Genomic DNA, 133,159 nt, shown 5'->3' on the forward strand with positions numbered 1-133,159 from the left:
ACCAGTGGGACCTTCTGGGCCTGCTGCTTTCCTGTTTCGAAGGTTATTAATTACTGATTCAACTTCGTTAATAGGTATCGGCCTCGTTAGCGTACCTTTCTCCGTGTACGAGTTGTGGTAGTTTACGTCTTTCCAGGACTCGGTCCCTTTCATCAGAGTTACCGGATTTGTGGGCATCGAGTCGTTCGTGTGACCTTCATTGTCCCTTCGATGTCCCTGGGGTCGGCAGCGATGGCCTGTCTGCCATTTCTCATTGCAGTGATCTCCCTTGCCTCTTCTTATTTCTGGTTAGCCTGAGTAGAGGCTTCTCAGTCTTATTGACGTTCCCCCCACACACACACAACTAACCAGCTTTTGGTGTCATTGATTTTTCCCCTCTGATTTCCTGTCTTCAGTTGCACTGATTTCTGATCTAGTCGTTGTTATTTGTGTCCTTCTGTTGGCTTTAGGCTTCTAGTGCCTCTTCTTTCTCCGGTTTCCTCCGGCGGAAGCTTAGACTGCTGCTTGTAGGCCTTCCTTCCTTTCTAACACACACACCCAACACTAGAGATGCCCGCTAAGCAGAGATTTGCCTGCATCCCACACACTTGGGTAAGTTGAGTCTCCACGTTAGTGTAGTTGAATTACGGCTTCTTTTAATCCTCCTGGGATTTATTTGGATCGTGCCCACGTGGTTTGGGTGAAGCCACGTCCGGCGGGTGAGGCTGCGAATGCTGGTGACATTGCTCACAGGGCTGAAGCCAAATAACGAACGGATGACGCAGAGCAAGTTCAATCTGGGCTACGTGCTCCGATGCGGAGAGGGTGGGCCCCAGACGCCTCTCCCTGGGAACCGGGGCTGCCTCCTGGCCATGGTCGCCTCTAATGATTGCTCAGACCACGTCCTCTCATTGGACCCCCAGGTTGTCCCATGGGGGGACAGATCCCTGGCTCCAGGCAGCAGCGGGAGTGAGGACCCTCTTCTGGCAGTGGCACTAGGCCGAGGGACAGCGGTCAGGACCCTCTCTACCAGGCAGGTGAGCCGGCACAGCCCTAAGATCAGCAGGCCCGACCCAGCACCCACCCGGGCGGTCCTAAGGGAAAACAGCCTGAGGCTCCTCCCGGTGAGGTGGGGAGGAGCACCTCCCTGCTGTGTGTGGGTCAGGGCCACGTCGGGCCCTCAAAGAGGAAGCTCGGGTCCTCTGCGGTGCCACCAGCACCCCCTCTGGACCCGTGAACGATCCTGGGAGCATGGCAGAGGACAGCACGGCGGGTCACCTTACCCTGCAAGTGGACTGATCGAGCACGTGCGGGACAAAAGGAGCAGGTGTGGTCCCAGCCCGTCAGCACCTCTGGCCTGTGGCGGGGTGGCCCGCTGTGTGACAACTGGAGTTCAGCTGACGGTAGGATAGTTGAGAGAGGCTGTGAGCTGTGCGCCCCGTGTGTCCTACGTGTTCTCGCTGAATGCCCAGACCATAGGGCCAGCTGTCCGAGGCTGAGGGGTTTCTGTAGCCGCTAGGCAAGTCAAGGGGACCAGGGGTGACCACTGTCGACTGACCACTCCCGGGGGAGGGACTGGCACGTTTGCTGCTTGCCTCGAGACCCTAGGTCACTCCGCTGTGATCTGACCCGTTGTGTGCGTAGCCCATCCATCGCGTCACCCCGGGACTTGGGGCAGGGACCTGGTGCTGTCCTGTGAGGCAGTGTGTGCTGTGACCCTGAGTCTCGCGGGTTCCTCTCGGCACCTGTGGAGTGGTGCGACTTCACTCCGGCAGCCTCTGTGTGGCTGCAGTTTTACCCGGGGGACCTGCCTGGGAGGTCACCCACTCACTCAGCGCCGGACCACACTGCCCGGGGCTGACCTCTCCCGCAGTCAGCTCCGTTCTCTGACCACTTCCCCTCTGGGTTCCCTCCACTGGAGGACCTCACGACCCCCTTGTCGCCCCAGGGCCTCTGCACAGCATCTCTTCTGGCCAGAATGCTCTTCTAGGCTCTTCCCTAGGGGCCTTGGCTCTCGGGGACCTCTCTTCCTGGGAGATTCCTTGACACTCCCTGTCCTCCGATCACACTTAAACATCACACTGCTCCGAGCGCTTCCTGGCCCTTATAGATCCTGGAATTATGCTGTTTCCTTCTGGTTCACGTGCGTCTTTTCCCTGCTGCACTGTCCCTTCTTCCCAGTGTGTCCCCAAGTCTTGGGGGGTATTTCCCCAACCTGTTCTTCCTGGTGGTGGGTGGGCTTGGAGAGAGCTGCCCAACCTGCCCCTGAGCCCCGCAGCGCCCTCTGCACCGCACTAGGCCCGCTGTTGGCTGTTCAGAGAAGGGGGGGAGGGGCGGATCCTGCAGCTCCAGAGAGCTCCCGGCAAAAACAGCCGTCCGTTCCTGCAACGGGGCCCTGACCCCAAACCCAGCAGGGGCTTGCCCAGGCACCCCTTCCTCTGCGGGTGGTCTCCGTGGGTGCGGGTCCACCAGCCCTCACCCGTGGGTCCAGCGACACCCCTCCCGGCCCCTAGTTAAAAGGCGTCCTAATTTGGGCTTCAGTCTCATCAGAAATGCGATGGGGACCGATCAGGATCAGAACTGGGATCGAGTCAGAATTGGGGTCCTGTGGGGTCCAGTGTCCCTCCCTGCGTTTGGGGCTGGTGGCTGAAGGCGGCCATCGGGAAACCGCTCCTCTCGGGGAGACGCCCCTCCTTCCTCCTCCCCGCGCTCCTGTCTTTGTACCCTTCTCCACTCCCTGCGGTCGCATTTTGCGCGGTTGGCCACCAGGAGGCGACACAGGCCCACGCGTCGCAGCATGGGTCCGGGGAGGGTGCCTGGGCTCATCACCCCAGAAGCGGCGTGTGCGCCCTGCCTGGAGGGAAAGTCTGCACCCGGCGGGCTGCCGGTGGACCTGAGCCGTCCAAGCAGCTCATGTGGTGGGTTGGGAGGGGGTGACTCGTTCCGTAGCGCTCCCCGAAGGCCTGACACGCTGTCCTGATCAGACCCTGTGTTCGGGGCTGTGGGCCGGGTCGTGGTTGTCCAGAGGGTCTCCGGGAGACCCGGCGTGTGTGGAGGCCCAGGACCGCCCTGGCCGCAGGGAGAGGCGATGCGTGGGGGGGACGGGGCGCTGGGGGCGGGGAGCAGGGGAGCAGTTCAGCGTTAGATGTGGGGCGTGGGGACCGGGAAGGAGAGCGGGGAGGCGGGCTGCAGGAACTGGAGGCGGGGCCGGCCGGGCCCTGGGGACAGGAAGCGGGGTGCGCGGGGGCCTGGGAGCGTGGGGCGGGGCAGGGGCAGGCCGAGGTGGTGGAGGAGGGACACAGGGCGGGGGCACGGGTTGCGACTTGCTAACCTCCCTCCCCGCCTTTCCTCGGGAGATGTTTTCTCCGTTTCAACGAAGTGACGTGCACAGGGTGTGTCGGGGACGGGAAACCACGGGGCTGCGTCCAGATTTGAGGGGGGCGCTGGCCCGGGGGCCAGGTGCGCCCTGCGGCGAGCACAGATTTGCGCAACTGCGAGAGGTTGAGAAACAAAGTGGGTAGCTTTGAGGGTGCGCTCACGTCTGCACGGAGAACTTGCTGAGAAAGAGGAAGGGGGAGGCGGGGAGAGGGAACCTGTCCTCTGCTGGAGCCTGTGAGCGCTGCTGGGACGGAGTCCGGCTCCGAAGCTGCCACCGGACGCCCAGGACGTGCCCCTCGGGTCTGAGCCGTGGGGTGCCTGCCCCCAGCCTCCCCACTGCCAAGACGGCTTCCGTAATCTTGTCCTGAACCTTCCACCCCGCGAGGCTGCCTGGCGGGGCAGGAGCAGGCCCCCACCCCACCGGCCTGCGGAGTGGGCATTCGGGACAGGGGAACCCTGACTCCCTAGACCGGGGCGGGCTAGAGGGGAGCCGCGAGACACTTCCGGTGGCTTCCCCTCCCCCACCTCCAAACGCCTTTTGAGCCCTTTTTCCTCTGGACCAGCCTTATGGACACAGGGTCACCCTCCCGAGCACCGGAGTGTCTTCCTGGGGGCAAGGTCATAGCGGTGCAGAAGAGTCAGGTTCCCTGGGCCCGGGCCACGCCCCCGGCAGGCCGGCGTCGGCGGGGCCTCTCCAGAACCCCTGCGGATGGGCCCCCCTCCCCGGCTGCCGGCTGCCGCTCTTGCTGTGAGAAGAGCACTGTTCTTGGTCCCTGACCCGGGGGTCTGTGGGTTCTGACACTGTGCAGGCTCACTTGTCAGCTTGCAAGGCACGTGAACTCTGAGACCCTTCGGTTCCTGAGGGGAGAACCTCCAAATTCTCCAGAGATGAGCACCACCCCTCCCTGCAAACCTCCCGCCACTCCCCAGCTTTTGTTCTCTTAACCAATTAGACCTGAGGCTGAGCGGTGGCTGGCCAGGCTGGCCCTGCTCAGGACCGTGAGCATCCCCGCTGGCCTGGCCTCCCGCCCACGTGGCCACCCTCTGTGAGTCCCCAGCGGTGAGGGTGGGTGGGGGAGGAATGCTTTTGCTTCCGTCACACCCGGCCTCACACCCGGCCATGGACGAGGACGATGTTCATTAGATGGACTCCCCGCTGTTCTGCGCCCCCCCCGCCCCCCCCCAATCCAGCGCAGCCTAACAGAAATGACACCCGGGAGGGCTCTGATGCTGACAGTGGCCATCAAAACACCCAAGTGGGACTAGAAGCCCATCCCAATATCCGGTGTGTCCCAGCAGAAATCGGCACGAGAATTGGCCTTTCCCTGGGTGAACTGAGGTTCTGAGGTTCAAGTCCAAAAACGGTTAAGTAGGAGGGAGGAAAACAAGGGGGGAGCAGACAGCTTCTGCTGTTTCTGATTAAGTATCCACGTGATTTCCCGGCTGCACTGGCTGGCAGTGAGGCCGATGGGGGTTGGGACGTGGGGCAGATTCCTGCCCAGACAGGGACCCGGCCCTGGAGTTTTGCTGGGTCCTGGCGCTTCAGTGGTCAGATGAAACTCGGGTAGGAGTGCACCTGGGAGGTTTGGCTTTGACAATCCAAAAGCTGTTTGTTTCTCAGTCTCTGTCAAGTTCTCCGCCCCTTCTCCCCCTCTGAGCGCGAGGCCAGGCTGGGGACCCTTAACACTTCCTGTCCCACCTTCCCCTCTCTGCCCAGCACCCCTCCCAGCTGTAAGCTTTGCTCAATATGCCCAGCGTCTCCTTCGAACGGCCCAGAGTTCGTAGGATGAGTACGATTTTCACATGACCAGGTCTACACTCAATATTTAGGAAATGGGTCTCCACTTCTCAGGGATCTTTCAGGCAAAGACTCTGGGATCCAGGGAGCAGAGGCTGGGGGCCGCCCAGGGGGAAACCGAGGAGGAAACAGCACAGGCTCTTGCTCCCCGCCCCCCAAACTCCACTGACCAGGGGTGGGTGCCCAGGAGGCCCCTAGGCCTGGGCCCCGGGCTGTCTGGCTCTGGTGAGCAGGAGGCCTGCCCCGCGGACCTCACTGAATTTGGCTGGAGGAAGTGTCCCCAGACCCCCGGTACCTTGGGACAGTCTCTCCCGCTCATCTTCTCAGCAGACCCCAGGAAATGGGAGTGGCTCCCCGGGACCAGAAGTGGATGCGGACTGTAATGCAGGGTCTCAGCTCCCGCTCCCCACACCAGAACGCAGGACATGGTGAGGCCAAAAAGGAACACCCACGGAGCCATAGATAGGGGCGTCATACCACTATAGTCTCGGAGGCGGCTGGTCGAGACACAGAAGCAAACATCCGCCAGTACCCCAACGAGGGGTCTTCCTGCACCTCAGTCTCACTGGCGGCCGGGCAAGACACAGGAGATAGGGTCAACACTATCCGCGATCCACAATCCGCTTGCTAACTGCACTTGCCAGCCACAATCCACGCTTGCTAGCGTAGCCACGGCAGTTATACCAGTGGCCAATGGCTAACCGGTTACAGCTGATGGCCATCTGATCACAGCTGATGACCACCTACTACCCGAGCCAGCACCTTTCCACGTGAGGTCGAGAGCCTGGAAACTGCTCTCTGGGACTCCGTGCCCACACGGACGTTAAAGAGAAACAACCAGTTCACAGACATAGCCCTGGCTCATCTCGCCACGTGGACCTAGGACACTAAAAAGTGGGCTTAAACATCATTGAAGAGGCAGGCACTGAGCAGGAGCCGGAACGCACTCGGACCCCGGGCCTGTCCTAATTCAATCCAGTGCTGCTGGCCGGGCGGAGACTCGGCACAGGAGTGGGGTCGGTCCCAGCTGAACCCAAAGGCGGGCAAAGATGGACTTGCAGATAAACAGGCTGGGATCCGAGCGCGGAAATGGGAGAAACCAAGTGCAAGGAAAGGCTTTCTAACCGGAGTTCAAGTCCAGGCACTACAACACACGAGATGAATTCGTTTGACTCCATAAACAGTTGTTCGTGTGCAGGACAAAAACCACCGTGAACTAAGTGAAAAGGGCTGAGGCTCGGGAGAAAATACTCGGAACACAAACCACGGACAGCAGGCTGGAATCCCTAACGTGCCAGGAAATCTTGAAAGCTGGATAGTAAAATCGGAGAAAAGACGCACACAGACAACTGACATTAGACAGAAAGGAAACGACCCTCCAGCATATGAAAGAAGACTTAACTTCACTCATCTTTTGAGAAATGCAATCTAAGATGCGACAGAGGTCTCACTTCGCACCTCTCAAACGAGCAAAAATTGATGGCAAGTGACAACACGCTGTGTTGGCGAAGCTGCCGGGAGGCGCAGGGTCACACCTCGCTGGGGGCGCCCAGGGTGCAGTCGGGTGGGACACTGGTCACACCTAACCAAATACATACAGAGGGCCTGCGCGTCCACGGGGGTCCCACACGCGTATTCAACCAACCTCACACCACAATCATTCAAAAGCAGTGGGAGAAAGTGCCAGAAAGCAAATCTCACGCTTGCCGCAAGTGGAGCGCTCTCTGTACCCATGGCCGTGAGCGCCGTGCGGCCACACTGCAGCAGCCGGTGTGCTACATGCAACACACCGTTTTCTACGGCAGACTTGAGCATGGGGTTGTCTCGTTATCCATGGGGGCCCTGGAACCAATCTCCCGTGGACACCCAGGGACACTGTAAACACTTTTGGAGCGACAGCCACGGTGACACCAAGTTTCTCAGCAAAGCACCGGAGGTCACAGGTGACATTCTAAAGAACTGAGAGAAAAAGAGTTCATTGTGCAGTCAAACTGTCATTCAAACGTAAGAGCATAAGAAGACATCTATGTCCAGGGAGCCTCAGAGTGTGCCCCCCCCTCCCCAAACCCCTGCACTGAAACGCTCTTGGAGGAAGAAGGAAAAGATGGAATACAAACCCAGGAAGAGCTAGGAGCCCCCCAGGAAACGAGGGGACCAATGTCTGTCTTAGGAGCTGAACCGCACCACACCCAGGAAGAGAGGAGCCAGGGGCCCCCGGGGAAAGGTGGTGTTGCCACACAAACCCCAAGCAGCCATCTGGTAAGGCCGGTGTGAGGACTGGGGACAAGAGGACGTGAGAAGGAAGCCACAGAGCCATGGAGTCGGCCCCGGTGTCCCGGGCAGGAGATGACAGAGGGACACGCAGGCGTAGGTCTGGAGTGTGACCACCCGGTGTTGGCTCTGTGTCCACCATCTCCAGCCCTCTGGCTTCTCCATCGGTGCTAAGTCCAAGTTGGAGGAAGGAAGGAAGGAAGGAAGGAAGGAAGGAAGGAAGGAAGGAAGAGAGGGAAGGATGGAAGGAGGGAGGAAAGGAAGGAAGGTGGGAGGGAGGGCGGGCAAGTGGGAGGGAGAAAGGAAGGAAGGAAAAGAAGGAAGGAAGGAAGAAAGGGAGGGAGGAAGAAAGGAATAAAGGAAGGGAGGAAGGAGGAAAGGAAGGAAGGAAGGAAGGATGGAAGGAAGGAAAGAGGAATGGAAGGAAGACAGGAAGATAACGTTTCCTAAAAGTTATCCAAAGAAGACCCATCCCATGAAAGTCAACAAAAAGGAAACAAAAGGGAGAGCAAATACTAAGTCTGACAAACACGACAGAAATATGTACAAAGAACAATGATTACCATACATGCACATTTACAGGATGACAGCCGACAAGAGGTACAATTTAAGGAAAGATCCAGAAATAGGGGGGGGGACCCAGCGTGTGACCCTGGAGGTGGTGGTCCTCGCTGCGAGCCAGAGTCACCAGGATCCCCTCTGGGCGCTGCCCCCCGGGCCTGGCACAGGACATCTCGGGGACAAGGACACACGACTGAGGCTGGGCAGGAAACCAGCAAGGGATCGGATCGCCGGGCACTGGCGTTCCAGACCGTGACCCAGCCGTGCGGGTGAAGCTCTCGGAGATAAATGGTGAGCCACACGCTCGCGGCTCTCACGGCTCGGCCTAAAACGTGACATTGCAGATCTGGGAAGGATCTGCAGGAATTCCGGAACTGCAGGAGAGAATGACCAAAACGAAGAGCTCGAGGGTGGGTTTCTGGCCTGGGACACAGCCCGTGAGGCCCCAGGGTCACGTTCCGGAGCTGCTCCCAGGTGAGGTGGCTGCTGTGGGTACAAGGACCTCACTTGAGAAGACGACAGCTGTCCCGACTGGGCGGAAACACAGACAGGAGTGGGAGACACTGAGGGCACGGGGGAACCTGCACACGGGTCAGCAGAGGGTTCGGAGGGACAGGGATGGACAAGGCGGAAAACCAGTACTTGAAATGTACCCGATGAGAATTCTCCCAACCGCAGGCAGACGTTCACCCACAGCTATAAGAACCCGAGCCGTCTCTCCCGGGATAAATAAGGCAGCCGCACCTCACAGCGCAACTGTGGACAAGCAGAGATACAAAGTCACCCACCGCCTGTCCACGCCCGGGTTTCCCAGTGAGGAGTGACACCTACTTTGGTGGCTGCCTCACAGTCACAGCAGAAGCAGAGACAGTGGGAAGGCGGGACAGTCTCCCCTGCCCGCCCCCCCAACAGGCCGTACCAGTGACAGGTTCTTCCAGAAGGAAGGCGAGAGAAAGGTGTGTCAGGGGAAAAAAAGTGCGAGGGCTCAGCAACCGCCAAGCATTGGGACATGGGACGGAGCTGTTCCCCCAGAGGGAAGCCCGGTGGAGGGACGAGGACGTGGAAGTCGGTGACAGGCCCTCAATGAGCCCCGCCCGCTGCACCAGACAAGGACGGCACCGTCTCCATGTGAGGACCCAGGAACAGAGCCCACGCGGCAAGGGCGCGGCCGGGAGGGTGTCCGTGGCGCTGAGGGGTCCCTCCCCGCCGTGGTCCTTCGTCCCGGGCAGGTGAAAGCCCCTGATGGCCCCGATACTGAATACCCACGGGGAATGACGACGTACCTTTTGCGCTGACCACTAAGATGATAGCAAAAGAGGGGACCGTCCATGCTGCAGATGAAACAGTGAAACACTAACCAGCAGGCAGAGGGAGCCGTCCCTGCAGTCAGGAGGGTGCTGGGTGCCGAGTTCATGGACATACCTGCTGTGCTTCCATAGCCGGCAAGGGGCCATCTCACAGGGGACGGGTGCCCCTTCGTCGGCGGGTTGATGGCAGAAGTGGCCCAAGTCTCCGCCCCTGACACGGGCCTGGAGGTGGGGCTGGGGGGTCCCTGCGGCCCCCGTGTGTCCCACGCGGTCCCCGTCACTTGCTCCGGCTGACGGGCCCGTTCCAAGGCTGGACATCAGGAGCCCCCGCACCCCTGCTGTTCGTGGGGACCCTCCGCGGCTGCGGAGCAAGCCCAGCCGACCAGGAGGAACCGTACGTGGGAGAGGGTGGCGCTGTCCCCACCCCCCACCCCCCACCCCCGCAGCTGACCACAGCTGAGTGAGACCGGCCAAGGCCACGCAGCTGGACAAGGCAGCCCCAGCTCCCGGGTCTCACAGACCCGTGAGCAAAAACCAACGCGCGTTGGTGTGCACCACTGAGGTTTCCTGTGGTTTGTTAGGGAGACAAGTGACGACGGATGTCGGACGGCCACCACCTAAGTCTCAGGGACTCACCAGTGGAACCCCAGGGACAGTGCCATGCCACTCCCGGCCTGGCTGTCCCTGGGGGTGCAGGAGCCTGTGCTGTGCGGCTGGGACCTCAGGGCTGGCTGCGGGGTGCGGCGTGGAAGACCATGTGGCCTGTGCCGTGAGTGGGACACACGTCCCGACCCGGTCCTCGTCCCGCAGAAATGCACACTCGTGTGCAAGAGGGGCGCTGCGAGCTCACGGCTTCCTGGTCGCCGCACTGAGAGGGCCACTGACTGTCCCGGTAGAGCAGGAGCCGATCCAGATGGGACACAACCCAGATGTCCGAGTCCATGAGTTCAAACTGCGTGAGGCTCGCGGGTGATCGGGAAGACTGGTACAGGCCCAAAGGCACATGCAGCTCGTCCCATTTACAGCCCCTCCAAACCAGCGGAAGGAAACCCTGTCCTCAGCTGTGACCGGCACTCACTCAGCTTCGGTCTGACCGTGTGTGTGTGTGTGTGTGTGTGTGTGTGTGTGTGTGTGTGGAGTGTGCGTTGTTGGGGGGCGGGGGGGGAGGGCGCGGTGACGGGAAGCCCTGGGCTGCAGCAGGAGCCTGCTCACCTCCAAAGTCCAGACTGGCGACCTCGGTGGGAAGGTGGGTCGGCCCTGGAAGGCGGTCAGGTGCCTTCCGGGCATGGGTCAAGCACAGGTTTTTCATTTGGGTGGTGGGTCCATAGGCGTTTGCATTTCAGCCGTACTGGAGGCAGGAGTTTACAGTTTCACGTGCTCTGCTGTCTATCGGGTAAACTTCACAATAAGGAAAGGTTCAAAGTGCCCAGCAGCAGACTCCCAATACATCGGCAAGACAGACGCAAGTGCTGGCAGAGACAGATTCATCACTGACGGCATTTCTGAAGTCGCCAAAATTCAGTCGGGCAGACATGTGGAGCGAGCACACGGAGGCCAAGGCCTCAACCGACCAGTGGGCAGAAAGCTGAAGGCCAGCAGGCGGCCGCCACGAGGGGCATGTCCGTCCGTCAGGGCAGGCTGGGTGGGGCCGCTCACAAGCCTCCTGAACACCCATGTCCTGTTCTTGCTGCACCCCCAGTAAGGTCACCGGGGACTCGGTTCCCCACCGTCACGCAAGAACCAGGCAAGTCCCACCTTGACAGGTGCCTGCAGGGTCCCCGGCTGGAAGGAAGGGCAGAGACTCACCTGGAATCGCCGGGGTTCAGGGGCTGCCAAGGTGCACCCCGGACCTGCTCAGGACAGCCAGAGGCATTTGCCCAGCTGCCGTGATGGCCGCCGATCCAGACCTGTGCTCACCGAGAGCGTGGATACTTCCTCCCTCTCCCCAAGGGGACCGCCCCAAAGTCTCCTCCAGGCAGCTGAAGGTCACTGCGTCAGGCCCAGATGTGTGCCCCCTGCAGCAGAGCTCAAAGCTGAAATGACGAATCCCGCACCTCGGGGACAGGACGGAGGAAGGAGGGCGAGTGGGACGTGCACAGAAGTACTGGCCTGAGCTCCAGGCGGCCGCCAAGGGCCCTGGACTCGGTCCTCTCACACACAGCTGCCTCCGCACATCATCGAGTGCCCGGTGTCCTCGTCCACTGGGGACCCTCCAGAGAGCGCCCGGGGGTCCTATGGGAGGCTCTCTGGGCTGCTGAGTCCTGACCTGCCACCAGGAGACACCCAATCCCACCAGGAGCGTGGACTTGAGACCAGAAAAGGACAAGGGATTGTGGAGAGGAGGCCTGGTCGGCTGAGGTGGGGCTTGGGGTGGGGGCTCCCTCTGGGGCTGGAGTGTGGAGTCTGTGTGAGAACTGGTAGGGGCCCTGCATGGGACAGCCTGACCTGCACAGGCTTGGGCCAGGGCTGGGGGAAAGGGAGGGGTGACCGCTGGCTGGAAAAGCCCCCAGTGTCCACCACAGCCCTCGAGGAGGGGACAAGAACTTACTCGAGGGACAGGAACAGAAAACTCACCCTTGGACCACAGCCCTCCCCACCCTCCATCTTAGTGTAACCCGAAACTCATTGGTTTCTTTCACCCTCCTGACACCCAGCAAGTCACCTGCTTACAAAATCACAGGAAACAGAAACTTCTGAGAAATCACAACTATCCTGGAGAGGCAGGAACCCTGAGCACCATCCCAGCACCCAGACTCTCACTCTCAGTGGCTGCAGGAGCCACACTTCCAGCTTCCTCCTCTGGGACCCACACACCTGCACACCGAACGCCAGAGATGCACCGGGAGGAGCACGAGGTGGCCGTGCTGGGGGCACCCCAGGGCTCGGGGCCCGTGATGTCCACCGTGGTTAACGTCAGCAGCGAGACCGTCGTGCCCGACCACGTCGTCTGGTCCCTGTTCAACACCCTCTTCTTTAACACCTGCTGCCTGGGCTTTGTGGCATTTGCCTACTCCGTGAAGGTAGGTGGGTGCGTGGGGGCACCTCCAGACAGTGTGTGTGAGCCCCCAGACGGGCTCTGCCCAGATGGCCCTGGGGGAGGGGAGTCCCTGTGTGTGTGTGTGTCCAGGTCATGACGAGGCTGCATGGGGTGCATGGGGACGGCCAGGGTCACCCTTTGTCCCCAGGACTCCAAGGCATTCCCTACTGACCAATACCAGAAATTCCATCCCTCAGACTCTCCACGTGGCTCCAGGGCTCTCTCAGAAACAACAAAGGGACTCAGGACGCCCTGACCCCTGGTGGGTGAGAGGCCAGCAGAGGGGCCAGGGAAGACTGAGGACCAGCCCTGAGAGCCCCGGAGAGCCAGAGAGTCCGTGAGGAAGGAGGTCAAGGCCCCAGGAGGGAGGGCTCCACCGGGCACTGTCCTGCTCGGGCTCAGGAACAGGGAGGCGAGGGTCCCCAGTCTGGCTGAGGGGCACGTGGAGGCTGCTCTGGGCAGGGACCAGCCAGGGGAGGACGTGAGTGATAGCACCTGGCTCTCGGCAGGACCCCTCCAGGCCCCCTCACCTCCTCTTCTCCCCCAGTCTAGGGACCGGAAGATGGTGGGAGACGTGATTGGGGCCCAGAGTTACGCGTCCACAGCCAAGTGCCTCAACATCTGGGCCTTGGTCTTGGGCCTCCTTGTCACAACCGCCGTCATCATTACGATCATCGTTACCGCTACCAGTGCACAGGTTCGCGGACCATATTAGAAGAACTATTAGATGTCATAAAGAGTTATGGAGGCCACTAGCAGGTGTCCATAGCCTGAGGCTGTCACCCTTTTCACAGCTGTTCATTATACACACGTGTCTACAACTGAATTCAATAAAGGATTTGTCTGTGAGGGTGCCGTGTTTTTACCTGGGGAGGGCGCCCTGCTGAGCATCCCCAGCCTGCGGCTGAGCCGGAGCCTGCCCTTACCGGTCCCACCTGCTGGCTGCCCTGGGGGTGGGGTGGAGCATGTCCGGGGGCGGTTGCCACATTCCGAGGTCAGGCAGCGGTCAGGAAGAGCCAGGGATGCGCGGCCCACACTGGCCGTCCATTTCCCCCCAACCCCCCCAACCCCCTACCCCCCCACACACCACCCCAGTCCAGGAGCAGGTCTGTCCTGCTGTCTGCCCTGGTCGTGCCTCAGGACCAGGTCCCGGCTGGACGCAGGCAGGAGTTCTGCCCACGCGTCTCCCTCAGCGCTCGGGGAAGAGAATCCTGAAGAGAACTGGTGTTTGGATGATGGCTTCTAATGAGCAGTAACACCTCCTGCCTCTAGGGCATTCCCCCGGCCCCCAACCAACCTCAGCCCCGCCCACCTGCTCTTGGCCCACCCAATGCCCTCCTCAGCCCTGGCAGCCTTGCCACCAAACCCCTTAGGTCCACCAACTCATTCAGCCCACCTGTCCCATCCGCCTGCTGTCAGCCTCTCCGCCCACATGGCACCTGTCTCCCTGGTAGGCTCCACCCCCTCACCAACCACTCAGATCACATGGCTCTCTCAGTCCCGCTCATTCACCCACCCTGCCCACCAGCCAAGCATGGCCGCCTTAGAGTCATTATTGCCACTGGCCTTTAGTGAAGGCCACAGAGGACGTTGTTCCTGCATCCTCTCTAACCATGCTTGTGGTCCGTGCAGGAGACGCCCTCATGAATTCTCATTTCACTCTCATTTTGCAGCCAGTCCCCACACTTCCTACCAAGTCCTTTGTTAACTACTCCTCACAGCACACTTGTGTGGTTTATGAGGTTTATCCAGCTCTTCGCCTCCCCCGATGCCACGAAGCCCCTATGACCGCTCAGCACTGACCAAGCCCTCCCCGCCCCTGGGGGTGATCTGTAGGCTACTCCACTGGCAACGCCGGTTCCTCCTGGTGACAGCAGGTCTGTGTTTAATGATGACAGTGGCAAGCCCTGTGCTGGGCGCTGCCCTAACCCCTTGGGACGTCCCCGAGGCAGCACTGTCCCCTGTGGCCCCCAGCCCGGCCACGTGGATGATTTGTGCTCCCGTGGGCTGTATTTTAGCCTGGGAAGGCTGCCCACGTCTGTGCTGACAGTGGGTCTGCCTGCAGACAGGCGCACGACTTTGACCGCTGTGGAACGCGCCTCCTTTACTTTCAGTGGAAACAAAATTAGAAGTGGCCTGTGTGTTTGGGAGCTGTTGGGGGCCATACTGTTACCTGCTGCTTCAGCTACTATTATGGTCCCAGGACGTTCTAAAACCTGACTGGAAGCTACAGGAGGTCAGCTGGTCACCGTGCTGCTAGGAACCAGCTGCAGTGAAACCTCTGTCCACATCTGAACGGATATTTGCGCAGCGGGTAATTTAGGAAAACTGTCCAGAGAGGCCCACAACTGGCTCCAGAAAAGGAAAAACAAGCTTGGAAATCCAATTGCTAGTCTGATAAAGGAGAAAGCTAGACCAGACCAGATAACGCCCCCGTCCTGTGGAATCTAGTTCCCACTCCTGACTCCTGTACCTGCCCTGACTCCTGTACCTGCCTCTGCTCACAGAATGACAGCACTCGAGAATCCACAGTGGTGGGGCGGTATTAGCAAGGCCGTGAGAAGCACCGCCCTCACCCTCGCTGTCCCGCCGGAGCACGTCCCACCCAGGGCACCGGTCCACACTGCCCTGGACAGTTTAAATGCCCGGGAGACCCGGGAGGGTGGTGAGTGGATCTCAGGCAGTCCCCATCTCGGGGATACAGATACGTCCCAGTCACCATCTGTGTTCTCTCACCAGCCTGCAGTCTCCCTGTGGACAGGACGCTGCCTCTTCTGGGCTGAAGTCCTGTTACAGACGCATGGGGCTCCCTCTCAAACTGCACTGGGGTGGGGAACCCCCTTTAATGGTCAGGTGCTTCAACAAGTCTGTGCCGTTTGGCCTGTTTTACACTTTCACGCGCTGACCACCCTCAACCCTCAGGTTTAGTCCAATGCACTAGCTGCATTAGTAAGACTCAGCTGGTAAAATGTGTAGACAGCCTCCAAGTACCTGGGCCCAAAGCCTTGCCCAGACCCACCCCTCTGGACTCAGAGACGGTCAGCTCCGGACATAATCATGGGACGTCCCGTGCACCTTCTATCCACAGTTGATGGAGAAAACACACTTTGTTACTGTAATGGCCTAACTGCTTCTATCGAAGACGGCCATGCTCTGGGACAGTTGTGCTCCCAGGAGACGGAAACCCCAAACCCCACACTCTGCAACCTGAGGTCCTGGTTTACTGGAAGACACCTTCACGCAGACTCCCGCCAGCCTGGGTGAAAGGGCCCCCGTCAGGAGCTGTGCAAGCAGCCCTGTGCGGCTGAACTCTGGGAGCAGTCTCTTGCACACACGTGTCACACCTCGAGAAGCCACCCAGCCCCGGCTGGAACTGCACACGGTCTGGTGACCAGAAACCACAGCTGTCTTAAAATGGAAGCAGGTGGCCTCCAAAGGGGATGACTTTCCAAAGCGACTGGATCAGGCCTGCACAGCCTTTTCTTACTATGAATTCTGACTTGTCTTTCTCCCCATCTCAGAAGCAACATGCCCTTGTTTGAATTCCCTAAGCTACTGTGAAAGGGGGGACTTTCCTGGTTGTTGAGTCTGTCATCAGGGACTTGGATCTATCAAAGATAATAATGGTCTGTGTTCCGTTAACTACAGGTCTGAAACCTGGCGTCAATTCACCGTGCAGACTAGGTTGTGATGTTGTTCTGATGCAGTTTTGAATTCTTCTTAAGCTCTGCACCTGTTGCCTGTTAACCCCCGACACGAGCTGTCCCCCATCCATGCGCCTTCCCTCTGACGGAGAGATGACACCCGGAAGATGGCCTTCCTTACACTGGGGACGGAAAGGCTGAATTCGGAAGACCTGACTGTGGATCAGCGATGCTTTCGGAGAAAGATTTTGATAAAAAAGATGAACTGTCCAAATTTATAGCTGAGACTTATACCTAGACAGGAGTTGGGGGTGGCGTGGAGGAGCTTTCACACCCTGTGGGGTCCCCCAAGCCCTGGGGGACTTACAGTGATGACAGGGCTCTGTGGTCCTAACAGCTCCTCCACTCAGCTTCCTGAGCCCTGCAGAGAAGGTCCCACTTTCTGCTCTCTCCTCCTGCACCTGACTCACCATTGCTGCTTGTACCAGACTGCAATCTTTTCTAGTCCCAAAGAAATACTTTTTGATGATGGAATCTCTAGGACTTTTGTTTATGGTCGACACAGGTGGTGTGGGCTGGTGTTCTTCCTGGGCTGGAGTGTGGAGTCTGTGCGAGAAATGCTAGGGGCCTGCATGGGAAAGCCAGATCTGCACAGGCTTGGGCGTGGGCGGGGGGTGGGGGGGGGGAATTGTGGTTGGGTAAGAAAAATAATTTTCTCTGACATGTCTGTAACCACAGAACCAGCTCGAAATGGGCCTGAGCTGGTTCCAACAAGATACTGAGTTGCTTTTCAGGGACAAGAGACCAAACTGTAAGACATGCAGCCCAGGTGTGAGCAGAGGAGAGAACTTTGACCTCCAGCTGCTCCTGGAACCAAAGTTTGCGCCCCCCTCAGGGAACCAAAGGACTCAGACAAGCCCAGAAGGTGAATACCAGGGCCCTTTCAGAGATGGAGGGGCCACTGTCCAGGAAGACCCAGTGTTGAAGCTGCAAATTTCTGCAGTTAAAACTGGCCCCATCAGCACTTCTGCACACCTGTTTCCCCAACCCCTTAAATCCTTAATCTAGTCCAGCGAGCAGGATGGATTTGAGGCACTTTTAGGGCTCCCATCTTCTCGATCAATAAACCTGGCCTGATCCCAAACTCTGACACTTTCAGCTGTGGCTTTTCCAAGAATTGGGCAGACGGACTTGGGGTCAGTAACGCTTCCAGGTACTTACTTGGCTGAGACAACCCTGTACTAAAAACAGATTCACACTAGAAAACCAAGAGTTTAATAACTTGTGTACCTCCTGCCAACTTAGAAGACACTCAGAAAACTGAGTACCTGGGAATGACCCAAGCCACCACCTGAAATATCATCTCCAAAAAACAGAAAACGTGCGAGGGGGGTCAGAGGCCAGTTAAGAGAGGTCACCAGGAAAAGCACAGTAAACAACGGTAAGTTACTTATAAGATGTAAGGCACTGTCTTGCGCACAGATGAGTTTCTAAAGATGGGGCCAGCCTCTCTTCCCAGGACAGCAGAGAGCCCCCTGACCAATGCAAATGTCTCTTACAAATGGGAATGACCTGATTTCAGAGCTTCTCTCACATCTGCTGTTTTTCAAAAAACAATAAGTCTAAAATAATCCCTATGTCAAAGATGCATATTTTGTAGTGATAAATTCTGTTTCCCTTCAGTGGCTGCAGAAATGTCCCCAAGGCCATCACAACCTAAATGAGGAACTGGGGTAACTGGCACTGGCCTGACTTGAGTGACAGAGAGGACAACCCCCACCAGGCCCTCAGCCTCCCTTTCTCTGCACTCTGGTGTAACCTGACACCCCTACAATAGTTACACCCTCCTGGTACCCAGCCAATTCTCAATTTCCCAAACGCCCTGGAAAAGGAAACTGGAGAATTAGAAACTATCAGGGAAAGGAAGCACCCACTGAGCCCCTGTCATTCCCTGACCAGACAACACACCACAGACCACGGCTGCTCTGTGTCGGCACCATGAACCACAGCTCCCATCACATCTTCCCTGGCCCCCACACCGGTGTTCCCCCAACCGATGAGATGCTCAAGGAGGAGCACGAGGTGGCCGTGCTGGGGGCACCCCAGGGCTCGGTGCTGGGGACACCCCAGGGCTCGGGGCCCGTGATGTCCACCGTGGTTAACATCCGCAGCGAGACCGTCGTGCCCGACCACGTCGTCTGGTCCCTGTTCAACACCCTCTTCTTTAACCCCTGCTGCCTGGGCTTTGTGGCATTTGCCTACTCCGTGAAGGTAGGTGGGTGCGTGGGGGCACCTCCAGACAGTGTGTGTGAGCCCCCAGACGGGCTCTGCCCAGATGGCCCTGGGGGAGGGGAGTCCCTGTGTGTGTGTGTCCAGGTCATGACGAGGCTACATGGGGTGCATGGGGACGGCCAGGGTCACCCTTTGTCCCCAGGACTCCAAGGCATTCCCTACTGACCAATACCAGAAATTCCATCCCTCAGACTCTCCACGTGGCTCCAGGGCTCTCTCAGAAACAACAAAGGGACTCAGGACGCCCTGACCCCTGGTGGGTGAGAGGCCAGCAGAGGGGCCAGGGAAGACTGAGGACCAGCCCTGAGAGCCCCGGAGAGCCAGAGAGTCCGTGAGGAAGGAGGTCAAGGCCCCAGGAGGGAGGGCTCCACCGGGCACTGTCCTGCTCGGGCTCAGGAACAGGGAGGCGAGGGTCCCCAGTCTGGCTGAGGGGCACGTGGAGGCTGCTCTGGGCAGGGATCAGCCAGGGGAGGACGTGAGTGATAGCACCTGGCTCTCGGCAGGACCCCTCCAGGCCCCTTCACCTCCTCTTCTCCCCCAGTCTAGGGACCGGAAGATGGTGGGAGACGTGATTGGGGCCCAGAGCTACGCGTCCACAGCCAAGTGCCTCAACATCTGGGCCTTGGTCTTGGGCCTCCTTGTCACAACCGCCGTCATCATTACGGTCATCGTTACCGCTACCAGTGCACAGGTTCGCGGACCATATTAGAAGAACTATTAGATGTCATAAAGAGTTATGGAGGCCACTAGCAGGTGTCCATAGCCTGAGGCTGTCACCCTTTTCACAGCTGTTCATTATACACACGTGTCTACAACTGAATTCAATAAAGGATTTGTCTGTGAGGGTGCCGTGTTTTTACCTGGGGAGGGCGCCCTGCTGAGCATCCCCAGCCTGCGGCTGAGCCGGAGCCCGCCCTTACCGGTCCCACCTGCTGGCTGCCCTGGGGGTGGGGTGGAGCATGTCCGGGGGCGGTTGCCACATTCCGAGGTCAGGCAGCGGTCAGGAAGAGCCAGGGATGCGCGGCCCACACTGGCCGGCCATTCCCTCCCCACCCCAGCACGTCTGTCCTGCTGTCTGCCCTGGTCCCGCCTCAGGACCAGGTCCTGGCTGGACATGGTCAGTTCTGCCCGCGGGTCTCCCTGCAGCGCTCACAGAACGGAAGAGAATCGGGAAGAGAACAAGTTTTCGGAGGATGGCTTTGAAAGACGAGTAAAGCCTCCAGCCTCTAGGCCCCGCCCACCACCCCTCCACCCGCATCGCCCCCGCCCACCGGTCCTCGCCCCGCCCACCGGTCTCCTCTGCCCCCGCCCATTGCTGCACCTCGCTCCTCGGCCCCGCTCTTCTGCCTGTTGCGACCCCCTCCCCCCCTTGCCGCGGGCGAAATCCACCCACAGTTTAGCAGCGCGACCCGGCTTATCTGTCAGCCACTCCCACCACTCCGTCCCCGTCCACCGTTCCAGGTGTCACGTGAGGCTTTCAATGCCTATAATCGAACCTTTCCCAGGAGTAAAGCTACTTACTGGTGGTCCTCAGGAGCCCAGAACTCAGCACCCAGGACCTTCCTACTGACCTGTAGGGGCGCCTGCTTGATGACTCAGGTCTGCCCTGTAATTTTTCCAAAGCTGGAGATCACGGGTTTGTTGCCGGCTGTACAAGAGGGTCTCCCACCTGGGCGGGCCCTTGTCCCAAGTCATCGCATTTCATTGCTGAGCTCCCTTCCTGACCGCTGCCGGACAGGGGATGTGGGATCTGTCCTGTGCGCCCAGGGCCGTGATTGGGGTCACGCGGCGGCGCCCCCTCCCCTGACCCCCGTGTGTGCGCTGCCTGCCTGCCCCTCCCCATCTAGGAACAAAGTCCTTCTCAGACGCAGAGGGGCAGACCTGCCAGGCTTCCCCCCAACAGGACCATCTTCCCTGGGCCTGACACTCCTGCTTGAACATGGGGCGCCCCAGGAGAGCGGGCGCACTCGTGAGATCCTGTGGTTTATCTTAGGTACTTCAATCAACTAGTGTGGGGAGCCATGGTTACAGCTAACTCAGAGCCTTATAGAATGGCTGGGTTTATGCTTAACCTGTTTCCTCCCCTAAGGCATTGTCTCTGCCTGCACCTGGGGGGTGCTTACAAGCTGCTAAGGAATGTGGTGGGAGCGGCCAGTTCCCGGACACAGAAGACTGATGGCTATCAGGGTAATTGATAGGATAATTACTTTTGGGAGTTTCAGTGATTTTGTATCCTCTATGTAAAAGTTAAAAATTTACATTTGCTAAGGTAATGCATATTTTCTTTGTTAAGTTGCACGTACTCAAACTGCATATATTGGTGAAGAAGAATAAACTCGAGGCTTCAGCATCACTGAAGACCTGCAGCATTAGCATTTGTGTGAGTGTCTTTTATTTCATTCCCACTCCCCCATTTAGGTTCTGATCGACTTGTGGCGGCTGGCTCGCCACAAACTAGCCGGCTCCTGGAGTTAGGGTGCTGCCATGTGGGCAAATAAGGGGTTTGTGGGTGAGGGGTGTGACACAGGTGTACAGGGAGGAAGGTGCAGGCTATGGCTTCTCCAGCCCCCAACCCTCCTGTCCTGCTGGTTGTAGGCAGGGTGTGGGAACAGAACCCCAGAAAGCAGTTTCCAGGCTCTCGGCCTTACGTGGAAAGGTGCTGGCTCAGGTAGTAGATGGTCAACAGCTGTGATTAGTTGGCCATCGGCTGTTACCGGTTAGCCATGAGCCACTGATATAACTGCCACGGCTAAGCTAGCAAACGGTGGTGTAGTGGCATGTTGGAGTGTGGATTACGATTGCAGAGAGGCAGATTGCAGCTAGCAAGTGAGGCTGGTTGGCAGAGAAGTGGACGGCGGGTTGCGGATCGTGTGGCTCCTGCTTCCTGTGTCTCCAACACAACCGCCAGCAAGACTATAGTGGTCTGACTCCCCCATCTATGGCTCCATGAGTGTTCCTTTTTGGCCTCACCATGTCCTGCGTTCTTATGTGGGGAGTGGGAGCTAAGACCTCGCATGACACCCCGCGTGACACAGGGTCTGCCCTGGGGCACACCGAGTGCCCTGACTTGTGGAAGCCTTGACAGAACCAGGTATTGAGCAGCGTATTTCCAGGTCAGAGCGGGAGTTTCTCCATCACCTGAAGAGAAGCGAACACTAGGGCTCTCTCCACAGGTGGCCTGTGAACTCCTCCGAGTCATGTCCCCTGCAGCCTTCTGGAGCAGACGAGGGTTTTAGGGGCTGAGGGTTTTCTGGACTAGGGCCCACCCTTCCCTAAATAATGCATCCTGGGTCACGGCTCAGACCTCTGGGAAGGAGGGACCCTCTCCCAAAACCTACCCATTTGTTGCCCCCAGGTGGGGATCGGGTGCTGGTAAGTTCTGAAGATTACTCCACCCCACAGCCAGGGCAGCAAGCTGGTGGGGCAGGTGGGAGTAGGCTCAGTCTCAGCAGGGCCCCTCCCAGGTAAAAACAAAGCACCCTCACATAAAAGTCCTTTATTGAATTCACATGTGTATAAACAGTGGTGAAAAGCAAAACAGCCTCAGGCTATGGGCAGCTGCTCCATAACTTTTTATGACGTCTAATAGTTCTTCAAAAATCATATCTGAGCCAGTGCAGTGGCATAGATAACGATGACTGCAATGATGACGGCGGTTGTGACAAGGAGGCCCAAGACCAAGGCCCAGATGTTGAGGCACTTGGCTGTGGACGCGTAGCTCTGGGCCCCAATCACGTCTCCCACCATCTTCCGGTCCCTAGACTGAGGGAGAAGAGGAAGTGAGGGGGCCTGGAGGGGTCCTGCCGAGAGCCAGGTGCTATCACTCACGTCCTCCCCTGGCTGGTCCCTGCCCAGAGCAGCCTCCACGTGCCCCTCAGCCAGACTGGGGACCCTCGCCTCCCTGTTCCTGAGCCCGAGCAGGACAGTGCCCGGTGGAGCCCTCCCTCCTGGGGCCTTGACCTCCTTCCTCACGGACTCTCTGGCTCTCCGGGGCTCTCAGGGCTGGTCCTCAGTCTTCCCTGGCCCCTCTGCTGGCCTCTCACCCACCAGGGGTCAGGGCGTCCTGAGTCCCTTTGTTGTTTCTGAGAGAGCCCTGGAGCCACGTGGAGAGTCTGAGGGATGGAATTTCTGGTATTGGTCAGTAGGGAATGCCTTGGAGTCCTGGGGACAAAGGGTGACCCTGGCCGTCCCCATGCACCCCATGCAGCCTCGTCATGACCTGGACACACACACACAGGGACTCCCCTCCCCCAGGGCCATCTGGGCAGAGCCCGTAGGGGGCTCACACACACTGTCTGGAGGTGCCCCCACGCACCCACCTACCTTCACGGAGTAGGCAAATGCCACAAAGCCCAGGCAGCAGGGGTTAAAGAAGAGGGTGTTGAACAGGGACCAGACGACATGGTCGGGCACGACGGTCTCGCTGCGGATGTTAACCACGGTGGACATCACGGGCCCCGAGCCCTGGGGTGTCCCCAGCACGGCCACCTCGTGCTCCTCCTTGAGCATCTCATAAGTTGGGGGAACACCGGTACGGGGGCCAGGGAAGATGTGATGGGAGCTGCGGTTCATGGTGCCGACACAGAGCAGCCGTGGTCTGTGGTGTGTTGTCTGGTCAGGGAATGACAGGGGCTCAGTGGGTGCTTCCTTTCCCTGATAGTTTCTAATTCTCCAGTTTCCTTTTCCAGGGCGTTTGGGAAATTGAGAATTGGCTGGGTACCAGGAGGGTGTAACTATTGTAGAGGTGTCAGGTTACACAAGCCAGCAGTGAGAGGGAGGCCGAGGGCCTGATGGGGGAGTGCCCTATCCCTGTCACTCAAGTCAGGCCAGTGCCAGTTACCCCAGTTCCTCATTTAGGTTGTGATGGCCTTGGGGACATTTCTGCAGCCACTGAAGGGAAACAGAATTTATCACTACAAAATATGCATCTTTGACATAGGGATTATTTTAGGCTTATTGTTTTTTGAAAAACAGCAGATGTGAGAGAAGCTCTGAAATCAGGTCATTCCCATTTGTAAGAGACATTTGCATTGGTCAGGGGGCTCTCTGCTGTCCTGGGAAGAGAGGCTGGCCCCATCTTTAGAAACTCATCTGTGCGCAAGACAGTGTCTTAAATCTTACAACTAACTTACCCTTCTTTATTGTGCTTTCCCTGGTGACTTCCCTTAATTGGCCTATGACGCCCCACCTCGCACATTTGGTCTTTTGGAGATATTTCAGGTGGTAGCTTGGGCCATTCCCATGTTACACAGTTTTATGAGTGTCTACCAAGTTTGCAGTAGGTACACAGCAGAGAGCTGGTGGGCGGGGATGGGTGGACAGGAGGGACTGAGGAGGGGAGAGCTGGTTGGCCGGTTAGAGGCGGGGGTGGGGGATGGGAGTGGGGGGTGGGGGTGGGGGGTAGGGATGGGGAGGTGGGGGTGGGGGTGGGGGTGGGGGTGGGGGTGGGATGGGGTGGGGGGTGGGGGGGTAGGGGGTGGGGGTGGGGGTAGGGGTGGGGGCGAGGGAAGTACACAGCCAGTGGGGGCCGGGCATCCCTGGCTGGCTCTTCCTGACCACTGCCTGACCTCAGAATGTGGCAACCGCCCACGGACATGCTCCACCCCACCCCCAGGGCAGCCAGCAGGTGGGACCGGTAAGGGCGGGCTCCGGCTCAGCCGCAGGCTGGGGATGCTCAGCAGGGCGCCCTCCCCAGGTAAAAACACGGCACCCTCACAGACAAATCCTTTATTGAATTCAGTTGTAGACACGTGTGTATAATGAACAGCTGTGAAAAGGGTGACAGCCTCAGGCTATGGACACCTGCTAGTGGCCTCCATAACTCTTTATGACATCTAATAGTTCTTCTAATATGGTCCGCGAACCTGTGCACTGGTAGCGGTAACGATGACCGAAATGATGACGGCGGTTGTGACAAGGAGGCCCAAGACCAAGGCCCAGATGTTGAGGCACTTGGCTGTGGACGCGTAGCTCTGGGCCCCAATCACGTCTCCCACCATCTTCCGGTCCCTAGACTGGGGGAGAAGAGGAAGTGAGGGGGCCTGGAGGGGGCCTGCCGAGAGCCAGGTGCTATCACTCACGTCCTCCCCTGGCTGGTCCCTGCCCAGAGCAGCCTCCACGTGCCCCTCAGCCAGACTGGGGACCCTCGCCTCCCTGTTCCTGAGCCCGAGCAGGACAGTGCCCGGTGGAGCCCTCCCTCCTGGGGCCTTGACCTCCTTCCTCACGGACTCTCTGGCTCTCCGGGGCTCTCAGGGCTGGTCCTCAGTCTTCCCTGGCCCCTCTGCTGGCCTCTCACCCACCAGGGGTCAGGGCGTCCTGAGTCCCTTTGTTGTTTCTGAGAGAGCCCTGGAGCCACGTGGAGAGTCTGAGGATGGAATTTCTGGTATTGGTCAGTAGGGAGTGCCTTGGAGTCCTGGGGACAATGGGTGACCCTGGCCGTCCCCATGCACCCCATGCAGCCTCGTCATGACCTGGACACACACACACACAGGGACTCCCCTCCCCCACGGCCATCTGGGCAGAGCCCGTCTGGGGGCTCACACACACTGTCTGGAGGTGCCCCACGCACCCACCTACCTTCACGGAGTAGGCAAATGCCACAAAGCCCAGGCAGCAGGGGTTAAAGAAGAGGGTGTTGAACAGGGACCAGACGACGTGGTCGGGCACGACGGTCTCGCTGCTGACGTTAACCACGGTGGACATCACGGGCCCCGAGCCCTGGGGTGCCCCCAGCACGGCCACCTCGTGCTCCTCCCGGTGCATCTCTGGCGTTCGGTGTGCAGGTGTGTGGGTCCCAGAGGAGGAAGCTGGAAGTGTGGCTCCTGCAGCCACTGAGAGTGAGAGTCTGGGTGCTGGGATGGTGCTCAGGGTTCCTGCCTCTCCAGGATAGTTGTGATTTCTCAGAAGTTTCTGTTTCCTGTGATTTTGTAAGCAGGTGACTTGCTGGGTGTCAGGAGGGTGAAAGAAACCAATGAGTTTCGGGTTACACTAAGATGGAGGGTGGGGAGGGCTGTGGTCCAAGGGTGAGTTTTCTGTTCCTGTCCCTCGAGTAAGTTCTTGTCCCCTCCTCGAGGGCTGTGGTGGACACTGGGGGCTTTTCCAGCCAGCGGTCACCCCTCCCTTTCCCCCAGCCCTGGCCCAAGCCTGTGCAGGTCAGGCTGTCCCATGCAGGGCCCCTACCAGTTCTCACACAGACTCCACACTCCAGCCCCAGAGGGAGCCCCCACCCCAAGCCCCACCTCAGCCGACCAGGCCTCCTCTCCACAATCCCTTGTCCTTTTCTGGTCTCAAGTCCACGCTCCTGGTGGGATTGGGTGTCTCCTGGTGGCAGGTCAGGACTCAGCAGCCCAGAGAGCCTCCCATAGGACCCCCGGGCGTTCTCTGGAGGGTCCCCAGTGGACGAGGACACCGGGCACTCGATGATGTGCGGAGGCAGCTGTGTGTGAGAGGACCGAGTCCAGGGCCCTTGGCGGCCGCCTGGAGCTCAGGCCAGTACTTCTGTGCACGTCCCACTCGCCCTCCTTCCTCCGTCCTGTCCCCGAGGTGCGGGATTCGTCATTTCAGCTTTGAGCTCTGCTGCAGGGGGCACACATCTGGGCCTGACGCAGTGACCTTCAGCTGCCTGGAGGAGACTTTGGGGCGGTCCCCTTGGGGAGAGGGAGGAAGTATCCACGCTCTCGGTGAGCACAGGTCTGGATCGGCGGCCATCACGGCAGCTGGGCAAATGCCTCTGGCTGTCCTGAGCAGGTCCGGGGTGCACCTTGGCAGCCCCTGAACCCCGGCGATTCCAGGTGAGTCTCTGCCCTTCCTTCCAGCCGGGGACCCTGCAGGCACCTGTCAAGGTGGGACTTGCCTGGTTCTTGCGTGACGGTGGGGAACCGAGTCCCCGGTGACCTTACTGGGGGTGCAGCAAGAACAGGACATGGGTGTTCAGGAGGCTTGTGGCGGCCCCACCCAGCCTGCCCTGACGGACGGACATGCCCCTCGTGGCGGCCGCCTGCTGGCCTTCAGCTTTCTGCCCACTGGTCGGTTGAGGCCTTGGCCTCCGTGTGCTCGCTCCACATGTCTGCCCGACTGAATTTTGGCGACTTCAGAAATGCCGTCAGTGATGAATCTGTCTCTGCCAGCACTTGCGTCTGTCTTGCCGATGTATTGGGAGTCTGCTGCTGGGCACTTTGAACCTTTCCTTATTGTGAAGTTTACCCGATAGACAGCAGAGCACGTGAAACTGTAAACTCCTGCCTCCAGTACGGCTGAAATGCAAACGCCTATGGACCCACCACCCAAATGAAAAACCTGTGCTTGACCCATGCCCGGAAGGCACCTGACCGCCTTCCAGGGCCGACCCACCTTCCCACCGAGGTCGCCAGTCTGGACTTTGGAGGTGAGCAGGCTCCTGCTGCAGCCCAGGGCTTCCCGTCACCGCGCCCTCCCCCCCCGCCCCCCAACAACGCACACTCCACACACAAACTCCACACACACACACACACACACACACACACACACACACACACACGGTCAGACCGAAGCTGAGTGAGTGCCGGTCACAGCTGAGGACAGGGTTTCCTTCCGCTGGTTTGGAGGGGCTGTAAATGGGACGAGCTGCGTGTGCCTTTGGGCCTGTACCAGTCTTCCCGATCACCCGCGAGCCTCACGCAGTTTGAACTCATGGACTCGGACATCTGGGTTGTGTCCCATCTGGATCGGCTCCTGCTCTACCGGGACAGTCAGTGGCCCTCTCAGTGCGGCGACCAGGAAGCCGTGAGCTCGCAGCGCCCCTCTTGCACACGAGTGTGCATTTCTGCGGGACGAGGACCGGGTCGGGACGTGTGTCCCACTCACGGCACAGGCCACATGGTCTTCCACGCCGCACCCCGCAGCCAGCCCTGAGGTCCCAGCCGCAGCACAGGCTCCTGCACCCCCAGGGACAGCCAGGCCGGGAGTGGCATGGCACTGTCCCTGGGGTTCCACTGGTGAGTCCCTGAGACTTAGGTGGTGGCCGTCCGACATCCGTCGTCACTTGTCTCCCTAACAAACCACAGGAAACCTCAGTGGTGCACACCAACGCGCGTTGGTTTTTGCTCACGGGTCTGTGAGACCCGGGAGCTGGGGCTGCCTTGTCCAGCTGCGTGGCCTTGGCCGGTCTCACTCAGCTGTGGTCAGCTGCGGGGGTGGGGGGTGGGGGGTGGGGACAGCGCCACCCTCTCCCACGTACGGTTCCTCCTGGTCGGCTGGGCTTGCTCCGCAGCCGCGGAGGGTCCCCACGAACAGCAGGGGTGCGGGGGCTCCTGATGTCCAGCCTTGGAACGGGCCCGTCAGCCGGAGCAAGTGACGGGGACCGCGTGGGACACACGGGGGCCGCAGGGACCCCCCAGCCCCACCTCCAGGCCCGTGTCAGGGGCGGAGACTTGGGCCACTTCTGCCATCAACCCGCCGACGAAGGGGCACCCGTCCCCTGTGAGATGGCCCCTTGCCGGCTATGGAAGCACAGCAGGTATGTCCATGAACTCGGCACCCAGCACCCTCCTGACTGCAGGGACGGCTCCCTCTGCCTGCTGGTTAGTGTTTCACTGTTTCATCTGCAGCATGGACGGTCCCCTCTTTTGCTATCATCTTAGTGGTCAGCGCAAAAGGTACGTCGTCATTCCCCGTGGGTATTCAGTATCGGGGCCATCAGGGGCTTTCACCTGCCCGGGACGAAGGACCACGGCGGGGAGGGACCCCTCAGCGCCACGGACACCCTCCCGGCCGCGCCCTTGCCGCGTGGGCTCTGTTCCTGGGTCCTCACATGGAGACGGTGCCGTCCTTGTCTGGTGCAGCGGGCGGGGCTCATTGAGGGCCTGTCACCGACTTCCACGTCCTCGTCCCTCCACCGGGCTTCCCTCTGGGGGAACAGCTCCGTCCCATGTCCCAATGCTTGGCGGTCGCTGAGCCCTCGCACTTTTTTTCCCCTGACACACCTTTCTCTCGCCTTCCTTCTGGAAGAACCTGTCACTGGTACGGCCTGTTGGGGGGGCGGGCAGGGGAGACTGTCCCGCCTTCCCACTGTCTCTGCTTCTGCTGTGACTGTGAGGCAGCCACCAAAGTAGGTGTCACTCCTCACTGGGAAACCCGGGCGTGGACAGGCGGTGGGTGACTTTGTATCTCTGCTTGTCCACAGTTGCGCTGTGAGGTGCGGCTGCCTTATTTATCCCGGGAGAGACGGCTCGGGTTCTTATAGCTGTGGGTGAACGTCTGCCTGCGGTTGGGAGAATTCTCATCGGGTACATTTCAAGTACTGGTTTTCCGCCTTGTCCATCCCTGTCCCTCCGAACCCTCTGCTGACCCGTGTGCAGGTTCCCCCGTGCCCTCAGTGTCTCCCACTCCTGTCTGTGTTTCCGCCCAGTCGGGACAGCTGTCGTCTTCTCAAGTGAGGTCCTTGTACCCACAGCAGCCACCTCACCTGGGAGCAGCTCCGGAACGTGACCCTGGGGCCTCACGGGCTGTGTCCCAGGCCAGAAACCCACCCTCGAGCTCTTCGTTTTGGTCATTCTCTCCTGCAGTTCCGGAATTCCTGCAGATCCTTCCCAGATCTGCAATGTCACGTTTTAGGCCGAGCCGTGAGAGCCGCGAGCGTGTGGCTCACCATGTATCTCCGAGAGCTTCGCCCGCACGGCTGGGTCACGGTCTGGAACGCCAGTGCCCGGCGATCCGATCCCTTGCTGGTTTCCTGCCCAGCCTCAGTCGTGTGTCCTTGTCCCCGAGATGTCCTGTGCCAGGCCCGGGGGGCAGCGCCCAGAGGGGATCCTGGTGACTCTGGCTCGCAGCGAGGACCACCACCTCCAGGGTCACACGCTGGGTCCCCCCCCCTATTTCTGGATCTTTCCTTAAATTGTACCTCTTGTCGGCTGTCATCCTGTAAATGTGCATGTATGGTAATCATTGTTCTTTGTACATATTTCTGTCGTGTTTGTCAGACTTAGTATTTGCTCTCCCTTTTGTTTCCTTTTTGTTGACTTTCATGGGATGGGTCTTCTTTGGATAACTTTTAGGAAACGTTATCTTCCTGTCTTCCTTCCATTCCTCTTTCCTTCCTTCCTTCCTTCCTTCCTTCCTTCCTTTCCTCCTTCCTTCCTTCCTTTATTCCTTTCTTCCTCCTCCCTTTCTTCCTTCCTTCCTTCTTTTCCTTCCTTCCTTTCTCCCTCCCACTTGCCCGCCCTCCTCCCACCTTCCTTCCATTCCTCTTTCCTTCCTTCCTTCCTTCCTTCCTTCCTTCCTTCCTTCCTTCCTTCCTTCCTTCCTTCCTCCAACTTGGACTTAGCACCGATGGAGAAGCCAGAGGGCTGGAGATGGTGGACACAGAGCCAACACCGGGTGGTCACACTCCAGACCTACGCCTGCGTGTCCCTCTGTCATCTCCTGCCCGGGACACCGGGGCCGACTCCATGGCTCTGTGGCTTCCTTCTCACGTCCTCTTGTCCCCAGTCCTCACAGCGGCCTTACCAGATGGCTGCTTGGGGTTTGTGTGGCAACACCACCTTTCCCCGGGGGCCCCTGGCTCCTCTCTTCCTGGGTGTGGTGGGGTTCAGCTCCTAAGACAGACATTGGTCCCCTCGTTTCCTGGGGGGCTCCTAGCTCTTCCTGGGTTTGTATTCCATCTTTTCCTTCTTCCTCCAAGAGCGTTTCAGTGCAGGGGTTTGGGGAGGGGGGGGCACACTCTGAGGCTCCCTGGACATAGATGTCTTCTTATGCTCTTACGTTTGAATGACAGTTTGACTGCACAATGAACTCTTTTTCTCTCAGTTCTTTAGAATGTCACCTGTGACCTCCGGTGCTTTGCTGAGAAACTTGGTGTCACCGTGGCTGTCGCTCCAAAAGTGTTTACAGTGTCCCTGGGTGTCCACGGGAGATTGGTTCCAGGGCCCCCATGGATAACGAGACAACCCCATGCTCAAGTCTGCCGTAGAAAACGGTGTGTTGCATGTAGCACACCGGCTGCTGCAGTGTGGCCGCACGCGCTCACGGCCATGGGTACAGAGAGCGCTCCACTTGCGGCAAGCGTGAGATTTGCTTTCTGGCACTTTCTCCCACTGCTTTTGAATGATTGTGGTGTGAGGTTGGTTGAATCTGGCGTGTGGGACCCCCGTGGACGCGCAGGCCCTCTGTATGTATTTGGTTAGGTGTGACCAGTGTCCCACCCGACTGCACCCTGGGCGCCCCCAGCGAGGTGTGACCCTGCGCCTCCCGGCAGCTTCGCCAACACAGCGTGTTGTCACTTGCCGTCATTTTTTGCTCGTTTGAGAGGTGCGAAGTGAGACCTCTGTCGCATCTTAGATTGCATTTCTCAAAAGATGAGTGAAGTTAAGTCTTCTTTCATATGCTGGAGGGTCGTTTCCTTTCTGTCTAATGTCAGTTGTCTGTGTGCGTCTTTTCTCCGATTTTACTATCCAGCTTTCAAGATTTCCTGGCACGTTAGGGATTCCAGCCTGCTGTCCGTGGTTTGTGTTCCGAGTATTTTCTCCCGAGCCTCAGCCCTTTTCACTTAGTTCACGGTGGTTTTTGTCCTGCACACGAACAACTGTTTATGGAGTCAAACGAATTCATCTCGTGTGTTGTAGTGCCTGGACTTGAACTCCGGTTAGAAAGCCTTTCCTTGCACTTGGTTTCTCCCATTTCCGCGCTCGGATCCCAGCCTGTTTATCTGCAAGTCCATCTTTGCCCGCCTTTGGGTTCAGCTGGGACCGACCCCACTCCTGTGCCGAGTCTCCGCCCGGCCAGCAGCACTGGATTGAATTAGGACAGGCCCGGGGTCCGAGTGTGTTCCGGCTCCTGCTCAGTGCCTGCCTCTTCAATGATGTTTAAGCCCACTTTTTAGTGTCCTAGGTCCACGTGGCGAGATGAGCCAGGGCTATGTCTGTGAACTGGTTGTTTCTCTTTAACGTCCGTGTGGGCACGGAGTCCCAGAGAGCAGTTTCCAGGCTCTCGACCTCACGTGGAAAGGTGCTGGCTCGGGTAGTAGGTGGTCATCAGCTGTGATCAGATGGCCATCAGCTGTAACCGGTTAGCCATTGGCCACTGGTATAACTGCCGTGGCTACGCTAGCAAGCGTGGATTGTGGCTGGCAAGTGCAGTTAGCAAGCGGATTGTGGATCGCGGATAGTGTTGACCCTATCTCCTGTGTCTTGCCCGGCCGCCAGTGAGACTGAGGTGCAGGAAGACCCCTCGTTGGGGTACTGGCGGATGTTTGCTTCTGTGTCTCGACCAGCCGCCTCCGAGACTATAGTGGTATGACGCCCCTATCTATGGCTCCGTGGGTGTTCCTTTTTGGCCTCACCATGTCCTGCGTTCTGGTGTGGGGAGCGGGAGCTGAGACCCTGCATTACAGTCCGCATCCACTTCTGGTCCCGGGGAGCCACTCCCATTTCCTGGGGTCTGCTGAGAAGATGAGCGGGAGAGACTGTCCCAAGGTACTGGGGGTCTGGGGACACTTCCTCCAGCCAAATTCAGTGAGGTCCGCGGGGCAGGCCTCCTGCTCACCAGAGCCAGACAGCCCGGGGCCCAGGCCTAGGGGCCTCCTGGGCACCCACCCCTGGTCAGTGGAGTTTGGGGGGCGGGGAGCAAGAGCCTGTGCTGTTTCCTCCTCGGTTTCCCCCTGGGCGGCCCCCCAGCCTCTGCTCCCTGGATCCCAGAGTCTTTGCCTGAAAGATCCCTGAGAAGTGGAGACCCATTTCCTAAATATTGAGTGTAGACCTGGTCATGTGAAAATCGTACTCATCCTACGAACTCTGGGCCGTTCGAAGGAGACGCTGGGCATATTGAGTAAAGCTTACAGCTGGGAGGGGTGCTGGGCAGAGAGGGGAAGGTGGGACAGGAAGTGTTAAGGGTCCCCAGCCTGGCCTCCCTCTCCCCCTCCGCGCTCAGAGGGGGAGAAGGGGCGGAGAACTTGACAGAGACTGAGAAACAAACAGCTTTTGGATTGTCAAAGCCAAACCTCCCAGGTGCACTCCTACCCGAGTTTCATCTGACCACTGAAGCGCCAGGACCCAGCAAAACTCCAGGGCCGGGTCCCTGTCTGGGCAGGAATCTGCCCCACGTCCCAACCCCCATCGGCCTCACTGCCAGCCAGTGCAGCCGGGAAATCACGTGGATACTTAATCAGAAACAGCAGAAGCTGTCTGCTCCCCCCTTGTTTTCCTCCCTCCTACTTAACCGTTTTTGGACTTGAACCTCAGAACCTCAGCTCACCCAGGGAAAGGCCAATTCTCGTGCCGATTTCTGCTGGGACACACCGGATATTGGGATGGGCTTCTAGTCCCACTTGGGTGTTTTGATGGCCACTGTCAGCATCAGAGCCCTCCCGGGTGTCATTTCTGTTAGGCTGCGCTGGATTGGGGGGGGCGGGGGGGGGCGCAGAACAGCGGGGAGTCCATCTAATGAACATCGTCCTCGTCCATGGCCGGGTGTGAGGCCGGGTGTGACGGAAGCAAAAGCATTCCTCCCCCACCCACCCTCACCGCTGGGGACTCACAGAGGGTGGCCACGTGGGCGGGAGGCCAGGCCAGCGGGGATGCTCACGGTCCTGAGCAGGGCCAGCCTGGCCAGCCACCGCTCAGCCTCAGGTCTAATTGGTTAAGAGAACAAAAGCTGGGGAGTGGCGGGAGGTTTGCAGGGAGGGGTGGTGCTCATCTCTGGAGAATTTGGAGGTTCTCCCCTCAGGAACCCAAGGGTCTCAGAGTTCACGTGCCTTGCAAGCTGACAAGTGAGCCTGCACAGTGTCAGAACCCACAGACCCCCGGGTCAGGGACCAAGAACAGTGCTCTTCTCACAGCAAGAGCGGCAGCCGGCAGCCGGGGAGGGGGGCCCATCCGCAGGGGTTCTGGAGAGGCCCCGCCGACGCCTGCCTGCCGGGGGCGTGGCCCGGGCCCAGGGAACCTGACTCTTCTGCACCGCTATGACCTTGCCCCCAGGAAGACACTCCGGTGCTCGGGAGGGTGACCCTGTGTCCATAAGGCTGGTCCAGAGGAAAAAGGGCTCAAAAGGCGTTTGGAGGTGGGGGAGGGGAAGCCACCGGAAGTGTCTCGCGGCTCCCCTCTAGCCCGCCCCGGTCTAGGGAGTCAGGGTTCCCCCGTCCCGAATGCCCACTCCGCAGGCCGGTGGGGTGGGGGCCTGCTCCTGCCCCGCCAGGCAGCCTCGCGGGGTGGAAGGTTCAGGACAAGATTACGGAAGCCGTCTTGGCAGTGGGGAGGCTGGGGGCAGGCACCCCACGGCTCAGACCCGAGGGGCACGTCCTGGGCGTCCGGTGGCAGCTTCGGAGCCGGACTCCGTCCCAGCAGCGCTCACAGGCTCCAGCAGAGGACAGGTTCCCTCTCCCCGCCTCCCCCTTCCTCTTTCTCAGCAAGTTCTCCGTGCAGACGTGAGCGCACCCTCAAAGCTACCCACTTTGTTTCTCAACCTCTCGCAGTTGCGCAAATCTGTGCTCGCCGCAGGGCGCACCTGGCCCCCGGGCCAGCGCCCCCCTCAAATCTGGACGCAGCCCCGTGGTTTCCCGTCCCCGACACACCCTGTGCACGTCACTTCGTTGAAACGGAGAAAACATCTCCCGAGGAAAGGCGGGGAGGGAGGTTAGCAAGTCGCAACCCGTGCCCCCGCCCTGTGTCCCTCCTCCACCACCTCGGCCTGCCCCTGCCCCGCCCCACGCTCCCAGGCCCCCGCGCACCCCGCTTCCTGTCCCCAGGGCCCGGCCGGCCCCGCCTCCAGTTCCTGCAGCCCGCCTCCCCGCTCTCCTTCCCGGTCCCCACGCCCCACATCTAACGCTGAACTGCTCCCCTGCTCCCCGCCCCCAGCGCCCCGTCCCCCCCACGCATCGCCTCTCCCTGCGGCCAGGGCGGTCCTGGGCCTCCACACACGCCGGGTCTCCCGGAGACCCTCTGGACAACCACGACCCGGCCCACAGCCCCGAACACAGGGTCTGATCGGGACAGCGTGTCAGGCCTTCGGGGAGCGCTACGGAACGAGTCACCCTCCCAACCCACCACATGAGCTGCTTGGACGGCTCAGGTCCACCGGCAGCCCGCCGGGTGCAGACTTTCCCTCCAGGCAGGGCGCACACGCCGCTTCTGGGGTGATGAGCCCAGGCACCCTCCCCGGACCCATGCTGCGACGCGTGGGCCTGTGTCGCCTCCTGGTGGCCAACCGCGCAAAATGCGACCGCAGGGAGTGGAGAAGGGTACAAAGACAGGAGCGCGGGGAGGAGGAAGGAGGGGCGTCTCCCCGAGAGGAGCGGTTTCCCGATGGCCGCCTTCAGCCACCAGCCCCAAACGCAGGGAGGGACACTGGACCCCACAGGACCCCAATTCTGACTCGATCCCAGTTCTGATCCTGATCGGTCCCCATCGCATTTCTGATGAGACTGAAGCCCAAATTAGGACGCCTTTTAACTAGGGGCCGGGAGGGGTGTCGCTGGACCCACGGGTGAGGGCTGGTGGACCCGCACCCACGGAGACCACCCGCAGAGGAAGGGGTGCCTGGGCAAGCCCCTGCTGGGTTTGGGGTCAGGGCCCCGTTGCAGGAACGGACGGCTGTTTTTGCCGGGAGCTCTCTGGAGCTGCAGGATCCGCCCCTCCCCCCCTTCTCTGAACAGCCAACAGCGGGCCTAGTGCGGTGCAGAGGGCGCTGCGGGGCTCAGGGGCAGGTTGGGCAGCTCTCTCCAAGCCCACCCACCACCAGGAAGAACAGGTTGGGGAAATACCCCCCAAGACTTGGGGACACACTGGGAAGAAGGGACAGTGCAGCAGGGAAAAGACGCACGTGAACCAGAAGGAAACAGCATAATTCCAGGATCTATAAGGGCCAGGAAGCGCTCGGAGCAGTGTGATGTTTAAGTGTGATCGGAGGACAGGGAGTGTCAAGGAATCTCCCAGGAAGAGAGGTCCCCGAGAGCCAAGGCCCCTAGGGAAGAGCCTAGAAGAGCATTCTGGCCAGAAGAGATGCTGTGCAGAGGCCCTGGGGCGACAAGGGGGTCGTGAGGTCCTCCAGTGGAGGGAACCCAGAGGGGAAGTGGTCAGAGAACGGAGCTGACTGCGGGAGAGGTCAGCCCCGGGCAGTGTGGTCCGGCGCTGAGTGAGTGGGTGACCTCCCAGGCAGGTCCCCCGGGTAAAACTGCAGCCACACAGAGGCTGCCGGAGTGAAGTCGCACCACTCCACAGGTGCCGAGAGGAACCCGCGAGACTCAGGGTCACAGCACACACTGCCTCACAGGACAGCACCAGGTCCCTGCCCCAAGTCCCGGGGTGACGCGATGGGCTACGCACACAACGGGTCAGATCACAGCGGAGTGACCTAGGGTCTCGAGGCAAGCAGCAAACGTGCCAGTCCCTCCCCCGGGAGTGGTCAGTCGACAGTGGTCACCCCTGGTCCCCTTGACTTGCCTAGCGGCTACAGAAACCCCTCAGCCTCGGACAGCTGGCCCTATGGTCTGGGCATTCAGCGAGAACACGTAGGACACACGGGGCGCACAGCTCACAGCCTCTCTCAACTATCCTACCGTCAGCTGAACTCCAGTTGTCACACAGCGGGCCACCCCGCCACAGGCCAGAGGTGCTGACGGGCTGGGACCACACCTGCTCCTTTTGTCCCGCACGTGCTCGATCAGTCCACTTGCAGGGTAAGGTGACCCGCCGTGCTGTCCTCTGCCATGCTCCCAGGATCGTTCACGGGTCCAGAGGGGGTGCTGGTGGCACCGCAGAGGACCCGAGCTTCCTCTTTGAGGGCCCGACGTGGCCCTGACCCACACACAGCAGGGAGGTGCTCCTCCCCACCTCACCGGGAGGAGCCTCAGGCCGTTTTCCCTTAGGACCGCCCGGGTGGGTGCTGGGTCGGGCCTGCTGATCTTAGGGCTGTGCCGGCTCACCTGCCTGGTAGAGAGGGTCCTGACCGCTGTCCCTCGGCCTAGTGCCACTGCCAGAAGAGGGTCCTCACTCCCGCTGCTGCCTGGAGCCAGGGATCTGTCCCCCCATGGGACAACCTGGGGGTCCAATGAGAGGACGTGGTCTGAGCAATCATTAGAGGCGACCATGGCCAGGAGGCAGCCCCGGTTCCCAGGGAGAGGCGTCTGGGGCCCACCCTCTCCGCATCGGAGCACGTAGCCCAGATTGAACTTGCTCTGCGTCATCCGTTCGTTATTTGGCTTCAGCCCTGTGAGCAATGTCACCAGCATTCGCAGCCTCACCCGCCGGACGTGGCTTCACCCAAACCACGTGGGCACGATCCAAATAAATCCCAGGAGGATTAAAAGAAGCCGTAATTCAACTACACTAACGTGGAGACTCAACTTACCCAAGTGTGTGGGATGCAGGCAAATCTCTGCTTAGCGGGCATCTCTAGTGTTGGGTGTGTGTGTTAGAAAGGAAGGAAGGCCTACAAGCAGCAGTCTAAGCTTCACCGGAGGAAACCGGAGAAAGAAGAGGCACTAGAAGCCTAAAGCCAACAGAAGGACACAAATAACAACGACTAGATCAGAAATCAGTGCAACTGAAGACAGGAAATCAGAGGGGAAAAATCAATGACACCAAAAGCTGGTTAGTTGTGTGTGTGTGGGGGGAACGTCAATAAGACTGAGAAGCCTCTACTCAGGCTAACCAGAAATAAGAAGAGGCAAGGGAGATCACTGCAATGAGAAATGGCAGACAGGCCATCGCTGCCGACCCCAGGGACATCGAAGGGACAATGAAGGTCACACGAACGACTCGATGCCCACAAATCCGTAACTCTGATGAAAGGGACCGAGTCCTGGAAAGACGTAAACTACCACAACTCGTACACGGAGAAAGGTACGCTAACGAGGCCGATACCTATTAACGAAGTTGAATCAGTAATTAATAACCTTCGAAACAGGAAAGCAGCAGGCCCAGAAGGTCCCACTGGTAAATTGTATTGGACCTTTAAGGCAGAAATGATACCCGTTCTGTACAATCTGTTCCAGAAAATAGAAACAGAGAGAATGCTTCCTGCCTCATTTTGAGGCCAGCGTGACCCTAATAAATCCAAACCCGGACAGAGAAAGAAGAAGAAAGGGAAACCGCAGATCACCACGGATCAGTACCTCTCTCGAGCATGAACGCAAAAATCCTCCCCGAAATATGAGCAAATCACACCCAGCGATGGATTACACTGCACCAAAGCATTCTATGCCTCTACCCGGTGGATTTGCTTCCGGGGCTGCAGATCGGTTCAGTATTTTAAAAATTAAAGACTGTAATTCACGCCTATGGGCTAAAAATCAACACATGACGTGACCTCATCAATGGATGCCGGAAGAGCATCTGACAAAACCCAACACACATTCCTGATGGAAACTCTCCAGAAACTGCAAAGACGGGGTAATCTTCAACTTGATCAAGCTCAGTCTACCGGAAAGCATACCGCTGACATCACACTTGAGGGTGAGAAACCACATGCTTCCCCCTTGAGAGCAGGAGCAAGGCAAGGATGTCCCCTGTCATCTCTCCTAGTCACCACCGTCCTGGAAGTCTAGGAAGGTGAAGGGAGACAAGGGAAGCAAAGGACATGTACGCGCTGGGAAGGAAGACATACAATTGTCCTCGTTCACATATGACGTGACTGTCTGCGGGGAAACCCGAGGAATTAACAAGAGGCCCCTGGAACGAGTAAGTGCTGACAACAAGGTTGCAGGAGCCAAGGGTGGCGCACAAAATCCGCTGCTTTCCTGCACACCAGCAGTGCCCTGTGGAATTCTGACGCTTAAAGCAACACCATTTACAGCAGCACCACAGAAATGGAAGCGTTCGGTGTACCTAACGGAACATGTACGCGGCGTCTGACGACAACCACAAAAGTAGGGTGAGAGGAATCAAAGATCTCCATGAGTGGAGAGGCGTCCCCTGCTCACCGATAGGAGCTCAATGCTGTTCAGAAGTCAGTTCCTCCCAACTTGACCTATCGATTCAAAGCAACCCCAGTTTAAATCCCAGCAAGTTATTTTCTCGATGTTGACAAACCCATTCTGAAGTTTACCGGAAGGCAAAAACCCAGAAGAGCCGACACCATACTGAAGGGAACAACAGCCTTGGAGGACTGACCCTGGGGGACTTACTCTCAAGCTCCAGTCATCAAGACAGCCTGGTGTTGACCACAGACCGGACAGATAGGTCAGTGGGACGGAACAGAGAGCCAGAAATACGTGCACACAAACATGGTCAACTAAGGAGCTAAGCCTGCTCAGTGGAGTGGAGTGTCTTTTCCAGAAACAGTGGTGGAACATCTGGACATGCGTAAATAAAAGGTGAGTCTAGACACAGGCCTTATGCCTTTCACAGAATTAGCTGAAAATTCATCGTAGACCTGCAAAACTCTCAACCTTGTCAAAGATAACAAGGGCGAAAACCTACATGAGCTTGGATTTGGCGGCGATTTTTTAGCTGCAACATCATAAGCACCATCCATGAGAGAGAAAAGTCGATAAGTTGGACTTTATTTAAACTTTAAAATTTTACTCTGCTAAATATACTGTGAAGACAATGCAAAAACAAGCCACAGTTTAGGAGAAAATATTTCCTAAACATGTGCCTGATACGAGATAGCGTCCAAGATGCACAAGGAACTCTGAAAAGCCAACAATAAGAAAAACAACCCGGCGGGGGTGGGGGTGGACAGCCCGGTGGCTCAGGCGGTTGGAGCGCCGCGCTCCTAACACCGAAGGCTGCCGCTTCAATTCCCACATGGGCCAGTGAGCAGCGCCCTCTGCAGCTAAGATGGTGAACAACAGTTCTCCCTGGAGCCGGGCTGCCCTGAGCAGCCACAGTTTGGTGTGGGCCGCCGTGTGCTGCGGTAGGCTCCTGTGTGCCGCCATGAGTGGCTGGTGGCCAGCAGCCATTGTGAGCGGTCGGCATCCGGCGAGAGCTGCCGTGAGCGGCCGACCGATGACTGGCGACCGACTGCCTCAGCGGCGGGAGGCTGGGAGGCGGGGGGCGAGCGCAAGGCTCCTAATACCAGCGTGGGCCAGGGAGCTGTGCCCTACACAACTAGACTGAGAAACAAGGGCTTGAACCGGAGTGTGTGGGGGGGATGCGGGAGGAAGGGTGGGGGGAGAAAACAACCCAATTTTAAATCGGGCAGCATTTGAAACGATGCTTCACAGCATATGTCATTAGGAAAATGCCAATCCAAGCAACAATAAGCTATCAAGAGAATGGCTAAAACCCCAAACTCTGACAACGCCAAGTGCTGCCCAGGGTGTGCAGCCGCGGGAACTCCCACTCACGGTTTGGGGGGTGCAGATGGAGCAGCCACTTTGGAGGACAGTGTGGTGGCTTCTGACAGAACCCAACACACTCTCATCGTGAGATCCAGCAGTCGCGCTCTCTGGCATTTAGCCAAGTGAGTTGAACACTTATGTCCACCCAAAAACCTGCACACCGATATCTGCGGTAGATTTCTTCACCATTGGCAAAAACTGGGTGCAACCAAGATGTCTTTGAAGGGTGCACAGAATAATGGCCGTACACTCATATGATAAAATAGTATTCCACAACAAAAAGAAAATGCCTATCTATCCACAAAAAGGCATGGGTGAGCCATAAATACACATTGCTAAGTGCTATAAGCTAGTGTGAATTGGCTGCATGCTATCTCGTTCCAAGTATGTGACATTCTAGGAAAGGGACAACTGACTACAGGGTAAGATTAGTGCTTTCATTGCACAGAGGATCGGAGGTGAAACTCACCCATAGAGTAAGCTGGTGGGCACATTACCTGTTCTCAGAAGGAGCAAGGGGACAATTCCTGCCACAAGTCAAATCAGGCCAGAACTCATACTGGTTTGGGATCCGAAAATCCCCAGTCAAACATTTAGTTTGAAGCAGTCTTGGCAACACAGTTCTGGCAGAAGCAAAGGAAAATGGGAGAAAAGCTTTGTAAACCCAGACCTCAAAGAATTCCCACAGATAGAGGTCCAAGGATAGGTAGGGGCTTGCTGTCAAAAGGTATCCAACGCACCAGGAAAAAGCCAGCCTAAGTGAGTCAGCAAAAATAACAGACTGCAGAATTAGACCCACAAAGACACAAGATACTGGGATTATCAGATGAGGAATACAAAAAATTAAAAAAAAAAAATTCCGTTCAGTATGTGTGGGGACAGAGCTAGGAGTGTAGTTTCCAATCTCTCACTCTCACGTGGAAAGGTGCTGGCTCAGGTAGTAAATGGCCATCAACTGTGATTGGATAGCCATCAGCTGTGGCTAGTTGGCCGTCAGCTGTAACCAGTGAGCCATTGGCCAGTAATATAACTGCCATGGCTACGCTAGCAGCAAGTGGGGGCTAGCAAGAAGATGGTGGCTGAGCTAGCAAGAGTGGATTGCAGTTAGGACGGTGGATTGCAGTTAGCAAGTGAGGTTGGTTGGCAGAGAGAAGTGGACAGGAGTTTGCAGATGGTGTGGCTCCTGCTTCCTGTGTCTCCAGCCCAGTCACTAGTGAGAATGTAGTGGTGTGACTCCCCTATCTATAGCTCCGTGGGTTTTCGTTTTTGGCCTCACCATGTCCTGCGTTCTTATGTGAGGAATGGGACCGGAGACCCCGCATGAACTCTACATGACAGTATGTTTAAGGAGATATAATAAAAGAGGATTGAAAGTGTGATGAAATGACAAGAGATTATCAGAACTGACCAGACATAATTAAAAAGAAAGTAGACATTAACTAGATCTAAATTAGACATTCAAATAGCTTAAACTGAAGATAAAAGCAGCTGAAGAGAGAATTCAAGAAGTGGAAGGTGGATCTGAAGAAATTGCCCAGAATGCAGCACAGAGACAAACAGGGAAACTATGAAATTTTAACCTCCCTGGAGTGAGCACATCCAACAGGGTCTAATTGGAGTTCAGAAGGAGCTGGTCTTAAGCCAGGTCCCCTGCATTGAGCAGCGATCAGTTAGGGGATCCTGGCAAGGAAGTGGGGGAAGCGCAACAGGAAAGGAGAGCCGTGTGTCTAAATAAATAAATAAATAAATAAACGGGTGGCCGGAATGTTAAAACAGGGCAAAATAACCTTTGGAGTAGCCCTAAGCAAACTTGTGCCCCAATGAACTGTTTGCAGAGATAACAAGAAAGCAGATATTATGACTACTGAACTAAAAATGAAAGACGTTGTTTAGAATTAGTGTCACCATGTCATGTTATCTGCACCAATAGCAACACATTCCTTCTAATGATGTCATTGTCCCCTTCCCTTTTCATAAATACCCATTGCCTTTGTCTCCTATTGGAACACTATTTGGGCTTCTGCATGAATCGGTGTTTCCCAAATAGCTATTCTTATTGATCTCAAGTAAATACTTGTTGCCTCTCACTTTGAAAGGCCTTTTGTTTTTAGGTTACCACATGCAAAGGTGCGGTTCCAGGCAGTGCCATCCCCCTGCTTAACCCCTCGGGGGGCTCTGCAGTATAAGAGCCAGCTCAGAGTTTGTCCTGCTTCCAGGTGAGGGTGCTGGCTCTCACACCAACCATCTCTGGTCAAGAGTGGACCTCAGGCATGAAGACCCCCAGCTGGAGCTGCTCAACTTGCTGGTTGAAGTCCATGGAGCACGTGGAGCTTGCAGAGGAGTTGGCAGGAGTTGTGAAGTGGACTTGGGGGGACCCACAGTTGAGGAGGGGATGGGCAATAATCCACGAGACTATTGTAGCTGAGATCTCACCAGAACATTTAAAGACATATGTTGAGGAAGGAGGCTAAAAGCCAATTCATGTCCACACACATCAGAAGGAGGCTGCAGATGACCAAAGACAGAGGGGAGATGTACACAGAGCTGTGGTCTGGTGGTCATCACGTTCCTCCCTGGAAGTTGGGGGAGTGGAGGGCAGAGGTAGGCCTGCCCAGTCCCTGTCTGGAGCCTCTCTCAGTCCTAGCGGGAGGGACAGGGTGGTTGCACAGATACTTAAGCTGTGGTAGCAGAGGAGGGCAGTGTGGGAGTGATGGGGTCATTCAGGGAGATACAGGGGTCCCCACTCCATGTCTGCCCTGCCCCCAGGTCCCTCTTCCCACCAGCAGGGAAAAGAACTGGCTGCTGCAAAATTACATGCAAAACACATGCAAACCACATGCAAATCGCATGTTAACCACGTGCAGCCTGCAAGGAACCCACTTGGAACCACATGTGAAACATGCAGATGTCATACAAACCACATGCAAACATCATGTAAACCACCTACACACTATATGCCGACTATATGAAAATCACATGCAAAACCTATGCAAGCCACATGTAAATTACATGAAAACCACATACAAACCATATGCAAACTGCATGCAAACCCAAAGACAGGACATACGAATCATCACTAACACACATTCACATATTTGAGACGGAGGCATTTGGATAAAATCCAATTACCATACCTCAAATGGATCTAAAGGGAGTGAAATGCCCCTGAGACGCATGGAGTGGTTTTCCATGGTTATATTTGGGGCAGCCAGCACATCTGCTCTACACTTTATGGGCCAGGGTGGGAGAAGGTTCCTAGGAACATTCCATGAAGTCATCTTCTTGGCCCATGTGTAAGCTCATACACGTGCTGAAGCATAGGCAGCTGAGCCCCTGCAGGTGAGACTGGTTTCCCATGGGGTCTAAGCCACAGCTGTTTGGGTTAAAGGTCCCCCTTTTGTTGCCACGTCTTCTTTTCTGCTTCTGTAGCTGCCTTTGGGAACTGTAAAAGAGTGTCTTTTATTGATTTAGCAGGGAGCAAAGAATATTCTCGGGTCTGGACAATTTGATGGCTTAGTGCTTCCTGTCTAGCAGCAGGAGCAGCTGAATGATTTCCTTTTGCTTCAATGGTGGTAGCTTTAGAATATCCTGGAATTTTGATAATTGCCAATTGTTTCGTTTGCTGTATGGCACCTAATAACTCTGCAACCTGTTTCCCATTCTTTATGGGCTGCCCTGAGAAGTCAAGCAGCCTCGCTGCTTCCACAGTCAAGAGCTGCACCAAAGGCATAACGACTCTCTAAGTATTGACTATTTGACCTTTGGCCGATTGACAAGCTCGAGTCTGAGCAATTAACTCGGCTTGCTGGGCAGATCTTATTTCAGGTAAGTAAGAACTTTTAATTATGTCCACCATGGAGATTACTGCATATCCAGCTCGATAATTTCTACATTTGTCTTCAAGATAAGATCCATCTGTAAACCAATGTCAGCATCAGCAACAGGTGTTTCCTGTAAACAAGAACGTGGTCAGTGAGTAAAACGCAGTCATGGGCGTCTTCATTCTGGAAAGAGCGTAGTAAAGTCGCTGGGTTAAGACAGTTACATTGAGCTAACATGATATTAGGTGCAGAAAGCAGGAGTACTTCATAAGAAGCCAGTCGGCTGACTGAGTAATGCTGAATATGGTGAGAGTTCAGCAAATATTTAACAGAATGAGGAACATAAATGGTTAAAGGAGCACCCACGACTATCTCTCCTGTTGGTTTGCACAAGGAGGCTGTAGCAGAGATGGCGGTCGTGCAGGGAGGGGGCCCTTTGGCTACTGAGTCCAACTGCTGACTGTAAGATCCTGTATGTCTACAATGGGCTCCACGTTTCTGAGTTAGAACTCCCACAGCATTTCCTTCGTTTTCATGTATGAAAAGGAAGGAAGGAGGTTGATAAGCAGGGTGTCCCGGAGCGGGAGCTCTAGATAACGTTTCCTTTAGAGCTTCTTCAGCTTTTCCTTCTGGGTTCCCTTTGACTGGATCTAGGAAGGAAGGAAGTTGATAAGTAGGGTGTCCTGGAGCGGGAGCTCTAGATAACGTTTCCTTTAGAGCTTCTTCAGCTTTTCCTTCTGGGTTCCCTTTGACTGGATCTAGGAAGGAAGGAGGTTGATAAGTAGGGTGTCCCGGAGCGGGAGCTCTAGATAACGTTTCCTTTAGAGCTTCTTCAGCTTTTCCTTCTGGGTTCCCTTTGACTGGATCTAGGAAGGAAGGAAGTTGATAAGTAGGGTGTCCCGGAGCGGGAGCTCTAGATAACGTTTCCTTTAGAGCTTCTTCAGCTTTTCCTTCTGGGTTCCCTTTGACTGGATCTAGGAAGGAAGGAAGTTGATAAGTAGGGTGTCCCGGAGCGGGAGCTCTAGATAACGTTTCCTTTAGAGCTTCTTCAGCTTTTCCTTCTGGGTTCCCTTTGACTGGATCTGGTCAATCCGATTTTAATAAGACATACAGAGGCTGGGCCATTAATGAAAACTTTGGACCCAGTTGTGACAGTGTCCAGTTAACCCTACAAATCCTCTAAATTGCTTCTTAGTTCTTGGAAGGGAAAGGATATTATTCCTCTGAGTCTTCCAGGGTTAATTATTAGCCCATCTTTAGAAATGAGAAGGACAAGGTATTTTACTTGGGCAAACAGAATTGAAGTTTGTCCTTTGCGACCTCATGTCCTTTTAGAGCTAACAGTTGTACTAGGTAAACTTTGCTCTTTTGGGAGTCTGGTCATGTCCTAGAGCAGGGGTGTCCAAACTGCGGCCTGCGGGCCAACTGCGGCCCGCGATCCATTGTTAATTGGCCCGCAGCAAATTCCAAAAATATATTTAGTTTACTTAAATAAACCAGGTGAGGCAATACGTACTTCACCTCGAGTGAGTGGCCTGGCTGTTTGTGTATTTTACCGCATGTGGCCCTTGGTGAAAAACGTTGAAAAAAGTTTGGACACCCCTGTCCTAGAGCATAAAAGTAAACCATCCACATATTGGATTAGAGTGGAATCTCTGGGAAAATCAACATCATTCAAATCAGCTTTTAGTATCTTGAGAGAAATAGGTGGGACTCTTAGTATACCCTGGGGGCTTCACATTCAAAGTAAACTGGTGACCTTCCCGGGTGAAGACAAAGAGATATTGACTGTCCTTTTCTACAGGAATGCTGAAAAAGGCACTACATAAATCCATCACTGAAAAATACTGGCAGTCCACAGGAATGGCTGATAGTTAGTAGTGTGTGTGGGTTTGCAACCATGGGTAATGTCTGGGAATGACTATTTTATTTACACCTCTGAGATCCTGTGCAAATCTCCATCTTTTTCCATTCGACTTCTTTACTGGAAGGATAGGAGAATTACAGGGGCTCGAACATGGAATTATAAGCTCCTTTTTAAAGTAATCTTGTATAATGGGCTTAATTCCAGCAATGCATCAGGTCTGAAAATATTGGTGAATATTAGGTTGAGGCAAAGTGGAGGGACGGAGTCCCAGAGAGCAGTTTCCAGGCTCTCGGCCTCACGTGGAAAGGTCTGGCTTGGTTATTAGATGGCCATCAGCTGTAATCAGATGGCCATCCACTGTAACTAGCTGGCCATCAGCTGTAACCAGTTAGCCATTAGCCACTAATATAACTGTCATGGCTACAATGGCAAGCACGGATTGTGGCTAGCAAGTGGGGTTAGCTAGCGCGGATGGCGGATTGCGGATCATGTGGACCCTGCTTCCTGTATCTCCAACCCAGCTGCCAGCGAGAATATAGTGTTATGAACCTTCTATCCATGGCTCTGTTGGTGTTCCTTTTCAGCCTCACCATACTCTGTGTCCACCCACCGAGAGGGGGACCAGAGACCCTGCATGACACAAAGTATTGTCGATAGTTATTTTGATAGGAGTGGCTGACGGGAAAAGGCCCAGAGCTCCACAGAACATCCTGCAGCAAAGGTTCAGTCTCAAGATTACTTTCCTCTTGTGGAGGTTCCTTTAAAATCATGATTTTCTCCATTGGTTCAGCATCAGATTCATTTAGTTCTACATACATCTCTCCCTCTGAGAAAAGCATATGTGGGTCTCCTGGATTTCAAGAAAGTCTCACCATATTAGGTGAACTGGGTCAAATTTGATGAGCAAAAATATACGTTGCTCTGTGAACAGATTTTGATTTAAAAACAGACATTGGTTGAGCAGCTGTCCCCACCATCTGCACAGCAGCTTCACTCCGAGGGAGAGGGTGACTTAGGGTTTAGAACAAAGTAGCCCCTGTAGCTACAAGGGCCTTAGTAGTGTCCCTTTGGGGAGGTCTGAGTTCATGGCTGGAGCTGTGCATTCATAATTTTAGTAGCTTTATCCTTTTGTTCCTTTTGAATAGCTTAAAACAATTGATCAGCTGGAGTAGTTAGCTTATCAGCATGTGTGGTCAGCCAGTTTAATTCGTGCTGTTTAATCAGTTACAAGCTCCTCGTCTAATTCTCCCAGAAATGCCACATTGAGCATTGGGTCATTTTAATGATGCTTAAAACTATCTGGAGCTTTTAAACTATCATTAGCTTTTAATCTACAGTGGTGGATTTTTAAATTTTAATTATTGGGGAATATTGGAGAACAGTGTGTTTTTCCAGGATGTGAAGGCGTTGTTTTTTCAATCTAGTTGTGGAGAGCACAGCTCACTGGCCCATATGGGACTCAAACTGGCGACCTTGGTGTTTTGAACACTGCGTTCTAACCACTGAGCCAACTGGCCTCCCACTAGCGGCTCAGCTCCAAGCTCAAACCGTGTTTTCAATCTAGTTGTAGAGGGCGCAGTTCACCTGCCCATGTGGGAATCGAACCAGCAACCTTATTGTTAAGAGCTCGCGCTCCAACTGAGCCATCCGGCCGCCCTGGATTTTTGTTCAGTCTGGTTTCTGGGGGAAAATCTCAGGGATGGCTTGGTGAAACCAATAGACTAAATTCGCTGCATTTTTGCTGGTCTGTTTCTCTTTGTTTTAAAAAATCCTCTCTAGGAATTTTCCAGCAGAACTTAGCCATTCTGCTGTTGTGCGCTCAGAAACCAACAGATGAATTAGTTGGAACAGGTCAGAATAGCCAGGGTCATATATTCTAACAATCAAATCAAATTCCTTTGTGAACTCAACAGGGTTTTGGAGAGGATGAGGTAAGTCTTTAGTTAGAGTCCTTAATTCAGCTACAGTCCTAGGAGAGTAAATTATTGCTGGCTTTCCTCGTCCTGAGATTGGGTTTTCTCTAAAGGGAGATGCCGGAATTTCTAGTTCATCCAGCCAATCCTGGTCTGGCTTTCTATTCCTAGTTTCCCCTAAGTCAATAGGGGCTGGTGGTGGACAGAAGAGAAGGGGAGGAGGAAAAAGGTAGCGACAGTCTGGAAAATGGAGCTCAGAAAGGAATGGGGCGGTTGGGAAACGGGGGAAATGGGGTTCTGGCAGTGAGCAGTTTTGGAAGCCTTCCTTAGTTCAGACTGTCTCTAAAATGTTCTTATTAACTTCCCTGTGAGAAGAAAGTACACTGGAGCTCCACTTAGAAGCTTCTATGTTCCAGAGACAGTACTGTTCCATTCATCCAGTTTGATCTCACACCTGCTTTTTACAATTGAGCACATGCACAAAATTAATTTAGAGGTACCAAAAGAGCCCCATTCTGGCTATTTTAAGCTGATATCATTTTTAGTTGAAGCTCCGATTTCTGCAGATACTCGCAAGTTGAAGCTCCATGTGCGTTGTACAAAAAGCCGGCCCGAGATGAAAGGGAGGCTGGCTGTCGTGGAGTTCGGAGGCCTCAGAGGCATGATTTTCCACGGTAATTTTAATTTTTCTTTTAAGCCAATTTAAAAAAGCCGTAATTAAATGCAGCCACCTAAGAACAGCTAAAATGAAGTCAGGAACCGCTGTAGGTTAAGTAAAGACTCACCTGGGCTCGGCCTGATCCACTGGATGGCTGGAGCCACCGTTGTCTGTGCTGGGGCCACAGGCCAAGGAGATGCACCGAACTGAACATTTGTGTCCCTAGAATCCCTACGTTGAAATCCTAATGCCCAATGTGATGGTTTCAGGAGGTGGGAGCTTTGGGAGTTGATGAGGCCATGAGGGTGGAGCCCCCACGATGGGATGTGTCCTTGTGAAAGAGACCCCAGAGAGCCCCTCGCCCGTCCCCCATGTAGGACACAGTGAAAGCCGGCTGGCCGTCTACAACCAGGAAGAGCATTTCACTAGAACCACTTCACACTGCCGTGCTCATCTTGGATTTCCAGCCTCCAGAACTGCGAGAAATAAATATCTATTGTTTCCGAGCCCATCAGTCTGTGCTCTTTTGTCATAACAGCCCCGACTGACTAAGATGGGGGATGGGGGATGACCGTGGGCCCTTGGTTGTGAGAGTCTGGGGCCCTTCCACGCAAAGGGGGATCATTGGCCATGGAGGCTGCTGGGCCCTCCAGAGGGAGAGGAGACCAGGACAGAGCCTCCCCAGACACCTGGGGGCTGGGGAGGGCAGGAGTAAGCGGCCTGGCCCCACATGGGACCCTGGAGAGCTCCTGTAGCCCTGACAGCAGAGCTCCCCTTACAGCTGGTCCTGGGGGCCTCCCCTCCATGACCCCCAGCATGACACACCTCTGGCTTTCCCTCTTTCCCTATCGTGTTGCCTGTCCTTTTCCACCCTGCTGTGGCCTGTCCCCTCCCACTAGCAGGCAGCAGGGACTTCTGTACTCCCAAAGCCTGGCCCTGGTGGCCAGGTGACACAGGCAGGGCCTGGGCTTTGGGTTCTCGGGCTGGAGGGGCTGTGGGTTCAGCAGTCCTGGTCCTGAGAGGGGCCCAGCTAAAGCCTGGGGCCCAGCCCATCCTGGAAACTGAGGCACCACTGCATCCAGCAGGGCCCTGAGGCGGCACCGCCAACAAGTTCTGGCCCGGGGGAGGGGGCTCTAGTAGGCGGTACTGCAGCCACTGCCCACCCCCACCAGCAGCTTTTGATGGGGGTGTCGGGGAACAGGGTGTGCAGGCGGGGCTCTGGAGGGCGGTATGCTCCCATCGGCCTGCCCCCTCCTAGCAGCTTTGCACGGTGGGTTCCCTGGGGCGGGTCGGAGGGAGGGAGGGGGCTCTGGCCAACGGGATGGTCTGGTGGCCATTCTGGGAGGCGGGGCTGCAGCCCTCCGCCCCGAAACCTCGCAGGGCCCCACGCGGTGAGGGATGAGGGCGGGCGGGGCGCGCTAGGCTCGGGCTGTAATTTGTCGTTATATTTAGCGGGCGGCTCTGGGCCGGCGGGTATAAGCGGCCCCGGGCGCCCACCTCAGAACGGGAATCAGCGAGGAGGCGACGGCGCTGGAACCCATGGACACCGCGTACCCCCGCGAGGACCCCCGGGCCCCGACGCCCCGCGCGGCCGACGGTGTCGCCCACACGGCCCTTACGCTGGGGGCACCGAGACCCCCGCCTCGAGACCACTTGATCTGGTCGGTGTTCAGCACCCTGTACCTGAATCTGTGCTGCCTGGGCTTCCTGGCGCTGGCCTACTCCATCAAGGTGGGCGGCGGGGTGCCTCCCGGGGGCTGCTTAGCCGGTGGGCGCAGGGCCGGGCTCGCGGGAGCTTTCCACCTGGGGTGGGGGGGCGCTTCTCCCATGAAGGGCGTCTGGTCCATCCCAAAGAGCAGAATCCACGGAGCGATACCCAAGGGGGTGTCTTCCACCAAAAGGGGTTTTAACATGCTGGGGTTCCTCTGAACAAAGGCCCACTGGCTTCAGCTTCTGTGGTGGATGTCTCAGCACCCCAGTGGTCCTCCCACCTACGAAGAGTCCTTGGAGGCCTGGAATGGCTACTGGGTCCAGAGCTGGAGGGAGGAGGCAGGGCCCCCTTCCAGCACCACCTTATGACAACACCCCAAAGCCGTGTCCAGTTGGGGGCAGTGAAGGGAGTGGGTAGAACCCAGGACAATGTCCCCTCGGGCCACATCCCTCCATCCAGATTTTGGGTTCTGGCCCCAGTGGCTGCATGGGGTGGGAAGGCAGGACCTCCCACCCCCAGAGCACGTGCAGACACAGCCCTGCCACTGTCTGCAGGCCCGAGACCAGAAGGTGGCTGGGGACCTGGAGGAGGCGCGGCGTTTAGGCTCCAAGGCCAAGTGCTACAACATCCTGGCCACCATGTGGGCGCTGGTGCCACCTCTGCTGCTGCTGGCGCTGGTGGTGACCGGTGCCCTCCACCTGTCCCGGCTGGCCAGGGACTCTGCCGCCTTCTTCAGTACCAAGTTCGATGATTCGGACTATGATTGACACGCTGTGCCCTGTCCCTGTCCTGACCCAGAGCACCGACCCCAGGACACCAAGGCCTGGGGCACTGCCACCCTGACCTTCCGGAACCCCAGCTCTGCCTTAGGGCCTGATGCCCACCCCCAGCCTCAGCCTGGGTATCTAATGCTGACCCCAAGGATCCCCATTTTGGACCCTAGTGGCCTCCCCCTTTGATGGTCTCTGGTCCCCTTCCTCCCCACTTACCAGGCTCTGCTTAGGTTCCACAATTAAAAGTGCCTGGTTCCAGAAGGTGCCTCCTGGGCCTTATTCCTGGTTGGGTGGGGAGGGTGCCTTCCTGAGGGGACATCTGCAGCCAAATCCCCGACTGACCACAGCATCAATGGTGGTGTCCTGTTCCCCTTGGCCGTGCTCCGACTGTCCCCAGGCGCTGGGCGGAGGTGCCTCAGTATTTCAGAGTCAAGTTTGGGAACTCAGGCTTTGATCCCTGCCGCACACTGTGGTTTAGCGGCCTGTCTTCCAGAATGTGTGTGGTGTCCCATTCCACGTGTGCCCCTCTCCAAGTCTGTGTGCATGTCTGCGTGCAGGGTGGGTGGTCGTCCCTGGCCCGTGAGGTCTTGCCCTCGTCCTGCACGGTCCTGTCTGTGGTTGGGCAAGCGCTGACTTTCTCTGGGTCATGCTGTTGGTCCCCGTGACCCCTGCCTCTCAATTGAGAAATCTGCTTATGGTGGGACAGTAGGGCTGGGCAAACTCAGGCTTGGTCATGCCATCATCTGTGCCCACATACATCACACACACGTGGACGCACCCAACACTCCACCCACCCACATGGCTGTGGAGGTGAGTACATTTTCTGAGCCTCCCTGGTGCCAGACGCACGTCCTTGTATCATTTCCCCTCCTTTGGACGCCCCCGAACCAGCAGTTTGGCAAAGACAGGGCTTGCTAAGCACACGCACACACCCTGTGTGGCTGGGAGTGGGGTCCCTTGGGCTTTGCTGTGGCTGGCCAACGACAGGGTAGGCTAATTGCAGGGGCCTTAAACACAGGGCAGCTCAGGGTTTTGAGCACCCCACCCTGGGTCCCTTCCCTCCCCAGGGAGCCCCCTTATCCTGTGCACTCTGCCTGATCTGAGGGTGGAGATCTCTGTTTAACTACTGTACTTGGCACCCTCAAAGTACTCCCCCCCCCACACACACACCGCCAACAGCACCCCAGTCCCACACTGAGCAGCGCTGCTGTGAGCCAGCCCCTGGAGGCAGAGGTGTGTGCTGGCCCATGCTGGGCGCTGGTCCTACATTGGACCAAGGACAAGGAGACTACCAGTGCTTGGACCAGGATGGTGACAGCGTGCCAACCCTGTGCTCCAGGTTTGGCCCAAGAAGAGACCGACCCATGCCAGATATAGAGGCTGGGGCAGTGTTAGCTTGTGTGGCTGGGTACATGTCCCCAAGCACGGGATGATGGTCTGCTGGTCAAGTGACGACTGTGCAGCCAGCCGGGCTACGCGGGGAGGACAGTGTGCAGTCAAGCCAGGTGGGGGGGAAGGTCACCAGCAGCTCTGCCTGCCCCATGCTGTCTCCTGGGCAGGCTGAGGGATCCCGTCAAGCTCTGGCAATTGGTTACCATGGGTCCCTAACCAGCCATGCCAGCACACGCGCCCTGCCACTTTGCCAGTCCCCAGAGGGTTACCCTACTTTGTGCACAGGTGGCCACACACACATAATGCTCTGCATGTGTTGCCCGTACCAGGCCACCTGTCCTGTGGGCACAGGGCCACCTACTACCCCACCTGGCTCCACGGCTGCATAGGTAAGGTGCACCGGGACAGTGCCCCGCTGCGTGGTCTGCTTTAGCGGACCTGCCTGGGGCTTTGCTGCACGGCTAGCAGAGGAGCCTACGGGCACCTGAACCATCCTCAGGGAGCTGGCACAGACACGGACGTATGTGGGGCTGTACCTGGCCACTCTTCCTGGAGGCTATACTCAGCAGCCACCATGCAGGGACCTGGGATCACCGATGCCTCCCCCCACTCGCCCTTCTCCCTCACGAGGCTTCGTGTGCCTGGTGGCTGGTTTGCAGAGAACTGGGTCTAACTGTCCACCGAGAACAAAGGACAGCAGTTTGCCAGAGTGTGTGTGTGTGTGGGGGGTGCGAGGGGCTGACCTTGGGACCCACCCACTTGCTCCAGTGAGTGAGTTCCTGGCCTCAGGTGTGCTCCCTAAGGCCCAGCACTCACGTCAGCTCCTCACAGCACAGCTTCCTCAGCACCTACTTTTTAATTCCTCAGGCAGATGGTGCAGCAGACACAGCCCCCACCAAGAATTTGGCAGCAAGCACCATCTCCCCTCATTCGCAGGAAACCCAAGGATCCAAGTTTGACGTGTTCAAGGAGGGGCTGAGGCCCCAGGAGGAGAGCTGGGGAGAGCTTCCAGCCCAGGGCAGCCCGTAGAGGGCAGGTGGGCCCAGGGCTGTGGCCTTAAACCCATGCACACTTGGCCCTGGTCCTTACGGCCAGTCGGAGAGAAGATACAGTCTTCTGTGGTACCCCACTCTGGCTGAGGAGAGGCATGTGACGGGGGCTGTACAACCTGACAGAAGTGGCCCAGAGGCCAGAGGGACCAAGAACTGAGACGCTCACCAAGTCCCCGCGACAGCCCAAGAGAAACTGGGCCCACCCTTGACTGACCCTCGGTATCAGGATGTAGAGAGTTCTCCTGTGGTGAGGCGACAACTGAGTGCTGAGCAGTTCTGGCCAAGTCGTCCCTGGTCATCGTCCCCCACCACGCACCTTCCACACCCAGGCTCAGCTGTCTGCTACTCCCCAACCCTCCCTGCTGCATCCTGGGGATGGCAGGCACAGACATGGCAGGTGTGGGATGCCGTGGGGCTCTATGCAGGAAAGGGTCTCAACCTTGAACTTCAGGCCAAAGAACCCAGACCTTGCCTGGAGCCCTGGCTGCCAGGTGGGAGCAAGGGCCAGAGGGGTAGGCCTGGGCCATCCCTGAAGCCAGCCATGCTGGTGAGGTGCTCAGTGGGGCTGCAGGGCCCAAGGGTGGCCCACAGGGCATCCTGTGGGCTCGAGGGCAGCTGTCCAGTGGCGTCAACAGGAAGTTCTTGGAGAATAACTTGCTGCCTCTGCTTCCTGTGGGAGTGACCTTTGTATCCGGCCAGCTGAGCGAGGAAAGGAGACCTTGTGTCCTGCAAGGAGAGGGGACACCCTGGGGGTCACAGGCCCTGGAAGGCTGGGTGGGTCTAGGGGAGCTGCCTACCTGGGGGAAGAGGGAGCCGAGCTTGTGATGGCCATAGCTCGGCCTCCAGCGGGGGGGCCCAGGGCCCAGCACAGTCCCTGATTTCGATCGTCACGGAGTCCTCACAGAAGGAGAAATCAAACGTGTTCCCCTGGTAGGAGATGCCAGAGATACACACGCCAGAGACCCCTGCTGGACACATGGGGTCAAAGGGCACACCAGCCCTGGTGATCCTGGGGAGAGGGGGAAGTTCTGTGAGGAGGGCAGGAGGGGCAGGTGATGCCCTCTGCTGCCCTCCACCGCACTCACCTGAGTCCTGTGAACCCGAAGAGCACGGCCTGCAGGAAGCCCCCCATGCCTGTCAAGAAGTTCACGGCACCAGACCTGTCGGCATTCTCTGTCCACACCTGCAGGGGTAAGGCGGTCAGTACTGGGATCCCCAGGACACAGGCCCTCCTGAGGCCACTGGCCCTGTTCCCAGAAGGGCCCAAGGTCAGGTGAGAATTGCCACGGCTGTGACCCCGCTGTAAACCCCCAAGCTGGGCTCCCACTCCCGCCTCCCTGGGCCCAAGCGGGAGGCAGGCATGGTCGGGGTGTGGGCTGAGGCTGGGGCCAGGCTGGCCTTGAAGGGCTCAGTGATGTTGGCGAAGCTCTTTTCCAGGAGGCCCCACGCCCGCCTGGGGTCCTTCAGCTCCATCCAGCCCACGGCAAACATGCTCTGGGGTCAGAAGTCAGAGGACATGCTGGGGTGAGGTCCACTGCGTGTGGAGGGAGGACCCGAGGCCCTGAGGACCACACCCCCACATCCCAGTCTCCTCACCCAGGTCATGGCGGGGCCCTGGGGGGATGTCACAGCCTCGTAAATCTCCAGGTTTTTCCTGCGAACATGAGGACTCAGGGAGAAGGGGACAGGGTATCCCAGGAGCACAACATCTGCCTGCTTCACCTCCTCTCCTACGAGGGGAAGGCGGGACAGGTGCTGCTGATGGGGGAGGACGGGAGGGGTTCCACATCGGGAAGGGGACGTCCCGGGTGGACACAGGGTTCTGAGGGAGGGAGAGCGGCCCTCGAGGGGCTCGGAGTCCACTCACCAGGCTCATAGCCGTCAAACTCAGGGTGGAAGTTGTGCTTCAGGTCGAAGGGCACCTTGATCTTATCAGCCACCACCAGCCACCGCTCGGGGACAGGCTGACCCAGGTCCCGGGCCAGGGCAGCTGCAAAGCGCAGGCTAGGGGCAGAGGTGGGAGGGGGGGCTGCAGCCTCAGTGCTGCTGACTGGCTCCCTGCAGGGTGGGGTGGGGTCTCAGATCTGACCTGTTCTGGACCAGGACGTTGGTGTAAACGGAGTTGTTGACCCCTGAATGGTATTCGTCGGGGGGCATGACTCCTGGGCACATAGGGCAAGATGGTGCTCAGTGCAGGGTCTCGGGGACCTGCCCCTATCCCGGCAGCCAGCGTGGGGCTGGCAACATTGGGCGACAGAAATCACACGACGAACTGAGGAGCATTCACCTTCCCCCACAACTCGTGACCACCTGCCCTCCCCCAGTGACAGTTCACTCCTCCCAATCCCCATGACCATCCCCCCTCCCCTCATAACCATTCCCCTCCCCTAAGACCATCCCCCCTCCTCCAATGACCACCCCTCTCCCCCACGGTCATCCCCCTTCCCCCATGACTATCCACTCCCCACCATGCCCTCACCCCTCAGGTGGTACTTCTCCTCTCCAGGGCTCCACTCTACACGACTACACCAAAACTCAGCCACGGCATGGATCACATCCCAGCCACCAGCCTCTTGGAAGAGCTGCAGGTCCTGGGGAGCAGGAGAGGGTAGGACAAAAGCCATAGCACCCGAGTCTAGTTCCCACTGCTCACCATATTTCTCGCCAAAGCCCACCCTTCCACGTGCCCAGAAGTCACTGCTCCAAGGTGCTTCACAGGACCATCCAGCTCCAGACAGGAAGTCCCTGCCGTGTGGGGGCTGTGGCCATAGCAGTGCGGACACACCTGGTGGGCACAGTGACATCTCACCTGGGTGCTGTGGTAGTACAGCTGGAAGGCCAGCACCACGGCCCCATTGATGTGGATCTCCTGGGTCCCGTAAATGTCCTCAGGGCAGACCTCCAGGCCAGAACCCGCGCTCTCCCAGGCAAACTTGGCTCCCTGAGGGTTGGGGGATGGAGTAGACCTGATTCTGTTCTGGGGTGCGGGAGCCCACACACTTCCCATGCTCTTAGCCTTCAGCCAGAGGGCAGGGGTGGCGCATCAAGCCCTCAGGTTCCCTTTTGGGGGCCTGCTGGCTCTGAGTGCCATCGTGTGTCCCCAGCATGGGCGAGGGAGCCTCTGTCCACTCCACTGTGTGCTGCCCTGGCACAGGGCAGTGAGGGAACTCCAGCTGGGTCCCATCCAGGCTATTGTTCCCACCTGGGGCTGCGGAACCTGTTAAGAGTCCAGGACACCCCAGCACTCACCCAGAGAGGGGCCTAGGGGGAGGGGTGCAGGCCTAGTAGGAGTCTGGGGACATCAAGCCCTTCAATGGAGCCTGCTCAGGACCCCTCACCTGGTAGCCCAGGTTCCGGGCGTTGTCCAGGGCCCCAGCCAGAGTCCGGATGCGGTACTCTAGGAGAGCCCTGGCGGCCTCTGGGTGAAACATCAGGACATTCGGGAACATCCAGAGATCCTGCGAACCAGGGAAGGTGCCTGGTTGGGCTCTCTCACGCCCATCTCCCCACTTGCCGTCCGCCCACCCTGGCAGGGGCTCACAGCCAGCACGGATCCTTGCTGCCCACCTGGCTGTCCTGGGCCCTGCCCGCCTGCCCACCACACAGCCCCATCTCCAGGTCAGACCCTCCTTGGGTCTGGTCCCAGGCCCAGTGCTTCACCTCCCCAGCAGGCCTCTGGGTCTGGCCAGGGGCTCAGGCCAGAATCTGGGTGGGCAGCCTGACCTGGAGTGCTGACTCAGCCTCCTGGAGCCCAGCCTGCAAAGTGGGCCACAGCACCGGTTTTTCTGGACCCCTCCCCGGCCCAGCAATCACCACGTCCCAGCTTCTCCTGGCTCCCACTCTTGTCCGAGGCCACACCCTCCTCCACAGACAAGGATCTTTCCAGAACACACATCTGTCTGTGTCACTCCCCAATTAAAAACACTCCAGGGCTCCTGCAGCCCCCTCTACAACTGCTCTTCCTGCCTCGGTGAGCCCCTCCCCCCAGCCTGGGACAGGAACCGTGCACCCTCCTAGCTCTAGGCCTTTGTACTTTCTGGTCCCTTGCCTGAATCACTTTTCCATCGAACTCCGACCCGTCCTTTGGCTGAGACTCCACCTCCTCCAGGAAGCCTTCCCTCTCACCATGGCCCCTGTGCTTCCCCATCTACAGTCCCCACGCCTGTAGTGCCCAACCTGTAGCAGGTGCATGTTGGGGTGGATGGTACACACCTGATCCCAGAAGACATGGCCCCAGTAGCATTCTTCACGACTCCCGTTGGAGAGGCCCCCAGGGCTGAGGCCGTGGCAGATGTACCCTGGGATCCCGGGCTGGGGCAGGGCGCTGAGCAGGTAGTAGAGGGCACCACGCAGAGCCTGGCGCAGAGCCAGGGGCCCCACCACGTCCAGACCACAGCCTGCCCAGAGTTGGGCCCAGGCCTGGGCATGGGCAGTGTACAGAGTGCCCCCGGCCTGCAGCCGCAGGGCCTCGGTGAGGCAGGCCTGGGCCTCAGCCTGGCTGCTGCCCACCACAGTCAGGAATTCCCAGGTCCTGTCCTCCTCAGCTTCAGCAAGGGTCAAGGCTGGGGGCACTGGTGTCCACAGCATGTGCACCTCCTGCTGTGCCCCCCCAGGCTGCTCAGGGGTGAGCGTGTGGCCGTACAGGTACCTGCAAGAGCACGGCCATGCCTCAGGGACAGGCTCCCTCCTGGGCCGCCCGGTTGGCCCCCAACCTCTCCTCACCGGGCTCCCTGGAAGTCAGGCCCCAGGTGCAGGTCCAAGTCTGGGCTTTCTGGGGAGAAGGCTGCCTGCAGCAACACCGTGATGGGCCCGCCCCCCGCAGCCAGGCGGCTGAGGGACACACTGAAAGCCAGGACGTGAGGCAGCGTGCGGTGGGCATAGATGCACTGAACCGCCCGGAAGCCGGAGTCCTCCAGGGTGTGCAGGAAGGAACCTGGGGAGAGGGCACCTCATCTGCATGCTCCACTCAGGGCCACCCAAAACAGTTACGAAGCTGCTGGCCTTTCTGGGTTGTGAGTGAGGTGGACCCACCCTCTGAGCCCGTGCCCTGTCCAGGAAGCTACAGCTGTACAGGGGACCCCAGGCTCCTGCCAGCCCTGGACACCTGCCTGCTGGGGCCTCCTTTTCTGTGAGGGGGGCATTCTGAGCAAGAGAGACAATGGCTTGGGGGGAGGGGCAGGACAGACAGTGTCTACCTGTGTTTGTGTCCAGCGTAAAGGTCTTGGTCAGCTGCTCTCCTGTCCCTGCAGGGGCCTCCAGCTGGACATTGAGGGGACTGGGCAGAACGGCCCGGTGCGTGTCCCTCCCGGCCCCATTGTATACACCGCTCACATGCAGTGTATCATGATACACACGTGTGCCCAAGTACGCGTTGGTCACGGTGGCCCAGAGCCGGGGGTCACTGGGCAGAGAGTGGGCAGTGAATATGGTGGGGTCCTCACTGGCATCCGCCATGGAAAGGGTTGCTCAACTGAGTGGCCTGGAAAATGGGAGCGGTCAGGGCACCCTCCCCCCACCTCCCGCAGTCGCCTGACTCTGTTAACCCCAAAGCCCCTCCTTGGAACTTGGCTGATGCCCCCAACTGATGATGGGGGAAGAGTGGGCTCACCTGGGCAGTCCTGGTTTTCCAGAGCCCCCACTTTCCAGCCACCCCGGAAACGCCCTTTACCCTCAGAGATGCTCACCCCCCTAACATGGATCTCCAGGGACTCAGCTGAGTCCCCAAACTCCCAGCTGAGGACCTCAGCCCTAACCCTTCCCGCTCTCTCCAAGCCGCACCCCTACGAACCCCAACCTGCTGGGGAACAGAGGAGGCCTCAGGCTAGGGGACATCTCTCCGCCCCGTGGCCGCGCCGGGGGCCGGGCGGGGTGCGAGGAGCGCGGTTCCGGGTGGTGGGAGGGGCGGTGGAGGCGACAGGCCGAGGCCGGGCGGGGCAGGCGCCGGAGCCCGGGGAGGAGGGCTGGCGGGGTCAGGGGTATCTCTGGGACTCACTGCAGCCGGGCCGTGTCCCGCGGCTCCAGCCGGGCCGGCGCTGCAACTCCAGGCGGGACAGAGAAGTAGCTAGCGGCTGGCTTGTCGTGCGGAAGGCCCCGCTATCCCCGCCCCCCGGTCAGCAAGGGGCGGGCGAGACTTCGGGTCCCCGCCCCTGGGGTTCCGGCAGCTGTGCAAGGGCGGCTCAGGCCCCAGGCGGGCCCGCGGTGTGGGCGGGACTGGCTGCAGCCCCTACATCCGCCCCCACCCTCGTGAGGCTGTGCGGGTCCATCCGCGGACCTGGTGTGGCTGGTGCGGGGTGGGATTCGCGGGAATCTGCTTGAGGTTCACAGCGCCAACTCGGACCTCAAAGACGTCTCCAAGGGTGGATCTGAGAGAGGCAGGGGCCTTTGGCTTGCGGTCTCTCCTTCCTGTCGCCTTTTAGGAGAGGTGACAGGTGACGCTGGCCGTCCTCCTCCCGGAGAGGAAGCCTTCCCTTTGCTCCACCTCCCGCTCCTGGCTCTCCCCAGCCCCTTCTGCTCTCAGCCTCCCTGTCCCCACCTGCCCACCCGGAGGCTCCGTCTCCGCCCTGGGCCTGTTTTGTCCTTGTCTCTCCCGCCCTGGGCTGACCTACATGACGCCAGTGTCTGAACACTCGGCCCAACCAGAGACACTCAGATCCAACACGTGCCCTTAAACCTGCCCTTCCTGCGGCCACCCCCAGCACAGGTGATGGCAGTTCCACTCGCCCAGATGCTCAGGTCACCTGTGTCCCCACACCCACATCCATCCGCGAGTCCAGTTGGTCCCACCTTCCGGGGCCTGCCAGCTCTCACCGTCCCCACTGCAAACTCCTGAGTAATGCAGACCCTGCTCCCTGCTTCTGCTCTGCCCTTCAGTACAGAGTGCTTAGGTCAGACCACGCCTTCTGCTCAGGAGCCTGCCTCGGTGCCCACCTCACCCGGAGGACATGCCCACTATCCCTGACCCCGCTCCAGCCCCTCCCCACTCCACTGCCCTCAGTCTGTCTTCCTTGCTGCTCCTGTGACATGCATCGTGAGACAGCGTGCTCCCTGTTGTGAGCTGAATGGTTATGTCCCACAAACCCACCCATTGAAATCTAACCCCCAGTGGGATGGTATTTGGAGGTGGGGCCTTCCGAGGCGAGAGGCCCAGGCCCATCATGAATGGGGTCAGTGCCCTTACAAGAGGCTGGAGAGCAAGCAGGCTGCCCACCATGTGAAGACACAGCGAGAGGACAGCCACCTGCAGCCAGGAGGAGGGCCCTCTCAGCAAGCCCAATGTGCCAGAACCTTGACCTTGGACTTCCTGCCTCCAGAACTGTGAGGAATAAGTTCCTGTAGTTGATAAGCTGCCGTCCATGGTGTTTTGTTACCGCAGCCCGAACTGACCGACTCTCCCCTCCAGGGCCTTGGCAGCTGCTTTCCCAGGACCTGGAACGCTTTTCTTCCAGACGTCCTTGGACCCGTCCTCACTTAGGTATCCCCAGGAAACCCTTGGCTCATCTCTCCTTCCCCGCCTGCGCCATCTGTCGTCTGTCTTCCTGCCTAGAATGCCAGCTCCAGGAGGGCAGGGTTGTCTGTTTTGTGGAACACATACTGGACTGGAAGGGCATTTCACTGGTGTCGCCACGCAGCAGCCTAACCGTTTGTTTCCTTGTACTTGCCCCCAAAGAAAGGAGTCTAAGACGGATCCTTTCAGGGACTTTGCTAAAACCTTTGTTTGCACCTTATGCCTCCCTGTTTGGTCCCAGAAAGATGGCTGGTCAGCCAATGACAGGTACAACTTTCCACTTGGAAAGCAACCTAAGACAGGCGGAGCCGAGTGGGGACCTACAGGAGAACCCACGGGTTCGTATAGGTGGGCACAGCCCCCACCTTCCCCAGGCTAAGAAAAGCCTCAGCCTCTGTGGCTGCATTCCTTCCCAAAACCTGCAAGGGAAGTGATTCAATAATGTGCTCTCCATCTATTCCTATGCATATAGGTTTTGTCCCTTGGGGAAGTTGAGACTTACGGTCCAGCTGCCTGCAGGCAAGGGTGATTGGCTTGAATTGGTTTCCTATTATGGTGCATAGACTTCACAGATCTTGAGATTGACAAGCTTTACCTCCTTTGCTTCCCCACCTGACTAATAAAAGCTAATGCGCAGGCCCGATTAGGCGCCACAGCCCAGACCTTGAGGCTGCGGTCCCTTGGCCCCGCTTGCACTCTCTTCATGGCTGCTGTCTTTTCTTAACCCTGCGCCGCCAACCCTCATCGTGCTGGACGCGACACACTGGGAGTGAAGGGCTGACTGCCACGCTTCCCTCCACCTGGACTGGGGTCTCAGGAGCTGGCCGAGACCCAGCTCTGCTGAGCAGAGACTTGAGGACTGGAGGGCTGTCCACTGCTGGCCTGCGCATCAAGGCCAAGCCCCACCTCAGAGCTTCCTGCAGTTAGCTGCTCCCCGGAGCCTCAGTTTCCTCATCTATGAAATGGAGATGACAGCCCCACCCCATACAGGTGGGTTAGGGACCAAAGGAAAAATGGTTAGGACGCCTGGTCCAGGGCAACAGAAACCAAAGCAAAGGAGAATTTATTATCAGCACATGCAGGCTGCCCATCACCCATGCTGTCACTGCTGCCACCTCCACCCTCCCCTGGTGGACAACTCCTCCCCTGGCCTCCACTGCTGCTCCCAAAGACCTTAGCAAGGGGACACCTGTGAGCTTGGACCCCACAGCCTCAGGGACGGCTTCCTCCTGATGCCAAGCCCCAAATTACTGGGGAAGGACAGTGACCGGCCTACCTCTGGTCAAGGGTCAGCCCCTGCTTGATCCTCTCTGTGGCCAGGGGCAGAATTATGGGGCTGTGGGGCCCCATAGTGCAGATGGAGATGGGATCAGTGAAAGTGTCACCCTGTGCCCAGTACATTGTTGGTGCTCAGTTACCAGGAGCTCCCCACATCATTACTGTTGCTGGGGGGGGGGGGTCTGCAAAGGGCTGGCTGGACGGTCCCAGGGCAGGAGGGAGCAGCAGTGGAGGCCAGGGGAGGAGTTGTTTCTGGGTGTGGGTGACACATGGTGTGGAGAGGTCCTTTCCAGGATCAGGTCAGCAGCCCTGTCTGTCCAGGGCCCCTCAGGGGCCTCCGCCCTTGGAACTGGGAGGCCTACCCCGCAGGGCTGCCTAGAGACTTCCCGGCTGCCCTGGCCTGCAGGGTCTCAGAGGGCACTGCAGAATTCATTGGGAGGCTCAGGGTGGCTGTCCAGCGCTGGGTGTGTAATGACCAGACCTGGCTTTGCTGTCCTCACAGCCCGCAGTTCCTCCAGCGACTGGTCGCTCAGCTCCACGGAGATAAGACTACAACCACATACACAGGACAGAGGGTGGTTGGGGCGGGGGGAAGGAGTCCAGGGCTGGGGGAGGCAGTGACAGGGGAGCAGTGGGGGCAGTGATGGGCTGTTGGCCTGGGCTGTGCCAAAGGCACACAATGACAGAAGGTGGCCAGTCAGGGACGTTGTCAGAGGCTCGGGGAAAGGAGGCAGGAGCTGGGGGCCAAGCCTTTGGGGGAGTAGAAGGCTAGTGGCATCATTGACCCACACTGTGGCCATGGGCGCCATACAACAGACGGACATCTGGTCTGCAGAGTGGTCGAAGCCAAGGGCAGGGCCAGGGCTTTGGAGGGCGCGTCTCCAGGACTGGGCCACTCAGGATGGCTCTGGGAGGGGAAGCCCACAGGTACCCACCCCAACCCGCACTTCAGCACCCTTCCAGCCCCTGCCTCCACCTGAGGGTCTGCAGGTGGCATCCTGGGTGCTGCAGGACTGCACACAGGTAGGTCACCATGGGTCCCGACAGCTGGCAGCCACTGAGATCCAGCGTGGTCAGTGTGGGGCTCTGCCGGAGCATGCCCACCAGGTACTGAAGGGCTTCCTGGAGGCCGGGCTGCTCCATCCTGGGAGAGGGGTGATCTCAGGAGCTGCCGTGGCCCACCTCCCTCCCCCGCCCAACTCTCCTGGCGGCAGGGCCTCACCTGAGCTTCTGCACCCGGCACTGGGGCCAGGCCAGGCCCTCGCTCAGCACACGCAGGCCCCCCTTGCTGAGCCCATTTTGGAGCAGGCACAGCTCAGTCAGGTTGGGGGCCGTCCTGAGGGCCTCAGAGAGGTCGAGGCAGACAGAGTCAGACAGTTTACAGTGGGACAACCTGTGTTCAAGAAGCACATGGGTCTGTCTGCAGGCACCTCAGCCACCTCGTTGTACCCCAACTGTGCAAACTGCCCGCTCCCGGGGGGCCATGACCACATGTGCACCCCACTTCTCTGCGAGCTTTATAACAAGCCCATGCACGCCTCCCTCAACACGTCTAACTGCGCAGAACGGCCCGTCAAGCTGAGATGGGCCACAAGTCACTCAGTCACCCGGTTCCTAGCACTTGGGTGGTCGTGTCGCTCCTACTTGCCTGCCACCCTAAGTAACGCTGCTATGAGCACTGGTGAGGATCACTTTAGTGGTAGGACCGATGGTCCACTCCTGCTGGTCACCGCTTCAGCTCCGTGTGCTTACTTCCTGGCTGCTAGAAACACCCGCAGGCCAAGCAGGTACCGCGTGACGCTGACATGACTGAAACTTACACTATGGCTATCAGTACCAGATCCTATGGCTTCTCTGACTTTCTGCTGACTTAGTGATTGCTGAGAGTCGCTGGAAAGTTATTCTGTACTAGATGTTGTACCTGTTTCCTCATTAACCCTGACACCAACCCCCCAGGTAGAGTCTACTGGCTCCACTGCACAGGAGAGGGACCTGGAGCTCAGACACTGACCTGCCTGAGGGCACAGAGGCAGGCGGCCCTCCCAGTGTCCCAGTGGACAGCCGGCAGTTTCCCACAGCACTGAGCAGCCTTTCTTGGGAAGGGAACTACATCTGATCTTCATCCCTCCCCCAGAGGGAGGCACCCCGCTTTCCACTCAAACCAGGGCTAAACCCCTCCTGAACTAGCTCCTAAGCCGGTGACAGAGCTTCTGCCCCCATCTCCTCTTCTGCCACTTTGTGGGCAGAGCCTGTCCACCCAGCATGGGACACCAGAGGCCGCAGGCTGTCGGCCGGTCCCCTCAGCCACCCCAGACAGGGCCACACCTCTGCCCTGCCCAGGGTATCCCGTTCTGCCTCCCTTCCAGGGGATGGGCTGGGGGCACGGTCACTCACGTCAGGCTGTTCAGACCACAGTGCTGGTCAGTCATGGCTTCACAGAGTGGACGCAGTGGGGAGGCCTGGGGTTTTCTCGTGGTGGCTTGAGAACTGCTAGGAGAGAGAGGAAGGTGAAGACCCCCCCAGCCCCTTCTGCCCTTCCCTCCTTCAAAGGACCCCTTCCTATGGTCCTCAGGTGTCCAAGCTGCCTCTGCCCTCACTCTCACTCAGCCCGTGCTGCCCCCGTCACCCCAAGCCTACGGTGAACCTCTCGCCTGTGGCCCAGGCACCGCCCTGCTAACAGCGCCTATGTGAGTCCAGTGAGAGCATGCCCGCCTGATGTGGGTCTGTCCTTGCATCTGCCATGGGCATGCCATGTCACCGTCCTTACATTCATTCCCTCGACAGGTGCTGAGCACCTGTGTCGGTGCTGGCTTGTAGGTCAGTGCACAGAAGCATGACACAAGCCTTGCCCTGGAGCAGCTGGGAATCTGGCCGATGAGACAGGCATTGACAGATGTTATGGCTTTCAGTGGTCCATGGGGCACTTCTGGGGCCAAAGGGTCCCAGGCCAGCTGGGGTAGTCTTGGCAGGCTTTGAGGATCTGGGCGGAGGGAACAGCAGGTGCAAAAGCTCCGGGCACAGGGGGCATGATGTCTTCCAGAACTTATGAGAAAGCATGGGGGGCCCTGCTGGTCCACAGCCTCATGGCCATGCTATGGGGTTAGCCTGGGATGTGGGTGGGGGATGTGGGGGGACATGGGGAGTGGTGGAGGGCATTTGGGGGGGCATGGTGGAGACAGCCTGGGGAAGGAGGTGGGCACTGGGAGGCTGCCTCGCAAGGGGATGGGCCACACTAGCCCTGAAGTCCTGCCTCTGGTCTGGGGAGCAGGTCCCCATGCGCAGATGGTCACGCAGGCCCACTGGTGCCCCACTGAGGGCAGCCCCAGGACTCACGTGCTGCCGTTCAGGCTGCTCTGCAGCCGCTTCATCAGGCTCCTTTTCTTCTTCTTCTCCTGCGCCGTGGCCAATCCGCAGCTGACCAGCCGCAGCGCCTGTCCCGCAGGGCAGCACCGCACGCAGTAGCTCAGGGCTGCCATGTCCATGCGGCTGAAGCGCAAGCGCTCCAGCGCCAGCTCCGGGAGCCCACGCAGGGCTTGGCGCACGAAGGCGTCCTCCTGCGTCTCGTACAGGCAGTACAGCAGCTCCAGCAGTTGGTTGAGCTCCTCGCCCTCCTCCTCCTCCTCCTCCTCCTCCTCCTCCTCCTCTGCCTCGGGCTCTTCGCACTTCTCCGTCTCCTTGGCCCCCTCTGGCGCCACCCTAGTGTGCCCCTGACCCTGGTCCTGCACCCACTTCAGGACATCCTGCTTCACGCGCTCGGAAACCACGCAGCCGAAGTGGCCCTCGATGTCGCGCATGCGCTCCGCGCTCAGCAGTCCGAAGAGGAAACGCCTAGTGAGCACGAGGTGACAGCGCAGCTCAGCGTCCCCCTGCAGAAGCTCTCTTACGCCTCCAGCCGGCGCCCCGGACGGCCCCTCGTCCTCCAGCAGGTAGGACAGAGCCGCGAAGAATTCCTGGAAGCTGTGGTCGATGAACTGGTAGGCGACCTCGGTCGCCAGCACGCCCGGCAGCTCCATCTTGCTGAGGAATAGCGTCTGGACTTTGGAGCCAAGAAGCTCCAGTCGTTCCAGATCCTTCTCAGCGAACTGCGCCCTGCGCCCGAGAACGCCTTCGCGGGCCAGGCGGCACAGCTTGCGCAACTCGCCCTGCATCCTGGGCACTGCGGCGGGCGCCGAGCGCAGGACGCTGGCGACGAAAAGCAGGTACACGGACGTGGTGGTCTTGGAGGTGCGCGACAGGTCCAGGCCAAGTTCGAGCTGCTGGTGAAGAACGGTGCACACGATCCAGCAGACGAAGGGCACGAAGCACAGCGCGAACAGCGTCTCGTTCTCCTTCACGAAGCGGTAGGCGCGCTCTGCCCTCCTCGCGTCCTGGAAGAACTTGTAGAAGTACTTCTTCTTGTCCTTGTCGGAGAAGCCGCGTACCCCGCGCACCTCGGCGCACTGCGGCGAGAACTGGTGGCCCGGCAGGCTGCCGGGAGCGGCGGTGCGCGTGGTCACCAGCAGGCGGGCCCTGGGTAGCAGCGTCTTGCTCAGCAGGCCGCCCAGCACCCGCGCGCCGCTTGCGGCCTCGAAGGGGTCGGCGCAGGGCGTCGCCCCGGCCGGCCCCGGCGCCGGCAATTCGTCCGCGCCGTCCAGGATAAAGAGCAACCGCTCCGCCTGCGCTAGCATCTGCTGCACCGGCGCGCTGCGGTCCGGGCACTGCTCCAGGATCAGGTCGGCCAGGCTCCACGTGCCCGGTCGCTCCAGCAGCTCTCGGCAGGGCACGAAGAAGGCGAAGTCCACCTGGTCGTGGTACAGCTTGCCCGATGCCCAGTCGTACATGATTTTCTTGGCCGCCATGGTCTTGCCAATGCCCGCCGGGCCCTGCAGCACTACGGTCAGCGGCCGCTGGCCCTCTTCATCGCGGCGGAACAGGCTGTTGAAGGTGTGGGTGTCCGAGCGCCGAGCGCGCTCTGGCTGCGGCTCCTCGTCGGGCCCCGGGGCCTCGAGCGTCAGCGCGGCGCTCTCGGGCGCGATGAGCAGCTTGGTGAAGCGCTTGGTGATCTTCACGGAGCGGGCGTTCCTCTCCTTCACCTTGGCGTGCTGCTGCAGCACGTGCTCCTGGTACTTCTTTTTGTACGCTACGGGGAGGGAGACTAGGCTGCGGCGGGCCCGGCAGCGACCTTCGGCGCCCACTGCCCTCCCCACCCGGCTCAGGCCTCAGTCTCCCTTCCCCCGCGCCGGCCTTCCGCACCGGCTCCTCCCTGGGACCAGCTGTCGGAACCTGCGACTGGCACGGAGAGCATTCGTGCTCCAAGCCTGGGCTCACGGTCCCGGACGGCTCGGGGCCTGCGCCCTGCACGGAGAGAGACCTACCGGACACGGAGAGCAGCGCCGAGGAGCTGGGGCCGAGCCCTGAAAGGGAGACCTGCCGTGAGGCTACGCCGCAGTTGCGGGGGGAGGGGAGCAATAGGAGGTCGGGGACACCCTCAGGAGCACCCGGGGTCTGAGCCCTGGGGCCTCGACTCTGCCCAGGCGCGACGGAGGAACTGAGGGGCAGGGACCTGGGCGACCCCCGACCCCGAGCTCACGCTGCAGCCGCTGCTCCTTGAGCCGCGCCGCGACATCGCGTATGTCCGCCTTCTTCAGGGTCTTTCGGGCCACGTCCAGCGCGGGCTCCGGCCCGTAGAATTGGGTCAGCTGCTCCGCGAGGTCCACGGCGTCTGCGCGCTCTAGCCGCCCCCACGGGATACTGCGGCCCTGCAGCGGCGCGTCCCGCAGCTTGTGGCGGAAGCGCTTCAGCTGCTCCTCGCTCAGGTCCTCGAGCGCCGCCAGAAGCAGCTCGCGGGAGGCGGCGGCTCGGGACTCCACGCTGGGGGCAGACGGGCAGGTGAGCGGGGTCAGCACGTTTGTCGCGTTCGCAGACCCCGGTCTCGCATCGCCGTCCCCCTACCCGACGTCGGGGCGCCCACGACGGGCAGGGGCTCAGACGCTCCCGGTTGTCCCCTGGTGGCTCCGGACCAACGCTCTGCAGGGAGGGGAGTCGTCCCCTCCCCAAATTGGGGTCCTGGGCTTTTCCTCCGAGCGCGTCGCCGCCTGGTGATGAAGCGGGGCCCTCCAGGGCAGCACTGGTCGTCGCTGACCCAAGCGCCCTGGGACGCCTTCCTGCCCCGTGCGTTCCTTTCTACTTGGTGCCTTTCACACACCTGGCTGGCCAGGTCGGGCGCCCAGGATGAGGTGTCTACGAGGGCCTGTGCCCTCCGCTTTCCTCCCCTCCCTGCCTTCTCTTGCCTGAGAGTCTGGAGCAGAGCTGGCCTCAGCAGGGAGCCAGAATCACCCCCTGGCCCAGGCTGTGTTCTTGAACCCCCACCTGGGGGCCTTGCACGCGGGCTGAGTCTGAACTCCTGGTGGGAACACACCCCACAGATGTGGTCTGTGGGGATGGACTCCCTGGAAAGGGGAGCCTGGGGGAAGCTGGAGCCCCAGGACTTAGCAGGGCTAGGCAGTAGCCCCAGAGGGCCGAAAGGAGCCAGTTCCCAAGTGACTGCTCTGAGACCCAGCACTCACCTGGAGCAGGAAGCGTCTGGCTGCGCCATGGGGACGGGCTCTTAGGTCTACAACTCCGAGGTAGAGGTGGGGATCAGACGGGTGACCGCTCTGCTCACTGACTAGAGCCGAATCCTAGGGGGTTGTCCAGCCCCATCCATGCCCCAGGCCCAAGTGCTATAGCTCAGCCAGCACTGTCCCGAAGCTCCTCAACTCAGGCACTGCGGCACAGGTGCACAATAGCCGTTTAAGAGCTGTGCTTGGTGACCTTTGATTTTCTACTTTCCTTTATTCGGTTAACATTCTCCGAGGACCCATGGGGTGTGGCGGCAAAGTGTAGTGAGCAGGTGACTGTGCAGAGCAGGGTTGGCTGCATGGAGATGGCTGGCTCAGAACTAGGTCTTAAGCCTTAAAGCCTCAAGATAGGTTAAACCCTGAAGGCAGGGTCAAGGAAGGGCATCCTAGGTAGAGGGAGACTGCGGACATAGGAGAGGCTAGCATGGTGTTATGCGGAGAGGAAGGCTGTCACCTGGGGGCCAGAAGATGAGGGGACAGGGAAGCGTTCTGTGTCTTCCCACACCTGGCTTGAGGGGGACGAGGCTTGCCGGGAGGAGTGTGTGTGACTGATGAGGGAGCATGTGTGATCACACGACTGTGTGTTCCACTGACAGTGCCTGCCTGTGTGGCCACGTTAATGTTTGCCTGTGTGTATCTGTGCTCAGCTGGGTTATGGTACCCCGAGATATCAGGTCTGCATCCTTGACCCCTGTGAATGTGCCTCTTGTGCCAAAAGGGACTTCGCGGGTGTGTTTAAATCCAGGATCTTGAGATGGGAAGAGTCCAGGCAGAGGGAGTGTGGCCCAGAAGTCAGTGTGACACTGAAGCAGGGTGCCAGACTGTGGGCTCTGAGGAGGGTGGGCCACGAAGAACACAGCGCTGAAGCTGGACTGCAGCTGGGAAAGGCCCGGCGGGGGCTCCCCAGGGCCTCCGAGGGAGTGTGGCCGAGCCAACAGCTGGACCTCAGCCCAGTGAAACTGGTTCTGGACTTCTGACCTCCAGAATACATGTATGTTGCTTCCGGCCATGGCCTTTGTGATAACTTTTTCTGGCAGCCACAGGCTACGCCCTCAGCCTGTTTCTGAGTGCCTGTGTGACCGCAATTCTGTGAACATGTCTCCTCAGGGCCCCTGGCTCTGCAGTCATCACTGCCTTTGTGGCCCCATCACCTTCAGGCCACAGGTCATCTGCATGTTCAGTCCTGTTTGCTCAGGAGCCTGAGAACTGCCCTGAGGGGGATGTGGGGGGGGTGGTGCGGAGAGGACCCACAGTCCTGGGAGACTCTAGTGTGCCCCCTCCACCAGGAGGAAGGATGTCCATTTCCCCCTATGATTTGTTTTCTATTTAAGACAAATAGATCCCACCTGTCCTTGAGGGGGGCTGATATTGTCAAAGGTATCCTTCTGTTCAGTCACACATCAACCCCATGGTGGCCCCCTTGCTCTCCTTTGCACCCTGAACTCTTGCTGGGACCCCACCAGCCACATGTGTCACAAGCACACATCCTGGGGGGGGGGGGTCACTGTGTGCTTATTAGAGGACAACTCTCACATGTTGCCACAGAGCACTGAGAGGCAGAAGCAGCACCTGCCCATGTGTGGGCAGCCTTGTTCTGGCCAGGCCCAGCGCAGGGCAGGGGTGAGACTCTTACTCCAGATCACAGTGTGGGCAGCACCCAGCAAAGGAGAGTGGCCGGGGTCTCCTTGGGGTTAGGGTCCTGGAGACAAGCTCTGACCAGTCTGTTTCAGTTGGCTGAAGGGGATGACTGCCATGTGCTCTGTGTGTGGTCCCAGCCCCCTGACTCGCTCCCCCGCCTAGACCCCTTAACGTGATGGTATTCTGCAGAGGGAGGTTTGCCAGTCATGGCAACAGCCTGGACAGCAGATGCAGATGTGTCAGAGCTTGGCTATGGACAGAATCTGGGCCCTGCATAGCTTGGTGGCATTGTGGGGCGTTGGGCCACAGCCTCCCCCCCCAAGGTGCTCTCACACCCTCTAGCTTCTCCAGGCACAGACACACACCCAACATAGGCCAGGCACCTTCATTTCCTCTCTCTACAGTACAGATTCTTGAAAGCAACTGCACTGTCTCCCTTCCGTTGTGGTTTTAGACAGCAAGTGCCATGGTCAAGAGCATAGTCTCCTCAGCCAGGCTGTCTGGGGTCAAATCCTGGCTCCACCATCCAATAGCTGGGTGACCTTGGACAAGTTACTTACCCTCTCTGTACCTCCATTGCCTCACCAGCAAAATGGCATGGTCACAGCATATCAGCATCAAGGGTTGTGTGTAATTCATGTGCTTGGCACATTCTAGGCTTTAGTTACTGTCACCACTCGTGTTCTGCTGGTGTCCCCTCAATACAAAGCTTTGTTTTCTGGGGTCACCAAGAACACCCCAATTTCTAAACCCACTTCAGTTCTGAGTCCCATCAACTCTCCCCAGCACTCAGCACTGCTAACCATGACCTTTCCCTTGAAATGCTCTTTTCCTTTTGTCAAAGGGACTGAGGGGTGTCGGTCAGAGATGGCACCCGGGCTGTGAGACATGGGGCTGAGAAGTGGTGTCACCTCTGCTCTGGTGTGCTCTGCCAGACCAGCATGGGGAAGTATCCTGAGGCTTGTGACTGGGAGATGCCAAGGTCATTCCCGTCTCCTGAGACATACCCTCCTTGAGTGGACTCTGTGCACCATGAACTCAGCACCTGCTGCTAACAGCTCTGGGACAGGCTTTGGCAACTGAGCCAACATTGCCAGAAATCCTTGCCATGGGGTGAGATGTGCAGGCATGGAGATGAGGACCGGAGTTTGGGAGCAGCCAGAGGGCAAGGGGCTGGTGGTGGTGGTGGTGGTGGTGATGGTGGTGGCGATGGTGGTGGTGGTGGTGGTGGTGGTGGTGGTGATGGTGGTGGTGGTGGTGATGGTGGTGGTGGTGGTGATGGTGGTGGCGATGGTGGTGGTGGTGGTGGTGGTGGTGATGGTGGTGGTGGTGGTGATGGTGGTGGCGATGGTGGTGGCGATGGTGGTGGCGGTGGTGGTGGTGGTGGTGGTGAAGGCCCAGAGAGTGGGGTGAGGAGGGGACGAGGGAGGGAATGGGAAGAAGAAAGAGAAGGGGAGGATGGGAGCTAGCATGCGTGCAAGGCGAGTTTTTTTGGGATTTCTGTCACCACAAGGTTTAGCTTCTGAGCGGGGCTACTTCCAAAGGTATAACCTTGAAATCTTTCACAAATAATTTAGACTGAGTTTTGAATGTCCTTGAAGGTCTCTCCCACAGGGATTTTCCTATCCAGGAACATTTCATGAAAATCTGATCATTTCTTCCTCACTGTCAACTCTGGTCCATGCAGCTGCTGAGGAGGACACCTAGGGGCCTCACGACCAAGTCAGCTCGTTGTGCTGCACACTCTAAACTGGAAAAGCTTTGTATCTCAATAAAACTGGAAAAAGAAACCTGAAGGAGCTTTATTTATTTCAGACATAGCAGATTTTAAAGGAAGGAAAATCGTCAAGGATCAGGCGGGACATACATGTTGATGGAAGGGTTGGTTCTCCAGGAAGACATACAGTCCTTAATGTGCATGCGCCTAATCACAGTGTCAAAGGCATGAGGAAGAGCTGCAAGGAGAAATCGCTGAATCCACTGTCACAGCTGGAGACACGCCTCGCTCACACCTGGACAGATCCACCTCGCAGGAAATTAGTAAGGGCACGCTGAACTCAACAGCACCGTCAAGCAATGGGGTATAATCGACACCTACTGACCACTGCATCCACCATCAGCAGGACACTCATTCCTCTCGGTCTCACATGGAACATTCACCAGGAGAGACCACAGTCTGGGCCATAACACACGCCTTACCAAGTTTAAAAGAATAGAAATCATACAATGTCTCTTCTCAGACCACAGTGGAATTCAATAACAGAAAGATGGCTAGAAAATTTCATAATATGTGAAGATTAAACTTCCAAATAACACAATGGTCAAGCAGTCTCAAGAGAAATTTAAAACTATTTTTTACTAGATGAAAAAAATGCATAACTTGTCAAAATTTATGGTATTTATCTAAAGCTTATATGAAAATTTATAGCATTGAATGAATATATTAGAAATGAAAAATGCTCTAAAATCAACAACATAAGCTTCTACTTTGAGAAACTAGAAAAAGGAAAGCAAATTAGATCTAAAGTTAGCAGAAAAAAAGAAATAATGAAAATTAGAGCAGAAGTCATGAAACTGAAAGCAGTAAGTTAATACAGAAAGTAAAAGAATGAAAAGCTAGTTCTTTGAAAAGATCAATACAATTCATAAGCCTTTAGTTAGACTAACCAAGAAAAAAAAGAGAGATTAGTTACTCAGTTACAAATAACTGATATAAAAAATGAAAAAGAGGCCATCACCTACAGATCCCATGGACTTTAAAAGGGTAATGGAGGAATACTGTGAACAACTCTCTGCCCACAAATCTGGTAACTTAGATAAAATGGATAAATTCCTTGAAAGACACAATCTACCAAAACTCACACAAGGACAAGTATTTAATATGAATGTTTGTATCTGTAAAAGAAACTGAGGGGCAGACGGGTGGCTCAGTTGGTTAGAGCACGAGCTCTGGGCAACAGGGTTGCCAGTCCATTCCCACATGGGCCAGCGAGCTGCGCCCTCCGCAACTAGACTGAAGTCAATGAGCTGCCGCTGAGCTCCTGAGTGGCCAGATGGCTTGGCTGGTTAGAGCACGTCCTCTCAACCACAAGGTTGCTAGTTCAACCTTGGGGGATGGTGTGTGGTGCCCCTGCAACTAACAATGTCAACTGAACCTGGAGCTGAGCTGCACTCTCCACAATTAAGATTGAAAGAACAACTACTTGGCTTGAGCTGATGAGTCCTGTTCGCCACTAAAAAAGCACACTGTTCGCCAATAAAAAGTCCTGGAAATACACACTGTTCCCCAATAAAAATAAAAAAATAAATAAAAAACTGAATCACCAATTAATAATTTTCCAAAACACAAAGTAACAGGCCCAGATGGGTTCACTGGTGAATTCCACTAAACATTTAAAGAAGAAAGAAATGATAACAGTTTTCTATAATCTATTCTGAAAATTGAAGCAGAGGGAACACTTCCTAACTCATACTGTGAGGCCAGCATCACCTTCATACCCAAAGCAGAGAAAGACACTACAGGAAAGGAAAATAATAGACCAATACCCCGCACGGACATAGATGCAAAAATCTCCAACAAAATACAGCAAATCGAATTCAACTTGTGTAAAAATGAATTATGCACCACACCCAAGTGAGATTTATCCCATGTATGCAAGGCTGGTTTAATATTTAAAAATTAATTAGTGTGAACCATTATATCAACAGGGTAAGAAAAAAGAATCTTCGTATCAATAGATGGAGAGAAAAACATTTGATAAAACCTAACATCCATTCACAATAAAAACTCTCAGCAAACTAGGACTAGAGACAAGCTTCCTCAATTTAATAAAGAATGTCTACAAAAAACCTGCCATTAACATCATACTTAATGATGAGAAACTAGATATTTTCCCCTAAGATCAGAAAGACATTCCCTTTCACCACTTCTAGTCAACAAAGGAAGTCTTTATCTAATGCAGTAAGACCAGGAAAGGCAATAAAGGGTCTACAGATTGGGAAGGCTTTTTTTTTTTTTCACATAACATGATTGTCTATGTAAAAAATTCTGAGGAATAAAAAACTCCTGGAAGTAATAAGTGATTACAGTGAGGTTGCAGGATACAAGAGTGTCTTGTTTTCCTGAATACCAGCAAAGACCAAGTGGAATTTGACTTTAAAACGTAACATCATTTACAGTAGTTCCATAAAAGTGAAATACTTAGGTGTACATCTAGCAATATATGTACAAAGTCTATATGAGGAAAGCTAGAAAGCTCCAATGAAAGAAATCAAAGATCTAATCAATGGAGAAATAGTTCATGTCCGTGGACAGGAAAACTCAGTATTATTAAGATGTCAGTTCTTTCCAAGTTGATTGATGGGTTCAATGCAATCCCAATTAAAATCCCAGCATGTTATTTTGTGGATATTGACAAACTTGTCTAAAGTTTATATAGAGGCAAAAGACCCAGAACAGGCAACACCATACTGAGTCACAAAGTCGGAGTACTGACAGTACCTGGCTCAACTTACTGTAAAGGTGCAGTAGTCAGGACAGTGCGATATGGGAAAAAACTAGTCAAATAGATCAATGGAACAGAATAGAGAGCCCACATAAAGAACCACACAAATACAGTCAACGCATTTTTGATAAAGGAACATGGGCAATTCAATGGAGAAAGAAGAGTCTGTTTCAACAAATGGGCTGGAACAACTGAACATCCACATATAAAAAATATAGACCCAGACTTTATACCCTTCACAATTACTAACTCAAAATGAATCATAGACCTAAATGCTAAATGTAAAACTATAAACATTTTAGAAGATAACTTAGGAGAAAATCTAGGTGACCTTGGGTTTGGCGATGACATTTTCGATAAAACACAGAAAACGTGATCCATGAAAAAAAAAATTGAGATATTTGACTTAAATAAATTAAAAACTTTTGCTCTGCAAAAGACACTATTAAGATGATAAGTAATAGATTGAAGAAAATATTTGTGAAAGACACATCTGATAAAGGACTGTCATCCAAAATATATAAAAAGAACTTTCGAGATTCAACAATAAGAAAAGTAACAACTTGCTTAAAAATGGTGAAAAGCTCTGGACACGTAATCAACGACGATGGAAAATAAGGCCATGAAAAGACGGCCAGCATTACACAGCACCAGGGAAATGAACGTTAAAACAACGGGACACCACTACACACCAATTGGAATGACTGCTGTCCAGAGCTTGACCACACCAAGTGCTGGGAGGACAAGTCGCTGCAGGAAGCGCGGGGGGCGGCATGTGGCTGCTGACAAAGCCCAACACCGGTTACCAGACAATCCAACAATCACATTCTAAGATATTTTCCTACAGGAGCTGAAAACTTACGTCCACACAAAAACGTACACGTGGATGTTTATAGCAGCTTTGTTCATAATTGCTAAAACTTGAAAGCAGATGTTTTTAATAGGTGGAAGGATAAACAAATTGTGGTCTACCTGTATAATGGAATACTGATCAGTGCTAAAAAGAAATGAGCTCTCAGCCATGAACATACATGGAGGAACCTTTGATGCATAAGACTAAGTGAAAGAAGCCAGTCTGAGAAGGCTACACACTGTGTGATCCCAACTCTGTGACATTCCGGAAAAGGCAAAACTATGGGGACGGCGAAAAGATCAGTGGCTGCCAGAGGTTGGGGGAGGGGTGAACAGACGCAGCAGAGAGGTTCTTAGGGAGGTGGGACTGCTCCGTGTGACACTAGAATGGTGGGCGCATGACATTATGCATTTGTCCAAAGCCATAGAAAGCACACCAAGAGCAAACCCTACTGTGATCCATGCACTTTAGTTAATACCATGTCAGTATTGGTTCATCAGCCGTAAGAAACGTACCGAGCACACTGACGCGTGGAGCACATAATGGGAAGGGGTATGGAGGTATTAAAAAATCTTTGTACTTTCTGCAAATTTTTTTCTTTCACCTAAAACTGCTCTAAAGTGTAAAGTGTATTAAAAAACCGTGACGTGATATCAGTGCGATGATTCTGGTGAAAAGGACGGACAGTACCCAGTGTTGGGGACGACGTGGAGGTATCAGAGCCCTCACGCACTGCCGATGGGGACGTGAGCGATGCAGATACCAGAAACCAGCTGGGCAGCCCCCAGAATTGAAACATGCTGTTACCGTGTGACCTTGTAAGCAACACCGAGGTGTCTACCCTTGGGCCATGAAAACATAACATCCCCATAAAAACTCCTGCACCCAAGTGTGTAGCAGCAGTATTGATAAGAGCCCAAAGCAACCCGATGTTAACTGACAAGGGACACATGACAGTGGCTCATCCACACCCTGGAATGGCATTCAGCCACAAAAAGGAACAAAGCACCAATATGTGTCATGACACGATGAGCCTCGAGAAAATTATGCTCCATGAGGGAAGGTGACTACAAAGGACAAACACTGCGAGTCTGTTCAGATGGACTGTCAGACAGGCCAGGCCAGGGACAGTAGACGGCGGTGGCCCAGACTGGGCTGGCGGATGCCTCCACTGGTACTGGGCAGGGCATTCTTTCTGGAGCAATGAAATGTTCTAGAATTGACTGTGGTGATGGCCGTACAACTCCAGGATATACTGAGAAACACTGAAGTAGACGGCTTTAAATGGGCGAGCTGTTCGTTGTGTACATTTATCTCACCGAAGATGTTTTAAAACATTTGCTGCAGTTGGCGACTCATTGGGGGTCCTTTAAGCAGCCTTGATGTGGTGAACACACCCAGTGCCAGGTAAGCTTTATTCGCTGTCTGTGCGCCTGGTTGCCGCAGCCCTGTGGCAGTCAGCTGTTGGCTCAGTGGCTTTGGTGGCTCCAACAGTGGCTTAAATGAGACACTCGGCCTGAGCAGTGGCACTGCTCACAGGGTAGCTCTGAGGGGTCTGGGACCCAGCTCCCACAGGCAGGGAATGCTCCCCATTCTGCAGCTATCCTGGGTGACCGTGTCACCACCAGCCTGTGGAAGAGGAAAAAGCGAGGGCTGGGGACATGTCCTTTCCTTCCTAGAGCGAGACCAAGATTTGCACACATCACTTCCACTCACATTTCACTTCCACTCTCCCTCTTGGCCACTAACTCATGGGGCCTCACTTTTTGTCAGGGAGTGTGGGCCGTATGCCCAGCCTAAATTCCATGACCACAGACGCTCTTTGTTAAGTCTGTTCTGCCAAGAATTTATGATTCTGTCCCCACAGCCCTCCAACCTGAGGACCCTGAGGGGACCATGTGGCTCTCCCAACCTGAGGACCCTGAGGGGATCACGTGGTCCCCCCAACCTGAGGGCCCTGAGGGGACCACATGGCGCCAATCTGAGGTCCCTGCAGGAACTACGTGGCTCATGTCTAGTGAATTTGCGACAAGATCCAGCAATTGATGCTGCTGCCATATACTGGCTCAGACATGCAGGGACTTTAGCTCCAGGTGTGACAGTTGATCAAAGGTCCAAAACCTCAAGGACCACCCAGCAGAACCCACAGGAATATGGAGAACCCCACGACTCGGCCCACAGCCACACCCGGAAATCACTGTTCAGCTCTGCAAATCTCAGAAAACATGTCACCCTGTGCTTCAGGGCCCCTGGAGGGTCTGTCATGTGACAGGGCAGTCCTGTCCTTGAAGAAGCTGTAGGCCTTCTCCCTCTGCTCAAGGTCAGGCTGAGGGCAGTGGCTGAACCCCGCCCCGTCTGCGGCCCCTAGCAGCACACTCAATGCAACCCCCCTCTGTCCTTCCCTTCCGTCACGCCCCTCCAGCGCCCTGGCACCCCCACATCACTGTCCTGCTGGCTGGGCCCCTCTCTAGCTGGACTCTGTTTACCTTGGGGAGCAGCACCACAGCCCCCCACAGCTCCACAGCCCCTCTCAGCTCTCCTTCCAACACAAGGGGGTCTCAGGTGGGGTCTAGTGTGCAGGCGCTTGTCCACCTGGGAACCGTTGTGCCCTTCTCCCCCATCAGCAGAAGCCCCCCTTGTGCAGGTTTGTTGGGTGTCTTCCCATAGCTTGACTTCCCCGCAGGCGACCATGAGACGCGGTCCTGGTAAGGACAGAGAGCTTTCCGGAAGCCCATGTTCCTGGTGAGGAGGGTGAGTGGAGGTGGCACGGCCTTTTGCTCTTGGCCTTCCTCCAGTTTGTCCTGGGGTGGGGGCGTGGACACAGGGCCTGGGGGTCTGAGATGAGTGTGCATGAGACTGGGGAGCAGAGAAAGCAAAGGAGCCTGATCAGGACAGCATCTTGGGCACCAGGACGGCATCTTGAGCACCAGGACGGCATCTTGGGCACGAAGATGGCATCTCGGGCACCGGGACGGCATTTCAGGCGAGCTGCCGAGACCCACCCCTGGCTCAGACCTGCTCCCAGGTGCCCCAGAGGCCACAGATGCTGTCTGAGCAGCTGCTGCCCTCCGTCCACCACAGAGCCCTCCTCCCCAGCAAGGCCTTGGCTCCTCTGCCTACCACGAAAAAGTCCATGGCCTCTGTGCCCTTGTGCTCATAGCCCCTCCAGCAATATCCTTCCTTTGGCGCCTGTAGATTCCGAGGGGAGGCTTCTCCCAGGGAGCCTCTTGGCCATGGGATCCTCCAAGAGGCCTGTCAAAGCAGCCGGAGAGAGAAAGGCTTACACTGGTCTGTAAAAGAAGACAAAGAAACATTATTCAGCCTTAAAAGGAAGGAAATTCCTGCTACAGCATGGAGGAAACTGGACGACTTTACGCCAAGTGAAATGAGCCAGACACAGAAGGACAAACACTGTGTGTCCTTCCACTCACACGAGGTCCCTAGAGGAGTCAGATTCACAGAGACAGGAAGTAGATGGTGGTGCCAGGGCTGGGGCGGGGGAGGGGAGTGAGTGTTTCTTGGGGACAGTGTCAGTCTGGGACGATGGAAAGTTCTGGAAGTGGATGGAGGTGATGGCCACACAACAGTGTGAATGTGCCTAATGCCACTGGGCTGGCAGTTAAAATGGTTAAAAAGGTAAGTTTTACGTTGTGTTTATTTTACCTCAACTTACAAAACAGAGACAAAGAGACTCAGTGTGTCCATAATCAGACTAATGATTAGCTCAGGTGTGTTCCCCTGACCGGTGGGAAACACAGCCTCTCTTTGTCTAGCCAGGAAGGACTCAGCAGGACCTTGAGAACAGCAACCTTGTGTCCAACCCGGGAGGACAGGCTCATAAAGTTTTGTCCGGCTTATCATGCCTCAACCCTTATCACCTGTGGAGAGCGGGTGGGGGGACTGGGAGCAGAGAGCAGGGCACGGGCTGGCTGGGTGCCCGTGTGCCTGCATGCCTTTCTGAACTCTAACCCCCTCAAGGCTAAATCACTCACTGCCTTGCTGGCAGTCAGTGGGGCTTCTCTCACCAGCCCAGCGTCCACACTTTTGGCCACAGCACCACCTGTGCAGAGGGAAGGGCTCACCCCACGCCCCTGTCACCTGGCCCCCAGGTTCATGCTGGTCTGCCCTGGAGGGAAGTCTTCCCCTGGGGCCTCCTGTGGGCACTTGGTGGAGGGCCATGGGTGAGGTCCTCCTTCAAAAGGTGGCCTGGACCCTCACGTCAGGGAACAGACCCACCTTGTCGCCTCGTCAGATGGATGAGGGGGGCGCCCAGCTTCTCAGGAGGCCCAGGGTCAAGAGGACTGAGACCTGGCAGGAGCAGAGCCAGGGGGCACCTCAAACACGGCTGCACGAATCCCTCCCATGAGTCCCTGTTCTGTGGCAGGGCTGGAGGCTCTCCTGGCTCCTGAGGACATGGCTGGGCCAGACACAGGGAAGCCCCTGGGGCCTGGCGGCTGCAGTGGGGTGCTCCTCCCAGGGCCTGGCTCCTGGCCTCCTCTTCTCACAGATCTGTGAGGGGCCCTGCCCCCCACCTTGGGCTCCAGTTGGTCCAGAGGCCCCGCCCTCGCCCCTGCCCAAGGCTCCCTGTCATCACCTGCAGTGAAGGGCAGCTGCTCACCTCTCACCTGGCCTGTCCACCTGTAAGCCTCCTCCTCTCCTGTGATGTGCCCCGCAGCACTGCAGCCACAATGCTCCCTCCCTGCTGTGCTCCTGTCACCCCCAGGGGCCACCTGCCTAAGTGGCCTCCCCTTTCTCATCCCCTCAGCTATGTCCAGGGGTCTGGGGTCCAGTGCATATCCTGACTCCTAGCTCTGCCATTCACTGGCCACTGGGTGACCCTCCACAAACTCTGGACCTCCCTGGGCCAAGTTTCTTCATCTGCAAATGGACAGTACCTGCTTCCAAGGGTTGTGGGTTTGAAGGGAGGTAATTGGTAAAAATGGTTTAAAGCACTTAAAATACAGCCTAAATGAAGTAGGATCCCTACCTGACAACGCATAGGAAATTAGCTCAAAATGAAACAAAGACCTAAGTTTAAGAATTAAAACTATAAACATCTTAGGAAAAAGCACAGGGGAAATTCTCCATGACCTCATTGTTAGCAACTATGACACCAATAGCACGAGCAACACAAGAAAAAAAATTTGACTTCATCAAAAGTAAAACTCTTGTGCCTCAAAGGACACTGTCAAGAGAGTGAAAAGGCAACCAATAGATGGGAGAAAAATATTTGCAAACCATATATCTGATAAAGGATTAAAATCTATAACATAGGGCCTGCCCAGTGGCTGAGGAGGTTAGAGCTCCATGCTCCTAACTCCGAAGGCTGCCAGTTGGATTCCCACATGGGCCAGTGGGCTCTTAACCACAAGGTTGCCGGTTCGATCCCCACATGGGCCAGTGTGAGCTGCGTCCTCCACAACTAGATTGAAACAACTACTTGACTTGGAGCTGATGGGTCCTGGAAAAAAACACTTAAAATAAATAAGACTTAAAAAAAATTCTTAAAAAAAACAAACACGCAATAACAATAATAAACACCACTCAGCAAGACACCGCCACACATGGACATGAACACAGCTGTGAGACATTGATATCCCACGGTTATGAAACCTTACTGAGCTGTTCGTACAGTGCTGCCAATGCAAGTGCACTGTGGCAAGTGTGTCCACTTAATTGTCAGAGCGCCTACAACCCAACAACAACAAACAAATACAACAATAAAAAATGGGCAAAGGACTCACTAGACATTTCTGCAAAGAAGACAAATAGCCAACAAGACGGCACCCTGGGGCCTCCTTGCCCCTCCCCACTCCACCCAAACCTCATGTAGAGAGCATGTTGCCTGTCCCCTTATGTCCATGTCCACTAATCCTGCGTCCTTCCACTTTGTTTCTCAGACATTTCAGCTCCTGGATCACTGTCTTCTCAAATGCACTCTGGGTAACTCTTGTGATTTCAGAGTCAACGTAGACCATCTTTCCAACAGTTCTTACTCTCCAGCGATGGTCCCATCTCTGCCCCTGAGCTTCTCAGGCCTCTGGTCACCCTTAGATCAAACACATCCCACGTCTGCACCTGCAGCCTGTCCTGGGTCATACCTGGGCAGACGCTCTGGACTGCTGCAGACACCCCCCTTCTCCACAGCCCTTGAGAGCCAGTGAGTATCCGTTCTCTGTCTCCCACATCTCGTTCCCCAGTCTCTCTTGCTTCCACTCTGGATGAGCTCCTGTCCGCCTACCGTGGTCACCCATGAGCGCAGTAAGCCCCTCCCCTCCCTAGGTTGTCCCTCCTGGACACACTCTGGCTCCCAGCCGCATACCTGCCCTAGTCCCCAAGCTCAAGCCTGCCCCAGAAGTCACCGCCTGGTTGGACTCCTGACTTGCGACACCCCAGATGTACATTTCCACCCAAATTTCCAACCTGTGTCCTAAACTCCCGTCTCGGCTCCACCAGCAAGTCCTACAGAAATCGCAAGCTCACGTCCAAAAGCTAATTCCAGGCTTTCTCCCCAAAGAGCCTCACCTGTCGCCTTCCCCAGCTTGGAAGCTAGTGATTCGCTGCCTTCAGCTGCTTTACCTGGGACTTCTCACTCCCTCCAGACCCAGCCTGTCACCGTCAACATGCCAGGACCCAATTACCGGCACTGCTACGGGGGGCCAGCCCCTCACCTTCCCCCAGGTGCCCTGTGCCCCACTTAGCTACGACAGGGCCTTGTGAAACCTGCAGCTGGTCTCACCCCTTCTCTGCTCAGTACAAGGGACCAGGGCTCCTTGGCTGCTTTTAGGAGCACATGTCCCTTGGTGTGGAAATCATACACGGTGAGTCTGGAGCATTTTCTGGTGCCAGTAAGTGAGGAAGTGCTCAAAACAAACTAAAGAGGGATGGCTGGATGGCTCAGTTGGTTAGAGCATGAGCTCTTAACAACAAGATTGCCAGGTCAATTCCGGCATGGGATGGTGGGCTGTGCCCCCTGCAACTAAAGATTGAAAATGGCAATTGCACTTGGAGCTGAGCTGCGCCCTCCACAACTAGATTGAAGAACAATGACTTGGAGCTGATGGGCCCTGGAGAGGAACATTGTTCCCCAATATTCCCCAATAAAATTTATTCAAAAAAAACAAAAACCAAACTAAAGAGTCCATAACAGAAGGCACGCCAAAGGGACACGCAGCCATAAGAAGGGACCCCGATGCCAAAACCAGAAGGCTTGAGTAACATAGTAAAGTAGTATTGACTGTAGCCCTGAGTCCACACCGATTTAAATCACTGAATAATGATGACGGAATAAGTAAATATGGACAAAATAATAATAATAACAGCAATAATAAATGGGAGAATCTCTCCCACGCAGAGAATCCCGAGCCATCCATGCAGGTCTGCACCCTCAAGGCGGTGCGCACACGTGCTCCGTAAGTGAGGGCTAGGCACGGACTTCCTCCCAACGGTACAGCACAACAAGGATAAAAGGAGTAACTCAGCAAGGGACAAGAGGGACAAACCTCACCGCAGCCAGCCGCTCAAGGTCAACATCACAGTGACAAGCCATGTTGACAGCATGTGCCCTTGACATGGGGTGAGGAGAAGGGCCTTTGACCTCTGTGGTAACCTCAGCACCCCGCTCCCCCCCCCCCCCAAAACAGCACACAAACTCCAGTAGATGGCGTCCTACAAGGTACCCGAGCAGAGCTCTTCAAAACTGTCCTTGTCATCAAAAACAGAGGAGAGGAGCCTAAGGATGCGTGATGAGTACATGTCATGTGGGGTCCGGGGACAGAAAAGGACAGTAAGGGAAACTGAGGACATCTGCATAAAGTGTGGACTTCATGTAGTTAACACTGATATGTCAGTACTGGTTCATTAATTGTGACAAAATGTACCCTAAAAGCTGTGTCAGTCAGGGTTCTCCAGGGGAAAGAGAACTCACAGGACAGCCAGCGGTGTTGGTAGATAGGCTAGAGACATAGATTTATTATAAGGGCCTGGCGGACATGCCCATGCATTCGGCAACCTGGAGACTCAAGAGAGCTGATGGTGTGAGTTCCAACCCGGAAGCCAGCGGCCTTGAAACCCAAGGAAAGTTGATGTTTCAGGCCTTGGAGGCAGGAGGAGATCCAGGACCCATGAAGCAGGCGAGCAGGAGGAGTTTCCTGTTACACATGGGACGGCCAGTCTTTTGGTTTTATTCATGTCGTCAACTCATGCGCGACCCACCTGCACTGGTGAGGACGGTGTGCTTGTCAGTCCCCTGATGCAACGTCCCTAACCCAGGAGCAGCCTCACAGACACACCTGCCTGGAGTGATCTGGCCAAGCATTTGGGGGCTCCGTGGCCCAGCCAAGGTGGCACATAAAATGAACCATACCACCGACGTAAGATGTGACAACAGGGGAAACTGGGTGTGGGTTTCATGGGAGCTGTCTGGAGGGTCTTCAGAATTTTGCTGTAAATCTGTTCGTAAAAAATTCAATTTTAAAAATGCGTTTTTCTGAGTCCTTCACGCTGTCAGGCTGCAGAGGCGTGTGGCCCCCCTTCCTCTGCCTTCCCCAGAAGCTTCTGCGCTTCCCAGAGCAGACACAGGGTGGCACCATGTGCCCACGGTGGGCATCCAGACCTTCAGATGGCTTTTCAGCTTTGGAGGGTAGGTGTGCACGGCAGCGGCCCCCCTCCCCACACACACACACACACCAGGGGCAGGAGGGACAGTCCACGGGTATGTGCCAAGTTTGGTTGGAGGATGGGTCGCCACCCACCAGGGCTCTTGCCAGCATGTCCTGATGCTCCCCCTGCCCAGGCCAGGCCAGGCCAGGACGGCTTTGCTGGCCCTGAGCCGTGGGCCCCACTCCCTCCCCAAGCCTCAGGTGTGTTACCGGGGGCCCTCCCCCGCCCCCTGCACCCTCAGGACCTTTCACTGCCTTGTCCAATGTGACCACTGTGGCTGCCACCACTTCTCCATATGTGGGGACAGAACCAGGAGTGCAGTTTCCAGGCTCTCGCCCTCATGTGGAAAGGTGCTCACTTGGGTAGTAAATGGCCATCAACTATGAATGGATGGCCATCAGCTGTGGCTAGTTTGCCATCAGCTGTAACCAGTGAGCCATTGGCCACTAATATAACTGCCGTGGCTACGCTAGCAGCAAGTGGGGGCTAGCAAGAAGATGGTGGCTGAGCTAGCAAGAGCGGATTGTGGATTGCAGTTAGCACAGCAGATTGCAGCTAGCAAGTGAGGTTGTTTGGCAGAGAAGCAGACGGCAGGCTGTGGATCGTGTGGCTCCTGCTTCCTGTGTCTCCAACCCAGCCGCCAGCGAGACTATAGTGGTATGACTCCCCTATCCATGGCTCTGTAGGTGTTCCTTTTTGGCCTCACCATGTCCTGTGTTCTTGTGCGGGGAGCGGGACCAGGAACCCCGCATGACACGCTGCATGACACCATGCGTCACGTGTTTTCTTTGCAGGTAAAGGTAGACTGCAGTGGGGGAAGAAGTCCCTCACAGGCTTCTCTGTGGGTGCCTCTTGTGGCCCTGGGGGTGCTGACAGCACAGGCTGTGCCGGCTCCCACCTCTGGCAGCCTCCATGTGGGGTGTGCGTGGCAGGGACCTGTGCAGGGTTTGGTTTGAACGCATGGTTCTGGGGACTTAATGCCAGGCTGGGGTGAGGCCTACAGCTCCCTGCTGCGTGAACAGGGACCCAGGAGGGCCGGCTGTGCTTGGGAAGGCAGGCAGGTCAGAAGGCCTGTAAGGACGGGAGGAAAGGGTTAAAGGTTGGAGCTGTTGGGGCCTTCTAGGCCGGAGGCAGAGGCTAGGGCCCTGGAGGACAGGCGCCCTTGGGGGCCTCCCCTACCCAGTGTAAGGCTGGGACTCTGCTGCCCCTGACCCCCCCATGCCAGGAAGGGTGGGGAAGGAGCCCCCCTCAGCCAGGCCTGAGTGATTGATCCTCTAATCCACAGCCTTATCCCCAACTGGCCCCCAAAGCTATAATTAAAGCTGCAAGCGGAAGGGATTATTCTGGAGGAGGGGCAGAGCCCCCATGTCCTGTGGCCCCAGCTCTGCTGGAGATAACACTCAGGACCTCCCTCCCTGGCCTCTCCTCGGCTTCTCCTTGGGAAACCAAGTCACTGACCAGGCTGGCCTGGGCCCAGGGCGGTGGGGAGGGAGTCCAGGAGCATGTCCCACCGTTAGACCAAGTGTGGTGTTCAGGGAAGAACAAAGGCAAATTATGTCCCTCGTGCAATGTGGTCCAATCAAGTCACCACTTCTAACAGACTGATGGGCGTGATTGTCCCTAGTGACAATGGGACCACGCTGTCTGGGGGTTAGGGACCAATGTGGTCAGACGTCGGCTGCTTTTCGGCTCCTGGGTGGGGACACCTCATGAGCGCACTCTGTGCTGTGGCCTTTGTCACTCACCATGACAATCAAGTCAGTGCTGCTGGTGCGACCTTGCACTTGTCCGTCGTGTCTGACTCAGCTTTGCCTCCCTCAAGTCTAAGCCAGGGCCTGGCACATGGGAAACTCTACCCACTCCCATCCAGTTGTCAGCACTGATGGAGAACCTGGCAAGCCTGACGCTGCCCCAAACACTGAAGGGTGAGCACGACCAGACGCCCAGCCACCAAAGCTGACAATCAACCAGAGGCCTGAAGAGGTGCCAAGGAAACAGGCACGAACAGTGTGATAGCAGAAGGACAGGCTGTGCGAGGCAAGTGACAGCATGGGGAGTCTGGCTGGAGGCCGGTAAAGGGGTGCATGGCAGGCAGGAGTGGGACCCTTAGGCCGTGGACCCAGGCATGGGAGCTGAGGCGCCCCGATTGCTCTCGGCGGTTGCAGAGGACAGCAGTGGGGTGCGGGGCTGGCTGTGGCCTGGACAAGCAGTGAGCACCAGAGGAAGACAAGGACGGTACTCAGACAGGTGGCCCGAGAGCGGGGCGGACACGCTGAGGGCCACGGGGACTCGACCACAGGTGGGGGCGTCGGTCAGTGTCAATGCACCCACAATATCATAATTGATAAGGAGCAGCTGGGATGAGCAGGCCGGTGAGGTCAGTGCAGGGTGGGTGGACAGACTGCCAAGGTGCTGGGGCCAGTGAGGGGCACAGGGTCCGGATGGGGGTGAGGAAAACCAGCGGCTCAGCATCCAGCAATCAGGAGGGACGCTGGAGAAAACACTGGGGACTTGACCTTGGCATCTGACGGAGGGTTCTGGGGTCTCTACCAGCGGACAGGGCCTAGGGCCGCAGCGGGTCTCAGCTGGTCACTTCCATTCTTATAGAAATCAGTTTGCACAGACAGGTGTGAACCGGCTCCCAGGGGCAGGAAAACACGTTTACTGACATATGTCTGCGTGGGAAGGACAGACACTTAGCAACACAAGTGAGAGGAGAGACGGGCCTGCACCGGGGTCTGCAGGCAGGGACACGCGCCTGGCCAGAGCTGGCTCTTGGGAAGGTCCTGTCCCTCCACGGTGCACCTGTGAGGGTTGCCCACCACTCAGGAGCACAGGCCGTTAGTGACGGGCTGCGGAGCAGGGCTCAGTCCACCTGGCTGCCCCACCAGTGGAGAGAGGGAAGGCTGGCCGCTGAGCCGGGAGGCCTGGTCAGGGAATTGCAGTCGCCCTCTGTGGTGCTGCCTGCTGACAGCCCAGGTCCTGCAGGTTCGCTCTTCGTGTCACCTGCCCCTTTTGCATTCTCAAACCCAACTTCCCTGGTCCTGGTCCTTGGTTGAGTCCCCTTCTCACCATGAAGTGACAACACTTTCCGGAGAGGGCCAAGCCTGCTGGCAATGCAAGGGGCTCGAAGCATCCCCTCGCATGCCACAGCAGGGGACAGAGCCTGGAGGCTGCGGTCTGAGGCTGGTTCCAGTTCCAAGCAGGCGTCCTTTCTGCCAAGCCCTGTGACAGGAGGGGACAGCTGCAGCTTCCCCTCGAGCTATAAAAAGCTCCAATGCCCAAGCAGAGGACACACGAGGGGAACACAGGGAGCGTACCTCGCTGGACTTAGGGAGCTTGGCTCAACAACCATGAGGCTGGCCCCCGCCATCAGGCTGCTGCAAGCCCCCCTGGGGGGCTGGGTGGTCCCCAGGGTGCACATCTCCGCCAAACCGGCCAAAACACCCACCTCTGCCTCAGTGAGTACCTCCCAGGCTGCGGCGGTGGGGTGGGGCGGGGCGGCCCTGAGGTGTTCTTGGGAGGTGGTTTCAGGGTGGGACATGGGGGAGACAGAACGTGCCCAGGCCTGGAGCTTCTTGAGGGGGTCCTGGGGCTGTCAGTCCTATGGCTGGGACAGAGTCCCAACTCCAGGAAAAGGGTCCCTGCAGCCATCGCCTGCAGGTCAGCGTCCCGAAGCAGCCAGCAGTCAGTCAGGGGGATGGGGCTCCGGTGCCCAGAACCCCCTCTCATTCGGGCAAATGACAGGTGCTAAGGGCTGAGGAGGGAGGGCGCTCAGTGTGCACTGCAGCTTCGTGACCGGTTCAAGGGCTGAGGGGGCAGCTTTGGGGGGCAGCGAGAGCACCAGTGAGAACAGGCCTGTTACCCTTGGGCTCCAGCAGAGCTGACAACTCTACTTTCACCATAAATAGCCACGGTCTAGGTCATCTACCCAAGGTCATGGGGCTCAACAATACTGAGATCTGAGCCCAGTCACAGGTCCCCATTCTCAGGCAATGTTGCTCTTCACTCTCTAGGCATTGAATTCAGAAGCAAGGATTAGTTTCCGACCTGGCACCTAATTCAGCTTTAGGAAATGGGGGAGGGGTGGCCAGGCCCAGGCTCAGTACCACACGCTGTCCACCCAAGCTTCTGAACCTGACCACGTAGAGAAAGGCCCGCTGTCTGCCACCCTGCACGACAGACGTACACATCTTGCCCTGGGAAGGCGGTCAAGGTCAGGACAGCCAGGCTGTCAGAGGCCCCGCCCACAGGCCGGAGCCAGCCCTCCTCCATCTGACAAGCTGGCTGGAAGAGCTGGGTGGGCCAGCAGGCCCCTGGATGGGTGGGGCAGCCTGTGTCCAAGTCGGGCTGAGCCCCGCACATCCGCCTGCAGATGGGCCCAGGGACTGACGTGTGCTTCCCCCCAGGAGCAGGCCGCAGCGCTGGGCGTGACCTTCTTCAGCTTCCTGATCCCTGCAGGCTGGGTGCTGTCCCACCTGGAGAGCTACAAGAAGCCTGCTGCGTGACGACGGTGCTGCCACTGCCACAGGCGGGCACGGAGGGGTGGCATTAAAGCCCTCTCCCCACCTGAAGCTCCTTGCTGATTCTTTACTCGTGCACCCCCCCCACCCGACACAGAGCAGCACAGGGCCGGCTTGTGTCAGTGGTGGGCCACTCGGGTCATAGACGCTGCTGGCTAGGTGGCAAGGGAGTGACAAATGTCCGCGGCGCTCTGTACCCAGCTCTGCCAGGCCCAGCACAGGGCATTGTGCCCTTTTCTCATTCCCACCAAACCCTCCCCAGGTTCCACCTCTTGCTTTCATCTCTCCAGGTTCAGGTCTCCCAGTGACCTGCCTGGAATCTAAGCCAGAGGAACCGCTACAGGCAGGACAAAGCACAGGTGTTTATTGTAGGAAGTCTCAATGTTCACACATGTGGGTGGAGGGACACACCTTGGGACCACTCCTTCCCATTCCTGGGGTGCCCACCCTTCCGCCTAACTCATCACCAGAGATCCAGTGTCCCCACCCCCCTGCAGGCCACAGGAGACACCCACTGAGGGGGCTTCTGCCTACGGCCGGGCTCCATAACCACAGTCCTGTGTTCACAGCAAGAATTGTCTCCTCTCCAAGCAGACGCCCTCCCCCCAAGTAAACAGCCCCGCCACAGCTGCGTCGGCCCCGAGGCCCCCGGGCAGGCCGAGGCCACTAGGTGAGGACATCCTGGGCCTGGTGCTGCACCAGCATCTCCATGCTCTTCACGTCCCCGCACCAGGACTCCAAGCGGTCTCGCATCCCCTTGATCTGCGGGCAAAGCAGGGAGGGCCACACAGGTGTCAGGACCCCTGGGGACCATGGCCCGAATGGGCAGCACCAACGGGGAGACTGGAGCTTGGGGGCGGGTGTACAAGATGGGATTACCCCGTCAGCTCTTCCGACAGGGACACTTTCCATACCCTGCGTGAAAGGACGCAGGCGACACACGGAAACGCACAGGTGGGTCTGAGCTCAGTCACATAAGCAGGAGCGTTATCTGATCCGAGCGCCCATTTTCAGATTAAAAGGCATTATCAGCACAGGTAGCACTGGTGTCAGGATAAGCCTTTAAACACGGGGTCACCTCCCAGGCTGCCTCCCACCTGGGCCTCTGACAGCCGGCAGTGCCCACAGCACGAATTCCCGCTCCAGAAGCACTCCTCCAGCCACGCCTTCTCCCTCAGTGGCTTCCATCCAAAGGAAACTCAGAGCACGGTTCCCAGATGCCCCCACAGTGACCCCACGCACTTCAGTCACGTCACCTGCTGCAAATCCAACACGCGGGGCTGCACCCACGTCATGAGGACCCTCTTGTCCACCTCATCAATGCTTCCTTTCACCAGCCCCGCCGACAGGGCCTTCATCACCAGCAGCTCCACCTGTGGAGAGGGGCAGCATGAGCTGGGGGGGCCTCTGCAGGCTGAGGGCAGACATGGGCATGGGGGGCTTCTTTCTGCACCTTGAGCCCTGGCCCCTTGGGGCAGCAGTGGCACCGCTGTAACACCCGAGCCCAGAGCCCAGAGGACATACCTCGTTCACACTGATTTTAGCACTTTTGGCAATTTCTTCAAAAGTGAGTTGTCTGTGATTGGCAGGTCGTGTGAAAGTCATCTGAAAAAAAATTTTGTTTATTAGCCGCTTTGCCCAATAAAAACTGCCAGAGAACTGACCAGGATATTTTGGTCACTCCCAGCTGAGAAAACAGACATTAGCGTCCATACTGACATCTCCTGAACAGCCGTCGGATGTCCTAAGCACAAGCTTTCAGGACTCAGGTGAGGGAATGAGCTTTGGAACAGCCCTGGGACCTGTGGATAATGTGGCGAAAAACACAAGGTCCCCTTTCTCAGAAAGCTCGGATCCCAGTGGGGAAGACAGATGGGCATGAAGATGGGACGCCAGTGTGACCAAGTGGCAGCTACTGTAGCTCGGACAGTCAGGCACCTCCTAGGGGTCATTGAAGCTGAGACCCAAACCCAAAATAAACACAAGTGGTAGCCGAGGAAAAGGTGGAGGAGAGGGGTGGGCTGGGAGAGATGTCACCCATTCAAACTGCACCCCGAGGCTTGGAGGGCTCGCGGGACCCTGGGGCCGCCAGCAGGATCGAGTCCCATGGTCAGTGGTCACTCACCTCCATGAGGCACAGCAGCTGGATTTTCCTCAGCAGCTGTGCTTCATTGGCGGCTAAGTCAGGCTGCAGAGGGAAGACATGGCTGGTTAGCTGACCTGGGCGCTGACACTTTCACGACAGCAGGTGAACAAAAGACACCAGGCAGGCACACGTGTTTTACACTGTGGACTCACGATTGTCTTCAAGTCACTGGGACTTTATTTTTCTTAGGAAATCATTAGAAAGTGCCTAGCTGAATCCCCAAGAACCAACAAGGTAAGAGCTGTACTCGTCTCACAAACCCCGGGGGCCAGGACACGAGGCAGGCGTGCGGGTCCCTCTGGCACAGGGAGCCGGGATGGACACAGCCTGTGCCTGAGCAGACCGAGTTGCCCCGGGGACGAACTCTCAAGTGGAGAGCGAGCTATGAGTCTGTAAGGAAAGCAGCGCGGCCACAAGCCCACAATCACCGGGATATGGCCTTCCTTCCACACACCAGGCGGTCCCCGCTGGTGGGCCAGGACGCTCTCAGCTGAGCACAGAGCAAAGCAAAGCGGTCCTGCAGGGACGTTTCTGTACAAAGGGTCTGCTGCCTACAGATGGGCTCTGTGTGGACAGAGCGCTGGCTCTGGAGGCTTCCTCTCTGGTGTCTAGGACCAGCCACCTTCCCTAGTGGCATGCCGTCTCCCTCGACACTGACAGCCGGACCAGTCAAGTTCGGCCAGATCTGCTTCCTGCCTCTTCAGTGCACTTACATCTCCCCTGTTTCAAATGTCAATTCTACAAGTTCATTTTGAACTTTGAGAGAACTGAAAGTTTCAGAAAAGTACAAAAACAGTAACATTTCATTTAAAAAAGAACAGCTACTGTGGAAGCTAAAGTTTTAAGTAGGTACCTCCCTAATTCCCACGCAGCCCAAAGGCCCCTTCCCGGCCCCGTGCCCTTTCCTAGCCTCCCCACCCCTAACCGCCCCACCCCGCACTGACCCCTCCCCCATACCCACCGCCATCCTGTCACTCAAGCACTGACGCCTCACAAGCCCACTCTGCAACATGCTCAGAGCCTCCTCTGCTGCACTTGGCTCCTTACTCCTCACTCGTAAGGTCACACACAGCCTTTCCTCCTTTGGGAGCGTCTGTGACACCCCCAACCTAGTGTAGACGAGCTCCTGCGTGCACTGTCTGCAGCACTGAACACCACGGTGACCGCCAGCTCGGAACCAGCTGCGCTGTGAGAGCAAGGCCGGCCCACCTCAGCGTATAGTCCCCCCGTGGCTGGTGCGCAGACCGATGTGCTGAATGAAGGAATGAGCACTGTGACATGCTCTGCCCCTCCCCCCACCCCGTGACTGACCTGCTGGCCCCAGGCGGCCTTCAGAGATTGGAACCTCTCCACGTTGCCACTGTTGAAGGCGTACAAGGTGTCAATGAGCCACTGCCGGTCGGTGTCCCTCAGCGACTCCAGCACAGGGTGCATGAGCTGTGGGGACACAGCCACTCAGCACGTAAAACGCACAGTGGCCCCTGTGAAGACGGTGCCCAGCGCCCACTTACAAGTTCTCCAAAGTTAAACACTCCCTCGCCGAGAAGTCCCGCCAGCCCTAGCGTGAATGCTCTCTCCTGCTGTTCTGGAGCTAGAACAAGAAGCAGCTCGTCACACCATCACGTGAACCGCCCAGCACGGCCTTCAAAGTCTCACGTGAAGCAGAGAAACCTTCCACGTTCGGGGTGTTTACATAGCAGAGCCCTACTACTAGCCACCTCTTTTAAAGCAATGGATTGACTCCGATTAGAGCTGCAACCACATATGCAAGTTCCATGGGAGACAAAGTCACTCGTTTATTTCCTCCTCAGTGTACGTGAGTCTGTCTGTATTCCCCGCCCGCCTCCTCCCGGGAGCGCTGTGTTCCTGGCCCCCAGCGGTTAGGAGAAATAGGCCCTCGTGGGACTCACTTAACCTGCCCACCCTCTAACCACGCACTTTCCTCAAGAAGGTGGAACATACTGGGGCTGCTGAGACCTGCTGCCTCAAGCACCTCACAGCAGTGTTCCGAGAGTGAGCTCCTCGTGTGCCGTGGCCTCAGGCCGGTACCTGGCAGGTCCCTGATGTCCACGCAGCCCAGGAACCGCAGCGCGTCCTTGTAGTAGGAGGCATGGTTCCCGATGGTCTGATAGTATTTGCTGGACAGATCGTAGAAACGACTGTGAACTGACGTCACACCAGGGAGGTTGTGGAGCATTTCTTCCACGTCTTCAATGGTTTCCTGTGCACAGGAAGCAAGACCGCCTTTGTTTTTAACTTGAAACAGTTTAAAGTAATATGTGACAAAATGAAAAGCGCAATTACTTTGACTATCTTAAAATGGAAAGTTTCAGTTCATTTGAAATGGGAAAAGATAGTTATGGCACATGTAACCCCTAGGGACCGTGACCACTAAGGAACACTCACAACCAACAGGAGGCAAGCAACACAGAGAAAGGGGCACAAGAAAACATATAAACAGGCAACTGACAGGAAGTGGAAACATGGAGAGGCCAACAAACCATCAGTCATCAAGGAATGCAAACTACACCCCCAGCAAGACTCCATTTCATCTCCATTAGGTCGGCAGGAATGAAATAGTCTGAAATAGTACTGAAAGCACACACTTTGGGAGTTCTGGCATGGGGTGCGGCGGGAGCGTGAGCCACCTTGGAGAAACATCTGGCAATACCTGGTAAAGGTGGGCAATACATGTCGTACGCCTGTAGTCTCACCCACGTCAGATTCTGCCCACGTACATGGGGAGTCTGGCATGGAAATGCTAAGAACACCGTTTGTAATAGGAAAAAACCAACCTGCATCCCTTCACTGGGATACCAACACACAGGCTGTGAAGTGTTTACACAGTGAGATACCAGCTAACAGCAAAAACAAGCTGGCACCCAGCTAGCACATCAAAACAATACTGTGTCACTTAGAGTTCTGCATCCCTGCCTGGTCTGAGTAGCACCTGCCCGAGCACTGCTGGGGGAGCGGCCCTGCAGCTCCAACTGCTGGGTGCTGCCTCACCCCTAAGCTGCTTGGGGCACCTGGATGCCCAGTAGCATTCCTTACACTATCTTATAACTCAGTACGTCTTAAATATTTCTAAACAAAATGTAGTGCATGAGTACGTGTGTGGCTGAGACGCAGTAATTTTTTTAGGGCAGTGAGCACAGGAACACTTACCCCCAGTAATTCCTTTAGTATTACGGTCACGAAAAAATCCAAACCAAACCACACACACACACACAGTCTGGTCAAACAAGGTGAGCTAACCCCCACCTAGACCCACACCTGTGTCCAAAGTTACACTACAGTGGGAATGACACAGGCAGATGCAGACAGAAGCTCCAACAGTGACCAGGGTGCAGACGGCAGGTGCAGCGTGAGGCTCGTCAGCGGTGAGGCTCATGTGCTGGCCTGGTCGGTAGGAGCCCACGTGCTGAGCACTGGCCAGGGCTGTGTGGTCTCCTGCTGGGTGGACATGCTCTGCTCACGCGGGGCAGCGCTCTGCTGTTTGAGGGTAGGGGCACGACACCAGCAACTTACTCTTCAGTGGTTTGAGGGGAAAAACACAATCGACCACACACACTGATGGGCCAACTATTAACAATGAGAATCTGAGGTTAGGGTAGAAGAGAGTTCTTCACGCTCTTTTTGCAACTGTTTGTGATTTTAAATTATTTCAATAGTTCAAGAAGAAAACCAGGATTTTTTCCTATTATGGAGCCTCACCTTTGTAACCTGTAGATCCCCAATGTTTAATTTTAGAGCTCCAATTGCAGTTTTACACAGGATCACCGCCTCATCGCTGCTTTTCACCTAAAGACGCCAGAAACAAGGGACCTCAGAAGTGCAGGCAGCAGACTGAGGGCACGAGCCCTATACCTTAGCAGAGCTCACACAAGCAGACGCCAGTCCCCAGAGCTGTGACAAGGAGCACAGACTCACAATGTAAGCCACTATTTTCAGAGGTCTGGCTCAAACTTTAAATTTACCTTCTCACGAGTCTTTTCCAGAAAAGTCAGAGCCACATTAGGATCTGGAAAAGAAAGAAGAACCAAGTCAGAAGAATCACCAACAAAGTATCTTTACAGACTGGTTTCTACCAACCAGGACACTTGTAGGTAGGATAATCTTCAAGTTTAGAACACAAAATGTAATAAAAATATGCTAGAAACTGGTATTTTGTATCAAAATGCACAAGTTCAATTAACTTACATTTCAAGATGATTTTAATTACCACTTGGACCTGCTCCTTTAAGAAACAAAGTGGGACTCACCAGTCATCTGTCTGACGACATGAAGAATGATTTCTACCAGGGACAAAGGGTTCACCCTGAAATAAAGTACCGGTCTTTGAGTGTCAGCAAGTAAGTACGTTTTCATTTTCAAAGTCAAAAACTGACAAGAGTGTTTTTTTTTTACCTGTGTTCAAATTCACTAATGAAGTTTTCATAAAGCTGTGGAACCAAAACATGGAGAGTAATTACAAGACGTCTTTCATTCTTCAAAACCCAGACTCCAGACACTATCGTGGTGCTGTGTCATGGCAGCATTGCATGGATGTTTGCTGAATGACAGGAGACCCAAATTTGGGCTTATTAGGTTCACATAAATGATCACCAACAGACTACTGGAAAAAGCAAGGGTTCCCCCACCCCCAGCTTTGGGAAATAGAACCTGTCATGTAATAATCGCCTCAGGAGCAACACTTATACTCTTCTTCCAAAGTACTACATCAAACAAACTATCAGTTTGAAGGTCGGTAACCTATCCTGTTTCCCCGAAAATAAGACCTAGCCGTACAATCAGCATTAACGTGGCTTTTGGAGCAAAAATTAATATAAGACCGGGTCTTGTGTCATACATAAGACCCGGTCTTACAGTAAAATAAGACCCGGTCTTATATTATTGCCCGGCTAGGTCTTAGCTTCGGGGAAACACGGTAACAGATTTTAGAAGACTGCCAGGTAATTACATCCCCTTGCCAAATTTCTCAGCCATTCAGCAAGCACCTGGGCACTTACTCGACTCTGCTAGGTACCAGACACAGGATGGCTAAGACAACAGCTTGGCCTTTGAGGAGCTCTTTGTAAACAAATGACAATACGGACAGCTTAAGACCAGGGAAATAAAAGCACATAGGTGGGTCAGCCAAAGAGAGAGGTTTCAAAGGTTGTTCCAGAAATGGTGACAACTGAGTTTCAGGGAACGCAGAGAAGTTAGAGGTGGACAAATTTGGTGTGGGAGGGGGCAGTTGGGAGACCATTCCAGACAGGAACAAACATGCAAAAGCACTGAGTTAAAAACTGTACGTTTCAGGATGGTCTGTGAGGGACACAGAGAATGAGAAGCACTGGAGCTTGGTCTCTGTCCTAAGGTCAAGGTTGAGCCGGCGGAGACACATGCTCACGTTTGCACCTTAGAAACACGACTGGGCACAGATAGCAGCACGGGAACAGACAGGGAGAGAGACCAGCTGAGGCTACTAGTCGGTAAGACAGGAGAGTGAGGCTAGACCAACAGTCGGAGAGACATGCTGCTCAGCTGACTTCATCAGACACGAGCAGTCCCCGGAGAAGAGGAGCCGGCAATGACCTCTGAGCTTATGGCTGGGTAATGGGGCAAAGGAAGAGTCCAGGGCAAAGTGTGTGTGTCGGCGGGGGGACCTCTAGACAAGGTCAACTCAGGATAAGGAGAGTCTGAAGGTCCTCTGGAATACGAAGATAGAAAGATGAAAACGTCCCTGTGAAAGGAAATGTGGTACGCATATACATAGCTGTGTGCACATGAACTCACAGATGCACACACTCGCACGGGCACACAAACCCACGAATATCATCCGGCCATAAGAAAATCCTGCCATTTGTGACAAGGATGGACCCTGAATGCATTATACTGAGTGAAACACCTCAGAGAAAGACAAATACCACATGATGTCACCTACATGTGGAATCTTAAAAAAAAATCAAACTCATAGATACAGAGAAGAATAGTGGTTCCCAAAGGCAGGGGTAGTGGGTGGGTGAAATGGGTGAAGGTGGTCAAAAGGTACAAATCTCTACTTGTAAGTACTGAGATGTAATGTTACAGTACAGTGACTACCGTAACAGTGTCATAGATTTGAAAGTTGCTGAGAGTATGTCTTAAAAGTTCTCTTCCCAAGGAAAAAAATGGTGACTACGTGAGGTGGTAAGTCACGTTACTGTGGTGACCCTTTCTCACATATGCACATCAAATCGTTATGCTGTACACCTTACAATGTTACATGTCAATTATTTCTCAATAAAACCAGGGGAGAAAAGAAAGCAAGAAATCCCTGTAGCAGCCAGTTAGATATTTAAGTTTGCCACCTAACAAAAATGCCATGTAAATAAAATGGCTTTCTCATTAAAAAGGACTATTTCAAAGATATCCTCCTCATTAAAAGGGAAGGTTTCAACGTTTCTGACACCTATTATAATTCATGGGAGAACCTAAAATAAAAGCCCTCTAAAAAAAGAAGTCCGCTAAATCTAGAAACTCAAAATTATTTCTGGTGACTGCAAATTCATGAATGCTATCTATCTGAAAGTTATGTGGGCTGGGTCCCAACAATTTTTAAAGGCTTATTTTGTCCATGTAAATAGTAAAGTTAAATCTGCTGACCTGAGTGTCACGTTACCCTGAGGTTGAGGAAATCTTTTGCTATGTGTAGAAAGTGATTTAAAGATGAGAGGGCATAGGATAGAAATAAACAATTGTGAATTAGCCTTCACTAAGATATAGAACCTCAGGGAACAAATATCATTTGTTCTGATTTATCATTGATCAGCTCTAATTTACCATTTCTCCACATAATCCAGAAGACAGAATGCCCAGCAAAATCTCCAGGCTTACAGATTGTAAGTTCCTTTGAGTAGTCAAATGTCAGATTGATGGGTATAAACCACAGGAAAACCTTAGGAGCTCAGGTGGTGGGGTAACAAGGTGGCAAGCTCCACTGTGAGCACATATAAAGTATCCGGGGCCAGTAACTCAAGCTATCACTATGAACTAGCTTTCAGCTCCAATGCAGGTAGGAATCCCTGACTCACGCAGAATCCAAGAGAAACGCAGCAAAGATCAAGAAGTCAGGAAAGACTTCACAGAGGAAGCTGCAGTGAACACATTGCAGAGGTCTGTCAGGGGTCTGGGAAAGGCTGGGGCAGAGTGGTCATTTTGGTGCTGACAAAATTCTCAAAGCGCTCTAATACAGAGGCGGCGTGACATTACACAGCACCCCCTGCTCCCCTTCCCATCTGAAGCACAAAAGGCGAAGCACAAAAGGCGCTCTATCTTTCACAGTGCCCAGGACAAAGGTTTAGGCAGGCAAGCAGAGTTGGGGAGGGTGAGGGAAGAGTGATGGCACTTATTTAAAGGGTCCCTACGGGAATTCTCCTCTCTATCTTACCCCACCCCCTAACTGGTCTTGAACTTTCAATTTTTGAATAACAGTTTCTAAAAGTACAGGACAGAAAACAAAGGCTATGAACATTAAGATACAGGAGATTCTGAAAGACAGTATTTCAGGCTGGGATTTTAGAAGTCAGAATGTCTGTCTGAATCCTCTTCTGCCACTTATTAGCTGTGACTTATGGCAAGTTACTTAATCTCTTGGTGTCCACTCTATGTTAAAAAAATTGAGTAACAGTAGTACTTATCTCCCAATGTTGTGATGAAGCATAAATGAGGAAACACAGAAAGCCCTAAGTGCCCTACATAAAGTGACTGCTGAGTAAGGGCAGTGTATTATTTTAAACCCCACTTACTATCTTAAAAAGTCCTTGAGCTCATTTATATAATTTGACCTAGCATGACAAATCATTTACCTTAATGAGACCATCTCCTTGGGCAAAGCACGGGTCTTGCACAAAATCAAGCACCTGAAGAGTCAGCTGATGCCACAACCTGAAAAACATAAGGCCCTTCAGACCTATAAACTCCCCTCTCGTCACAGATGCCCTCAGCCCTGATGGGCCTGTCAGTCACACACACTCAGGAACAAATTCCCGTGTACCAGACGCTGACAAACCCGAGTTCTTTACTGGCTCTGCTGCTCAGTGGTCACATCTCCCTGAGGTCAGAGCATCTGACACTCAGCTCCCTCATCTTTCTGCACCACCTCAGAAGGTTGCTGTGAGGTTCGACTGGAAACAAGAGCTTTGTAACCACACACATTCACGCTGAAATCCTGCTCCTCCACTTATTAGCTGAGTACCTCAGGGAAGGAGAGTAAACTGAGCTTCAGTCTCCTCACCTGTGAACGGGATGCTCGGAGAAACTGAAGGAGTGAATGCATAAAACCTTAGAATGACAGCACATTTGAAATCAAACGCCAATTGCCAACAATGTAAATACAGTACTTTGAAAGATACAAAGTGCTACCCAACACAAGCAATTATTTGCCAGATACTAAGGATGTTCTCTCAGAAATTGCTTACAGCAGAAAGCTGAACGTCAGTCGTGTGTGCCAGGCACTATGCTGAGCGCTGGGCTGTTAACAGGAAGGTTATCACAAGCGTACTTTCCCATGGGACGGCGCCAGCCCGGTGCTCCTATTTATCCTAATTCATTTAAAAAGAGGTTGGTGCTTACAACAACTTAATCGCTCTGAAACTCACCCTATTTCTTTCCTTTTTTTCAAATTCACCCTATTTCTAAACAAACACAAACTGCGCTCTCCCAAGGAGCACAAAGCCCCATAATGAAATACAATGGAAAGCAGGGGCCGTGGGAGGAGGGAAAGTGGTTGTGCCCCAGCGGGTAACCAGCTGCAGGGTCACCGCGGGAAAGGACAAAACTGCGCTGGCCCCTGGCTTATCCCTTCCAGACAGCTGAGGAGGGCGGCTGTGCACACAGCCACGCTGTGGGACAAGGCTGAGAACACACACCGGTATCTGTTACCCCACGTGGACGGCAGTGTGACCCCGCGAGGGTGTCAAGCAGTGAACCCACAGGCCTCAGCCCTGAGGACGGGGCTCAGCACCCAGGCACTACCAGCCCCTCAGTCAGGAAGGCAGTGAAGCCTCTGTACGGCTCTGCTGCTCGATGCTTGCAGGCTGCCACCCCCTTCCTCCTCGGCTCTGCCCCTCCGGGTTCCTCCGCCCACCTGTCCCGCCGGGCGGGTCCCCATTCCCCGCGCCGGGGCCCCGCACGGTCCCGCCTCTCCCCGCCCCCCCGCCGGTCTCGCTCTCCCGCCCCCGGATCCTCGCAGCGTGGCGCTCACTTCTTCGTGTAAAGCTCCTCCAGGCGGTGCCACACGGCCGCCTGGCCGGGCCCGGAACTCTGGCTCTGCTGGAGGAAGCCGGGTACGTCCTTCATGACGGCAGAAAGGCCCAAGACAGCAGTACCACCGAGAAGTCAGCGACGCCGAGATGGCCGCCGGAAGCGCTCACTCACTCCGGAAGCGCTCACTCACCTCCGGCGTACACTTCCGGCATCACGCCACGCGGGGCATGCCGGGAGCGCCGTGGGCGGGCCTGGGCGCCCGCTGGTTGTCAGGGTAATCGCGCCTCTGCGCTCTGAACGAATTTGTCCCCGGGTGTGTGCGGGTTTTCGCGCTGCTGGCCGTGTCATTGAGGCGTAAAAGAGTCCGGGCACCTGGGGTCGACCAGACCGCCGACTGGCGGTGTGGCCTTGGCCTTGGCGACCCGCAGTTTCTCAATGCGATGATAATAGTACCTTCCTAGTAGTGTCCCGCGAGGACTGAGTAAGAGCAAACGTGAGGCCCCCTCCTAGTAAGCGTTCATACCGACCGAGCAAACGTGGGGCCGCGGGAGGGCCAAATGCAGGCCCCAGGCCGCCGGGGGAAGGCGGGCGCTCTGCAGACGCGGGAGCCGCCTCCGCCGGGACGCGCGGGGCGGGGCTGGCACGTGACCCTCAGGGACGGCGCCGCGAGCAGGTGGCGGCGAACATGGCGCTGTGGGGTCGGCCTGCCGTCCGCGCCCTCAGGCTCTGGGGCCCGGGAGGTGAGCGGGCCTGGGCCCGCCTGCCTCGGTTTATCCGGGCGGGGCGGGGGGCGGAGACGGGCCGCCGAAGTGGCGGGTGTCCCAGGCCGGGCGGGCGAGCGCGGCTGTGCGGCTGCCCGGGCGCGGTGGGCGGGGCTCCGGGAGAACCTTGAAACGTCAGGTCGGTTCGCGGGGCTCCCGGGTCTGCGGGCGGCCCGTGTGGCGTTGGTTTGTCGGGTCTCCTCATGGGCACTTTAGGCGGGTACAGCATCGCTTAAGTGTCTCTGCTGATACCTCCCGCCCTTAGATTCTGTCGTGTACCTGGCATTTGTACTTCACAGAATGTCTTGGAGTTACTGCTATTGCACAACAAATACTTTATCAATAGTTTGCCCTGAACCGTAGCATTCCATTATTTCCATTTCATAATGTCTTTATTCTCTTATTGAAATAGTTTCTAATCGTCAGTCATTACAAATAATGCCATGGTGAATTGCTTTGTCGGTAGCTCACTTTTTGGATAAATTCCTAGCACTGGAACTCCTAGGTCTAAAGATACATACATTTTCATTGTCCCCTATAACGGTTGTGCTGTCGGTGCCTCCAGCAGCGTTTGTCTGCATCTTCTACACAGTAATTGTATATTTTGGAACCCTGGTCTGGGAACTGAACCTACACATGGACAAATCTTAAGGCCTGTAGTTGTTAGGAAACTAATTGAAATGCCCAATGCTGGATGAATAGTTAAGAAAATGGTACAGTCACGTGATGCCATCTTACACAGCTCCTAAAAGTATTGGTGAGAAGTTTAATAAGGTGACACGAAGGAGGCTTTTGCTCATCCAGGAAACCTCTACCTGTTCTGTTTCACACTGTTCTCGGTGTTGAGGGCAGCGGGGGCTGGACAGACAGCTGCCTCTGTGCAGCTGCTTCAGCATCAGAGCCTGCAGGGAGTTGTGACGGTGGGACAGTGACCTGGGCCGCCAGGTGCAGCTCAGGAGACTGTTGACTACCATGAACCAGACCCTTGCTGCTACTCTCCCCAAAACAGGCGGCTCAGGCGTCAAGGGGCAGGCCGCTTGCACGGGCTTTCTGCAGTTGGAGTTTCTGCCCTTTGATTTCGGATATTAGAATTGTTGTATGAAATCATCCCTTTTGCCTTCCTCAGGCAGCACCCATGCTTGCTCCTCTGGGTCCCTGAATGCCCAGTAACTCGTAGTCCATGTACCATGTAGACTTTAAGTCACACTTCTTGAGTATATTCTAGACTCAAGGTAAAATTCTGACTCTGGAATATATATTACCAAAATTATATTTTGGTAAAATTCTGTGCGTGTGTTTTTCAGTGACAAACATTTATGTGGAGGTGAAGTGTATGTCAGCTGTCCTGGTAACACCTTGCACTCAGTACGCACTCACAGTGGTAATCACCTCTATGACAGGTGGGCTTCTGTTCAGCACCACCAAGCAGTTCTCCAGTTTTCCACAGACACTCACCAGATGTCCCCCGCAGTTCAAGTCTCAGTCCCACAAACTGCCCCCACTTCAGATGCCAATCCAGGTTGTCACCTCTGCTTCTGATTGACTGGCTATAAATCAGAGGTTCCCATGACCCCCTCCTCAGATTCGATTAATTAGCTAGAGTGACTCACGAAACTCAGGAAACCAGTTTACTTACTAGATTTCCAGTTTATTGCAAAGGATTTTAAAGCCTACGAATGAACGGCCAGGTGAAGAGATACACAGGCCAAGGTCTGGAAGGGTCCCTAACAAAGGAGCTTTAGTCCCCATGGAGTTTGGGCCCTGGGGCCTGACACATGGATGCTTTCTTTCTAGCTCCCAAACCTGGAAGCTCTCTGAGCCCCCTCCTTTTAGATTTTTAGGGAGGCTGCAACCCTATAATCACGGTTGGTTCCCCTGGCGACCAATCCCCATCCTTAGGGGATTTCCAAAAGTCTCCTCATTAATATAAACTCAGGTGTGGTTGAAAGGGGCTTGTAATGAACAAGGAGACACCCATCTCACCTTCTTGGCTCTGAAGCAATTTCAGGAACTAAGGGCAAAGACCAAATACTGTAACAAAAGATGCTGCCATTGCTCTCAGGAAATTGGGTTTTGGGGACAAAAACCAAAATACGTATTCATTACAAATCACGTGATCACAGGTTCCCCTCGTCCCTTCTGTATTTCTCATAATCACTTGCACTTTGGAGGCACTCCGGTGAGTGGATGTTTTCATGCTGTGTGAGGCGCTCAGTTCATTGCTGTGTTTGGGGTCAGAGCGTTGCCTTTGCTTCCTGCCCCGCTGACCTGTTCCCGTCAGTAAGCCCCTTTCAGATGTCACGGGCTTGTGCTCAGAAGAGCTCCCGTGGCAGGTACTCTGCAAAGTCCTTGGTGCCCACCTTCCCACTCAGAGCCACGTGCATGGCCTCTGCAGGACATGGCGGAGGGCACGCCGCCTGCTGCCTGTGTGTTCTGTACATGCTGCTGGGAGGTCAAGCTCCAGACTTGAGATGGTCTGTTCCTTGCTTTTGGCGTTGGCAACTGAGACTCGGTGTGGAGTGACCTGAGACAGGCAGCAGGCCAGGGCCCTGCTCCTGCTCATGCACCTCCCCTGGCACGGCCGTCTTCCTCGGGATGCACCCTTCACAGCTCTGTGCTTTGTAAAACCAAGACGATGCTTTGTGTGGCAGCAGAAGCTTGCGCGTGGACTGTGGGTAGCAAGTGGGTCCTTGGACTGCACCGTCACAGACCCCAGAGGAGTGTGAGAGGCAGCCATGCATGGAGGGAAGGAGGACCCCAAAAGGAGCTGGGAGCCAGTCCTGCCACCTTGCAGAGGAGGGGAAGTGACTCTTACGGGGGCTCAGCAGGGGCCTCATGAAGGAGGAGGTGTTTGACCCTGGCCTTGACTCTGGGAGATTTGGACATGCTGAGGTGGAGAAAGGTTTTTCCAGGTGGAGGGTACCCACAGGAACCAGGAGTCCTGTCTGGCTGAGAGGAGGAAGGGAGAAGTGGGGCTTGGTGCTGTCCCAGGAGTGGGACATGCTGTGGGGAGCAGAGCTTTAGGTGTCAAGTCGGTCGGTCTATGAAGAGCTTTTATAGTTGGTTTTGTAAGGAGCAGGAGAAGAACACAAAGGACACAGAGCAAACAGAGCGTTAGGGTCACTCTCCTAGAAGATTAGTCCAAATTGTCCTGACAGGTACCTCAGGATGGCCATTCAGGGGCTCATTTCTTGCACATATCGCAGGTGAGTTCAGGGAACATTCGGGGGCCTGTTTTATGTCTGTGTTCACTTTACATTCATAATTTGGGGAGGGTCATCAATTCAGTTTGTGGCATCTCTTTTCCTGTCAGGGTAGAGGGGTCTCTGTATCACAGTCACAGATGTCCTGGGGTAGTTAACAAGGACCATCTCCCAGAAGAACAGATGTGGTGGCGGGCAGCCCCTGGTGTGTGAGAGGGTGCCCTGTGCGGTGGGCTGGCAGTCCCGAACTCTGGGTGAGTCGCCAGCATGCTGCCAGGAGGTGAAGGCATCATGCAGCGCCTTCTGAGAGCAGACGGGAAACGGGGGGCCCTTCCAGGCCCGTGTGAGTGAACTTCAGTGGGACCTTTGCATGTGCTGCTCCAGACCTAGTGTTACCTGCGCTGCTTTGTTTCCTTCCGATTGCTTTCCAGAAGCCTCACTGAAGCCTGTGGCTTGTTAGTATGTGAGTTCCCTCTTCCTGGGGAGGACTGCTTCATACTCGACAGTGACCCTTGTGAGTGTCAGCTCCTGCCTTCTGGAGGTGACCTGCAAAGCCTAGAAGTTTGTGGAGAGCGCGCTGACCTGCAATCTCCCACCGCCTTTCCCTGGCCATGTGGCTTGTGTGGCTGCAATCTGAGCAGCCTTCACACCGGCTGCGAACGTGGACATCTGCAGCAGTGTGAACCCCTAGCTGTCGGGTGTGGATGTTTCTTTCCGAGATGGTCTCTAGACCCCGCTTTTCATCCTGATCATATTTGGGGTAAAGCCTGAGACATTTAAGTTTGATCAGATGTCACTGCACACTTGTCACGTCCCAGGTGTGACAGTGTGTACTGCTCCGCAGCACCAACGAAGGTAGCTCCTGGCTCTAGCCTGAGCCCTTGGTCACAGGGTTAGGAAATGATGCTTTCTGTGTTCTCACATTTCCCGTTAACGCGAGTTTTTTCCTCCCAAATAAGTCTGGATTTCTGAGTTAAGACTGCTTTCTGTTTTAGCGCATGTCATTTGTGATGGGAAAGGTGGTCATTTGGGGAACGTAGGTAAGTGTGTGGTCATTCTCAGTGGTGGGGTGGGGGCGGGCAGACAGTCTCATGCTCGAGACTAGCCTGAATGTGGTTGTCATCGGTTATCTGGCCACTCTTCTTTTTCTGTCCATTTTACAGGTGGCAGAAGGCCCATAGCTTTCTCTGCGGGTGTCTCTGGGATCCTTGGAAATGGTGGCAGCAGTAAGAAGGAGAAGCTTTCTCTGCAGGACATAGCAGAGTTGATCCGAGCCAGAGCCTGCCAGAGGGTGGTGGTCATGGTGGGGGCTGGCATCAGCACGCCCAGCGGCATTCCCGACTTCAGGTGCCCTGCGGTCCCCACGCTGCCCTCGCTGCCCTCGCGTGACTCCTCTCAAGGGCTCAGAGCGTTTGGCTTCTCTCTGCAGGTCACCAGGCAGCGGCCGCTACAGCAACCTCCATCAGTACGACGTCCCCTACCCAGAGGCCATTTTTGAGCTCTCCTTCTTCTTGTACAACCCCAAGCCATTCTTGTCTCTGGCCAAGAAGCTGTACCCTGGGAACCACAGGCCCAACGTCACTCACTACTTCCTGCGACTGCTGCACGACAAGGGGCAGCTTCTGCGGCTGTACACACAGAACATCGATGGGCTCGAGAGAGGTGAGCCTGTGCGGCCCCATGGCCCTGCGGGGAGCTCGGGAGCCCGCGCTGCTTCCCCATCCTTGGTAGGGCTCTGAGCCAACTAGCCCTGCCTTGTTCCTGACCCAGTGTCACTCAGTGCCCGAGGGGCCTGTCGGGACTGCGCTGGTGGACCCGTTGACCAGCGTGCCTGCCGGCGACCTGCCGGCTGAGTTCTGGACGGGACCGAGGCTGACAGCAGCAGCTTCGAGTTTTGCTCATCGGATATGACGACTTATTTTTTACAAATTGTGTTGTGGGGGTTTTCAAGCTCACAGAAGTAAAGATAAGTAATGCACTTCACGTCGTCATCTGTGTCCTCCTCCATCTTCTCTCTCATCCCCAGAAGATTTTGAAGCAAATTCCTCACCTTACACTCTTACTATAAATACACCAGTGTGTAGCTCTGGAAGACAGACTTTTGACATATGACTGCGATGTCATTGTCACACAAAGGTCACTGCTAAGTCCTTAACATTAGCAAACTCAGTGTGTGACCACCACGGTGATCGCATGGTGCCACACAGGTGACCCAGGGTGCTGAGCTCCGGCTCTGCATCTCCAAGCGGCACATGCAGTGACACTGACAGGTGCTGACAGCCGACCCTGCAAACCCACAGCTTGCCCAGGCTGCACATGTGCGGTGCTGTGGAAAAAGGAGTCGTCCCCCCGCCCCTCCTCCCAGGAAAGTGCTTCCTTGCCAGCGTTCTCCATCTGGGGAGCCCCCATGGGGATAGTCTTCTCCTGGAGATGGGGCAGCCCTGTGGGAGGACAGGGGCGTCTGGCTGGAGGCTGTAGCGTGTGTGGACGTAGGGCAGCTGCCTCTGCCAGGGTCGGGGCTGCTTAGCCACAGCTCTTCAGAGCTGGCCTAACTTTCATATGTGGTGACATACCTTCAGTTATCTTTTGTCTGTTTCCCCCAATTTCTGGAAATGTATTTATATCATTTTCTCATCTTTACTTGGTGTCTGTAGAATAGAAAATGCTTTCCTAGGTATTGGATGAAATTGTATCTGGACTTATACCAGATGTTTACTGTGCTGTTTTGACAGGCCTTGTTTTAGCTGTGACCTGCCTCCTTCTGGGAGCCGTCACCCCTCTGCTTCTGGTCAGGAGGCATCATCCGTAGGTGATGGAGGCAGGGCCAGCCGGCCCCCAGGGAGGGCTGTCACTCCCCCTGGGTGCCTCACAAGCCCAGGCGTGCTGTTTAGGGTCGTGTGTCCACCTGAAAGCAGCAGCACTCAGTGTTGGTTTGACTTGCAGCGTCTGGCATCCCGGCCTCCAAGCTGGTTGAAGCTCACGGGTCCTTTGCCTCTGCCACCTGCATCGTCTGCCGAAGAACAGCCCCAGGGGAGGACTTCTGGGTGAGTTGGCACACTTCGCGGCGTGAGTAGTCTGGAAAAGTGCTTGCTTCTAAGCACTGTCGTACAGACAAGGGAACGGTAACAGTGTGAAAATGCTTCCCTCTATTTTGAAATTAGAGATGTGACACATGCTTGTAAAAAATTAAGGCCATAGAAAAATACGTAGGGAAAAATGAATCTCTCTTCAGCCAATTCCTATAGTCTACTTTTCGCAGTTTGGTGTACGTTCTGTGCCTTAAAAAAACAATGTGTGTATGAACACACACATCTACGTACCCACACCCACACCCACACACAGTTACAATTATTTTTCAGTAATGGGATTATTAAGCTTAAGGTTCTACAACTCACTTTGTTCCTGAGCAAATGTTCCTGGCTCTCTTGTCGATAACTGCAGCTCTGCCTAGGCTTTAGAAACTGCAGATACGACATGTAATAGCCATCACCTGTCGTGAGGTATTTTTGGATGTTTGTAATTTTCACTGTGAACTGACACAGAGATGAGACACACTTAGGCCCCCACCCTCCTCTGGGTACCTGTGTAGGATGGGCTTCTCCAAGTGTGAAAGGATGGAGCTGAAAATCTTAAAGTCGACACTGAAATATCGATGTGGCACAGGACCATGTCGTTTGTTTCTGACTGAGGTGAAATCCACCTAACACGGAATTCACCGTCTCAGTGTACAAGTCAGTGGAGTTTATTTAGTGCATCCACAGAGCAGTGCAGCCAACGCTTTGAATTCAAAACAGTACTTCACCCCGAAAGGAGACTGTCCATGAGTCAGTGAACCCCATTCACACCCTCCCCCGGCCCCTGGCAACCACTGATGCTGTCACCGTCCCCTTAGTTTTGCCTTTTCCAGCACGTCACAGGTTGGGACCATAAAGCATGTAGTCCTCCCCAAACGGGGGGCCGTGTGACAGTTGTGGAAGTCGAGAACTGCCGGGGCTGCCTCCTTATGTAGTTATGTACTCGGGCGATCACACCCCCTCGCAGCTGCGGGGGTGGGCGGTGGGGTGGTGTTTGCCTTTGCCTTTGCAGTGGGTTGTGATCTCTTCCTCGGGCCCATGTCCTGTGTCCCCCAGGCTGACGTGCTGGGTGACCGGGTCCCCTGCTGCCCAGTTTGCGGCGGCATCATGAAGCCCGACATCGTGTTCTTTGGGGAGTCGCTGCCCGAGAGGTTCTTGCTGCATGTAGTTGACTTCCCCACCGCCGACCTGCTGCTCATCCTGGGGACCTCCCTGCAGGTTTGCGGGTGGCTGGGGAGGCGGGGCTGCATGCAGTGTGTGCAGGCGAGGAGGAGGCACAGGGGCAGGGGGCTGGGGGCACCCCGGGGCCTCCCCCTGGAGGATGAGTGCATTCAGCTGCAAGGACACAGGCTTCCAGGCCTGGGAGCAGCGGGATGAGAGAAGGGGGGACACTTGGCTTTGGAGGTGCTGTCGCTTTGGGGAAGTGAGGCGGCAAGGGGCGTGGCACCGTGAAGGGGGAGGCAGGCCACTCAGGTCAGACCAACTGCCTGCTGGCAGCAGTGATAAACTTGAAGGGGTGGGACCAGGGATATACCATATTTCCCCAAAAATAAGACCTAGCTGGACCATCAGGTCTAATGTGTCTTTTGGAGCAAAAATTAATATAAGACCTGGTCTTATTTTACTATAAAACTAGATCTTTATTACATATATATATATATATATATATATATATATATATATATACACACACACCAGGTCTTATATTAATTTTTGCTCCAAAAGATGCATTAGAGCTGATGGTCAGGCTAGGTCTTATTTTCGGGGGAACATGGTAGGTGTCAGAGGTTAGGGTTAGAGACACCATCGAAGCGAGCACATGTCCAGGAGGCTGGTTGTACGACAGGCAGAGCTGTGGGTACGGTGAGGCTATGTGACTGAGATGGTGAGGAGAGGGAGCAGCGAGAGGGAGGTGTGAGGCCCAGTCTGCCGGCCGAGCTTGGTTCTGCATGTGCATCTGCCTGGGAGACGCCGCTGGATGAGTTCAAGTGTCTGCCCCGTCTGCATCTGAAGCTCAGGAAATCCGTAGAGTGTGGTGAGGGCAAGAAATGAGACCCTGGGACGGGCTGTACCAGACTGGACGTGGGCAGTGGGCAGAAGGGCCAGAAGACCTGCGCAGAGGCCACAGGTCTGCCCACTGTGCAGGTCATTCTTGTGCTCTGGACACACAAAGCAAGTGGCAGTGCTTGGGCGATGGGACACGCGATAGGGACAGCTGGATAGGGAGACTGGAAGGGCTGGGAGCTGGTGGTGGTGGCAGCATGCTTGGTTTGCCTGTGCCTTGTCAGGAAGGTGACACTGGAGCAGAGCTGGAGGTGACGGTGTTAGGTAGGGGGTGCCTGGCAGGAGACACTGCACAGCATCCCAGACCACACGGATCAGGTGAGGGGCCAGCAGTGAAGCAGGTCTGACTTCCTGTCCCTCTGGGGGCTGTCGTGAACATACTCGGGGGGACAGGCGTGGCAGCAGGGAGAGTCAGAGGCATGGCAGAGGCCCGGTGAAGCCGGCAGAGGCCCAAGAAGCCGGGTGTGTGTGAAGGTGCAGCCTGGAGAGATCCAGGTCTGTGCCCCGAGCAGCTGCGAGGCCAGGGTTCATTTCCCGAGGCGGACAAGCCTAGCGGGCAGGTTTGGTCCACTCGGCCTGGGGCCTCGGTCACACCAGACGTGGGATCCAGGAAGGCCCAGAGCTGGGAGCCTGGAGGACATGAAGTGGCTTTTCAGTGACCCAAGGTCTCCCCGTCAGTGTACGCTGTCCCTCCGAGGCCTCAGCCTCCAGCACGCAGTGTCCTGAGGGGGTTGGAAGGGGACATGCACCCCTCACGTCTGGTCAGTTTTCCAGGTGGAGCCTTTTGCCAGTTTGTCTGAGGCTGTGCGGAGCTCAGTGCCCAGACTGCTCATGAACCGGGACATGGTGGGGCCCTTGGCCTGGCGTCCTCGCAGCAGGGACGTGGTCCAGCTGGGGGACCTGGTTCACAGCGTGGAGAGGCTGGTGGAGCTGCTGGGCTGGACGGAAGAGATGAAGGATCTTGTCCGGCGGGAAACTGGGAAGGTACAGACCACGGAGCAGGGTCCCCGAGGGGCCGCCCTCTTCACTGCCCCATGGCCCGGTCATGGCTGGCACCAGCTGCCAGGCCTGTGCAGGCATCCTGCCCCCACTCAGATGGAGGCAGTGACGCTGAGCATGCTCACAAGTGGCAGGGCAGGGATGCGTCCCGGCAGCCTGCGCCCCCCGCCTCTGCAGTGGCCTTTTCCCCAAAGTGGAGTGGCCCCCACCGCTCAGGCTGAGGTGGAGGCGGGGCGCCACAGCTCCAGGGGCTGCAGTGCTGTGCCCGCGTGGCCTGGAGCCCACATGAGTAGAGCTTAGGAGTCGTCAGTGTTAGCCTCTGACCGAGGGTAGAACCAAAAAACAGAGCCTGGTAGCTGTAGTTTTCCAGCCCACAGGCATGTGAAGCGATAAAATGCAGTTTCCCAAGATGTGGCTCCTGCCTTGGCATGAGGGCCATGTCCCCCCGTGTAGCACGGAGCTCCTGAAGGGCAGTTGTCCCACTACCCCGGGCAGCCTGTTCAGGGGCGGGGGGTCCTCCTGGCTCTGACTGACAGCCCCTAAGGATTTTTGGACGTCGTTCTATAGGATTCGACCTGTGCTCATTTCTCGTTTGGTTTACACTGTAAAGAGCTGCTACCCAAGAGTAAGGGTGGCACACCTGGACTGGCTGCTTAATCGAGGCCCCAGGTAGCCTTGTCATCGTAATGGCTCCGCAGCAACAGCTTTAGGACACAGTTGGAGCCCAGGCCGAGGTCTGCGGCCAGCCAGGTGTTTGGGTAACTTCTTTGTGTTCCAGGTCACTGGGAGCGACAAATAGGGTGATGGCTGCCCCTGCACCAGTGGGGACATGGGAGTCACCACCCATTTCTGCACAGACCCCATGCTGCAGGACAGTGTACAGCTGGCCGTGAGCTGTGCTGACACGCAGGGCTGTCAGGGACAGCTGCCCGTCTGCCATTTGACTCTCCACCCAGCTTGTGATGGTGACACTCGGACTGCACTGCCTTCCTTGTGCCCAGGTCCCCACCTGAAGGTTGGGCTCAGCCCGTGTGGTTCCGGGTCCCACGCAGGGCACTAGGGTTGCCAGCCCGCCACTCTCCTCAGTCAGCTGTTTTTCATTAGAGTAAGTTTGTCCTTCACTCTGGCACAAAGTAAACTTTAATGTAGAAACTGGGCAGCTCTTCCTTTTTGTCTCCTCAGAGGAGATCCAAATGTTGAAACTGACTGTGGAAAGGGGTCTCTAGGGGTACGTGTTTCCCTCCACTGGAACAACCCGAGGACTGAACATCTGTCCCCGCTTTGCCCTGGAGTTGGGCTAAGAGCCTCCAGCCCCTCACAGAGGGTCAGGTCCTGTCCACTCTCCTCCCATGACGTTCACATTAACTTCCCCGAGAAACTCAGAGGCTCCAGGCCCTTCCAGCAGGTTTTTGCCTGCGTCCTTGTCCCCACTGCAGTATTGCGGCAGCACCCGGGCTGGCCCCCCGCCCTGCGAGCACGCCTCCCTCCTGCGTGGGGCCCTGGGCTGGAGCTCAGCACGAGCAGATTGAGAATAGGGCGAGTGGCGACCTGGCAAGCGGTCAATTCTGTGAAGAACGAAACCAGTTCCCACTTCCTCATGTGCTTTACTTGGTACCTTGCACACATTCACACACACTGCTGCCCGAAGCTGCCACAGGACAGTGTCTCCGTGCCGCCTTGTGGGATGTGATAAATACAGGGCTACGGTCGCACGGACGCCTTTTCACCCGTCACATCAGGTGAGGACTCCGGCCCTGAGCTCTGTGGGGGCAGCACACAACTTGTGTTTCTGACAGCAGCATGGGAAGTCCCAGCAGCTTCTACCCCAGGAAGTGCAGCGCTTGCCCGAACGGCTGGCTCTTGGCCAGCGTGACAACCATGCATGTGTGGGCCTGTGCCTGTGTGCACACATGCTCACGAGTCCCACTAAGGCTTGCCCTCAGGCGGCAGCTCACATCAAAGAAACTACTTCATTTGTGGGACTTGAGGCCGAGTTCCCAGAGTGATAGCAGGAAAGACTCTCGCAGTCCCCGAGACAAGAAATTGGACTAGAGAGAATCATGAACAAAATTTTGGGACAAAGAGAAAGGATCTCCAAGCTGGAGGGGACTGTGGCGCCCAGGTCACGGCACCATGGACAGCACCGGTGCTGAAGGGGCAGCAGAAGAGTGACTATCCTCAGTCGGGGTCCGAGTCGGGGTCCGAGCAGACCTGCCCCTGTAGGCTCTCGCACACAGCGTCCTGCAGGGATGTAAGCTGTCCCCGGGGACTCATGCCCATGGGCTGGATGACTCTGTGCCTGCAGGGAAAGGTGTGCTGGGGCAGGAGTCCTGCTCACCCTGGCTGCTCCCGTTCCCTGGGGAAGCCTGGGTGGGAACTTGTCCATCAGGCCTGAAGCCTAACTGCTACCTCGGAGCTATGAGACATGACACCGTCTCTTCTCTGGGCCTCAGCTTCCATCTGTAAAATGGACCCAACACTGCCCTCCACCCCGACTGTGGCCTGGGCGTTCCTCTAGGCTCAGCACGCACCTGGAAAGCTTGTCAAGCATGTTCACCAGCCTCATGGCCTCGTGCTCCTTCTGCTCGTCCGTCATGCCCGCCATGGGGTTGGGCGGCTTCTCTTCCACCCTCCCGGTCACCGGGTTTATGCTGCTTCCCGGGAAGGGCATGGGGAACACATTAGTGGCTCTCTAGGACAGCAGGGGTTGCCTGAGGTAGGTGCAAGCCCACATCTCCTGCTTGTGCCCAGACCGGCCAGAAACTCATTCTCCTGAGAGAGAGTAGGGAGGCGACGGGGAAGAAACCCCATCCCGGAGCAGCAATTAATCAGCTCCTGACACCCAGGCCACCCAGTCCCCCAGCTGGCACGGCCCCTTTGGCCTGTTCTCCAGGAAACATCGTGTGTCAGGACCCACGTCACTTGGGAACAGTGCCAGACTCCCGAAGGCCTCACCCCTAGTCACACTGCCCCCCCTCCCCGGGTCCAGGTGGCCGTGAGCAGGGGGACTGAGGGGAACCCGAGGGTGGGGCACACACCTGGCTTTGGCTTCCTTGTACTCGTCTGTGTCCGTGTCCTCGTCCTCCGAGTACTGGCCTGGAGGCCGGCCCCCTGCCATGAGGCCCCGGGCAGCCAGGAGGCCGGCGGCGTTTCCGTAGCCCGTGTACTTGACGAAGCGGGGCACTGAGGGTGTGGTGGTGATCAGTGTGCAAACAAGCTGGGGGTGGGGGGCGGGGGACAGCGCTTGGCCGGGCAGGCCCCACACTCACCGCTCTCGGAGCAGAGGACGAACAGGAACTCTGCCGCCACCCTCTTCACGTCAGTGTCCAGGTGCGTCATGAGGCGCACCAGCTTGTTCCGCAGCAGCTCGCCCACCTCCGGCCGCGTCCTCACGTCCCTCAGTGGGGGCAGCACCTGGGGACGCAGCCGCCCTCAGCCTGGGCCAGGGCAGCCAGGACGTACCCACCAGGGCGACCAGGGCCCAGCGCGGCCGCTGCCATACCTGGGCCTTCAGGAACTTGCGGGCGGGGCGGTGCAGGCGGGCACACTCGGTCAGCACGCTCAGCACGGGGGCCACGCGCTCCTTCAGCCTGTGCGTCTGCAGAGGGGCCTTGGTCAACGGGCTATGCCCCTGGCGGGCTGGCGGGCAGCTGTGCGCTGCTCCACCACGTGACGTGGGCCCTCCCAACAGGAGGCAGTCGGGACAAGGCCCCGCTGCTCACAGGCAGCTTGGGGGCCGACAGCGGGCAGTGAGTGCCCGCTGAGCCTCCAGGGACTGGGCTGGAACCCAACCCAGACGGCCACCTCTGTGCTGTGATGGGACAAACGACTGCGCTGAGCCTAACTTCCTCATTCGTCAACCAGCACTGTGGGGAAACAGCGTTTCAAACGGAGCACTCAAGTGGCCCTCAGAAAGTGGTGGCTGAAGACATGAGAACAAAATCGCTCTCTGTGGCTGTCGTGGACAGAGACCAGGGAGCTCCCGGCCTCCCCTGGTTACCTCCCTGGATCCCAGCACCAGCAGCGGTAGTGCTAGGAACGGATGGTCATGGCTAGTGTGTCCACTGCCGGGCACACTGCCCAGCCCACCATGCACGTGAGTGTGGGTTCCCGAGGGTCTGTACTGTGCAGCGTGCACATCTGCGAGCTCCCAGAGGGCTGCTGAGAGCCCCTGCAGGCCACTATGCTCAAATGCAAGCACCTGTGGGTCACAGGACAGCTGACGCCGATCCCTGAGGAATTCCTGTGCAGTGACACTAAGAATCTGGGGTCCCAAGCATGGTCTGGGGGGCTTCTCAGGACCACTCAGGAGGGAGCCCCCCACAGATCTGAGAAATAAGTACTCTGGTCGACTGAAGACGCTTCACGGGAAGCTGCACAGTGAACCTCCCGGCATGTGTGCTTCTCAGGGCAAAGGGCCTAGCTTCCTGCCCGGTTGGACCCGTGAGGCCGGGGGCCCAAACCACGGCACTGAGCCCATCTCCATTCACCAGTGTGGACTTCACAAAAGCTGTGGTTACAGCTGCTTGGGAAGCCAGAGCCAATAGGCAGCCCCCACAGCAGGTCCCCCTGCCCACCTGGTGCAGACGCTTCTCCAGGAAGCTGAGGAGGACACGGATCACATCCATGTTCACGCCCAGGAACTCCAGGGATCCTTCCTGCGGTTCCAGGGTGAGGAGGACGTCCAGACACTGGAGGGGCAAGTTCCCCAAGAGGTTCACTGTGTGGCTGGGGACAGACGGGGGCAGGGGGCCTGCTAAATCCAGTCCCCTAGCACAGGCACAACCCTTGGTGTACCCTGCCGGGCTCCACACAACATGAACCTAAGGAGCAGCACCAGGGGCCAAGGCTGAAGGAGGCACTGATCTCGGGCACTCCTGCCCAGTGGGGTAGGGCCCCAAGAAGGGAAGCACTCATTGCAGATGCCCCACCTGCCACCCCCTGTCTGCGCTAAAACATCATAGGCAATCTCTGGGAAACCAGGGTCTGCCTATGCACAGGGCACCCAAAATGGCGGTGAGGAACCACGTCACCCTATAGATACAATGCCACCCACTGCCACTACCCAAGGTCCAGTGGCACTTTCCTGTCCACACTCACGGTTCTTATCCTAGTACATATTGCAAGTGACGGGCTCTCTAGAAACACACTGATGTCTAGTCCCACTCAGATGGAAGATTCTGCAGGGTGGTGACCGGTCCACGGGCTGGGCTGGGAACCCCATCTACACTACCTTCTACACTGGTGAGCACACTTCCCTCCCGTGATGACAGGCCCCACGCTCACCCATGGAACTCCTCCGTGCGGTCTCCAGCAGCAGCCACCATCACACAGTGCCGCAGGAGGGTCCCCAGGTGTCGGTAAAGGGCAGCATCTTCCTGACAAAGAGAAAGGTTCCTGTGACAGAGAGCCACAGCTGTCCCACTGCTGCCAGCTGGCGTGGTGTCTGCCCCACTCCAGGACCACGTGTAGTGATGTGCATCTCGTTGAGTGGACGCCCCCGCCACCCAGGAAGAGCAATACATCCCCTTGGGAGTGCATCCCACTGTGTCCCAGCCCCACGTGCACTCTGGTGGCAGGAGTCACCTGTACCCTCTCACCACAGCCCTCCTGCCAGGCTGTAGGAGCCCTGCCCTCCACGTCCTTCAGAAACCCTCCTCGAGGCCCCAGAACTGGTGTCTCCTTGCCTCCTCCCTCCTCCCTCTGTCAGACACCCGTTGACAAGGCAGGATGAATGACTCCCCAGCACCGTTACGCGAGGACCAACCACATCAGGTCAACTCACCTGGTCCACCTCCCTCTTAACGGAGTCAAACGTGATGTTGAAAAGCACCTTGAGGATCTCCATGGCCCGCTCTGTCTCCTGGGGAGGAAGGGGCTCCGGGGCGCTGTCTTTGGGGGTCACCCCCAGCGTCAGCTCCAGCGCATTTGTCAGTAGACGCACACCCCGCAGCTCCTGAAACAGCTGCTGGCGAACGTCAGCACGCAGCGCCGTCAACAGGAAGAGGAGGCGCAAGTCAAAGAACTGGACGTCGTGCGGGACGCCGCTCTCCCCGTGCAGCCCCACGCGCTCCGCCAGGCTCACCACCAGGCGGGCCTCTGCTGCCAAAACCTGTGCCACCGGGCTACTGAGCACCAGGTTGCACAGACACTTGAGGGCCTCGAGGACAATGTCCATGTTCAGGGCCTCAGGGGCTGACCCCGCGGAGCTGGAGATGCCAGCATAGCAGGCCAGGGCCTGCAGGCTCTGGCGGCTGGTGAAGGGGTCCAGGCAGCTGCGGTCCCTGGACAGGATGCGGATGCTCTGCAGCCAAGTGACGCGGCGGGAGAGTGGCAAGCCCTGCTCCAGGCCCAAAACCAGCAGCTCCGCCAGTCTCTGTGGGTAGAGGGAAGAGTGGCTGCACCAGGCGTCTCGGCCAGGGACCGCCCGTCCCTGCTCCTTCACCCTCGGTCAGCACCCACCTTCCTGTCCTCCTGTTGGGCATCATCAAACGTGAAGCTCTGGGAATTCTGCAGAAAGACCCAAAGACTCAGGGCGCACAGGTGCACAGGGGCAGGGCCCGGGTTCCCCGGAGGGGGCCCCGAGGCCGCAGGCACCACTCCGCAAAGGAGCCCCACCCCTACACACCGGCTCCCCAGGCGCGCACCCCGCCCCTCCCCCAGCAACTCCTCGCCACTCGGCGCCGCTCCCCTCCGCGCTCCCTCCCACACTCACGCACCCTCTGCCGGCCACGCGCGTGCCCCACCCTGCCCCCCGCCTCCTCGCACGTCCCACGTCCACGGCTCCGCTCACCTCCCGGTTGTACGTGCGCAGGGCCTCCATAATTACGTTCTCCTTCCCCGTCTCCACGGCATCCGCAACCGCACCGGGATCCATGGCGCCCCCGGCACGCGGCGCCGGGAAGGAGGGAGGGGCCACGCTCCGCGGTTCCGGACCGGACTCCGACCGCCTCACCCAGACTCGATGCGTGGGGGTCGCCGGGACGGGCGTGCGCGGCGCCGCGGGGCGGAGCGGAGCTCGCGCGGGGGATGCTGGGACAGGCGTGCGCGGCGCCGCGGGGCGGGTCCGGGGCTGCGTGCACCTGACGGTGGTGGGACTTGGAGCTTGCAGGCTTTGCCTCCGGGACAGCACGGGCTTCAAGCTCCGTCTCGGTGGTCTTTGGAATTTGGGGCCTAGTGACTACTCCCGCTTCTTGGGCCGGAATTCCCGGCAGGAGAGGACCGCAGTCCCCAAACCCCCACCACACGCACAACAACGCCCCTGTGGAGCCCTAGCACGAATGCGATGTCGGGGGAAAGCCGAGGTGAAAAGGCCTTTGCAGCCCTGTGACCCGTTGGTTTGTTAAGTGTTTGAGTGCCTACTGCATGCGAGGCGCTGGGATGTGGGTAAACAGGACCCACACGTCCCTGTCTTCGTGGAGCTTACGTTCCAAAAGTCAAGGACAGCCAAGAAAAGAACGGACAAACGAGACGACTTTAGGCAGTCGCGGTGCTGTGGTTTAAAAAAGAAAGGGGTCTGGTTGTAACCGAGCAGTTTGCGCACCCTGCGCTGCCGGTAGCCAATTACACTGACACTGGGGTGCAGTGAAGGAAGCGTTTATTGTAGACCGCTGTGCAATGGAGAACCAGCAGCTTACGCCGGAAGAACCCGAACTCCCCGTCCGCTTATTGGCAACTGGTTTTAGAGGGTGAAATACCGGGTAGGAGGTCTTCAATACGTTATCAGTTCCGGGGTATCTTATGATTGGTTGGAGCTGGAGTTACAAAGACATTTTAGGAGTTCCGGTCATCAGTTCTCTGGCGCCAGGTAGTCTGAGGTTTATGTGACTGTTGAAGGTTTTGTAAAAACTCCACGTATGCGTCAATATGTTAGCTGTGAATCCACAGGGCGAATTGGTGCCCCAAGAGCCTGATTTATATCTGAGAAAGTGGATTTAGATGAATGTAAAAAAAAAAAGGGACTTGGGTCTGACTTCTTACAAAGAAGAAACAGCGGGGGTCGGGGGGTTTGCTGAGAAGGGATCTGTCTGGGCTGCGGGGTTGCGCTGCAGAGGGCTCTGCAGTGGCATTTTTTCTGACACCGGACGATAAGAAGTGAGCCAGGAAAGGACGTGGAGGAAGGTGGTTCAAGGCAGAAGGAGCAGCCACTTGAAAGGTGGAGAATGGCCGTGGGGGGGGAGAAAGGATTGTGGGGAGGTCAGGATGAAGGCAGAGCCTGATCACGTGCGGCGCGGCGCGACTTCCCAAGTGTGTAATCGGGACACACTGCCTGGCCTGTACTGTTTCCTCTTTTGAAAAGCACAGGTGATAAAAATTCCCATTTCAATGGTTTGTCAGGACTAATGACAGCAAATGATTTATTCAGTGGGTGACTCCTGCATCAAGTCTTTGTTGGGCATCCAGGTTGCGCCAGGCCCTTTGTCAGCAACGCCCGCGTGCAAAAGCGGGAAGCTCCTACCGGCCACACGTCCCCGCCACTTCCACCCCACCCCTCACTCGCTTCACCGTCTTTTCTGAGCGCTTCACCCCTGCGTCTCCTGCGGAGCTCGCTCGTTGCGGGCACCGATCTCCGCCGCGTCCCTCCAGCATTAACTGGGGCCGGGACTTCGCAACGAACCTGCGACTTAACCGCATAGCAGCGGGCGGGGTCGGCTCCCGTCCGGACTTCGCCGACCCTCTCTCGCCTGGGTAAGGGCCATTTGGGACCCGATGCAGCCTTTGGCGAGAGTGACAAGTGTATGTCAACACCCTAGCATGGAACACACTGACCGGCCCGTCCGCAAGGCAGGCCACTTCTGCTCCCACCGCACGGCCCCGCGGCCCGGACCTCAGCCGGAAGCGGCGGGCCCGAGCGCAAGGGGCGGGGCCGGAAGCCCTTTCCCGTGACTGCCACGTCGCAGGAGCCTGTGGCGGATGCGTTGACGGAGCCCGGGGCCGGAGCCGCGCACGATGGCGGACTGGGCTCGGGGTGAGCGCGGGAGAGTGGAGCCGGTGGCGGCGGGCCCGGCCGTCATGGACGCCGCTGCCAGCAAGAGCCCGGCCGGCTGGGTAGTTTCGGCGGGGAGACCCTGCTTGCGGGCGGAGCCAGGTCCGGGCCGACCAGGCTTCAGCCGGCGCCGCCCCGCCGCCCCTTGAGGGGTCGCTGGGGCCCTGCGGGTGTTCCCGCCCATCCTCACCGCGCAGCTGCGGGGTCCCGAAGGCCACGGTCCCCACCCGTCACACGGTCCGGAGGCCAGCCCCCATGAGTGGAGGCTGCGTGGCGGGAGGGCGTAAGCAGGCGCCGTGGTGACGGGCCCTGGACGCTCCGTCGGCCCGCAGGGAACCCCATCAGCTTGATGCTGGCGCCGGCTTTGCTGAGCTGTTTGGTCATTAGGAGCTAGTGAACGCGAAGTGGCTGGTGGGACGTGACACCCTTTCCTTAGGCGTCTACACGTCAGTGATTCCTAGGGCTGCTCCCCCATTAGAGGGATCCCGTGGAGGCTTCCGTCCCACGGCAAGTTGACACTCTTAAGCGTGGTGCCGGTTGCTTCCGCACCTGATGTGACGGTAATTGCGAATCCTCTGGCCCAGCCCTAGTCACTGGCAGGTCTCAGGAGGCACCACACTCCGCGTCTGCCATACCACGCCCTGTGTGGGTCGCAGCCGTGATCAAATGTCATCCCTGCCCTTGGGGTCTGTTTTGGGCAGCATTGCTCAGATGTCGGCTCTCTGGTTACTTGTCACCGCACCAGGACACAGTTCACAGGTGTCCCCTGCAGGGACCTTCCTGCTGCCCCCTGGGTGCCTCTCATATCTGTCCTACATCCACACCAGTTTACTGTTTATCTCGTAAAACAGGTCCCATGTACACCATTGGTGACATCCGTGGATGGATGGTACGGATTGTGTCACGGTACCCCAAAGTGCCAGTTTTACTGAATTGTTTGTGGTTGTACACTTTGGGAGTACCTGCCGGTCCCGGCCTGGACATGTGCTCAGGCCATGCGCTCACACAACAGGTGGTCACACACAGTCATGCAGCCTGTCTTGTGTGCGATGTCCTTGCACCAGACCCTGGGTTACAACTGGGCCTGCTCAACAAACTGGTGGACCCTGTTCCCCCAGACGTGACACTTGGCCAGATGGGATCATAGTGGGAGCCCTGAGGTCACGAAGGGCCAATGTACAGGGTCAAGGGCTCATGGGTGGATGTACCCCTCAGCCTCTCTCTCCTTTCAGCTCAGAGCTCCGGCGCTGTGGAGGAGATTCTAGACCGGGAGAACAAGAGGATAGCCGACAGCCTGGCCTCCAAAGTCACCAGGCTCAAATCGGTCAGTAGTGGCCTCTTCCTCCTCCACCTGGCACTCGAGTGGGATCAGAGGGAGGGTAGAGTCCTGAAAGGGTTAAATGTGCTTCCCGTCCTTCTGTCCCATCCATGGCAGCGGTCACCTGTGTGAGGACCAGGTGACACCTGGACCTGACTTCTTGGGATGGCAGGGTTGTTGGCAGTGTCTGCTAGTCTTGTCGAGGGTCAGGTGCTGTCCCGTATGTCTGCCCTGGCCTCACCCTGCCCCTTCTGTCCTGACCAGCTGGCCCTGGACATTGATAGAGATGCTGAGGACCAGAACCGGTACCTGGATGGCATGGTAAGGGTCTGCGACGTGTATGAATGTCGTGGGCAGCTCTGCCCTGTTCTGCCTGCTCTAGCCCCCACCCCACGCCCACAGCAGGTCATGGAGGCAGCGCCTGTGTGACCAAGCTGGGATTCCTCCCGCAGGACTCGGATTTCATGAGCGTGACAGGCCTGCTCACAGGCAGCGTGAAGCGCTTTTCCACAATGGCGCGGTCTGGGCGAGACAATCGAAAGCTGCTGTGCGGCATGGCCTTGGGCCTGGTCGTGCTGTTCTTCATCCTTTCGTACCTGCTGTCCAGGGCAAGGACGTGAGCCAGTGGGCGCTGGTTTCTGCGGGTGCCCAGGCAACCAAGGTCTTCCCCACCTGGTGTCCTGGGCTCCAGAGGACCTGCCTACAAAATACTCCTTTGAAATGATGACCGTGGCTTAGGTATCTTCTTCCTGTGTGGCCGGGAGCCCACGGCTGCCTCTGACTCAGCTGTGTTGCCTGGTCCCATGTGTGCAAGGGTCCAGGTGTGAGAGGCACTGGCAGAACCGTGCCTGAACAGAACAGCTGGACGTCCTGGACACAGCCGCTTGGGGCCAGCAGCCCTTTACAGGCCCTTGGCCTTGATGTCTCAAGGCTCCTCTGTCCGGTCATCCTTGTCTGGTAAGGCCACGTCTGGTGTCCGAGGTGCCTGGACCTGACACAGGAAGCGGGTGTCTGTGGGTCTGTACTCAGTGCCATCTCCTCCAACCAAGAGTCTTCAGCCCAGGGGTGGCAGTTACTCCTGGCTCGGGCAGCCGAGCACGGGCACACCGCCAGGCCTCTGCCTGAAGCCAGACCTTCGGGGAAGGACGGGTGTGGACGAAGGAGCGGCTGCAGTCATGGCTGGAGGCACTGGACCCGCATCCTTCTGGATGTCACGGCCGTGTATCCGTGAGCCGAAACTCACGCTGTGTCAGGATTTAGGACCTCTCCAGCACCAAAGATGTAGTTCCAGGCGAGAAGGGCTGCAGAAACGGGCCCATCTGGCACTTCAGTCAGGCAGGGGCAGGGAGGGAGCTGCCCTGCACGGACCCTCCTCATGGGACCCAGAGGTCACTTTTTCAGGGTCACTGGTCAGTTTCCTCCCACAGCGAGTGTCCCCTCGCTGTGCAGGAGCTCTGACCCACTCCCTCGTCCCCAGCTCCTGCACATGCCCACCCTGCTCCCCTTTCCCTTACTGCCCACATGGCCAGCCCCCAGCTCACACAAAGCAAACCACAGGCCCAGCCAGGCCAGTCGCTTCTCACCCCACAGTGAGAACCCAGCACTCTTGACATGAAAACGTGTTAGAAAAGGGGTCCCCGTCAGCTCTGCCCTTGTCCCTGTCTTCTGCCTTCCCAGTCACGCCCCTTCCTGAGGACGACTGGCTCACTGTCCACCCACCCGCACCATCGCCCTACATGTGGCCACAGCCTGGTGCCTGTCAGCTCCTGCCACCCCCCCGTCTGGCTCTGGCCTCCGCCCTGGACACTGCTGCTCCCTGTTCCTGCTCTGCAGGCCCGACCCATTCTCACATGGTTGCCGTCGTGCCCTGGCCCTCAGCCCCCGGGGAAGGAGGGCCCCCTTGTTAACTCCTGAGGGCTCTGTCCTATCTGTCCCCACCCGTCCAGCGTGGTTCTTGTCACCGAGGTTGGCTTAGATGCCGCTGTGTCTGGGGCATGGCTGCCCCTGCCACGGTGCAGCCCCCAAGGTCCTGCCTCGTTTCCCAGTGGCCCTGCGCACCCCAGCTTTGGCTTTTTCCTCTGCTCGTCTCGTGTCAACCCTCATCACGGGGACTTGTTCACTGTTTACCAAGCTGGAAGCTGCTGCCCATGTGTACAGCTGGTCACCGCAGGCAGTCACACGCCTGACCCCCTCCCGGGCTCACCTCGTGTCCTGACAGCAGGGTGCTCTGGCCGCACTGCCCACTGGCCCTGCTGGTGCAGACTGACCTTCGGAAGTGGTTTCTGCCACCTCTCTGAGACGTCCACATCCGTCTCCACAACTCTGCAGCCATTTGGCGGCCTGGGTGTCAGTTCCTTTCTAACTTTTTCTCACTCTCATGGTGTTAGGATGAATTCCATGAGGGGGGCGTGGCGACTGATGCCGCATGTCAGCTGGTTCCCACAGGCCATCACCCTCCCACTCAAGCCCTGTACACTTGGCACCTAGGCCTGTGGATCAGTACGGTTGGTAACACTGACCCATGAGACCAGTAAAACAGAAAAGGACCTGGGGCCAGCCTGTCAAGTGAGGACAGACTGCCAGGCTCTACCCCATAAAGCAAGATTGGAATAAACAGCTTCGCCAGGAAGCAAACACGAAATCTTTGATGTTCTTGTTCCCGTGGGGGCTTCAGGGAGCTTTGGAGTCCCGGTCCACGGACTGGCTGTGGGCACTTATGGGCTAGACACTGCTTGCTCCGCTGTCTGGTCTTCCCGGTCCCGGCACCCCTTCTGTGGGCAGTCCCAGGCTCACCTTTCTCTGCCCAGGCTTCTGTAACTCCGGTGGGGACACCAGAAGCATCTCCTCAGGGATTAAACAGATCGAATGTGAGCTGCTGACTCAGTAGCACTGCTGGCAATCCCATGGGCCACAGACATGGCCACCCACGCTGAGCGACCTCTCCCCAACGCTGAGCTGAAACCAGACTACATGTCAAGGCCTGACCTTGGAGTTCGGGGCAGCATCTAGAAAGGCCCCTCAGGCCCAGCTCAGACACCACCTCTGGTGCCCATGTCCTCCTTTGTAATCTGGGATGTAGAACAGCTCACCTTAAAACCTAGTCGTTTAAAGTGGCAATAGTGATTTATGTCTCTCTTGGTTGGTTGGAACCTGAGCTAAGCACGGCAGGAACAGCTGTTCCTGCTCTATGATGTCAAGGCCTCATCTTGGGCCACAGGGCTGGGCTGCCATCACCTGAAGGTGAATGCCACTGTGAGCCAAGGGCCTGGATGCTGCGGGTGTGGCTGCTGCTGTGACGGTGAACAAGGTTGGGGGTGTCCTGGAGAGGCTGTCTCCTTTGTGTGTTGTATACCCTGGCCTCAGAAGTCATGACGCATCGATTTGGGGTGGCCACAGGCCCTAGCCCAGATTAAAGGGGAGTGACACAGACCCCCACCTCTCGGTAGGGGGAGTCAGTCACACGGAGAGAGTGCGTGGCAGGGACAGGAGCAGGTGTGGTCGTCTTTGGAGTCTGCTCCCAGACTTAGAGGGCAGGAGGGCGTCTTCTCAGGCCACTGGCCCTGGAAGCCAGGATGGGACCCAATGGCTGCACTGCAGCCTGTGGGGGCCTCTCGAAAAGCTTGATGCTCCCCCCCAGGACAAACCCATTTCTAATGGAATCATGATTTATTAAGTATGTGGGCAAGGAAACAAGATTAGCAAATGGGAAAGGAGCATAGAAAAAATAACTTCACAATTCTCCAAACGAGCATGCTCTGCCCTGCGGGGCCAGGCTGGCCCAGCCCACAGCCCAGGAAAGGATCAGGGTGATGGTCGGGTTGGGACCAGGGCTATTCCACGTCTACGACCAAGGGTGTCATATAGTCGGAATGTTTGATGCCAAAGGTGACGATGGGGGCGCAGGGCTTGGTCATTGTCACCTAGGAGAGGAGAGGCCGTGAGAAGAGTGGGCAGCCTGGCCCCACCCAGGCTCTGCCCTCACTGCCTGCAGTTGCTGATGGTGGTTTTACTGTCCCTCCTGAACCCCCAGCCATGACCAGCATGAAGGCCACACTGCCAGGTTGAACACAGAGCCTGGCACGTGGTGAGGGCTCAGGAGCATTAACTGTCACTGGTGTGTGGGCACGCAGAGCCTGCCAGGGGGGAAACAGGGCCAGGCACTGTGAGCCTTGCAGGCGGCAGCCCCGCCCACCCCTCTGGGCCCAGCTTTTCCCAGACCTTCTCAGGGCTGTGGGCTCCTGGTCCTGGCTTGAGGGTCTTGTCCCCCGGGGGCTCCACTCGGCCTGCGATGGTATACTGTGGAGCCTTGAACTTGGTCACTTGCATGTCGGTCTGACGGTAGGCTGCGGGACCTGGGGTCTGGGAGGCAAGAGAGGCTCAGACAGGCTCTGCCGGCAGGCCGTGTGACCAGAGGGCAAAGGGCCAGCGTTGGACAGTGGGTTTCAGGTCCTGAGTCACTGCATCTGTGTGTCGGGTCCCTTCTGTCTCCAAACAGTCACCGTGGGGCTGACCCCAGCGCAGTGGGGCCCCCTACCTCAACCTTACTGTGGCAGTGCCACCCCAGCATGTGCCAGCCCTGGGCTCATCCCTTCTGTGTGTGACAGAGACCCCTTCCAGCAGGGACACTGCCAGGGGCCCGAGGGCCGTGGGCTGTGCTGGACGGTGGGTCAGCTGTGCTCTTCAAGCTCCCGGGCACACGCCCACCTCAGCCTCAGCACTGGCTCTGTCTGCGGCCGGAGCCCTGCCCCCAGAAACCGCACAGCTCACTTTTCTCCTCCTCGTCTTCTGCAAGCACCCATGTAACTGCTACTTGCCCTCCCCTGCTCAAGTCTGCTGGGCACTGGAGCGTGATCCGGGCACATGGCACGTGGCAGGCACCCAGAGGCCCGCATGCTGCGGGGCTTCAGGAGGGTGGAGTCAGGCTGCGGTTCTGGGGGGAGGGCCAGGTGGCCGTGGGGGGTAGCTGTGCCCTGGCTGGGCGCCCTTGCCTTGTGCAGGTCGTCACTGAAGTGGCCCAGCTTGCTGCGGCCCTTGATGGAGAAGGAAGGCTGGGACACTTTGCCCACCGTGTGTGGCCCCAGCACCACCGGGAGCATGTAGGCGGCGGGGCCTGCGGGAAGGAGGGCACTGAGTCTCCGCTTCCAGGAGACCGGCTGTCAGGCTGCCCCAGCTCCGTCCGCCCCCCGCCCCCCTAACCCTGACCCATTGGCTGCGGGCTGTTGGGGTTCCTGTGGACCTGGGGTGCTGTCCACTCGGAAGGCCTTGGTCCGTGCAGAAATGGAGTGGCTGGGTGCTGAGTCAAATACGTGCCTGACAGATTTCTCTGGAAAGTATTCTCCTGGGGGAAGGAGGAGAGGGGGTGCTGGGAGAGCCAGGACCATCCCTGCAGGTGCCCGGCCCAGCTCAAGGGGCTCAAAGAGGACCCCCCAACATTGTAGGTGTGGGGCCTCTGGGCCCCAACACGGACAGTGACGGATTGGTCGGAGTGCCCAGGGTGGAAGTGCTGACCTAGGCCTGGGGCAGGGACTGGGGCCGAGTGTGACCCAGGTCCCAGCTGGGTTGAGATGGCTCAGAGTCTGTCCTGGGTCAGCAGCTCATCTTTCTCACGAGGATGAGGACGAGGACATGTCGCTCACTCCTACCCTTGGTCATGGACATGAAGTGGCCACCAGCAGGGTGGCTTGGCGGAGGCTGGGCCACTGTCACTCACCGGGGCCAGGGGTTAGTGTGGTCTTGGTGCTGTAGCGCCCCAGGATGGAGAAGGCGGGGCCGAGGTCCTTGCCGGTTCTCAGTATTTTGGGGTTCACACTGTAGCGAGGCCCCGGGGAGCAGTTCTCTGCTAAGAGCATGGGGGCCCCTCGGAAGCTGTAGGCAGGAGCTCGCAGCTTGGTGGGTGTGTGCTTCACAAAGCCTGTAGGGAGGGGCCTCTGAGCAGCCTCGAGCCAGACCCCCAACCTTCTCCCCACCCTATTGACCCCAGAAGGAGACAGGGATGAGCCCCAGGACCATTCATCCAGCCCTAGGCCCAGCCCAGGCCGCCCCACCCAATACCTGGCTCCTGTCCCCCCCCACCCAGCCCCTTCCTGGGCTCACAGGCACTGACCTGTGGTAGGTGGAATCAGGTACTTGGGTCCAGGGCTGCTGTAGAGAGCCATGATGGGCCCCCGGGGGCGATGGGGCCTCCAGGTGCCCACCCATATCTCCTCTGCCATGACCAGGTCTGTCCAGGGACAAGGGGGTGACCCAGTGCTGGGAGGCTCCAGCCCTTCACCCCCATCCCTGCTTTTCCCCCCACTGATGGGCAAACTGCCAGCCACAGCCTGCTCAGTGGGTCTCAAGCTGAGACCGAGACTTAAGAGAAGCTTCTGCTTAAACTCGTGAGTTTGCCTCGCGCTCACCTACCCAAGGACAAGGGGCATCTGACCCATGAGCTATGTCCTCGGGCCCTTACTGACCAGCGCTCACTGGCCCAAGGGGCTCTAGAGGGCCAGGTTCCTCCCACCCACAGGATCCTGGGCATGGCCAGCTGGGCAAGGAGCAGTGAGTAAAGGGACCCCGTGGAGGAGCCCTTACCTCTTCGGTCCAGGAACGGTGCTCAAAGCAACCTGTGGACCGAGCCTCCTCAGAAGTGCTGTCGCATCGTCCTCGGTTCCCAAAAAAGGAGCATGGAGAGGACAGCGTCTCCCTCTCCTGCCTCTCCCACTGGGGGTTTTGAGAATTGGGGAGGGGTCCTGGCCCCTGAGCTCTAGAATGTGGCTCTGTGGGATGGTGGGTTCTAGATCCCCGTCTGTGTGATGGAGACAATGGCCTCTACCAGAGGGACGCCACCCTCGCCAGGCATGGTTCTGGTCCCAGGACTTAACGTGCTCATTGCAGTGGGGATAGAGAGGCATGGAGGGCATCAGAAGGGACACCGAGGCCCAGAGCCAGGTGGCCACGGAGCAAAGGCTGTGAGGGCCAGAACGGAACCTACTCAGCCTGGCCCCGGTGGGGACCCCTGAGCCTGGGGACAGGAGCAGGAATGTTCTGCGGGTTAGGTGTCCTGGGATCCAGGGTGCGGGTGGGTGGGCAGGTTGGGAGTGGGAGCTGCTGCTTCCTGTAGGACCTTCCGAGACCCTGCTCTGTCCTGTGCACCATGGGTGGGCCAGTCCTGACTCAGTCCTTGTTTCTCGACTCCGCCAGGGTCCCTTTGGGGTCGGGCTGGGCTGTCTTCCTGGCAGACTCTCCCTTGGGTGAGGTTGGGGACACTGCTGTCAGCCCCCGGCCCCGTGCCATGTGTATTTTGTGTGTATGTACCATCGGGGAATGGGGCGCCCCACCGCCGGTCACCCAGCTGGGCCACTTCCTGTTGCAGGCGCTTCTGCCTCCCTGCCTCCCACCTCAGGCTGTGGACTTTCCCCATCTGTCCTGCTCTGCCCAGCTGCCTGCTCAGGCGTCAGAAAGATTTCCCAAGGGGGTATGCCCGCTGAATCAGGTGCGAATCTGTGCTTTATGCGTGTGACCTTGTGCTTGTGTGTGTAGTCGAGATGGGGAGAGACGAGCCAGACCCTGAGATGCAGGAGGCTTTATTAAGTGAAGGGCTTGCGGATCAATTCATACGTGGGCAGTGGCCAGGGGATGACATAGCCATGGCAGCTTGTGTAGCTGGTCCTGCGGCTGCTGGTAGCCACGTCTGGGGTCCACTAGGCACCATCCTCACTACCAAGCACTTGCACCTGGAAAGCAGACACGGGTGGGACAGGGGCTGGGGTCCCACCCGGTGATCCCTGCAGAGTCACAGCTCCATCAGGTAACAGTCCCAGCGTAGCCTCTGGGGGATGGTGGGCCCTGGGGAAGCAGTGTGTACACCTGTGTTTGTGTGTGCGTGTGCACTTGTGTGCGTGAGCACGCATGCATGTATGTGGACGGGTCTGAGGGCTGCTCTGCAGGCAGTGAGGCCTGGTGTGCACATCTGCTGTCTGAGGGAGGTTGGGGTGTCTGTGGGAGCAGGGCTGCCGCCCTCAGGGAGGAGGTGCCCCGCCGGCCACCGTACCAGCAGCTTGACCATCTCTGCCTTGTGCATGGGCTGCAGGCCGTCTATGCAGGACTTGAGCTCGGCCAGAGCTTCCTTGGCGCCTGCGTTGACGTTGTACTTGCCCAGGGGGCCCTCATAGAGCTCCTCTGTGGACCCCACAAGCAGCGTTTGTAGGAAGTCCATGAAAATCTCATTGTTGTCCTCTCCTGTGGCCAGACCTGTACCGTGGGGGCAAGACGTCACCAGGAAGGGGGTATGTACTCCTACCCCAGCCCCAGACCTCCCCAGGTCTCCAACTTAGTGGTCTCTAGACTTTCCCCATCAATGCCCAGCTCACCCGCCCCAAGTAACCCCATCGTTATAGCACCTCCGCTGCCCCAGGTGCCTCCACGGTTACCCCGCCTCAGCTGCCCACCGACCCCTCCCATCGCCCTTAACCTCAGCTGCCTTTCTTTGCTCCAGCTTCCCTGGCATCACGGGGAAGGAAAGTCAAGTCCCTGCCCAGGGAATTTCCCCTCCATGTGAGGTTGGCTGGCCTGGGGTTGGGTCAGGCTGGGCTAGAGACACTGGGCTTGGTGGTGACGCTGGGGCTAGGGTGGGTACCGGAGTGAGCCGGGGCCGACTTGTTTGCTCACATCCGTGTTCTGTGAGTGAGGAGGGTTGGGTGCCTGGGAAGGTGGCACCAGCCACAGAGAGTGGCACACAGGTCCTTGCCGACCCCCCAGGCAGAAGGTCTGGAAGCGCATGGGGGCTCAGACTCACCGCAGGTGCAGAGCAAGGCGAGGGCTGCCAGCAGCAAGGCACTGCTCCCCGTCATGACCAGGTTCCTTGTGAGCTGCCTCCACCTGCCGGCTTTATGCCTCCTGGGCAGCACCTGGAGGGGCAGGCCCACCTGCCCATCAGGACCTGGCCAGTGAGAGCACAGGCAGGTCTGCCGAGGGTGTGTCCTTATCTCAACCCCCCCGCCCAGCAGGTATCGAGGTGCTGGGGGTGCTGTGTGAGGGGCAGTTGGCCAACAGCTCTTGGGTGAGTGGACTAGGTGAGGACCACGTGAGCCTGGTCAGTAAGAAGGGCAGGGGGCTGCGGTGCTGAGGGCCTCTGTCCACGCTGGGCTGTGGTTGCGAGCGGCGGGCTCTGGGGCCAGCATCCAGCTCGGAGCCCAGGGACTCAGGCTGCAGGGCTCCGCTGGGGCAGGTGTGGCAGCGGGTGTGGGGTGAGGGGTTTCCTTCGGCCTGTGGATCTGGCTGCTGGGAGACGGGCCCAGGGCTGCCAGAGGTCTCAAGTGGCAGCAGTGTCCCTGGGATAGAAGGTGGGCCTGAGAGGGCCTGAGGGGTGGATCAGGGCCATCCCTGAGGCCTGGCAGGGTCACCATGTCACTTCAGGAAGTGAAGAGGGGCCACAGCCTGAGACCTACCTTCCTTTTGTGGCCAGCACAGCCAGGCAAGGGTAGGGTCTGGGGGAGACCGACTGTCACAGCCCTGTTCTAATGGAGCAAGGGGACATCTGAGCCCTCAAACAGACATTCCTGAGTCTGGAGTTCTGGCCTTGCCTCCTGTCCACTGCTGCCATCTGGTGGCTGCTGGCAGCCTAGGGAACTGGGACGTCCTGCTCACCCTTGGGGACCCAGGAGCTCAGCCGTCCCGTCATTCAGCACTGACGTGCACCTCCCCCACACAAGTCGCCATGTCCCTTGTCACCCTGCCCTCACCTTGCTCCACCTGGTCCTGAGTCTGTCACAGACCCCAGACCCTTGGCCTGTGCCTTCCTGAACACAGAGCTTGTCACCCACGCTGGCACCTGTGTATAACAAGGAAACAAGGAAGCTAACATGAAATGGAACCAAAGATGACATCACCTCCTTCCACACAAGACTCCAAGAAAAAAAGAATGTGATGAGGTCATTGTGACAAAACAATGTGGCTGCACGGGCGGGACCACAGGGCCAGTCTGAGCCTATTTGGCAAAGTCCCTGGGGCTCCCGCTCTGACGGCCCCTCAGCTCCTCTGACTCCGCGGCTCTGTCCTCAATGGCTGCTGCTCTGTCCCCAGTAGCCCACAGCGACCAGACATCTGTCATTCCTCCCCTACAGAGGATGCCTACCCTCAGGGCCGGATCCAGTGGAAAACGTGAGCCCAGCCCTCGCTGCCCACCTTGACTTTGGAACACTGGCGACACAGGGCTGGACTGGGCGCCCCTTTGCTGCACTGGGCTTGTGGGTTCCCTTCTCCTCAAACCCCGGCTCCCGAGGCACATGCATTGGATGCTGCTCCTGCAGCCATCCTGGCCTGTCAGCTGCAGAAGCCCACGTCCTGTCACAGCGCCTGTCACAGCGCCTGTCACAGTGCCTGAGGATCTGAGCGCCAACGTGCTCACCACTGCAGCTGCCATTCTTGGTGACATCATGTCGCCCTCGGCCCCTGCCCCCCACCTCTGGGTCAGCCACAGTCAAGGCTAAGCCACACAACAGCTGACAGGCGCACTCCCTGTAACCCCCGATTTCAGGGGCCCCTGCCTCCGGTCACGTCCTCTGTCTCAGCTCACTGCCTCTGGTGCGGGTCCAGCAGCTACTCGGGTGCGTGGCCGACCCCACCATCCTCACCAGCTTCCTGACTGCCTGGCCTGGATTCACCATGACAACCACTGCCCAGCTCACACTCGCAGCCTCTGCCCTCCTGCCGTCACCGGACACTAGATGTCCCCACCTCTTCCTCACCACCTGCCAGCTCGGTGGGATGTACCAACCTCATCTTGGGCAGGTCCTTATGCTGCCATGACTCTAGATGCCCATGGCAACTTGTCACCCTGCCCTCCTGTCTTACCTCTGGGCCTCGGCTCCCAGCTCCCTGAGAAACTAGTTTTCAGAAGAAATACACACACGCCCATCACCAAAGCTACCAGCCACCTGTTTCCAGGCACATACTTGGTGTTCCCTCGTGTGGTGAGGCAGGACCCTTCATGCATCCCAACAGCAGCCCTCCTGTCACTCGTCCCACAGAGGCCTTTGTCGCCTCTTTCTGCAACATTGGGCTTTATCTCCACTGCCTTGTTCTTAGGAGCACCTACTCCTGCTGCACAGCACCCATCTTCAAGCAAATGCAGCCCAAGCGCCGTCCCCCCATGGTGCTGGGCCCTCAAGGAGGCCCCCGGCCCCCTCAGGTCAGGTGTGGCTGCTGGGGGCCACAGTGAACCCCGTATCCCTCAGCTTTCTAGGATGCATGTTCTTTTGATGGAAAACTACGGTCCAAACGTTCTATGGAAACCCGCACATTTTGTGGATCTGCAGGGTGTTTGGTTGTAATTCTCACAGCCATGCACATCACGAGATCACATTTGCTAACTTGTGGGATTCACTAGCGCAATCGGCACTCTTCCTCTCGTTTGGAACATTTGTTGGTGCCCACAGCCTTCTGCGCCCAAAGGGAAAGCCGGGTGTGGTTCTTGCAGGGACATATGAGGAAGGTATCACACTGTCTGGTCATGTTGTCAGTGAGCTGGCACCAAAGTGGCTTCTTTTGTAAGAGTTCATGCTGTGTCAACATTCTTTGCAGGACCCTCCTCCCTGCCCCACAACCGTTCTTGGCAAAGACTGAAACTCAAGGAACCTGGGCCAATGGGTAACAGCCAGAGCGGGCACTCCTTCCTGGATTTGCCGGTGGAAGTGGGGTTTCCCAAAACGACACCTTGCAGGTGAACCCCTGCTCTAGCCCGGGGAGCTCGGCCTGCCCTTGGCCCTGCCCACCCAGAGGACAGGGGGTCCGTGCCCTCTGCCCGAGACTCACTGAGCAACTCTGTCCACCTTGTATGCAGCATCTATGTACGTTCGCCCTGCAGGGACGGCTGCACTCAGGAGGCGTTCCTTCCCTGAGATCTGTGCTTCCTGCTAGAAGGCACTGGCCAGGCCCTGTGGGGCAGTTCAGCGTGAACAGAGGCAGGGACCCGGCTGACTGCTGAGTGCCCTAAGCATATGTTCATTGTTGGGAGTCTGAACACTGACCACAGGGGCCGGTCTGTGCTATGTAAATGCAGGAATCCGCTGACCCTGGGGGCAGAACCGCACCCACATGTCCTGTGGGGCACAGCTCTGGCCTCCTGCCCACCTGGTTACCCAGCCCCTCCAGCCTGACCTGCACCAGCGCTGTGAAGCACTGCTTGTCCGAGGGGGGGCTCCCCCGGCTTCCGGGATACTCCCAGTCAAGGTCGAGGCCATCAAAGTTGTGTTTACGCAGAAATGCGGTGGCTGAGTTGACAAAGGTCTGACGGTTGTTGGCTGTGGCCACCATGTCTGTGAACCTGCGGGGTGACGAAGGGCAGCATGGGCCTGCCTTGCAGTGGACAGTGTCTCTCCTGGGAGGCCAGTGAGAAACTACTCAGAATATCGGTGCTCGGGTGTCCAGGCCAGAAGGACGCTTGGGGGGGAGAGGGCCTGGCTAAGGAAAGGGGACACTCTAGAAGTGTGTCCATCTCCCAAACATTGAGTGGCCAGGAGCCGAGAATCAGCGCAGGCTGTCACCCAGCACTGGAGCTTAAGGAAGTAGAGGACTCTGCTTCTAAGAGGAAGAGAAAGAGGAAGAGGAGGAGTAGGAAGAAGGAAGAGAAGGAAGAGGAGGAGGAGGAGGAGGAGGAGGGGGAGGAGGAGGAGGAGGAGGGGGAGGAGGAGGAGGAAGAGGAGGAGGAGGAGGAAGGCAGCAGGTGAGTCGGGGGCGGCTCTTCTGGTTCCCTGGTGGGTTAACCTGGTCCCTTTCTTCTAACTCCCATCTGTGGAGGGCTCTGCACTCTGGCTATTTCTGGGCAGAGCTCTTGGAAATCCCCAAGCTGCCCCAGGAACCAGCCCCACACCCCCTTCCTCCGTGTCCCTCTAAGAAGTCCCTGGATTTCTTGGGGTTCTTGAGGTTGTTATAGATTGCTTCCATTTTAATGTATTTTAAATTAGTTTTTAAATGAATAGCAGCAATTCTTAAGTGGGGTCCTTATGCCTGGGAACCCCGGAACTAAGAACCCCTCGTATATAAGCAGTATTTGAGGAAGGCGATTCATAAATTTCATCAGGTTCTCAACAGGGCTCGTAAGCCAGAAAAGTTTTAGAAATACTGGTTTA

At 57.0% G+C, this 133,159-nt stretch overlaps 12 protein-coding genes, 4 long non-coding RNA genes and 1 pseudogene across 37 annotated transcripts in view; 7 read left to right on the forward strand and 10 right to left on the reverse strand.

Moving 5' to 3' along the window:
* The first annotated feature begins 4,905 nt into the window (after positions 1 to 4,905).
* Positions 4,906 to 13,180, forward strand: LOC141566988 (interferon-induced transmembrane protein 1-like). The gene is given in 4 exon segments (XM_074337038.1): positions 4,906 to 4,921; positions 11,949 to 12,314; positions 12,879 to 13,004; positions 13,007 to 13,180. Coding segments are annotated over 3 exon segments (393 nt in total). The 5' UTR covers positions 4,906 to 4,921; positions 11,949 to 12,128; the 3' UTR covers positions 13,088 to 13,180.
* Positions 7,726 to 11,136, reverse strand: LOC141572311 (uncharacterized). The gene is made up of 3 exons (XR_012497698.1): positions 9,271 to 11,136; positions 8,641 to 8,743; positions 7,726 to 8,473 (listed from the first exon to the last, which is right to left on the reverse strand). It is a non-coding gene; the product is annotated as an uncharacterized LOC141572311 (long non-coding RNA).
* Positions 13,181 to 17,870: 4,690 nt separating the features above from the next.
* Positions 17,871 to 19,110, forward strand: LOC141572312 (interferon-induced transmembrane protein 3-like). Its single transcript, XM_074337039.1, has 2 exons — positions 17,871 to 18,246; positions 18,809 to 19,110. The coding sequence occupies exons 1-2, from the start codon at positions 17,974 to 17,976 to the stop codon at positions 18,974 to 18,976; spliced, it is 441 nt and encodes a 146-aa protein (XP_074193140.1). The 5' UTR covers positions 17,871 to 17,973; the 3' UTR covers positions 18,977 to 19,110.
* A 2,638-nt stretch (positions 19,111 to 21,748) lies between these two features.
* LOC109436297 (interferon-induced transmembrane protein 3) lies at positions 21,749 to 22,952 on the reverse strand. The gene is made up of 2 exons (XM_074337040.1): positions 22,591 to 22,952; positions 21,749 to 22,029 (listed from the first exon to the last, which is right to left on the reverse strand). Exons 1-2 carry the CDS (start codon positions 22,837 to 22,839, stop codon positions 21,868 to 21,870), a joined length of 411 nt encoding a protein of 136 aa, XP_074193141.1. The 5' UTR covers positions 22,840 to 22,952; the 3' UTR covers positions 21,749 to 21,867.
* Positions 22,953 to 23,979: 1,027 nt separating this feature from the next.
* Positions 23,980 to 25,336, reverse strand: LOC141572313 (interferon-induced transmembrane protein 1-like; annotated as a pseudogene).
* Positions 25,337 to 27,180: 1,844 nt separating this feature from the next.
* Positions 27,181 to 29,370, forward strand: LOC141572314 (uncharacterized). Its single transcript, XR_012497699.1, has 3 exons — positions 27,181 to 27,899; positions 28,427 to 28,529; positions 28,697 to 29,370. It is a non-coding gene; the product is annotated as an uncharacterized LOC141572314 (long non-coding RNA).
* A 13,326-nt stretch (positions 29,371 to 42,696) lies between these two features.
* Positions 42,697 to 50,046, reverse strand: LOC141572315 (uncharacterized). Its single transcript, XR_012497700.1, has 2 exons — positions 49,460 to 50,046; positions 42,697 to 43,468 (listed from the first exon to the last, which is right to left on the reverse strand). It is a non-coding gene; the product is annotated as an uncharacterized LOC141572315 (long non-coding RNA).
* IFITM5 (interferon induced transmembrane protein 5) lies at positions 48,916 to 50,521 on the forward strand. 2 transcript variants are annotated; one of them, XM_019719485.2, is made up of 3 exons: positions 48,916 to 49,046; positions 49,229 to 49,507; positions 50,042 to 50,521. In XM_019719485.2, the coding sequence occupies exons 2-3, from the start codon at positions 49,316 to 49,318 to the stop codon at positions 50,252 to 50,254; spliced, it is 405 nt and encodes a 134-aa protein (XP_019575044.1). In that variant the 5' UTR covers positions 48,916 to 49,046; positions 49,229 to 49,315; the 3' UTR covers positions 50,255 to 50,521. The 2 variants fall into 2 exon arrangements, with proteins under 2 accessions (XP_019575044.1, XP_019575045.1); XM_019719486.2 differs by lacking the exon at positions 48,916 to 49,046 and having other exon boundaries at positions 49,122 to 49,507.
* Positions 50,522 to 52,489: 1,968 nt separating this feature from the next.
* PGGHG (protein-glucosylgalactosylhydroxylysine glucosidase) lies at positions 52,490 to 59,085 on the reverse strand. 2 transcript variants are annotated; one of them, XM_074337042.1, is made up of 14 exons: positions 58,697 to 59,085; positions 57,900 to 58,183; positions 57,427 to 57,637; positions 56,917 to 57,352; positions 56,043 to 56,162; positions 55,514 to 55,645; positions 55,184 to 55,295; positions 54,794 to 54,866; positions 54,572 to 54,708; positions 54,301 to 54,434; positions 54,103 to 54,198; positions 53,790 to 53,887; positions 53,502 to 53,713; positions 52,490 to 53,403 (listed from the first exon to the last, which is right to left on the reverse strand). In XM_074337042.1, the coding sequence occupies exons 2-14, from the start codon at positions 58,156 to 58,158 to the stop codon at positions 53,333 to 53,335; spliced, it is 2,091 nt and encodes a 696-aa protein (XP_074193143.1). In that variant the 5' UTR covers positions 58,159 to 58,183; positions 58,697 to 59,085; the 3' UTR covers positions 52,490 to 53,332. The 2 variants fall into 2 exon arrangements, with proteins under 2 accessions (XP_074193143.1, XP_019575038.2); XM_019719479.2 differs by having other exon boundaries at positions 52,490 to 53,430; positions 58,697 to 59,057.
* A 2,234-nt stretch (positions 59,086 to 61,319) lies between these two features.
* NLRP6 (NLR family pyrin domain containing 6) lies at positions 61,320 to 68,060 on the reverse strand. The gene is made up of 9 exons (XM_019719464.2): positions 68,032 to 68,060; positions 67,835 to 67,868; positions 67,056 to 67,413; positions 66,841 to 66,879; positions 64,820 to 66,605; positions 63,881 to 63,973; positions 62,709 to 62,879; positions 62,463 to 62,630; positions 61,320 to 62,035 (listed from the first exon to the last, which is right to left on the reverse strand). Exons 1-9 carry the CDS (start codon positions 68,058 to 68,060, stop codon positions 61,897 to 61,899), a joined length of 2,817 nt encoding a protein of 938 aa, XP_019575023.2. The 3' UTR covers positions 61,320 to 61,896.
* A 17,494-nt stretch (positions 68,061 to 85,554) lies between these two features.
* LOC109439217 (uncharacterized) lies at positions 85,555 to 88,316 on the forward strand. Its single transcript, XR_002136468.2, has 2 exons — positions 85,555 to 87,203; positions 88,152 to 88,316. It is a non-coding gene; the product is annotated as an uncharacterized LOC109439217 (long non-coding RNA).
* Positions 88,317 to 88,607: 291 nt separating this feature from the next.
* Positions 88,608 to 99,993, reverse strand: PSMD13 (proteasome 26S subunit, non-ATPase 13). 2 transcript variants are annotated; one of them, XM_074337043.1, is made up of 13 exons: positions 99,836 to 99,993; positions 98,247 to 98,325; positions 94,822 to 94,856; positions 94,677 to 94,732; positions 94,392 to 94,435; positions 94,129 to 94,215; positions 92,461 to 92,632; positions 91,923 to 92,002; positions 91,723 to 91,848; positions 90,391 to 90,453; positions 89,790 to 89,870; positions 89,522 to 89,638; positions 88,608 to 89,027 (listed from the first exon to the last, which is right to left on the reverse strand). In XM_074337043.1, the coding sequence occupies exons 1-13, from the start codon at positions 99,991 to 99,993 to the stop codon at positions 88,932 to 88,934; spliced, it is 1,194 nt and encodes a 397-aa protein (XP_074193144.1). In that variant the 3' UTR covers positions 88,608 to 88,931. The 2 variants fall into 2 exon arrangements, with proteins under 2 accessions (XP_074193144.1, XP_019575030.2); XM_019719471.2 differs by having other exon boundaries at positions 99,644 to 99,881.
* Positions 99,911 to 110,902, forward strand: SIRT3 (sirtuin 3). Of its 12 annotated transcripts, none has more exons than XM_074337044.1 (9): positions 100,296 to 100,385; positions 103,565 to 103,612; positions 104,569 to 104,649; positions 104,773 to 104,956; positions 105,039 to 105,271; positions 106,553 to 106,653; positions 107,740 to 107,901; positions 109,522 to 109,731; positions 110,525 to 110,902. In XM_074337044.1, the coding sequence occupies exons 1-9, from the start codon at positions 100,331 to 100,333 to the stop codon at positions 110,543 to 110,545; spliced, it is 1,095 nt and encodes a 364-aa protein (XP_074193145.1). In that variant the 5' UTR covers positions 100,296 to 100,330; the 3' UTR covers positions 110,546 to 110,902. The 12 variants fall into 12 exon arrangements, 11 of the variants coding, with proteins under 11 accessions (XP_019575035.1, XP_074193150.1, XP_074193149.1 ...); XM_019719477.2 differs by having other exon boundaries at positions 104,605 to 104,649; XM_019719476.2 differs by lacking the exons at positions 100,296 to 100,385; positions 103,565 to 103,612 and adding an exon at positions 99,911 to 99,958 and having other exon boundaries at positions 104,605 to 104,649.
* Positions 110,903 to 111,330: 428 nt separating this feature from the next.
* Positions 111,331 to 116,769, reverse strand: RIC8A (RIC8 guanine nucleotide exchange factor A). The gene is made up of 10 exons (XM_019719469.2): positions 116,540 to 116,769; positions 116,209 to 116,256; positions 115,532 to 116,122; positions 115,033 to 115,124; positions 114,324 to 114,474; positions 113,249 to 113,344; positions 113,016 to 113,160; positions 112,785 to 112,929; positions 112,278 to 112,397; positions 111,331 to 112,045 (listed from the first exon to the last, which is right to left on the reverse strand). Exons 1-10 carry the CDS (start codon positions 116,621 to 116,623, stop codon positions 111,925 to 111,927), a joined length of 1,593 nt encoding a protein of 530 aa, XP_019575028.1. The 5' UTR covers positions 116,624 to 116,769; the 3' UTR covers positions 111,331 to 111,924.
* A 1,709-nt stretch (positions 116,770 to 118,478) lies between these two features.
* On the forward strand, positions 118,479 to 122,691 carry BET1L (Bet1 golgi vesicular membrane trafficking protein like). 2 transcript variants are annotated; one of them, XM_074337051.1, is made up of 4 exons: positions 118,479 to 118,834; positions 119,965 to 120,056; positions 120,315 to 120,371; positions 120,503 to 122,691. In XM_074337051.1, exons 1-4 carry the CDS (start codon positions 118,696 to 118,698, stop codon positions 120,668 to 120,670), a joined length of 456 nt encoding a protein of 151 aa, XP_074193152.1. In that variant the 5' UTR covers positions 118,479 to 118,695; the 3' UTR covers positions 120,671 to 122,691. The 2 variants fall into 2 exon arrangements, with proteins under 2 accessions (XP_074193152.1, XP_019575037.1); XM_019719478.2 differs by having other exon boundaries at positions 118,507 to 118,714; positions 120,503 to 120,775.
* A 1,051-nt stretch (positions 122,692 to 123,742) lies between these two features.
* On the reverse strand, positions 123,743 to 126,262 carry CIMAP1A (ciliary microtubule associated protein 1A). Of its 2 annotated transcripts, XM_019719467.2 has the most exons (6): positions 126,154 to 126,262; positions 125,761 to 125,961; positions 125,287 to 125,388; positions 125,039 to 125,160; positions 124,269 to 124,409; positions 123,743 to 123,970 (listed from the first exon to the last, which is right to left on the reverse strand). In XM_019719467.2, exons 1-6 carry the CDS (start codon positions 126,260 to 126,262, stop codon positions 123,881 to 123,883), a joined length of 765 nt encoding a protein of 254 aa, XP_019575026.1. In that variant the 3' UTR covers positions 123,743 to 123,880. The 2 variants fall into 2 exon arrangements, with proteins under 2 accessions (XP_019575026.1, XP_019575027.1); XM_019719468.2 differs by lacking the exon at positions 124,269 to 124,409.
* A 1,350-nt stretch (positions 126,263 to 127,612) lies between these two features.
* SCGB1C1 (secretoglobin family 1C member 1) overlaps positions 127,613 to 133,159 on the reverse strand; it is a 9,786-nt gene continuing 4,239 nt past the window's right edge. For 4 of the 6 annotated variants that reach the window (XR_012497703.1, XR_012497702.1, XR_012497704.1 and 1 more), the window contains 4 exons: positions 132,189 to 132,354; positions 129,773 to 129,861; positions 128,827 to 128,938; positions 128,149 to 128,282 (listed from right to left, as the gene is read on the reverse strand). Coding sequence is in view for 1 of the 6 variants with exons in the window: in XM_019719465.2 (XP_019575024.1) it covers positions 127,733 to 127,765; positions 128,083 to 128,282; positions 128,827 to 128,938; positions 129,773 to 129,916 (489 nt within the window). In the remaining 5 variants the exon portion in view is untranslated. Of the gene's footprint in view, positions 127,766 to 128,082; positions 128,283 to 128,826; positions 128,939 to 129,772; positions 131,631 to 132,188; positions 132,480 to 133,159 lie in introns of those variants that run through there. The other 2 variants (XM_019719465.2, XR_012497706.1) reach the window with 2 other exon arrangements.

Source organism: Rhinolophus sinicus, linkage group LG06 (genome assembly GCF_036562045.2).
Source record: "Rhinolophus sinicus isolate RSC01 linkage group LG06, ASM3656204v1, whole genome shotgun sequence".
Lineage (NCBI taxonomy): Eukaryota > Metazoa > Chordata > Mammalia > Chiroptera > Rhinolophidae > Rhinolophus > Rhinolophus sinicus.

Bases quoted from the DNA above. Each gene is read 5' to 3' on its own strand.
- LOC141572312 (XM_074337039.1), top strand. From the start codon at position 17,974: ATGAACCACAGCTCCCATCACATCTTCCCTGGCCCCCACACCGGTGTT. The intron at 18,247-18,808 runs GTAGGTGGGTGC...CTTCTCCCCCAG, and splicing joins CATTTGCCTACTCCGTGAAG to TCTAGGGACCGGAAGATGGT.
- LOC109436297 (XM_074337040.1), bottom strand. From the start codon at position 22,839: ATGAACCGCAGCTCCCATCACATCTTCCCTGGCCCCCGTACCGGTGTT. The intron at 22,030-22,590 runs GTAGGTGGGTGC...CTTCTCCCTCAG, and splicing joins CATTTGCCTACTCCGTGAAG to TCTAGGGACCGGAAGATGGT.
- IFITM5 (XM_019719485.2), top strand. From the start codon at position 49,316: ATGGACACCGCGTACCCCCGCGAGGACCCCCGGGCCCCGACGCCCCGC. The intron at 49,508-50,041 runs GTGGGCGGCGGG...CACTGTCTGCAG, and splicing joins CGCTGGCCTACTCCATCAAG to GCCCGAGACCAGAAGGTGGC.
- PGGHG (XM_019719479.2), bottom strand. From the start codon at position 58,158: ATGGCGGATGCCAGTGAGGACCCCACCATATTCACTGCCCACTCTCTG. The intron at 57,638-57,899 runs GTAGACACTGTC...CCCTCTCCCCAG, and splicing joins TACGCTGGACACAAACACAG to GTTCCTTCCTGCACACCCTG. The intron at 55,296-55,513 runs GTGAGATGTCAC...CCTGCTCCCCAG, and splicing joins TGTACTACCACAGCACCCAG to GACCTGCAGCTCTTCCAAGA.
- NLRP6 (XM_019719464.2), bottom strand. From the start codon at position 68,060: ATGGCGCAGCCAGACGCTTCCTGCTCCAG. The intron at 66,880-67,055 runs GTGAGCTCGGGG...TCTCCCTTTCAG, and splicing joins CAAGGAGCAGCGGCTGCAGC to GGCTCGGCCCCAGCTCCTCG. The intron at 62,631-62,708 runs GTGAGGCCCTGC...CCCCTCTCCCAG, and splicing joins TGCCGGGTGCAGAAGCTCAG to GATGGAGCAGCCCGGCCTCC.
- PSMD13 (XM_074337043.1), bottom strand. From the start codon at position 99,993: ATGACACGGCCAGCAGCGCGAAAACCCGCACACACCCGGGGACAAATT. The intron at 94,857-98,246 runs GTAAATGATTTG...TTGGTTCCACAG, and splicing joins AAGGAGATGGTCTCATTAAG to CTTTATGAAAACTTCATTAG. The intron at 94,436-94,676 runs GTGAGTCCCACT...TTTCTTTTCCAG, and splicing joins TGTCGTCAGACAGATGACTG to ATCCTAATGTGGCTCTGACT.
- SIRT3 (XM_074337044.1), top strand. From the start codon at position 100,331: ATGGCGCTGTGGGGTCGGCCTGCCGTCCGCGCCCTCAGGCTCTGGGGC. The intron at 100,386-103,564 runs GTGAGCGGGCCT...TTGTCCTGACAG, and splicing joins CAGGCTCTGGGGCCCGGGAG to GTACCTCAGGATGGCCATTC. The intron at 105,272-106,552 runs GTGAGCCTGTGC...TTTGACTTGCAG, and splicing joins CATCGATGGGCTCGAGAGAG to CGTCTGGCATCCCGGCCTCC.
- RIC8A (XM_019719469.2), bottom strand. From the start codon at position 116,623: ATGGATCCCGGTGCGGTTGCGGATGCCGTGGAGACGGGGAAGGAGAAC. The intron at 114,475-115,032 runs GTGAGCGTGGGG...GTCTGTCCCCAG, and splicing joins CGCACGGAGGAGTTCCATGG to CCACACAGTGAACCTCTTGG. The intron at 112,930-113,015 runs GTGAGTGTGGGG...CCACACCCTCAG, and splicing joins CGTCCTCTGCTCCGAGAGCG to TGCCCCGCTTCGTCAAGTAC.
- BET1L (XM_074337051.1), top strand. From the start codon at position 118,696: ATGGCGGACTGGGCTCGGGGTGAGCGCGGGAGAGTGGAGCCGGTGGCG. The intron at 118,835-119,964 runs GTCCGGGCCGAC...CTCTCCTTTCAG, and splicing joins CTGCTTGCGGGCGGAGCCAG to CTCAGAGCTCCGGCGCTGTG. The intron at 120,372-120,502 runs GTAAGGGTCTGC...TTCCTCCCGCAG, and splicing joins ACCGGTACCTGGATGGCATG to GACTCGGATTTCATGAGCGT.
- CIMAP1A (XM_019719467.2), bottom strand. From the start codon at position 126,262: ATGGCAGAGGAGATATGGGTGGGCACCTGGAGGCCCCATCGCCCCCGG. The intron at 125,161-125,286 runs GTCCACAGGAAC...TCCTTCCCGCAG, and splicing joins CCGAGTGGACAGCACCCCAG to GCCCCGCCGCCTACATGCTC. The intron at 123,971-124,268 runs GTCTGGGAAAAG...CTCCTCTCCTAG, and splicing joins GAGCCCACAGCCCTGAGAAG to GTGACAATGACCAAGCCCTG.